The sequence below is a fragment of the Mirounga leonina genome, unplaced genomic scaffold, assembly GCF_011800145.1.
Source record: "Mirounga leonina isolate KUSES-001 unplaced genomic scaffold, KU_Mleo_1.0 Mir_53, whole genome shotgun sequence".
NCBI classification, from domain to species: domain Eukaryota; kingdom Metazoa; phylum Chordata; class Mammalia; order Carnivora; family Phocidae; genus Mirounga; species Mirounga leonina.
Window position 1 is genome coordinate 36,277,173 of NW_023270807.1, and position 144,179 is coordinate 36,421,351.

Here is a 144,179-nt window from a genome sequence, read left to right on the forward strand (position 1 = left end):
GTCTTTTTTTTTAATTTAATTTTTTTAAAAGATTTTATTTATTTGACAGAGAGAGACAGTGAGAGAGGGAATACAGCAGGGGGAGTGGGAGAGGGAGAAGCAGGCTTCCCACTGAGCAAGGAGCCCGATGTGGGGCTCGATCCCAGAACCCTGGGATCATGACCTGAGCCGAAGGCAGACGCTTAACGACTGAGTCACCCAGGCGCCCCAGTCTTGTTGCCTTTGAATACCCAACTCAGACATCTGATTTTAGGTATTCCTGAAGCTAGTGGTCACTAGCAGAGATGAAGGGCTTCCGTGGCTGTAGCTCAGTTAGCAGTGAAGCTGTCTGTGGAGAGCAGAGTGGTTGCCCCTTACCTTTTGGCCTGTCATTTTAACTCCTCGAGAAGGATAGAAAGAAAGCAAGAGAAAAACATAGTTTGAGCGAATGTGTAAAATTCTTTAAATGATTCATTCTAGGAGATTTCCCAGGAGGTTAATACCTACTTACCTACTAATCTTTATTTCACTTGTTTTTCAACGATAGAATCTTAATTTTTATTGGTGCTCCCCTGTTAAACAATTTTAAACTCTTACCATTTATATAGTGGTTCAGAGCACAGTCAGGAGATAGGACTATGAATCTGAAAATTATTGACTAACTTCTGTGACCTTGGATAAGTTTATGCCATCTCTGTTGGTCTTCTCATATATGAATTGGTATAGTAATATCTGAACTGTGTTTTCAATGAAGGTAAAAGTTACCTTGTTTGGAAAAATCATTTAGACTCCTTGGGGAAATAACTGGAATAAATAGACATTTCAAATGTCTTCATACTCCTAGAATTTATCAGATGAAAGACTTGTCAACTTCAAACACAGTAATTAATATTATTCTCACGTGGAAAGTCCCTAATGCTTCCACTTTTTGTGAGTAACATTAATCTTAAACCCACATGGAATTGAAGCTGTTTTAATTAAGCATATAATTTGGCACTTTCTAACCTTAGTTTTGGAGATGATAAAGCATTTTATAATGGTCAATGAATTTAGCACTCCTGGGGCTTTTATGGAAATGATTAGAAAGGATAACTACCCAATTATTCTAGATGTAGAGCTGAAAGATATGCAGTAGCCAGCCGAAAAGTTGGGCCTCTGAAAGGCTTTCTTTCTGGGAATGAGTGTTTGGAGAGTTGCTGATTCAAGAAGAATCATTTATAATGTGGAAATGGAAGAATATATTTAATCATTCATTCAACAAATATCTATTGTGTCCCTACTCTATGCATTCTTCTCAGCACTGGAGATGCAATAGTGACATAGTCATTCTTCTTTTTTTTTTTTTTTTTTTAAGATTTTTATTTATTTATTTGACAGAGAGAGACACAGTGAGAGAGGGAACACAAGCAGGGGGAGTGGGAGAGGGAGAAGCAGGCTTCCCGCGGAGCAGGGAGCCCGATGTGGGGCTCGATCCCAGGACCCTGGGATCATGACCTGAGCCGAAGGCAGACGCCCAACGACTGAGCCACCCAGGCACCCCAACACAGTCATTATTCTTATAGATATCACATTCCAGGGGAGGTGAGAGAACTAATCGGCAGTGCTTTTGGCTAGGGCAGACTAGTATTTCAAACAAAATACCCCACTAAGTTTAGCTGAAAAATCTGGACAGACACAAAATCTACTAGAAGGTATCAGTGTACTAACAACAGATTGAAGAATTATAGGGCCAGGATGGAGGAGAATAGGGGTTCTGGATAGCGAACCTGGTGTTTAAAGTTGCTCCCTTCAATCACCCCCTGCTTGATTGGGAAACATTGATCTACTCTGGCTGCATGGCTGAGAGTAGAGTTTTCAGCAGTCTCACAGACTAGGGACACAGTGACTGGATAGACAAGAGTTGAACAATACCATTAGCAGCTTGGACCTAATATATATTACTACCTTTAAAAATAACTGCTTTTCTCAAACTGCAGAATATACATTCTTCTCAAGTACATATGGAACATTTACAAAAATTGATCATAATTAGACAGTAAAGCAACTCTCAATAGTTCTGAAAGGATAGAAGCCATGGAGAGTATAATGTTTTACCATAAGGCAATTAGAAGTCAATAGAAAAAAGATAACTTTTTTTATCTTAAAAAAGATAAGTCCATATCATTATATGTTTTGAAATAAAGAGAAGCATGTACAAATAACCCATGGATCAAATTATAAAAAATACGATGGGAATTATAAAATACTTTGAACTGAATAATAGTGAAAATACTATATATCAAAAATTGGGGGATACCAGTGAAGTTGTATTTAGAGGGAGGTTTATAGCCTTACATGCATATGTTAGAAATGAAAAAAAGAAAAGAAAAGCAGAAACCAATGAGCACAGTCTGGATGCCAAGAAATTAGAAAAGAATATCAAATTAAACCCAAAGAGAATAGAAAGAAGGAAATCAGTTTTGGGAGCAGAAATTATGGAAATAGAAAGCATATAGAGGGTAAAGAGCACCAATTATAATCAATAAACTCTTGGTGAGACTGATCAGAAAAAATAAGGAATGCACAAATAACCAATATCAGGAATATAAACAGATCCTGTAGACATTAAAATGATAAGATGGGTACTGTGAACAACTTGATGTCATGTATTTGAACATTTTGGTGAAATGGATAACTTAGAAAAATACAGCTTACCAACACTGATTATAAGAAGAAATAGAACAGCTGAATAGTCCTATACATATTAAAATAATCAGATTTTTAATTTAAAAACTGCCAACAAAGGAAATTCTAGCCCACTGACAACACATGGTCTTTAACCAAACTTCGGTCAGGCTCCTCTATATCCTCTTTTCAACTAGGCCTTGACCTTTGTACTTGTTCATCTTGCCATCACCCAGTATTACCAGAAGTCTTGCTTACTCAATTTAGCAACAATCTCCACCCTTGATAGATGATCACCCTTGATACTGATCAGATTCCTCATCTCCAGCCCTTGGTATCTGATCACCCAGTAGCCTGCCTTTAGCAAGAATCCTAAGTCAGTTTAGCCAAAATTCATGACCTGTGATGTTTCCTCCTAATAATTTTCCATCTCCTGACCCCCACCCTGCCCTTGTCTATAAATCCCTACTTGTCCATGCTGTGTTGGAATTGAATCAGATTATATACTGAGGTCTCTTCTATTGCAACTATTGCAATAGTTCCTGCATTAAATCTGCTTTCACCATTTTAACTTCTGTCTGGCTCTGGTTTTCCTTAACACCACTATTGATTTGTTATAAGATCCTCTCTTCTTTACTTCTGTTCTTATGCATTTCAAATCCTTACAAAAGCCAATATTATGGTACACACAATATCATTTCAAGAAAATGGGATGACATATTGTTCTGTAGAGATGAATGTTTTTGTGATTTGTCCCGCATAACCGACCACCTGGATGTGCATCAACACAGGCAGGCTAAGGAATGTTGTTTGTGAGACTCGTGCTGTGTGAATAACCTTGGGAGCCTGGTTGTTTGCAATATATTATCTGGCCTCCAGGTCAGAACTGGCCCTTCTGTTCTGGATGCCAAGAGCTACAAATCTTGTCTCACATCCCCTGCTGCTCCAGGCTGGGCTGGCTCCCCCCCAGAATGGAATCTGGGAAGGGAAGCAGATACACGTAGCCCAGGCTTCTTGAAAATAAAGAAACATGATCACATGGAGATGCACCTCGCTCCAAACCATGTAGGCAAACAAATGTTTCATTTCAAACCCTGTTATTTGCCCTATAAATATGGCCCTTATGGGGATGGTCAGTTGGAAGTCTCACGTGAGGGGAGGATCCTCCACCTAGGCCTCTCAATTAGGACTCCAGCCTGTTTCTACCGGGTTCCCCAGCTGATTAGGTTGGATGTTGTAAGTACCCGATTGGATGTAACTTTGCCTTATTCTCACTCATTGCCTACTATTACCTTCATCTAAGTGTAGATTCCTTTTCTCTCCTGTTTCTATTAGGTTTTATAATAATAATAATAAAGTTTTCTTTCCTTTGCAAAACTGAAACATGGGTATTAACCTTTTGTGCAGAACACATATTTTTAGTGGGGGGGGGGGTCAGAAAAATAAAAATTTCACTGTTGCTTTTTCTAAAGACTTAATAGAAGCTCCAAATCACAGACTATATTTTTTTCTTTTTCTGTTGTGTCTGCTAATTTAACCATAACTATGTAAGTCTAATCCTCACAGTAGCCTTATAAAATAGGTGTTACTATCTTTTTAAAAATAGACGAGCAAATGATGGTTAAGAGAGGTTCAGTAATTGTTGTGGCACAGAATTGTTGAAGTCAGGTTACAAAATGTAGCTCTGTCTGGAACAATCCAACTTTTTCCCTCTGTGTGATACTGACTCTTATTTTGTAGGCCAAGGTTGAACAACATCAACAAAAGGAAGCTCATTAAGACCTTCAAGCATTGTGCTTCATCTAGAAAGAGAACATAGACTTATGGTTAGAAGAACTTGTGTTCTTCTACTGGCTAGCTCTGATCTTGAGCAGTCCACTTAACTTTGTGCCTTATGTTTTCAATCTGTTGAGATGCTTATTATAATTCCTACTACGTAAGATTACAGTGAGAATTAAATGAAATTATGTATGTGTAGAGAGCAAAATGGAGTCTCTCATGTCAAGCGGGAGCCTGGGTCAAGCAATGACGCAAGCAGTTAAGGTACTGCAGCTGGGAGATATCGGAGATATCGCTGGGACCAACATCAGCTGACACCCCAGAACTGATAACGAGCAGAACCGGAGGAGGTCTGCAGAGTCCCAAAACTGATTAAATCCCTTTCAAAAAGGGAGGATTTTGGCAGCAAACTGTCAGAGTCCTCAGACATGACCCCTCTATGTCTGACCACTTAAAAAAGGCAACTGCCGCCCAAGGCTCTGCCCAAATAATCCCCGAACAGAACCGAGAGCCTTCACTGATGGAACATCAGAAACAGTTAAGTGCCGAGAGCTGACCCGGACCAGACCGAAGCCTTATCTCAACTGTGCGCCCACAGACTGACTTTGTGGTTGGTTTGTTAACTTCCTGCACCCTCTGCTATCTTGTTTGTTGTGTGGCTTGTCTTCTGTCCTGCTCTGTGTGCTGTATAAGAAGCCAAGTTTAATCACATGGTGAAATGTCACTGAGTTTGGAATCCTGAACCTGCTTTAGAATTGTGATTTAACTTTGCTTTATGATGGAATAAAGCTGACATTGTGGAAAGACACAACGCGAGTGTGAGCCTTCATAGTGTGCTCATGACAGGATGTGACCGTTTTTATCAGACATTTAATGGACGCTTCAGGTTTTTCTTACCTAAATGAAATGACTAAACATAGTATTTGGATCTAAGCTTTGAATATTTCCTCATACTATCCTCTTACCCACTTAGAAAAGGTCTGAGCAGTATCTTCTAAAATATAGGCATTTCCTGCTCCTTTAAAATGATCTCTTAAACCTGATATACCTCCCTAAGAGAGAAACACTCACCTTCTTTTTAATTCTGACATCAGTATGGACACCTACATGCTAATGTGATAAGTCTCTTGGAAATAAATATTTTAAATAGGATTTTACTGCTTTAATAAAATGTTTTCCTGTTTCTCTGCTTTCTCATTTTGATCAGCAATGCAAGAAAACACCTAGATGGGGTTGTCAAGTCTCATCCATCATCAAAAATGAAGTCAGAAATCTGAATGAGAATCTTGAGGCACTTCCAGTAAGTAAATCAGTTGTTTTTTTAAATCATGCTTCTGTGTTATTTTCTTTTCTAAGATCTTTCAAATATGATGCAGATATACTTCCAAAAAAGACAAGGAAATAGTTAACTTTACTAAATCCAGAATGAAGTAGGAATCATCAGGCCTCTCAAGGCATTGTTCTCTTCTTGCTCAATTGTAGTCAAAGCGTTAATGAATAAAAGGAAGGCATTATCAATGAAGTAACTCCATAGCAGGTGGTTAAAAGAGAGGGGGATTCTTCAGCTGGGTTTTAAGTGTGAAATCATGAAAATCTAGCTTTTGAACTTGTAGGATTCTAAAAGGGGATGAGCATTACAGTTCCTTTGTATTCTCATAAAAACTTTTCTGAATCTGATTATACTTTCTTATTACTGGATAATAGTTCAGAGTAAATTAGCAAAAATTCGGGTTTACTGTTTTTCTGCATATTACATTAGAGGTAGTTGTAAAGCAGCTAAAAAATTACCAACTTTTAGTCAAGGAAATCTGTGTTGAGGTCCCAGCTCTGCCACTTACCTTATTATTTAAGCATACTAAGCTTCAGTTATTACTACTAGCTCCACAGTTTGTCTACACGGCCTGTAGTCCTTCTACTAAGCCTTGTGCTTTGGAAGCTGGATATACCCAATCTTAGAAATGGTGGAACTTCTAGGTCTTCAAAATGCTCTTTTTGAAAATGAATCTATATTGTGAAGTATTAGTAGTCATAGATTGCACAAAAAATTGGGTTGCAGGATTCCTCCACCTTAAATTCCTCCAAATGATTTCTATTCCTTTGTCTCTTTTCCTTCAAGAAAAGCATAGGAAAGTAATTCTGTTTATTGAAATTCTAGCTCTTTGGTTTCTACGAGTTCTAAGAAGTGTTTTTTTGTTTGTGTGTATGTGTGTGTGTTTGTATTATGAATTCTAAATTAGTTTTGAATTAATCAGGCTGAAATTGGTTTATATTTTCTCTTTCCTACCAGTCAAGTCTAAAGCATCAGTAATGTTTTAAAGAATTATGTTATTGCCACCTGACTACTGTGCCTCACTGCAAACAGCAGGAATTAAGTTAAACAGTGTGGTTCTTTTACTAAAAATTTTCATCACTTATGAAGAATTTCTACTTAGCTTTTTAAGAGGCTTTTATGTTTCTCTCAGGCACTATCTTATCATTGATTGTGGTGGAAATCAAAGGATTATTATCAGTATACTAGATTAGCATAGCTACTTTTTCATATTAAATTAAGGTATGAATAATAGAGAAAATATGAGGAAACAACAGATTCAGTAAATTTTTTGACTCAGTAAACTTCATAACATAAATATTAAAATTTAAAGAGTACATTTCTTATGTGTTCTTATGTTCTTTACATCTTAAAAATTCAAATGTGCCTCTGTGTGTGTGTGTGTGTGTGTGTGTGTGTATGCAGACAGCTCATGATTTCAATGAAGGAGCAAGTCAATGAGTGAGTGAGAGTTGACCAAAGAAGCAGTGATCAATATATTTCACATTTGTGTGACTTATAGACTGAATGTAGAATCCTGTCCCTGAATAAAATGCAGATCTATTGTGCATTAGTTTTACTTTCTTTTTCTCATTCTTATCCTCCTCACTGTGCCTTCCACCTGCCACTCTTCCTGCCTAGAAAATTTCATAGTTGGTTACTTAGCTTTTACATGTAACATATTTAGTAGGTTTGGTGTATTTATGTGGAAGTATGTGTGAATATATATATAACAGCATTGAGAGTTGGGTATCCTAGATCAATACTCCACTTAGAAAAAGTAAAACAAAACAAAAAAACCTCTGAAAAATATAGGAAATAGTCTTTTAAAATGAACTAAGTTGGCAAGTTAGTAAGTGAAGAATAATCAGTGTCCAAAGCTAAATGAAAGTAGGAAATTAGAAAGGTAAGTGGAGCATTGAAACTAGAAGGTAAATGGAGCATGGAAACTAAATCTTACTTTGCAGATACTTGCCAAAACCAATGAGTTGGACCTTGTTTTCAGTCTCACAGGGTACAGCAGTGACACAAGGCAAAGACCAGGGACCACTAAGAGTAGTCAAAGGACCTCCTCTACACAAAACAGGAACACTAAGAGCATATACCTTCAGTGTAAGGTTAAGTAAACATGCTGCTTCCATCCATCCTAAGAGAATCAAATCCAAGGATAATTCTTGGATTTGAGCCTTGGTACTAAGTGGAGGGAGAGGAAACTTCCTGAGAATTCATAGCTAAAAGACAGCTCCAAATTGGTTTGTAGCTGGAATTCACACTACTTAGATGGTTGAGAAACAATAAATCACTAGGTTAACCAATTTAACGCAATTCTGAGCTGGTGTCCTAAAGTGCTTGGAAGAAGCAAATGTACATCATCTCAGGGAGAATCTACCTTCACCACTGGCCTAAAAAACTCCCCACTGAAGAAGTTTTGAGAAATAGAAGTAGTCAGTCAAAAATCACAAAAGACCTGACGTGATGCTATCTGAGAAAATTAGTAGAAACAACATAAATCAGAATGAAATCTTCAAAAACTTTTTGTGCTGGCCTTATCAGACACACAATATATAAAATAGAATATTTATTATACTGAAAGATAGAAATGAAGTGATAGAAGAAGTAAATAAAAAAACAAGAGATGTTAAAAATGACCAAGCAGGGGTGCCTGGGTGGCTCAGTCATTAAGCGTCTGCCTTTGGCTCAGGTCGTGATCTCAGGGTCCTGGGATCGAGCCCCACATCGGGCTCCAAGCTCCGCGGGAAGCCTGCTTCTCCCTCTCCCCCTCCCCCTGCTTGTGTTCCCTCTCTCGCTGTGTCTCTCTCTGTCAAATAAATAAATAAAATCTTAAAAAAAAAAAAAAAGACCAAGCAGATTTCAAAAGGAACATAATAGAATTCCTGGAAATAAAAATTAGTTGACATTAAAAATTCAGTGGATAGTTTTGAGAAAAGATTAGATGATGATGAAGAGAGAATTCATAAAAGACACATTTGAAGAAATTAAAATGGGCAATGAAAGACAAATAGATGGAAAATTTAAAAGAGAAATTAAGACTCATGGAATATAGAATGAAAATGTCCAAATATATTTAATAATGTAGGAGAAAAGGGAGGTCAAATAGGGCAGAAGAAAACCCCAAGAGCTAATAACCAGGAGTTTCCTGAAATGGGTTAAAGACATGAGTCCACAAACTCAGGCAGCTCTTAAATTCCAAGCAAAATAAGTAAACATATTGCAAAATTACAGAACATTGAGAATGAAACAAAAAGGTTTAGGAGCAGCTAGGAAAAAAACCAAAATAATTACCTTCAAGTAACAACTTGATTGGCATTTCACAACAGTTGAAGTAGAAGTGGATAATAGTTTCAATAAGCTGAGAGAAAAGACTGGAATTGTTAAACTGGAATTTGGTACACAGTGGAAGCATTTGTCAAGAGCAAGGCAAAATAGAGACCAAAAAAATGAAGCTTTTGTAACCAACAGAGATTGATTTCAAGTACAAGGAAAATTATTCTAGTTGTATATATACAAGTACTTTGGAATAAACCTAATGCAATATGAGCAAGAACTTTATGGAAAAAAAATCATAAAACTCTACTACTAGACATATACTAGACATTACCCCAAATCTATATAAATGGGATAGGAGACTCAATTTTGAAAAGCCAATTGATCTATAGATTAGTCTATAGTGCTAATGTAAATTGATCTATAGACTTAATGCAATCCCAACAAAAATTCCCACAGGTTCTCTGGTGGAATTTGATAAGCTGATCCATGTCTATAGAAATAAAAAAGTCTCCAAAGGGCCAAAACACCCCTGAAGAGGTATAGTGTGAAAATACTTGTATTACCAGATAAAAGAAAACTCATAAAAAATTAGAAAATGTGGTACTGGTGCAGTGATAGATAAAAAGGCCAATGTGTTTGATTGCAATGCATACATATTATGGAAACTTAATATATTAGCTTAATTTTGGTCAAAGCTAGCACAACAGCTAAGTGGGGGGACATAAAGGACTTAAAAAATGATGTTGAAGCAATCAAAAAGTATACAGAAGTTGAAAGACTTCTATGTGAAAGGCAAAACTATAAAACCTTTGCAAGACAATGTGACAGAATATATTTAAAACTCCCAGAGTAGTGAAAAATTACTTAAACAGGCCAAAACAAGAATATATCATAAAGGAAATGAAAGATGAATTTCACTAAATTAAAATTAAGAGCCTCTGTTCACCAACAAATGCTTTAAAACAAGGAGAAATGTATTCTACAGGGGGAAGAAAATATTTGCAGCGCACAAACCAATAAAGGATTATAATTCAACTCAACAGATTCTATGACAAAAAGATAACCCAAAAGAAGAATGGGTCAAAGGCATGAATTAACATTTTCACAAAAGAGAAAACATGAATGGCCCATGAACATATGAAATTGTGCTCACCCTCATTAGTAATCATGAAAATATAAGTTAAACCACAAGCAGGTAGCGTTTTGCACAGGCTTGTAATTTTAAGGTGAAGATGTGGAGTGATGTGGATTCCGAAGGCATACTGCATGTAAGACAGTTTGAGAGAGATTTGAGTGACTTTTACCCCTGCCTCAGGAGATATGGCCAAGAATGTTCAGGGCAAAAAAATGAGGGCAGATGAGAAGTCCAACACCAGGGAAATGAGCAAATAAATGATGGTACACTCATATACTAGAGTACTAGAGAATCATAAATAATGAAGAATTAGAGCTATTAAGTACCAAAATTAGTGACTTGCTGGAAGAATTCAATGTCGTAACAAAAACAATGAATCATGGATCACTGCATCAAAAACTAATGATGTAGTGTATGGTGACTAACATAATAAAATGAAATTTTTTAAAAAGAGCAAGTTATAGAAAAATATGACTCTATAATATTCAAAACCGTATAAACTAAACAACAGTATTATCTTAGGGGAATAAGAGCTATGTGGTTACACTTTAAAGAAGAGCAAGGGAATGGTGCACTCAGCTCTGAGCAGGGAGTAACTGGAATGGGGTTGGGGAGGACATGAGGGGGCCCTCCAATGTACCATCTTCTTACTTAAATTAGGTAGTGGGTACACAAGTAATTGCCTCACTTTTCTTCATAACTCATATGCTTCTTATAAATATTCTTCTGTATCTAGTCAATATTTAATAAAAAATAATGAAAACAAATTAAAGCAGAAGCAGTTTTGAAACAGTTGAACAAATCTTGATCGTCACATGAGATGTCCACAGATGTAATTTTCTCAGAGCTGGGCTCATTGCTTTCTGTGTGACTGCAGACTGCTAAGCCCCTTCACCAAGTGATGGTACTTCAGGCTCTTGGCCGAGGAGTCTCTGAGAGTTCTTAATCCCGACTTCAGTTAGGAGGTGGTCTTTGACATACTTGTTAGCAAGAAGTTGACTCTGCACTGTCACTTCTTTTTTTTGTTTTTCTCTCTTTTTATTTATTTATTTATTTTTTTATTCTTATGTTAATCCCCATACATTACATGCACTGTCACTTCTATATTGACCCAGAGGAAGAGGCACTTTGTACAGAATTTGTGTCTAAGTGTGTTGCTGTGGGATCCTCATGTTCCCCAGGCATGTGGGGCATTCACTGAGTCCTGGAGCTGACTCTGTGTCTTTCTGTCTTTGGGGTAGTGAGGACTTTCATCTTTCCAGTCAAGCATTTACAGTTACTTCACAAGAAATTTCTCTCTTTCTCTTCCAACCTAGAAATAATGAAAAAAACAAAAAACAAAAAACCAAGCAAATAACAACAACATCAACAAAAAGCTACAGAGAACAAGTATCAAATGAAACAAAATAATCCTGAATCTTACTAATGAGGGCCAACAGAGCCTGTTTCTAATAATTTTATGTGAGGTTGTATTAAGAGCACTTGTCTGGGTTTTGGTTTCTGCTGTGCCTCTAACCATAGTTGCCTAAAATCGTAAAAGCCATAAACTTTCTTAATCAAAGTTTCTTGGTCTTTTGAGCATTTATTATCAACTAGACATTTTTTTTTTAAGATTTTATTTATTTATTTGACAGAGAGAGACACAGCGAGAGAGGGAACACAAGCAGAGGGGAGTGTGAGAGGGAGAAGCAGGCTTCCTGCCGAGCAGGGAGCCCCATGTGGGGCTTGATCCCAGTACCCTGGGATCATGACCTGAGCCGAAGGCAGATGCTTAGCGACTGAGCCACCCAGGCGCCTCTCAGCTAGACATTTTAAGTAACATATGTATAATCCTTAAAATTATTCTGTAATGTAGGAATTATTATTCCTGATCTATAAATGGGCCAACTATGGCTCAGGTTAGTTGTTTCAGAGTCAAGCAGCTTTAAATGGTAAAGTCAGAACTTGAGCCCATTTCTGCTGGCACCAATGTTAGACAGGTCCCTTCCATTTTATTTTCCTTCCTCTTGGGAGCCACGAAATACAGGGCTTTGGGATAAATCATTGCCCTCCATGGTTCCTTTCAGCTCTGAATATTTATAGTGCATGCTCCTACCCTCATTTTCTGGTTAACACCAATGTTGTAAATTGTTTCCACGTCCTTGTAACTGGAAGTATTGAAGACAACCATGCACAGGCCAGAGCTTTTCCACTGGAGAACTCATTTTTCATGCTGAGGTATCAACAACCAACCTAGCTGTTTTCAGCTACCTTTCGGAGGAGGTTAGAAGATATTTTTTCTCTCATTTGACTATTCTGAACTTGAAGAACCCAGAAAGAAGTCTAGTATTTCTAAATTAAGAAGGATTTGGTTTGCCACATTTTTAGAGTGAAAGAAACAATCTGGGAGATAGGTTTTGGTCACAAAAGAGTTTTGATATCTCTGGGACATTTAGTATATAATTGAGAAAATCAAAACAACCCTTGAAATTAAGATTCCATTGTTGCAAATTTTATTCAGACATCTTTGCTTTGGAAAGTTAGGGTTTGCAAGGGGAAGGGGAGACATTTTGATTGCTAATATAACTTAGAGAAGCCCGTCTTAGGGTGCTATTTCATTCTCTCGGAATGGCAATTTGGTTATGGAGATTGTCCTACAGAAAAATTCCATTCATTTGATTTGTTTAAATTTTGGTGGAGGCATCGTATGCCCAGAAATGCTCTGATTTAGTTTTCTAATGTATGGAAAGTAGGGCAACTCTACATCTATTTCAGAGGCTGAAGTAAAGAGTAATTAATTTCTTAAAAATACATTCTTAAAAATGTATCTGCCTTTCCACTGAAACATAGATGCTGTTTATACTTCCTTTGGAGCAAGTAACAATTTGGAATGTAATGCAAGTAATGGTTTGGAATTAAAGAGTCTAGACTCACACTCTTGCTCTGTGACCACATGGGTCACCTCAACACTCTGAGCCTCTTTTTGCATCTGTATCATGGATTTGCTTATGTCTAACTTTCAGGTTTTTTTCCAAGGCCTGATTTAGAAAATGTTTGCAAAGTGCTTGGCACGTAAGAAGCACCTTCCAAAGGGTTGTCGGTATTACCTTTACTATTATTGCATTGTTGTTGTTGTTATTATTGAAATGTACCCCTTCCCTCAGAAAGTTTTGCATGTTTTTGTATTAACTGTAGGAAAGTGTTGAGTACCTGGGCTGTAAAACTGCTCTGGTCTAGACATTTTTGGGGAGTTTAGACTATCGTATGGCCTCATATTTTAAAAAAGATGTCAAGAATGTCAGGGGCCTGTGATTCAGCCACTCCTCCACTCTCTCACTGTGTCCTTTAATACTGGCTTTTGCATTAATTCAAACAGAAGCATCTGCAGGGTTTTCTTTTCTGCTCACTTCCCCACAGTAGCAGGGTGAAGCCCCTTTGTGTAGTCTATGTGATTTGAAAGTCATTATTTCTTTTGAATTGGACTAAAGCAGTAAAAGATCATTATAAGAATTTCAGGTTCTGTCTGTGAACTACTGTCATCGTACTTCCCCAAATGATTTTTATTTTTATCATAAGAAAGGACTGATTTTTAATCATGTTCTCTAAGAAAATGGGAAGTGAACATATTTGAAAGAGAAGAGGCATAGAAGATTTTGTATCTGTATAGATACACATGTATTTTATATATGTAAAAAATATCTTTTGATACCTTAAATATTTTGGAGAACACTCATCCTAAAAATAATGCTGACCTTTTAACTGAAATATACTAAAAAAGGGAAAGAAGTATTTACTAATGGCTACATTTCAGGGTAAGCAAAGCACAGTGGGGGGAATGGGTACAGCAGTGTAGCAAGAAAAACAAAAAAGAAATGAAATCCCACTCAATTCCATTTGATCCACAAGCATATTCTAAGTGGCTACAAAGGATATGGGAATGTAATACATGCTTTCCAGGTGTTTCCAGTCAAGATAGAGGAGACAAAATTGTAATACAGTAAGTTAATCTATGGGTAGTAGGGTCAATTACAGGAAGATTCTGGTAAGAAGTCACCAAGACAGAGAGAAGGAAGTGGTAGACACTAGTGTGGTAGAGGAAAGAAGAGGTTCAACTTTCTTGAAGTGTGGCTATTTGACTGGTGGGATAGAAGGACCACTGAAGCATCTTAAGAACTTAAACTTTCTAGGCTTCAACTCAGTCATCTCTAAGACGAAGGAGTTCACCTGAATGAGATCTAAGGTCACTTTTAGCTTTAAAATAATGTTCTGTGAAATAGGGGATGTTGGGGAGCAGGTAGTGACTCATTTGATTCTCAATGAGAGTTGATTAACTCAGTTTTAATCTCTATTTCTTAGAATTCCAATGTAAATTTCTTAGCCCCTGTTTTATTAATTTGTATACAAGTCTCAAAGACCAAATTAAGATTGAAAATATTTTAATTCAAAGTCTTTACAATAGAATCCATTTGGGAAAATGCAAATAGCCTGATTTTTGAAGTCAGGTAAAGCTATGTTCAGATCCTAGCTCTCCTATTTTGGGGGGAAGTCACAGCATCTTGATGTGGGATCCCTGGACCAGCAGCATCACCAGGGAACTTGAATCATATAAATTCTCAGGCCCCAGCCTAGCTTCGTAAACAGAGACACTCAGGGGAGAACCTGGCAATCTTATTTTCCAACAAGCCCACCAGGTAGTATTGGTGTACCCTAGCATATGAGAACTGCTTATGTGTGATATGGAATTGATGATTTCCCTTTCCATGTAAGAATAAGAATAACAATTTATACAGTAGTTGTCAGGCTTTAATGCCATAGTATACATTACTTGGCACATCATGGGTCCTCAACAGATTATAATCATTCTTTTTATTATCTCACTAACATTATAGTAACCATTGCTATTTTCAGGAAGAATTGAGGACTATACCTAGGTTAGTGCTTCTTTGCACTGCTTACAAACTTAAATCTAAGTTTGGTGAAGCAAAGTGACATTGTCCAGAAGTCCTGTCTAGAAAACACAATATATCGGGTGATTGTTTAGTCTTTCATGCTATTGGTGTGGAGCACAGAGCATGTCTGGCATTCATCCTTTACTGTGGGGGCAAAGAAAAGCACTTGAGAGAGTGTGCTCTGGGGGGCAGGGTTCCGTGTCATCGTTTACTGTGATGAAGCAAATCCTGGGACTTTAATGAGCCTCAGTTTTCTCATCTGCAAAAATGGAGCCATAGGGTCTCCCCACTAGGTTGTTGTGATAACCTGATGAAATACAAATTGGTTAAAGCCCTTTGTAAAACACACATTGGCTAACACATCCAAGTTCAAGTTCGACAGAGTGAGATCATCATTCATTCATTGCATTTAACAAATATTTATTGAACACTTAGAATATGGAAGACATTTTGCCCGAAAATACTGCCCAGAAATAGACAGAACCTGCCCTTCAGTTGAGTAATGGCATAAATATTTGTGACTTTTTCATTCATGAAGCTAATGAATAGTCTCTGTAGAAAATGGATTTGTTCCAGGAATGCTTTACCTCTTGGGAAAGCTGAACTTTAAAGGCTCCAAATTTGATACAGATGACATGAAATGACAAGTCATAAACATAATTTGGTACAGACTTTGCAGGAAAGCAATTAATCAATATGTATTCAAGGTCATTTGAATTATATAACCTTTGATTAATTTCATTTCTATGATTCCTGGAAGCTATCCTAAGGAAAAATATTCCAGAAGGTATAGCAAAGATTTATGTAAGAGGTGCTTATTGTTCTATTTGCAATAGTGAAAAATTGGAAATAATGTCTAACAACAAAGGAATAATAAGCTGTGACTGAACTCAAGGATATTGCTGCTTGGGGTGCATTAAGTTGAACATAACCCAAGGAAGTGTTGAAAGCAAAGAAATTTTGTTGTTTGTTACTAGTAAGGAGACAGGGAGATGGCTCTCAACACACCGTCTCCTCTAACACAAACTTCAGAGCCACTTTATACTGCCGGCTGACAACCTTTTGGCCAGTTATTCTTACAATTATGAAGTAAAAAACCTTTGTAATCTTTCAAGCATGACTTAAAAGGGGCTTGCTTAACTCTGCAATTTCCCAAGAACATTGATGATTTTCTTTGTTCCCCAGCATCTGCCCTGTGGAGCAAGTTGGTGGGCTTCCCAGGAACAGGGCTGTTCTTAAGGACTGGGGATGCTGGGAGTGGTTTATTTTTCATTGCTCACTGCAGTCCCTGATGACCTTATCCCTAACTAACAAAGTGAGTTGTGTTGACATGCATGATGGAATACTACGTATATTTAATATATAATTAATTAATTGTGGCTAAAATGCTCACAATGGAATATTACCTAAAAAATAAAATCATGATAAATATATTCAGAATGATTCCAATGAAAGAACATACGTTCAAAGAATAAACACTTAAAGGAAATGGACTAAAAGTCCTTGGGAAAATGGCAAAGAAATGGACCAAAATAGGTCCTTTAATGAGTTATTTCATACTTTATTGAATTTTATAAATTTTCTAAATTGAACATATTTTTCTTTTATAATCAGAAGTTCCCTGCACATACCCCCCTTTCATAGGATGTATGAGAGAGGCATGATCTCTTGCCTTAACTTGCTAGTTTTTAAAGGAACAATCAGGAACTGTTAAAGGATAGATGTATTACATCTCTTATATTATATGTAAGTATGGTAAGTGTTTAGATATGATATGTAAATGGAGGATATCTCTTTTAATTTAGCAATCGAGTCAGTAACTCAGAGAAGCAGTTACCCATTTTGATAAATGTCATATATATTTTGCAAATACAGCAGTCCCCCTCACAGGTGAGCTTCAGGTAAAGTAATCCTTTCTTAGGTCTGGAATTCACCTAACCAGTTTAACACCTCTACCCTCCCTGTGATTTCCTGGTATTGCAGTGTTATTACATGGAGAGTCTGTTAGCAGGAATATGCTCAAGATCCTTGGGCAACCCTTCAAGAGGATTATTTAGGCACAGGAAGGTAGAATAATGACACATTTTAACACAATGACTCAAATTACACATTTTAATTCTCCTAGACTTTGAGGTGGGCATAGTGAAAGCTCACTTGCAAAGAAGTACTGAAAGTTACAAAAATTTTTTTAAAAAAGTGATTTTAATCAAAATAGTATCACTTAGCAAAATCAAACCAGTAAACCAGGCTTATTTCTGTGTTTGCTGAGGTTCATCTGATGTTAACTCTTGAAATATTTTTTAGGCAATGGAGCATAGTTTTTGAGTCAGAAAAGATTCTGTTTTGAATCCTATCTTTCTCACTTTAGATCTTTGACAAGTCATTTATTCTTGTATGTCAATTTATCATGAATAAAATGGGAATATTAATGCCTATCTTACAGAGTAATTTTGAGAATAAACTGTTAGTTAAGAGTATACATGCTAAGTGCCTTGCACAGTGTGGCACATTCTACTTACCAAACATGTTATAGCTGTTACTATTTTATTTTTATTGTAAGAAAAGCTCTCATATATATTGTTTTTCTATCTTCTGGAGGTTGGTAAATATTTGCATCATTATAATGAGAGCCAAAACACCAACTCAGGCACAACTAATAAATAGCAAGGATATCTTTTCTGCATGTCATCTCTGTTCTGTGTTATCTCAGCTAATGTTGCTCTGTAAATTTGAAATGCCCAATTTACTTATCCCATTTCCTCTAAAATACCGTCTGTATATTCTTCCACACAGCTCATGATTTTTATTGTCTGTATCCTATAGAAAACATTAGCCAGAGGAAAAGAAACCAAGACCTCCAATAAACGTTTGGTACCTATGGCACGGATTTTGAAAATATCTCAGCAGTTTCTGCTTTTTCTAGCATCTCACTATTCTTCCCAGTACATCATTTATGAACACACACACACACATGCATGCATGCATATATATAATATTTTCAGCTGTCACTTAGGGGAGCATGAAGCTGGAAATATGAGTCTCAGGATGAATTCCAGTAAACAGCTTGCCCACGGATTGTTCCAGGAACTAATTTGTCTCTATTTGGAAACTATTTGGAATCTCTGTACAGGGTCTTGGATGCATTTGAAAAGAGAGCAGTCTAAAGGCACTTACCCCTTGAAATAAAAAAAGGTATACAAATATATTCGTTTGTTTTAAATCCATGTTCATATCTCTCTCTGGTGTAGTCATCTGATTCACTCTTTGCCCTTTTATACTGACAAAAAGCTCTGCTCAGGAAGCTGGGATGGGGTTTGGTTGCAGCACCGAACTCTGGATATGTCATGGATGAAGAACAGGACCCACCTTCATGCTGATACTGAGACTGTGATTTTCACTTGAGGCTATTGCTTTGGGTCCCACCAGTGTGTGAAACTGACTCAAATGTTCACTTTGATCCAAAGCCTTGGCTAAAAAAGAGAAGCATTGGCGCTTTTTACCATGCACAGGTGACGAAAATTTCACTTTTTATTTCTGTTTCTCAAAGGCCACTGTTACTTTGTGTTGTTGGAAGCTGGTTTTCTTTTTCTGACCTCTTTGCCAGAGATGGGATATTTTATTTTATCACGAAGCACTTAGGACAATAATGATGGCAGTAACATTCACAGCAAATTTTACAGGTTCCAAATTGCTTTTGCAGATGGTTTGTCATGGTGGTTGCATCATTTCCCCACAGTGCCCACTCAAGAGCACGGTGTGATTTGCATTTCAAATTTGGTTGGAAGTTTAGGCCCCTGACACAATGGAAAGGCCCCTGACAAAATGGAAAGTTACTCGTCCAAAGAAAGGCTGCTTTTGTGTTGGTGTTTTAATTTTTGCTCTTGTTGTTACAGTAATTTGAATAAAGCTGGCTCTGGCCTCCCAGCTTTCAGCTCTCAGGATTCGGGCCCCTGTGTGGATTTCCGTGATACACTCACACACCTGATCACTCTCCAGGCTTCTTGTTGGTGTGAAGTGTCGCAGAGACACCACAAAGCCGCACGAGATCACGCACGGGCCTTCAGAGGCTCATTCCTTCCCTGTGCTTCCTTTATCTGACATGCTACCTCCCTTTTCTTTTCATAATGCCTCTTGCATCCTTCCCCTCTTTTATTCATACCATTGCCATCCACACAGCCCAGGCTGCTTCCTTTGTGCTCCTGCTAAAGAGCATGTGCCCAGATGGACTGAACCGCTGAAGAAACGGGGCCTGATCCATGTGCTCAGACACACTTGTCCTTGACTCTAGGATGTACATTTTTCCCAGAAGCCAGGAAAATTTCAGTTTCCCATCACGAAAGTCTCAAATCTGCTGTGAACTACAAAGTGGCCCATTCTCCGCAACTCAACCCCCCCCCCCCGCCCCCGGCTTTCACATACCATCTTTCCTCCCCTCTCTCACTTTCTCTCTGTGTCAAGCACTCTCCTTAGCCAGCTGCCTGTTTCCTTGTCTACTTGAGACCTGCTGGAGCTGATAGGGTCCTGGCAAGTTGCCTAAATTTATCCCTGTGGATTTCTGAACTCTCTTCGCTTCTGATGTTTTCCATTAAAATCCTATTAAATACCTAATATTAAAATCCTATTAAAATACCTAATATTGTGTTAGAACTGAGAATACACAGTATATGAAATATGTAATCTCTGTGTAGTCCACTGGGGAACATAGATGTATGTACAACAATTAAATATCATTTGATAGCCATATTTGATAGAATTGTTATTTAATGCAAACATCCTTACTCTATAGGGTGTTGGCACATAAAATAAAGAGTCCTAGAGTTTTCAGCTCCAGCAGGTCTCTCCCTTATGTCCTCTAGTACCTTCTACTGGCTCACCCTTGTACCTAAAATTTGTCCTGTCTTTTGTTTCAGCAGAGTTGAGTTCAATCTCCCCTATTGGAATAATCTTGAATAAAATCTTCCTTGTCTGTTTAACTCTGTCCAGTGAAGTTTTTCTCTGACAGCCTAGAATATTTATTGTGTCAGGGGAGCTCATCTTTACAAAAGAATGTTAGTTAATAAATGAAGAAGGAGTGATAGAATTAGACAGTTGCCATGTTGTGACTCTCAGTGTAATAACTGTTTAGCCAAAGATCAATGGATGCTGTAACCATTAAGTGAGCCACCTAATGGTTATGAGCCACCCTGCCTTTTAATAGGATTTTAAATTATCTGGTTTAAATAATTATGATATGCTATAAATGTGGGTAAAGGGCACCATATATATTGATTAAGAAAAACTTTTATTAGGCAAGGGCTGGGGTGCCTGGGTGGCTGAGTGGGTTAAGTGTCTGCCTTCGGCTCAGGTCATGATCCTGGGGTCCTGGGATCGCACCCCGCATCGGGCTCCCTGCTCAGTGGAGGGTCTGCTTCTCCCTCACCCTCTGCCTGCCACTCTGCCTACTGGTTCTCTCTCTCTGTGTCAAATAAATAAAATAGTAAAAAAAATAACTAGGCAAGGTCAGCATTTTCTTTGATATATACACCTAGAGGTGAATTGAGCTGAAAATTTAAAAATTTAAATTTAAAATTTAAAAATTTAAACTTAATTCGTATTTGGAATATTTATTTAGATAAGTTAAAATATTTATATTTATAAATTCTCAGTTCAGTATTTCAGGAATAAAATAAAACATAGTATGAGCTATGTCTCTAGTATTTTAATAATGCTATCAAATAAGAATTAAAAATTTAGTTAGAAAAATACAATCCTGAAAACAAGTGTATGTGCATCATGATTATGAATCCAAGGGAGTTCCTGATTTTTCTTTTCATTGGGATGTTTAGAGATTACGTAGAAAATGTAAAAGATTATACATGGTCTATTTTTATACCAGAAGCAACTCTACCAAGTGAAAACTTAGAATTCTAATTTCAGTTGCCAGCTGGCTCTGCCTGACTGGGAGCATTTTTTGAGGTTTGAAACTTTTCTTCCAGTTTATACTGTAATGAATGGGAAAAGCTGTGATTTTTATTGACGCCTCTGCTGTTTGTTGGAACAACTTTACACAAATGGAGTATTAGGCAGGCAGGATCAATCTGGAGCTTTCAGTTCGGGTTCAGTTCAGTTCAGTTCAGACTCCCCGCTGAGCAGGGAGCTTGATGTGGGACTCGATCCCAGGACCCTGGGATCATGACCTGAAAACTGGATTTGATCCAGTTCTAATAAATAAAATCTGAAGGCCATTTATTACAAGTTCTTTTGTACAGACTTTTAAGGCTTATTTCACTATTCCTAAAGCACAAATTTATGAAATCAGGTTAAAATGGTGAAACAGATTCTAGATACCTCAACTTCCTAAATATTTTCTACATTTCATTTTACTTTAGGGCATTGAATAGGTGCTTTATATTTGGGGAAAGGTAGATTTCAAAATTTACACCAAATATATGGTTCTTTGAATATACTGGTTAAGTTTTTTTTTTTTAATTTTTTTTTATTATTATGTTATGTTAATCACCATACATTACTTCATTAGTTTTTGATGTAGTGTTCCATGATTCATTATTTGCATATAACACCCAGTGCTCCATGCAGAACGTGCCCTCTTTAATACCCATCACCATACTGGTTAAGTTTTTAATAGTTGCTAATTAATATTGATAAATATAATTAAAGATTTTAAAAAGATTATTATCCTCGTAACTTCTTGAGTTGATTTGATGAAAACAGATGTAAAGCATAGGCTTATGATACAGTCCTAATAAAACAGAAAATATGACATGTACTAGATTTAAGGAAGAATAACTTATTATACATTTGGTCAGTGGTACCAGTGCTTCTATTTTCTGTGACATCTATGTTTACCAGTATGTTTGAGACTTCTAGTTACCTGCTCAATAGCCACTTTCATCTTTTAAAAATAGTAACAAATTCCTGACTTTTCTAGGCAGGAACGTGCTCCACTAGGAAACCATATTTCTCAGTCTTCCTTATAGCTAGACATGGCCAGTAACTTATTAATAAAATTTATTGGGTGGTTCTAAGGCTACCTAACTGAAAATCAGATAATTGGCATGTTTTGTTTCCCTCTTTATTTTTTTAAGACTTTATTTATTTATTTGACAGAGACACAGCGAGAGAGGAAACACAAGCAGGGGGAGTGGGAGAGGGAGAAGCAGGCCTCCCATAGAGCAGGGAGCCCAACGCGGGCCTCGATCCCAGGACCCTGGGATCATGACCGGAGCCGAAGGCAGATGCTTAATGACTGAGCTACCCAGAAGCCCTTGTTTCCCTCTTAAAATTATCTCCCTCCTGCTACCTGCAAGTGCTAATGATGGTTGGAACTCCAGCAGTCATTTTGGGCCAAGGAATGACTTTGAAAATGGAGGTTGTGTGTTTTATGTCATGGGAAAGTACAAGATCAGTTGTTCCCTCAGCTTGACTAAACTTTATTTATTTATTTTAAGATTTTATTTATTTATTTGTCGGAGAGAGAAAGAGAGAGTGGGAGAGAGAGAGAACGCACAAGCAGGGAGAACGTCAGGCCGAGGGAGAAGCAGACTCCCCGCTGAGCAGGGAGCTTGATGTGGGACTCGATCCCAGGACCCTGGGATCATGACCTGAGCCGAAGGCAGATGCTCAACCAACTGAGCCACCCAGGTGCCCCTAGACTAAACTTTAGATGGGTTTTTTTCCGACTATAGGACCATTGTATCCCTTTCCTTACAGCATTTACTTTAGAAAACTTTCAACTGTAAATTCTTTCTTTGGTCCACTGAGATATAAATCTTATCCCATTTCCATTGTCAGATTTACAAACCAGGAATGTTACTCTCAAGGACCAGGGAACAATCCCTTTAAAATATAATAATCAAGACAGATATCTATCCTATCTCCCAATCTCTGTGGAAGGGAAGGCAGGGGTCTAACTAACTAGCTAACTAAGTTATAATTAGGAAACACAGATGACCTGATCACATTGACCAACCACCTCCCCCTTGCCCTTATGTCCTCTAGTACCTTCTACTGGCTCACCCTTGTACTTAAAAATTGTCCGGTCTTTTGTTTCAGCAGAGTTGAGTTCAATCTCCCCTATTGGAATAATCTTGAATAAAATCTTCCTTGTCTGTTTAATTCTGTCCAGTGAAGTTTTTCTCTGACAGCCTAGAATATTTATTGTGTCAGGGGAGCTCATCTTTACAAAAGAATGTTAGTTAATAAATGAAGAAGGAGTGATAGAATTAGACAGTTGCCATGTTGTGACTCTCAGTGTAATAACTGTTTAGCCAAAGATCATCAATGGATGCTGTAACCATTAGGTGAAAAGTTGTAAGGGAACAGGATATTTCAGCATGGTGCCAAACTAATACTATTCAGGACACTTATAAATTGCAAAGGAACAATGCACCATTACAATAGAGAGATCTGGCAATTGTTGGAAGGTAGAGAGACTATAAAGTATCCTTCAAACTGAGAAGGTGCTTTGAGACCAAAAATCAAAGCAGGCAACTCCATACAGTTTACACAGAGTTTTATTCAGGGTAACTTACTGATAGGAAAGATGAAGTGGATGGTGGATCAGACAGCTGTGCAGCTATTCTGTGCAGAGTCCGGACCTTAGTCTACAGATTTTATAGAGTGAGGGGACATGCAGAAGGACCTTGTAATGAGATCGAAGAGTTCACATGCACTTCAAAGGGTTTGCATACACCTAATCGACAACTAACATTTAATTAGATCTTATGGTGCTGTCTGTGCATCAGGAAGGGGAAAGACTGTCATCTTTAACAGATTCATAGGAGGACAAAGCAAGCCTCACCTCATCCCCACCTTGGTGTGGAGAGAGAGAATCCCAAGCAGGCTCCATGCTGATCTGACACTGGGCCAGATCCCACAACCCCAAGATCGGGATCTTCATGAGCTAAAATCAAGAGTTGGATGCTCAACAGCCACCCAGGCGCTCCAGTAACCTATTATTATTTTTTTAATGAAAATATCTTTCAAAAGGTAGAAAGACTAATTAGAAAAGTGAATATTTTCCTTTGATCTTCATAATTAGAATATGGTAGAGTCCAAAGATAAAAGGGGCCTGCATTTTTTGTCCTGCTTGTAATTGCTATATCTAGACTACGAAACTATGGATTTATTTTTATGTGATAAAGAAATGAACTTCTTTCTTACATAAGGCACTATAGCTTGGAGTTTCAATTATATGAAATTGAAATTGATATGAACAGTAAGTTTGGGAATCTAAATCGTAGTCATCTAAATCAGCAAAAATTATAAGAACATTCTCTGCCACATTGAACAAACTCTGTTTTCCATTTAGGTGAGGCAAAGCCACTGCACGGCAGGAGTGGGTGGATAAAATCTACTTATACATATTTAAAACTGAATAGTCCAAAAATAATGCAGGTTTGTATATTGATCACATAATCAAAAAAACTAATTAGCATCACATGAAAAAAATTTAATGAATAATAAGTGAGTAGCTAGATGTCCTTGAAAACATAAAATCTTAGAAATATAAAAGAAACAAAAAGATTTTAAGCCCAACCTTCTCTTCCTACAAATACGAAAGCTATATTTCTAGGAAGTAGAGTGACTTCCCCAAGGTTATACAACTCATTAGTAGAATAGTTGGAACTAAAACTCAAGCCTTCATGTTCTCAACAGTGTTCTTTTCCCACTACCAGGTATAGATAACTGAAGAAGTGAACAAGTCCTAAAGGAGTTGAATCTACTTTAGACATTCTATTGAAGTAATAAAAAGAGACCATAAGTCAGAAGAATTTCCCTATGGCTTAGATGGCACTTGAATGGGATTTTGAAAATGAAGATAAAAATATTTTCAACATTGGCAGTAAATTAACTTTATTGGTTTTTTAAAGGCGAGTAGGTATTTGATGATACCTTTCTTACCCAATGATTACTTTCTCTGCTATTTATTTTCTGGGAACAAAATTCTCTGTCAAGGCTAACAAACTACTACTCAAATACCTCTAAGGTCTTCCTTGCCTGTCTTCCTCCAATTTCATGTTCTTAATGCATGCATTGATAACGCATGGTTTAAATGTTATTACTTACTGTTTTGGGACTGTGAAGAATTTACCATTTGGGATAGGGTTTACCTTGGAATAGATATTGAAACAAAAATCAATCACATGTACTGTGACTTGAGATCTTTCACTATTTACCAGACATTTGTATAGCATGGAAAATTTAATATAGAAGACAAGTGGGAGAAAACTGTCTCATGTAGTGTGGCCCAAAGCAGCATCTCTCACTCCTTACACATTCCCCTGTCTTATAATTCTAGTGCCTTCAATCCAACATGTATAAGAACGACATTTCCAGCATCTTTTAAAATTGAGGTCTTAAAAAATGCATTATTACAAACAATTCACCATAAGAATGCTGCATTACATATGCATAATTTTGCAACTTACTTAATAATTTAATTTGTACATTAATTCCTTAGTATTAAATATGTAACTATGTATAATTTTGTAGCATTTCCCTTAAATAATTAAGAGCTCTATTAAGAGCTCAATTGGCCTCTCCTAACTTAATGGAGTTTTTAATTTTAATTTAATTAAAATTAATTTAATTTTAATTTTCCTGTTACTTATAAGAGGAATGGAATAGATCTATTTTGAGATGTATTTAGAACTATGTTCAAATGTTTCCATTCTGTTACACTGAGTAAAATGGTTGGGATTCCAATAGATAAGAGAATCAGAATCTCATAAAAGACAATTGTCAGGGCACCCCGGTGGCTCAGTCCATTAAGCTCCTGCCTTTGGCTCAGGTCATGATCTCAGGGTCCTGGGAGTGAGCCCGCATCAGGCTCCCTGCTCAGCGGGGAGCCTCTTCTCCCTCTCCCCCTGTCTCTCCCTCTGTCTCTCCCTCTGCCTCTCCCTCCGCTGGTGCTCTCTCTCACTCGCTCACTCTCCCTCTCTCAAATAAATAGATAAAATCTTAAAAAAAGACAGTTTTCAAATTTATCTAATGTTTTCCTCCTTTCCTCCTCTGCACTTGATGTCCAAGCTATAGGCCACAAAAAGGGCATACAGATTGAGGGTTTTGAAGCTGGAAATATTATCAGGGAAAGAGGTTAGACATGGTTTCTTAAGATTAGTCCAAATTCACTTTTTTTCCATGGTATATGTTTTCATTTGCCTGTACTAACATGAGGATGTATCTTCAGAATGTCAGAATATACAAAATTATATATTTATTTATTTAAACTCTCAGATACTAATCACATTTATGAATAATTTCTAAGCTAGCAAAGCAACTTTTTGCTGACTGAGAAACAGTGATATTGCTTGGAAGTCAACAAGAGAGATGAAAAAATGTTATATATATATATTTTGAGAAAATAATATGAATTTTTTAGCTAAGAATATACGCAAGAAGTTTTGTAAGCTGTAACTGTTTAAATACTTTTTTCAATGCAAGCTGGTGCAGCCGCTCTGGAAAACAGTATGGAGGTTCCTCAAAAAGTTGAAAATAGAGCTACTCTACGACCCAGCAATTGCACTGCTGGGTATTTACCCCAAAGATACAAATGTAGGGATCCCAAGGGGCACATGCACCCCAATATTTATAGCAGCAATGTCCACAATAGCCAAACTATAGAAAGAGCCTAGATGTCCATCGACAGATGAATGGATAAAGAAGATGTGGTATATACATACAATGGAATATTATGCAGCCATCAAAAAAATGAAATCTTGCCATTTCAACAACATGTATGGAGCTAGAGGGTATTATGCTAAGCGAAATAAGTCAATCAGAGAAAGACAAATATCATATGATCTCACCGATATGAGGAATTTGAGAAATAAGACAGAGGATTATAGGGGAAGGGAGGGAAAAATGAAAGACAAAACCAGAGAGGGAGACAAACCATAAGAGACTCTTAATCTCAGGAAACAAACTGAGGGTTGCTGGAGTGGAGGGGGGTGGGAGCGATGGGGCGGCTGGGTGATAGACATTGGGGAGGGTATGCGCTATGGTGAGCGCTGTGAGTTGTGTAAGACTGATGAATCACAGACCTGTGCCCCTGAAACAAATAATACATTATATGTTAATAAAAAATACTTTATTCAATATTTAACAAATATTATTTAAAATATTTTATTAAAATGTTAGATAAAATACTATTAAAATATTTTAAATTTAATTTAAAATTCTTTTAATTTACATGAAAAGATTTCCTAGATGATTATTCCTTAATAATTTTTAATAGAATATGTAATGTTTGGGAACTCAAGGTTTGGAATTGGAGAGATCTGGATTTGAATCCTTAAAAGTGCTCTCCCTAAACCTCAGTCTCTTCAGTCTAACCCCAAAATAATAGCCTTGTGGAAACGTGGTTGGGGTTTTGTTTGTAAACTGAATGTTTACTAGGTATTTAACATAGATCTTGGAACATAGGCAGAACTCAAGAATGCGAACACATTGTTATTATTACTACCATTATCATTACTGTTAGCAATACATGTATATTATCAAGCCTTGTATTCCAAGAGGTTGTTGATAGTGCAGGTGTCCTCAGCCATGACAATTGTGCCTGCAGTCTTATTGTATTTTTCTTAATTTAATGACTTCTGTTAACACACTCAATGTTGTGGGGGCTATCATCCTTGTCCAGAGGCTTGTTTTTACTTTACTTAACTCCATTAACTGTATAATGCCTTTAGAGTAAATGTCATGATCTACTTTTTTCTCTGTGATAAAGAAATACATAAATGCTTCCATTTTTCATTTCCATATATTCTGTTTAGTACATTTGGAAATGTCAGAGTTAAGAGATTTTTGAAGTCAAATGGCATTAATGTGAAGGGAATCAATATGTCAAAATGATTTGGCTTCTCTTTGTTTTTACCTCAGGCATCAGAAGTTTTCAAGCAGTAAAAAATTCCAGGTTAAAGATGCTACATAAGTACTGAATTTCAGACATGTGACACTGAAGAGTTAAATGTGAATATTACCTCTGTGGGTGGGGATCAAAACCTTAGGCAAGTGGTGGTTTTGGCAATGAGAATATTCAATATTAATAAAGAAATATAGAAAAATATTATAGCTTAATAGATTTTTTTTTGGGTAGAGCAGGTTGCCCTGTTACATCTTTTCTATTATTAGCTGGAATGTGGCAAGGGCTTTTTAAATGTTTATGCTAGCTCAATCCTAAATTCTTGAGTCAGAATGACCAATTGTGACAAATTATACTCAATTACATGACTACTTGCCACCAGAGACTGAGCTAAATTGGATTTGTTATTAGAAACCAGAGCCAGTGCCTTGGTAAGCCAAACTGCTCTTCAAAATTTTGAAGGGCTGCAATGGGAATGTGTTCTCTGTAACTCTCTCTCTCTCTCTCTCTCTCAAATATATATATATATATTTGCTCCTAGAAAGATAAAAATAATGCACTTAGGGCAATGTGAGTTTAGATGGCCTGGAATTTGATGTTTGTTAATCCAGATCAGTGCAGTGGCACCCCAGAAAACTTGTCAAAAAACTAATACCAGTGAGTAAACCTGATACCTAATCCATCCTTGAAGGATTGTTATTATCTAAATATCACATTTGGCTAAAATTTGAAGTGATTCTTCTCTACAATAAAAATTGAATGTGGGGCACCTCAGTGGCTCAGTCGGTTAAAGCGTCTGACTTTGGTTCAGGTCATGATCTCAGAATCCTGGGATCCAGCCCTGCATCGGGCTCCCTGCTCAGCCCCTCCCCCCATTTGAAATGTTTTTTTAAAAATTGAATGTGTGGTCAGGTCACCAGAATATTTATATTTTTTACATGTTTGCACTTAAGGGTAGTTTCCAGGCTCAAAGATAGGGTCATAGCCAAACCAATGTTTTGTTCTGAGCTGATGGTACGTTAAGTGGCTGGAGAAAGATAATTAAAAAGGTCCCTTCTGCTAAAGGACAATAAATCTAGTCATAAATTAGTGGATTATTCTTCCTTCAGTGTTAAGATTGGAGAAGCTGAGTTGAGAGGGGATAGAGAGTAGCAACATTGTCAATACAGATGGATCATTCCTGAATATGAATGATACGTGATGTAATATTCTTAAGCATATCCTTTCAACTTCAGAAGAAATGTTTATTTGTTTAGGTGTGTGTTTGTTCTAATAAATGATCTTTGAAAAGGGGTTTTGGTAAAGCAGCATCTGAAAGTTTATAGTATTTTAGCAAGATTACATTGCTGCTTTTGATGCCCTATCATTCAGCCTAGAATTTCTAGAGTTATTAATGTTGAAGAAGTCAAAATTTCTCATACAGTCTTTGATCCCAAATGTCAAGTGGTTGGTTTTGCAATTTATTGTTTTTTTTCTCCTAATGTTTTGCTTTCTTGGGAATGATGTTGGCAGCTATCCAACCCATGTGGAATCCTGGGCCAGATGAACTGCCATCTGGATTCTAGAGGTAGGGAGAGATGTGGGATGAGAACAGGCAGTACTACTCTCTTTATCTCTGGAAGTTCTCAAGGATGAATATTTTCACAGTATACTACAACCAAAAGTCTAGGTTTAAACACGTGATTTGGATGGGCTTTTGATTTATTACCTTTGTCCCTGCCAGAAAATTTGATTCTCTATGTGGGAAGCCCAGATGAGGTAGACTTGGAGCCAGGTTTCAATTTAATATAAAATTCATCCAAGTCTTAGTTTGGATGAGAGAAGCTCTAAGAGAGAAGCCATTGTGTGGCTTTTTCCTTTAGGTTTATGCAAATTAATAATCCAGATTCTGTTCTCCTTCTTCTCCTTTTCAGGTCTGAGATTTGACCTTTGTGGATTTAAATGTCATTGCTTACTTATATAATCCTTTGTTATTTCTTAATACTTTTTATAGCAAATATGTTTAAGATTATTAATTGTTGAATTTCATATTATATAATTAGGTTTGCTTTGTATAGTTTGTCAATATATGACTATTTATTTAACTTGCTTTGAATTTTTTTCACTTAGTTTTGGTTCATTTTAAAAGCATTAATTAATACAATATGTTTTTATAGAAAATTTTATAAATCGTAGAATTCTAAAGAAGAAACAAAATATCCAAAATATAATGCCCAGAGATAAGTCATGGTTCGATATGTTCATAATCATTTTTTTCTTCTTATTTATCACACACACATGCCTATATACATACAGATGCACAATATTTGTTTCAGACTAAGGGATCAAATTGCATAAACAGGTGTCTTGTTTCTGTTATTTCATTTTGTATCATGAACATTCCCCATTTGGTATCACAGACTATATTGTATCATAAATATGTCCTACATTTTATAATTATTTCTTGAAAATCCAGTTTTTGTTGCTGCATACAAAAGTTTTAACTTATATTTCCCCCTAGAGTCTAAGGTAGCATTGACTGAAGTAACAGAGCTACAGTGGATTTTCTACCAGCTCAACAACTTGTTACTACAGAAACTTGTTGGCTGTGTTAAAATTCTATTTAGGTGCTTTGAGATAATTTATAAATATTAAAATGCCAAAAATATGCTAAATAATTAAGAAATATAATTTCTAAGAGAATTTTTGATAATTTATAAGCTAATACATGCACCATATCTGGATTTACAGATTTGTGGATTTTCAGTAAATGACTCCTTATTGATTAAATTCAACTTAAATACTCATTCTTCCTAAAACAAACATTTACTGAGTGTCTACTATGTGCTAGGTGCTGTTCTATGCACTAGAAGTAAATCAGTGAGCAAGTTAAATTACCTGCCCTCTTGGAGCATGTATTTAAGTGAAAAAAATAAACAAGTAAAAAAATAAGTATATATATTTATGGCAGGTGGACATAAGTGCTATAGAGATAAATAAAGCATGGAATATTTACTCAGACATAAAAAAAAAAGAAATCTTGCCGTTTGCAATGATGTGGATGGAACTAGAGGGTATTATGCTAAGTGAAATAAGTCAATCAGAGAAAGACAATTATATGATTTCACTCATATGTGGAATTTAAGAAACAAAACAGAGGAGCAGAGGGGAAGGGAGGGAAAAATAAAACAAGATGAAATCAGAGAGGGAGACAAACCATAAGAGACTCTTAATCATAGGAAACACACTGAGGGTTGCTGGAGGGGAGAGAGATGTGGGGATGGGGAACTGGGTGATGGACATTAGGGAGAGCATGGGCTGTAAGGAGCACTAGGTGTTATATAAGACTGATGAATCACTGAGCTCTACCTCTGAAACTAATAATATACTATATGTTAATTAATTGAATTTAAATTAAAAAAATATCTTGTTGATAAAGCAAAAAAAAAAAAACAAACATAAAGCAAAGTGAAAGGACTGATTTGATGGGGTACTTTTTGGGTAGGCCTATTTCAAGTTGGTTGGTCATTGAATACCTTTCTAAGGAGGGGATGGATATTTGGCCAGGAAAACTGGTGTTGTCTTTGTTAGAAAATATAGACTGCTTTCTCTCCTTCATTAATCATACTTTTCTCCTATGGAATAATTTTCCCAAGAGAGCAGTTGGCATATATGTTTTAAAAAAATCAAACAAATCCCCCAAATCCAAAGTCCAAACAAAGAAAACCACAAACCTTTAATGTCTCCTTGATATGTAGAGGATAAATTCTAAACCCTTCATTTCAGTGTGCAGGGCACTCAGTATTCTGGTACCTGCTTCTCTTGCAACCTCATCATTTACCTGTTCCCAAGATGTAACTTCCACGTCAAACACATAGATTTATTTCTTGACTATGAACATGTTATATTTCTTCTTCAGGCATTGCTTCTTTCTGTCTTTTGGGAATGTCTTCCTTTCTACTTTTCCAAATACCGATTTTTAAAGACTCAATTTCAACCCACTTTCTTAAATAATTACTTATTGAATTTGGATTTATAGAGAATAATTTTCTTTGATGGTTATTCTAGAGACATTTAAAAATATATTCCTTTAACATTAGATAAATAAAACCTTTTCTTAAATATCCATAATCTGTTTTCTTATATTCTTAAACATAATAGTAAACGTCATTTAATCAGTCTTAGCAAAACTATGCTAATTTGTATCTTAGTAGCATTCATATCCTAATTGTTCATTTGATGGTAGTCAGTTTATCTGTCTGTATAAATATTCATTCACCTTCACTCCCTGCATCTGTTCATCAATCCATCCATCCTTTCTTCTCCACCCATCCACCCACCCACCCATCATTCTTTCTATGCATCCATCTTTGTGCACATCCATTTATCCTTTCTTCTGCTCATCATTTATTTATCCATGAACTCATCAATTTACTTTAACTAATATACACATGGACACCCTACTTTGGATATGAAATATATTAGAAATAGCATTTATATTTTTTCTCTTTAAATATGTATTAACCTAGATATAATTACCATAGATGTCTGTGACTTGGCTTGTAATACGGTGACAGGTTCATATAATAAATGTTCAATGAATATTGGTAAAGAATAAAAATCCTAAGTGGAAAACATTAATGAAATGTTTGTGAAAGGACTTTGTCTGGAGTATCTATTTTTATTTAAATGAACGACTTAGGTCCTGTTGGTATTCAGAGGGAAGAATAGAACTTTTCTAGTTCTATGATTCAATGAGTCTCACAGTAGCTGGTAAAAACAGTACTAGTCACTTTACTTCTTTGTGCCTCTTTCAGCCCATTTATAAAATAGGGATACCTATCTTTCATCTCATCTCATAGAAAGATAGAAGGAAAAGATAGAAGGGTATTCCTAAGATACACATTAGTTCTTTAGAATAGAGTAAGTAGGTGCTATAATACCTATTTAACCTCGCAGGAAATGCACTTTCCTAAGTTAGTGCTGTTCAAATTATTTTCTGCAAAGCCTAGGGATCCCTTTCCTTGAAGAATCTCCAAGGGCAACTAGGACTGTGAGATAGGGGGTTGGGTTTGAGTGGGATATCCATTGTCACTTCAACCAGAACAAATACTCATTGGTATGTTGTATGTATGCTTCCACAAAAGTTTGCCTCTGGAGAAATGCCTCAGTTTCCTCTTCTCTAAAATGGAAATAAATAGTAGTTCACATTCAAAAGGCTGTTATGTGGATTAAATGAATTTTTATAGGGAAAATGCTTGGAAATGTGTCTGGTATGTGGTGTTAGAGAAGGGTTAGCTGCCATTTTTATTATTTACACATCTTTATCTGACATTAAATCTCTTCAGCTTCATGTGCTTTTTTGATGTTTGCTACTAGAAAGTAAGCCCTGTGAGAACTGGGTGTGATTTTTGTTGTTGCTGCTCAGTGATTGTCCTAGGTTCCGAAGGCAATTGTGGCACATAGTAGACACTCAGTATTTGTTGAATGAATGAATCCTATTTTCTCTTTCCTTCCTGGCTAGCTCCTCCTCTCTCCCTGCTCTCATTACACCTTCTGATAGCCTTTTTTCCTTCTGATTTGATACTTCTGTTGTGTTACAGGCATGGCATCTAGATATATTGCGCTTCTGGAATTGTATGTAAAATAAAAATATTCTGCACTTGACTATAAACTTCATGACAATAGAGACCCTTTTTGCTAATAATTTTATGCCCACTGCTTGGCATAGTGCCTGGCCTACAGTAGAGCACATATTCTTTTTGGTGAATAAAAGAATGAATGTGTCAATAAATGAAAGAGAGTGAGAGTCTTCTTGGCTACTCAAAAACTGGGTTTTTGGCTATGTTTCCCAGAGGTATAGCTTTGAGATAGAAAGTTCCAGGTAGGAAAAATATTGTAACTACAAGATAATATTGTTATTCTGCATATTCTGCCATACATTGTGACAAATCACCACAGAAAAAAGTTTGGAACTTGGAACTTGTCTATTTTATTTCACCTTTCATTTTAAAGTTATTAAATATTCTAATTCCTAGCTTAGATAAAAGTAAAGAAGATTAAAATAGGTTACAGAGTATATAAAATGTTTGCTTCTCGAGTATCCCTAAAAGAAGAGAGTTATAAAATGTATGTGTGAATCCATCTGTTTTTGCAAATTAAGTGGATTTGACATGGTAAAAGCAGAGTGATTGTTCCAATTTACAGGGCCCAAAGACAGTAGTCACTCTCAGGGGAAAGTTCTTCACTTTACATGGCAGAGCCCAAGAATCTGCTAATTAGATACCTGACTCCTGAAGGCACATTTGATTTCTAAGTGCATGAGGTTGTGTGGTCCCCCAGAATATTCAAGGCATCTTCAAAAAGCTGATGGGCTTTAGATCCTGCAGTGATTGATGCTTACAGTAATGTGGCTCCTCAGGAACAAAGGCTCATCCCATATATGAAACAATCCTGCTGAAGGACTCAGTTTATTCCAGGTCATTTTTGGTTTCCTTCAGTACTCTTCATTCACTTAGGAAGGTGGTTCCTGTGTCTCTACTCATAGCAATGTTTCCTGAGTTGTTTCTGAATATCTAGTCTAAAGGAATCATGAATAATTAAACCTAATAACACAATTCACAATGAAGCCTAAAAAATCTGGTCCTGAATTATTTGTGCTTGAAAGCATTCCACCCAGGTTTCTGAAGAGATGAGATAAATGGTTAATTTAAAAACTTTGAATGCATAAGTGAATTTCAGTTCTCTGAGAATATTTTTCATATATTCTCCATACATGTACATTTACTATGAAATGTAAGAGTTAAATTCATTTGTGAGAAAAATATAATGAATATTTTGTCCAGGACCTATATCCTTTGTCAAAGTAAAGTTATTTAAAGGCTGAAGGATGCTGGGAATATGCTGTCAGAGAGAAGAATCTTGGGAATATAACATGAGAGAGGGATGCTATGAACACCCTTCCAAGAGATGGATCCGGGGAACACCCATTAGAGTGAGGGATCCCAGAAACACACTTAGAGAGAGCTGCCTCTTCTCAGAGCACCAGGGCCTGGTACTGCCTATCCATGGAGTCCTTAATCAGAATAAGTGTCTGAAGGGAAGATCCTGAGATTTTTATAGCATTAAATACTTCCCTGAGAAGTTTAAGTGTGATTGACTTTTAATCTTATACTTAATTAAAGTTCATATTGTCTTGGGGCACCTGGGTGCCTCAGTTGGTTAAGTGTATGTCTTCGGCTCAGGTCGTGATCCCGGGGGACCTGGGATAGAGCCCCGCATCAGGCTCCCTGCTCGGTGGCGAGCCTGCTTCTTCCTCTCCCTCTGCCTGCCTCTCCCCCTGCTTGCGCTTGCTCTCTTTCAAATAAATAAATAAATAAAATCTTTAAAAAAAAATAAAGTTCATATTGTCTTTGGGTAAAAAACAAATGAACAAACAAAAGAACTAGCTACTTTACCAGCAAGATGATTTTATTTGGGAATAGCAGACCATTGCAATTTGGGACAAGAAAATTATGGTGAGCCACAGGCAAGTTTAGAGATTGGAGAGGGGAGTGCTTTTATAAGGGAAAGGAGGAAGCTCGGAGGGGCTGTTACAGCTTCTCATTGACTGAGTGTGGGTTTCTCATTGGCTGGGCTGTTGCTGAGCAAGGAGAAATTCTTCATTCCTCCGCTGGTGTATGTAAAGGAAGCTTTTGTTTGTTGGGGAATGCAAGGTATGCTTCTCACAGCAAGTGGTAATGCATGAAAGCTCCCTCTCCAGGCCTTTCTGACCCCATTTTTAATGAGATTTCTTGGTTTATTTTTACAATAGCCAGGTTAAAAAAAAAAAAGTTATCTAGAAGGATCCAGTGCAATGGAGAGAATCTGGAATCCTAGATTTCTTTCTTTTCCTCCACTGATCTTTTTATTTCTAGTAAAACACTTAATCTCTTTTATCCCAGATTTCAAATAAAAATGATATCTTTCTTATTTTTGCCATAGTCTATTGGGGAGGAGCAAATCATAAAAAATGATTATGTCAATTATTCCAAAATGCTATACAAATACAGTCATTTTTTCAGGAATATCCTCACCCTACTGACTCTCCATGAACCTTGCAGTACAGAATAACAACAATCCTTGTAAAAATGTGAATTGTTTGGGGCGCCTGGGTGGCTCAGTTGGTTAAGTGACTGCCTTCGGCTCAGGTCATGATCCTGGAGTCCCGGGATCGAGTCCCGCATCGGGCTCCCTGCTCGGCAGGGAGTCTGCTTCTCCCTCTGACCATCCTCCCTCTCATGCTCTCTGTCTCTCATTCTCTCTGTCTCAAATAAATAAATAAAATCTTTAAAAAAAAATGTGAATTGTTTGCTTCTATCCTTGAAGCTGCACTGACACCTGTTAGATAAAAGTGCAGGACACACAGGTGAGGTATGAAAGGTGATGGTTCAGTAGGGTGACTTTCAAATTTTGGGGGTACAGAATCCTTTGTCAAACATTTTTTGAGGAAGTCAAATATATTCTACAATAAACAAAGCCGTTTTTGCTGGAGGGGCAAGGCAGGCATTCACGTGCCCCAATTAGTCTCTTGCGACCTTGCTACTGAATTCAGTTGGAAAACTGCAGAGTCTGAAGAAAGGGCCCAAAGTTACAAAGCCACTCTGAAGGGCATGTCACAGCCGCATGGTCAGGACAGGACTCTGCTTCCTTTATCTGACAAATCATATTTACTGACCCAGCTGCAGGGTTTCTATTGTGCTCCCAGATACCAGATCTCGAAGTGCAAAATAAAATAACTCAGAACCACTGTTGGGTATGGCAACATTAGAATTTAATATTTCAGTCAGGAGTAACTGAACAATCATCCAATCTGGTGGTTTTCAGACTGTCCAGGAGGAGCCTCCTTCAGGGCCATGTGAGGGTTGGGGAGAGATTGGCATGGGGACTGCAATGACCTAGACCTGTTGTATAGTTGGTATTCTTGGTAAGACATCAGCTGAAGAGTAGATTCTCCCAACTGATGAAAAACCACTGGTATAACCGGCTGACTCTGTTGCCATGTAAGGCCGTGGGGTTCCAGCAGGTTATTGACTGGCCAGGGTGACAGGCTTACCGAGGCACAGCTAGCTCTGGAGCCATCCAGGCGGCTGGACTCTCACTTCGCTGCCCTTTCAACTATGTTCAGACTAGAAATAAGAAATTTGGTCACTTTTAAAACCATTTTCCTTTTTATCTTCAGTTTCTAAGGGCTGGCTAGGGATACCAAAATTAAAAGACTTCATTTTTCTGGCTAACATGTACACTTTTCCTAAAGGAGAAGTAAATGTAAAGAGAAGATGAAAGATGCCAGATTTGGGAAAGATGCCAAGTTGTAGATGTAATGGGACCAAAAATATTCTACTTTAGCATTGGCTCAACTTCCAGTTCTGTTTCCTGGCAGCTGCTTTTTGAGTTTTTTTTTTTTTTTTTTTTTCCCAGATCACATCTATAAAGGTTTTCATCCCTGAGGTACCACTCTTCCTAATATTAAGCAACAACAATAATAGCTATTATTTGGGGAGAGGTTAGGTAATAGCTAAGGGCTACGTGTGTATTTTCTCGTGTTCCTGTCTTATAAAACATCCTGGAGGTAAATATGATTACTCAAGTTTTAGAGATGAGGAATCTCAGACCCTGCCAGCTTCATGAGCTTTCCTAAGTTCTGGTGGCTAGCAAGTTGGAGAGCCTGGACTCAAACCCAGGGGTCTGCCCTCAACACCTGGGCTCTTAGCTATGTTGCTGTACTGCCAAATTCTTTGTCCTAGTAAGAAAGAGAATCCTCAGCAGACAACTAAACCAAAATCCTCTTGAATTATTTTTAAGATAAATACTACACTACTAGATTCTTATAATATTTATTTCATTGTGGCTTAAATAATTTTTGAAAAAGAAGCTGAATGACTGTAGGAAATATAGAGCAGATCCTTAGGTATGTGCAGGTGATGTGGTTTTGGAATATAGGTGAGGTTCACTGGGGTGGAGTCAGAGCTGACAACCAAGAAAGAATTCTTGAGACGTCTTTGGTGCAAAATGGCATATTAAAGCATGCGGACAGGACCCGTGGCAGAAAGAGCTGCTGGACCGGGGTTGTGAGGGGTGGCTGATTATATACTATGGGGTTAGGGGAGGTAAGGAAAAAGGGAGGTTTCTAGAAAGATCTTTCATATGTTAAAGAAGATTCGGGGACACCAGAGGCCTTGCCATTGTCAAGTTAAGGTTGTTTTCCCTCTAGCAAGGCATTAACATGAAGATAGTTGGGAACTTATGGAGGAACATTACACTGCCCGCTGCAGGTATCTGTCATTGGGTTGCAGGTTGTAAGGACATTTCATTGTATCTACATTTCTTTCTGGAAGCTAGGCCATTGATAGAAATGCTTTGTTCTTGTAAATTGCTAAGACATTTGTAAACTGAGGGAGACTCAGGTCTTGTGGGATTGTGATCTCTACAAGTTAACCATTTGTTTTTCCTATCCTTAGCTTTAGGGCAGCCAGGAGTGCCTGAGGAATGTCACATATATCCCATGGGGGGGTGGGTTGTGGGGTGTCAGCTTCTGCTTTTTCCTCAACTTGCCTTCTGTTCCCTCATCACAGGGATCATTAAGGGTTGGTAGTTGTGAAAACTAAGTCCGCGTGCTAATGCAAATTGGCACATGGGATCCCTGTTCTGCCTGACAGGAACATTAATCTGACGAGAAGAGTAAGAAACATGATAAATATTCAGGAGCCCATGGAAACTCCAGCATTCCCCTGACACCAGCTACAACTTTGCCATTGTATTTGCAAACTAAACTTCCCCTACTAATTATGATATTTGATTCTCACAACTTTTTACATGAATTAAGCTAAGTACCATCACCACCACAATAATAAACCCTGGGAAGTAGTTGAGATAGTCAGTGGATTGAGAGTCTTGCATTTGAGGAAGTACCCAAATGATATACCACTATCTTATAAGGTTCTGGCACTTTTTTTTACAAACATAATATGGAATATGTGTACAAGACATACTAAAATAACACATGCTTGCTACCTTCTGTCCTCCAGGAAGAATGGTATTTTCATTACCATTCTTAATCTCATTAAAATTTTATTAGTGTTCAATCTTGAATAAAGGACTGTAATATCCCAATCTCTATTTCTTAAACAATTACATTGTATTCTAGAAAATATATGTTTACCTAGAAATCAAGAAGATAAAGAATGATTGAGTAAGTGGTAGAAGATGAATACCTATAATTCCCTTACTTGAATGTGATTAAATATAGCATTATTATAACAATTAACATTGAATGTTATAACATTAACATTAATTGATTCTATCCTTTCTTTGACAAATACATGAATAATATACCATATTAATTACTGAGCCAGTGGACCAAGACAAGAGAAGCAACTGCCACCCACATATCATGACTTTCAGTGTCATTCATGAGCATTTGAAAATAGCTGATATTCTACCTCCCATAATGGCTGACCAGTCCAAATCTACCTAGCACACTTCAGCATAGAATAGATACCGACTTTTCAGTTTGAGTGTGTAGCTTTCTCATCAAGCTATTCCTTATACTCATCGAATAATATTATTTCATGAAGTATTGTTAAAGTTGAACTTGTTTCTAAAACTATAGAAGGGTGGAACTTTTTTATAGGCGAGACGACATCATAGAAAATGTCACCTAAACTGCTATTTTGTAATCAGTGTGCTTCCTTACTGATTAAAACATGCTTTGGGGCACCTGGGTGGCTCAGTTGTTAAGCGTCTGCCTTCGGCTCAGGTCATGATCCTGGGGTCCTGGAATTGAGCCCCACATCGGGCTCCCTGCTCTGCGGGAAGCCTGCTTCTCCCTCTCCCACTCCCCCTGCTTGTGTTCCCTTTCTCGCTGTGTCTCTCTCTGTCAAATAAATAAATACAATCTTTAAAAAAAAATGCCTACTTTGGATGGTCAGGAGATGGTCTTTAAAAATCAGGCTTGATTTCAAATTAATAGTTGGCCAGATTCAGTATTTCATTAATATAAGTACGGACAAAAAGTTAATATTCTGAAAAAGATTTTGTTATTGATTGGAGAATCAAATCATTAGGTGCCTGCCTAGGTGTATGGCTGCCTTTCTGTTGTCCTTATAACAAGAGCAGTTACATGAAGAGCACAGTGACTTACTCATGGCAAGTGCCCCAGATGCTAGTGATGATGGCAATGTAATGTCAGCTCCGCACAGTCATCTTGTGCATTTTCCATTTCTGTGACATGTGTGGCTGAAGATAGAAATGATTTCCACAAGGAAACATACCACTCATGTGAGAGGTGAAACATGAATTTTGATTGACTGCATGGTCCCAAAGTATTCCATAGTGTGTTTCATTATCTCTAAAGTAGTTCCAGGTATAAAAGCAAACCTAGGCCTTTCCAGCATGTAGAATGACTGAAGAAACACTCATACCCTGCTGGTATAAATCGGTATAATCTCTTTGGAAAACTTTTGGCAATATCTAGTAAAGCTCAAAATATACATAAAACATGACCCAGCAGTTTCACCCCTAGATACATGCCCTACTCAAGTGTGTATGCATGTGTATATATATTTCTCTTTCTTTTCTTTTTACCTAATGACATCTACTAGCATAGCTCCAACCAGGGAACTACCCAGATACCCATTAACAGTAAGATGGATGAATACATTCAGGTATATTCACACAATGGAGAGCAGTAAGAGTGATTGGACTGTAAGTACACAATAATTAGAGTAAATCTCAAACATGATATTGAATGAAAGAAGCCAGGCATAGAAGAAAACATACTGTAATTAATGTCCCCTTTTTATAAAATACAAAACCAGTCATTACTTTATGCTATTAGAAGTCAGGATAGTTACTCTGGGGGAGTAGTGACTGGAAATAGTGACTCTGAAGGAGCTCTCTTGGGTTCCTTAATCTGAGTAACAGCAGTATCACGAGTGTGTTTAGTTGTAACAATTCAAGTTGACACTTGTGGGTTCTTTCATTATGCGTATCACGTTCTGATGTTAAAAACAATGATCACAACAACAGGCTGTTGTTTTATCATGAACAATTTTCATCTTGTTCTCTATAGATATTACTGGGTGAACACCATGTCAATGATTCTGAAGTCTCTCAATCTTACTGCATTGAAAAAGGAAAGTTTGGTTTTACCAATCAGAAAGTTGATTAAGTAATTATTTGAACATTACCTGAGGTTTGACCTGTAATTTTTTCTGCTACCATGTTTATTTGGTTGTTATAGTCCATCAGATGTTGAGATAACTTAAAAACAAACAAACAAACAAACTACTGGTCAGTCTGTGCAGCTGAGGATTTTATCTACTATTCCATGGGAAGCATGCAGTGTTCCTGCCTAAGTCTGAGTCAAGGAGGTAAAGGTTAGTAGGATTCTACAGATGATATCTGCTCTACATTATAATACCATGTCTGTCTTCTCCCAATTCCACCCTTCTCCTGCACCAGTGCCAACCCTCTTGGGCAATTACCAGTAAAACCTTCATAAAACACAAATCTGAGCACATCACTCTCTTGCTTAAAATCATCCGGTGGTTGCCTGTGTTCAGGTGTCTGTCCACTTTGACCACATTTCTGTCCCTTTACTCCTTGTTCACTCCCTGTAGTCATACTGACATTTATTTTTGGTCTCTTGGACTAGCCATGCTGGCTCCCACCTTTAGGACGATACACTGAGGGCCTGAGAATGCACTTTTTTCAGGTCTCTCTAGGCCTTCTTCTTATTCAAGGCTCTGTGGATAGTTGCCCTCCCTGGAGAGATCTTCCCTGACTTCAGAGTTTCCAATAGCAGCCTATCTCCCTGTGGCACTCTCATCTTTTACATGCTTTTTAAAAATACTAGATAAAATCATCAGCTATACTGGGTAGGATTATTCTTTGTCTTTCCCTTAATTATATTCCTGTTCATGAGACGCAGTAACAGACCTTGAGCAAAAGTACTCCCAGACAGAGCAACCTGTATGCCATTAGCGGAGAGCTAACGGAAAAAGAAAAGTCAAGAGCCAGTACATAAACCCAGCCAGAGGTTAAGCTCTGGGGGAGAATAGTAGATCCCCATTAAAATTGGGGAAATGTGGTTGATTGAAAAAAAAATTACTTTCCATAGAAAGCATTCTGTCAAATTTACCTCATTTCTCGCTGAGTATTCCCCTAGAAATGTTTCAGACATTTAAAAAATGCAGAGAATATAAAAAGCAATTGCCTTAGTGTCTTGTCTTTGCATCATGCTTTGTATGTATTGACTATTTAGCATTAATTGACTGGATGACCAGTTGCATTCTTTGTTTTGGGTTTGTTTGTGTTTGATAAAATGTGTCATATTAAATGACTGGTTTACCCAAAGGGATAGAGTGAACCTGTGCTAGGTTCAGATGTCCTGCCTTCTTCTATTTATGTAAGCCGTGTCTTCAAGTTACAGTCGCTGAACTCTGGGACTCTGCTCTGCTTATAAATAAATACCTTTTTTTTTTTAAGATTTTTATTTATTTATTTATTGAGAGAGAGAGAGAGCATGAGAGGGGGGAGGGTCAGAGGGAGAAGCAGACTCCCCGCCGAGCAGGGAGCCCGATGCGGGACTCGATCCTGGGACTCCAGGATCATGACCTGAGCCGAAGGCAGTCGCTTAACCAACTGAGCCACCCAGGCGCCCATATATAAATACCTTTAACACAAATTTTTCATCATGTCTGGCTGTTTATAGTCAAATATAGAAGTATTGGTTGGATAACGCATAAGTAAAATACCACTGTCTATGAAGTAAATGGCCACCTACGTAGCATGCGATGGTGCTGAGTATTTGCCCTGGGCATTGTTAGGTGCTTAGAAATAAACTTTTGGGTTAAGGAAATGCATGGCACTATCCTGCTTCAAGTATCACCTTGGGCTATACCTGATCCTGGCCGGTCAGCACAGGCTTACCCTATCCCTTTGTGTAAACCAGTCATTTAACACGACATATTTTATCAGTACTTGCAAACCAAAAACAAAGAATACAATTGGTCATCTAGACAATCAATGCTGAACAGTCAGTACTAACAAAGCATGTTTTTTTGCTCGTCACTTGCAGGACAGAGGTCACTCTCAGGTCAGACTGTCCTCAGCAGAATGCTTTCTCTCGATGCATGCTAACAGACGGTGAATACAGACTGGCTACAGGTTTCATTATTGTCTCATCCATACCACCACACACAGAAGAATGGGTGCATTAGGCTTTCCTGAATGGTTGTGGTAAAAATAACAGCTGTCATTTGTGTAGTGAATTATCATGTACCATTTTTAAGAATTTTATATCCATTTTCTGTTTTAAGGGTTTTACGTCTGTTATTTAATTCCCAAAACAACCCTGTGAATAAGTACTATTGTTATTGCAATGTAGTTGAGGAAACGTAGGCAGAGAAAGGTTAATATCTCTTCTAAGCTTCCAGCAATTTTTTTTTAAAGATTTTTATTCATTTATTTAGAGAGAGAGAGAACAAGAGAGAGCACAAACCCAGGGGAGAGGCAGAGGCAGAGGGAGAAGCAGACTCTCCGCTGAGCAGGGAACCTGATGTGGGATTTTAATCCCAGGACCCTGGGATCATGACCTGAGCTGAAGGCAGATGCTTAACTGACTGAGCTACCCAGGTGCCCCATCTTCCAGCAATTTTAAGATGGTTCTCAAGGTTGCTGCTCCCTAGTGTACATGCCCTATATAATCTGCTCCCCTTGAGTAATATCATGTGATGGGATATCACTCCCATTATGTTATGTTAAATGGCAGAAGAGACTTTCCATATGTAATTAAGGTTCCTAATCAATTGACTTTGAGTTAATAAAAAATAAAATTATCCTAGGTGGTCCTAACCTAATTAAGTGAGCCCTAGAAAGAGGTCCAAGATATTCAAGGCAGCAGAGATTTTCCTGCTAGCCTTGAAAGAGCAAACTGCAATGTTGTAGAGAGGCCATGCCCCGACATGGAAAGGAATGGCCTCTCAGAGTGGAGAATGGTCTCTATTTGACAACTCTAAAAAGAAAACAGAAAGCTAAAAAGAAAACCTGCATCTTACAACTTTAATGAACTAAATCAACCAACAACTATATGAACTTGGAAGAGGATCCCGTAATCCAGGAAGGAATGCAGCCAGGCCCATGCATTGATTTTAGCTGTAAGACCCTGGGCAGACTGCCGTGATATGAGCTGTGATGTGCCTGGTCTTCTGACTTACAGAACTGTGAGAAAATAAATGGACGTTGCTTGATGGACCTAAGTTTGGGGTAATCTGTTTTGCAGCAATAGCATATATGACTTTTCCTGTACGATGGGGTAGTTTAGGGCTTCATGAGACAGGCTCTTAATAAATGACTCATTTTTTTTTTTTTAATTAAATTTTTTTAAAAGATTTTTTTTTTTTTTTAATTTATTTGACAGAGAGATAGACCGCGAGAGAGGGAACACAAGCAGGCGGAGCGGGAGAGGGAGAAGCAGGCTTCCCTCTGAGCAGGGAGCCCAAAGCGGGGCTCAATCCCAGGACCCTGGGATCATGACCTGAGCCAAAGGCAGATGCTTAACGACTGAGCCACCCAGGTGCCCCTAAATGACTCATTTCTTAATCTTGCTTTTCTGTACTCCTGACTGGACCTCTCTATAAAAGTACTGAAAAGTAATTTTCTGAGACAGTATATTCTAAAAATTTAAGGAGGAAGAACATATTTTCTTAACCATAATATAGCGCGAAAACCTGCCTCTCTACAGTGCAATCAGTGCTCACATTATTATGCAGCAGTTGAGTCCCCTGCTTGGTAATTGTGCCCCTTGGGTTCTAGCTGAGTCATATGCCTCCTAAAAGCCACTGTCACACTGTCATAGCTACACAAGTACCTTGAAAGAAACTTTAAAATAATTACCTGTAAATCATTAAGTTCATTAGCAAAGATTCATACTTCTCCCCATTCTGTTTGTGGGGGTTGGGGTGGGGAGGCAAGTTGAGTTTATTTCAGTTGGTAGCATCATATATGTTATTGCCAATCTCCGTGCACTTCTCTGCATACATACATAAAGATATGTTGACCTTTATCATCCCACTGTGAATTAGGTTAAGGTTTTGATTACGTTTCAATATTACTTGGGCCTTAACCATTCCTTATAAAAGCAAGCGATATTTGAGTCTAAAATTCTGCCTAGTACTAATTGTGGGAAGCTCAGTACACCGATGGAGCTGAAAAACAATATTTTCTTTGGCTTTTGGACTACTAGATTTTGAAGTACTGTATCAGGTGGGACATTGCCCTAACAGAGAAATGTTTGGGAAATTAGCATGGGCTGTGTATATGTTTTGTTCAGATTTGCTTTGTTTTAGGGGCTCTGTTGTGAATCAGTTCCAGGAAGATGAAAAGCCAAGTGTGGTCTTGTTTATTGAGTGAAACACACAGCTGTGCATCAAGCCCGGGGATGTGGGGTGGGGAGAGATTGAGCAGCTATGGAGTGAGCTGCCAGGTAGGAGCTAAGGAGACTGCCTCGTTGGGGCTGGTCCCAGTGCTGAGAGCCTGAGGAAGGTGAGGTTAGGGAAAGTGCCAAGACTCCAGTGAGAGAGGAGCTCAGCTACAGCTCTATCCAAGTCACAAAATAAATCGAAATTTTAAAACAAACGCACTCTCTTTTGTTTAGGAATGGGTTCTGATGCATGCAAAGGATATTTGCATGGACAATTTTCCTGTGAAAGTAGCCCCAAGATATTTCCATCATTGGAGATGCAAAACCTTCAGGTGTTTTCAGGAGGGGCGGTAGAAGAGATGAGCACAGGGCCTGGCACAGGGCAGGTACTTAAATAAAGAGTTTTTGGACAAATAGGCGAGCGATTAGCCTAAGGCCTTCTCATGCTTTGTCTCAGTTTGTGGTAAGTTGAGAGGAGTTACGCTTCTCAGTACAAAGTTTCTGTGTTTTGACGAGGACCCAAAAAAACCAAAAGCCTGATGTTTTGTCAAATTGTGTGCTTACCGTGAATAGGACTTAATGGGGGAAACAGAGCGAGGATGAGAAAAGGCCACCTACACAAGTGCAGCTTTGTGACTAGAACACACGCCGGAAAAGCAACGGGCTCTTTGGGAGATAACAGACCACTCAGCAAGGCAGTTGAGTATAGCTGGAGGCTGTCACAGAGGAGGTGAAAACGTACAGGAAAAAATATGGTGGAAATGCTGGCACCTCCTGAATGAGCAAAGCGCTGGCAGCTCCGTGCAAGCAGAGCCTCAGACTGGTGGGGCTGCTTGGAAGGTGTGTGCAGGGAGGGGTGCAGCCTGTCCTGGGGAAGAACCATAGGAGGCTGCAGCCCTCTGGCGGAAGGAGTCCCTGGCACCATACTTACTTTAATTTTTTGCAAGTAGAGCTGAAAGAGCTCCAATTGCCTGAGCGAGCATGGGCAGAGGGCTCTATCCTTCACTTCGGAAGGTTCTATCTCTACTCCTGTGTTTCTGGTTTCCCTTGCCTGGAAAAAAAATTACGTATGTACCAGATTATTTGCACATTATACCAGCATAATTCCTCTATTTTCCAACGTGTGTGAGCTAATTGGTGTTGGCAAAACATGCTCTATAGTAGAACAAACTTTTAGTGACTTGGAATTTTGCAAAGAATGAATCAGACCCTAAACTATTAGATATATGGGAATCCTAGTAGCCATCTAACAAGTCCTAGTTTACAAATGAGGCAACAGGATTAGAGAAATTGCATGCTCAGTGCAAGGACCCTATAGTAATTTAATTCTTACCAAATTAAAAAAAAAGCTATAAGACTGGGGGAACTTTGTAAATTTATGTTGGGTGAGAGAAATAAAATGGAATGTTAAGAAAACCTCTAATTAAATGAATTTATTTCAAAAGGAATTAATAATTGCTATTATGTACAAATATTTTGCTTTTCTTGGTGGCTTTATGGACTACTGAAATAAAAAATTGCACTGGACAAAGTTAAATAGGCAAGGAGGACTTTATTCAAGATTATTTCAGTATGGAACAAAGGCTAAAACTTAGTTTGAACTCAACTCCATGGAAATAAAGGGCTGGAGAGGAGAGAGCCACCTGTATTTGCTAATTGGCCTCACCCAGAGGAAAAGTAAACTGGGAGATAGAGGTACTATCTTCCTTGATGATTACCTTCCCAAAGGCGGTTCCCAGATCCTTGAGTAAGATAGTCCTGGATTGTAAAACTGGCTAGAAACGTTTATAAAGATTTACCTCTCAAAGGGTCAGAGAAAGAACTTACAAGTTTTCTTTTCTTTTTTTTTTTTTTAAAGATTTTATTTATTTATTTGACAGAGAGAGAGATAGCGAGAGCAGGAACACAGCAGGGGGAGTGGGAGAGGGAGAAGCAGGCTTCCCGCTCAGCAGGGAGCCCGACGCGGGGCTCGATCCCAGGACCCTGGGATCATGACCTGAGCCAAAGGCAGACGCTTAACGACTGAGCCACCCAGGCGCCCCAAGAACTTACAAGTTTTCTAAAATAAATAATCTGAGGAATGGGAGGTCAGAAGTCCATAGAGTCAGGAGAGCCTGTCTAAAGTTTTGTCAAACGAAGGAAACATTGAAGCCGTTTTGGTCAGCTTTTTGCAACTACCAGTTCTTTCTATGACCCAGTGTTAACTGACCTTTTTGGGACTGTCATATATTCTCATTGTTTAATTATTCTGGCTCCTTCTTCAATATTAGGCGTAATAGGGCATGTATTTATCTGTTACATTAAAGGGACAGTTTGCTGGCAGGAGGGCAAATAATATAATACTTTATTAGGACAGTTTCTCCATATGCATCAGAAGCTTGAAAAACCTTCATACTCTTAGCCTTTTTAATTCCACTCTAAGGAATAGCCCTAAATAAATAGAGATGTCCTCAAATATATGCACATGAGTTTAATGATTGCAATATTTGTTATAACAGTGAAAACCTGGAAATAACTCATAGGTTCACAAATAGGAGATAGCTCAAAGGAAAAAAAAAAAGCAAAACAATAAATTAAATTCACATTCATATTATTGATGTCTGCAGGCTGGGTCCAGGAACCCAGAGAGGGTCCTGCAGGGCCAGCCAGGAAGGTCCTTGACTTTGAGCAGGATGGAAATCAAACTCGAGCCAGCAGGATAAGAGAGCAGAACTTTCTGTAGAAATAGAGCAGATACAGATGGAGCGCCTGGGAGACCGGGAAAGGAAAGGAAAGGAGCGTGAGTCTCATCTTTGTTCAGGGCCTGGGGTTTTTACTGAGGACGGTGGTCTGGTGTACATGTCCCCACAGGCATCCAGGAACTGGTTAGAAAAGATGAGGGCCCAGGTGTTATTCCTTGGAGCTAGGGGGCCTTGGTATTGAGATATCTAGAGCTGGTGGTCTGGAAAATGCATATGATAGCTGTGTCCAGTCATTCTCACCTGGGGCTTCCTTAGATGTTACCTATTTTAAAGAAATCATTAAATCCTTATTCCTTACAAGGAGAACATAAACTATTTGCATTACAAAGCATGTGTAAAATAGGGTGGAGGTGTAGGTCTGAGCAAGAATAGAAGCAGGAAAAGGAGGAAAAAGCAGATTTTTATGGAGTTCTTCAGTTTTCCTGTCTCATTATTATGGAATTCTTTGCAGCTATGAAAAATGGAAAGTAGAAAAGTACTTGAAAACATGTTGATATACTTTAAATAAAAAAGAAGAGCATTTCTTCAGTGTTGTGTATTTATATGTAAATATATAATACATTCTGTGATAATATCATATGGAATTTATAATATAATCTACTTCGTGGAAGTTTATATTCTCATGGTCACTTCCTCTTCAGATCTGTTCTATATAGAACCCTAATGTCTTGCCTTGTGCTGTCCTTTATTTCACTCCAAAAAAATGTGGAGCATACTTTGATTTCTCCTAAGCATCATCAGCATAAGGCAGTTGTATATCACAGACCACTTGTATTGAATGTTTGAGGGTAATTGAGAAGGGTTCTAGTACATCAAGCTCTCAACCTAAAATTAAATGATAATATCCCTCTTCCGAAAGTCCCTTAGCCATTTCTTCCACCAGGCATTTCTCATAGATTGTTCCTTCACCTTGGGCAGTTACGTCCTGCCAACGTCTTTGCTCTTCTCTCCTCTTCAGCATTATCCTTTTCTGGACACCTGCATTTTTTTTTTTTTTTTAAGGTATGTTTAGAAAACTCCCGATTCTTTGTAATGCAAAGCAATATAGCTCTCTCTTAGTTTTATTTTTCAGGCTTCAGGAGCATGCCCTGGAGCTTTCTATTAGCAAAATGGCTCATTGGTTTCCTTTCTTAAGAAGAGGATAAAAATATAAAAATATTTTTTTCTTACTATATATCAATACACTTCATGTGTTTTGACAGTCTGTGCAAGCACGTGGGTACAAATGGACTCACAGTTACAGTACTGATCTATATTTCCCTTTTCTCTGAAATAGGACCCTACTGTTACTCCACAGTCCTCTTTTTATTTTCTGGAGTTCCCATGCTGCTGATATATTACAACTTTTGAGGTATCAGTGCTACTGAGTGGTCTGGAATCCAAAGGTATATAGCAAAGCCAGACCTATTCTTGCTGAAGTAAGAATATCATCCCTCATTCTTAATGTGTTGCAGTCAACTGGAGGGGGATTGGAGTAGAAGAGCCTTGCATCCTCAATATCTTCATGAGATCCTGGAGAAGGCAGTCTGTAGTAATTCATTTGTAGCACCCTGCTCCCTAGGATTCATTTAGAGCTGGACCATGGAACACACCTGAGTGACAGCCTCCATTCCAGATCTGATGTTCCTCTTTGCTGGCTACTGGTTTTGTTGGTAGGTCTAGTTGGTTTTGGTTCCTTCCTCCCTTAGGATACATTATTCCCAGGAAGCTCCATAAATGTTTTTGGAAATAGAATCCTGACTACCCTACCCTACCCTATCCTAACAGTTTATTAGAGAATCCTGAAAATGTCTGATTATTGGTAGTAGTTAACCTTAGAGACAGGAAAGAAATATGTTAAATCTTTAAGAGTTGCTATTCCTTTTTTTTTTTTTAAGTGGGGCTTGAACTCATGACCCTGAGATCAAGACCTAAGCTGAGATCAAGAGTCACACGCTAAACTGACTAAGCCGGCCAGGTGCCCCAGAGTTGGTATCTTTAAGTAGTAAGATCCTGAATAATTTTTAAAGTTTTATGCTTTTCTCTATTTTCCATATTTTTTATGTTGAACATGTATTACTTTATAATCAGGATAGTTAAAACATAATAATAAATGTAAAAAAATTAGGTACTTGAAATACCTTATGGTTTGAAAATTTTGCAATAATTTAAGAGTGATAGATGATATTCCTTTACATGCAGCAACAACTAGTCTGAACACAATTATCCTTACTCAAACAGGCTCTATGGGCAAATATTTATCGTCCACTTATCCAAATGATTTTTTTCTTTATAATTCCTGAGGAAAAATTTATCCAGGAATAATTATGGAGAATTATATATTTTGGCAAAACTGGGGCACAATTGCCAAAACCCTTGGAGTTGTGTTTAGTGTTAAGTCTGTGGGAACTAGATGTTTCAAAAAAGAGACAAAAATTCTATTTCATCAATTAAAAATAAAAAGCTTTTCATTCTTTAAGCATTTAAGAACTTACCTATATTTCCTTCAGTCTTTCCATTAAGAAACATAGGATAGTTCTCTATTTCAAGTTAGCATTTATATTCCTTGATAACTTTGATAGATTTCTACATATTGGTACCATATTTTTGTTGTTCTGTTATTCTCAGGCATCTGATATACTTTCTTATTTTGGGAATGGCAATTTATTTCCTCGGTTTTTAAATTCATTATCTGAGCTATAAAAGACAGGTGTGGAGATACCGATGTATAGTTTAAAACTGGCTACTTGAGTGAGCTAGTTATTCAAATAATTTTTCTGTTGATTATTTTGAGCCTTCTCAAAAAGACACTCATTTTACCTGTAAATATTGGGAACTTTGCCTTTTTATTTTTATTTCTTCTTTCTTATTTCTTTCCTCGGTTAGGATTTTTTGTTTCTTTTTTGAATGCCACAGCTTCTTTACTCTTGAGTTCTTTTATTTGACTTACCACCCCTCTAGGAAATATTTTGAATTAGTTTTTTTTTTAAGAAGGACATGTGAGTTGTACACTGTCTGAGGACTTGAATATCCCAGAATATCTTTATTTTGCTTTGAATATCAATATCAACTTGGTTGGTAGCAGAATTGCAGGTCATAGCTTTTTGCCCTGAAGTCAGTGTGGATCTAGCCTCAATACCTCTGCCATTTTCTATTGCAGAGGTATCAGAGTTTGATCTTTTTTGACTAGTAACATTAGTACTACAAAAGAAGTTATTTTTTTTCTCAGATAAATCACCTATGACACTAACAATCTTTAGAACATTCGCCCTTTGTCCCATTAAGAAAAGAGGCCCTTACGGAAATCTTTAGAAGTTAGGGATGGATGGAAGACTTCTGTCTGTGGCATGCAAACTTACCTCTTTACCATTTGTCTGCTTGTGATGCTATTAAACTGTTTGAAGAGCTGTAATGAAGATGATGATGATGAGGAGGAGGATGATCAACTACCTTCTAGGCTTTATTATATTCCATGACCCTTAAGTGTTGTAAAATGATTATCTCGTTTATTTTGCTGTTGATGTTGATTCCTTTCTCATGACAGTATACGAGTCTGTGTATGCAAATAAAATGGATTTTTGTGTGCTTTTTAATGAAGGTTTTTAGTAAATTTAAGAATCAAGAAAGATTTGAGCTCTTCTGATTGGGGCAAAGACCTTCCAGTGATTCCACATTTATTGACCAAGATGCTGTTGATTACTTTTCTGGCTACATTGCAGAGGATGAGCACCAGAGGTCAGAGTAATCCCTGAGTTGACTTCTTAGACCTGACCATCTGGAATAATACTATAAAATGTCAAATAAATGGGATAAGTTTTACTACTTTATCTTTAAAGCAATATGCTATATGCTCTAGTCTATTTTGGGATAATGTAGTAGGAACATTATTTTGTTTTTGCAGTCAGGCTACTAGTCTGTGTAACCCAGATGGAGAAGTATCCAGATACATGCTTGGAGTTACGGTCTAAATATTTTAGCAACTATGAGCTAAATTAGGAGCCTGGAATTCATCCCCACACCTCTTCAAATGACCAAGAGGATGAAATATTAAAATATTTCTGCCTGACTGTTACGGAATTTTTCATTTATTCTTTAGGATTTTTTATTATCTAATTTGAAAATTTTAATTATGAATTAGCTAAGATTTCACTTTTTCATGAATTTGTCTCAGATCCAAAGATGCAACTTGAGCCTGTAAAAATTTAGGCTTTTCATAAGCTAAAAACATTTTTTATTCAGTTGTATCTTTGATCTTTCTACTTTATTCTGCTTTTTAGCAATACCAATTGTTAGTAGATAATTGGCATTATTTTTCTCCTTCCTCTGATTCTGTCATCTCTTTTTCATAGTTTTCCTCTGTGTTATTTTTCTTTGCCTTTGGAGAAGCATTTCAGTTTTGTCTTCCATATCAATAATTCAGATTTCTGCAGTACAGAATCTTCATCATACAGGTGGATTTGCAGTTCTATATTTTACTATGCATTTTGGATTTTAGCATTTTTATTAATAAAAAAAGAAAAAAATTGCCTATATCTTAACCAGCCCCTTATATTTACACAGTTGCCTTATCATCTAATTGTTCATCTTTTATTTCATAGAATTGATGATTTCTTGACTTTCATTCAGCAATCTATTTATTACTTTATTCAGCACATATTTGGGAGCCTCCTCAGTGTCAGGTACTGTGTTTGGTACTGTGCTTATAGCAGGAGTTTGCAGTGGTAGTGGTAATGATAGGTGCAGATAATTTGGCATTTATAAAAGTGATGGGATATGCTGTATGGTCACCTCAGAGGTTATTTAGGTTTGAGTAGTCAGGGAATATATTGTAGTGAAAGGAAGTTCATAAGAATGGGAATATTTGATCCCGATGAATTAAGCAGTAAGGGTGATGAAATTGGGGTGGGATTTGGTGTTGAGATAACATCATATGGAAAGACCCAGAGATAAGAGACCTGGTTCAACGCTTCAGCTTGGCTAAATGTTATGATGCAAGGACAGATGAGTAGAGAGACATGAATGGGTAGAGCTTGGCAAGGTACAGATCATGGAAAATATTAATGTTACTGACTACAGTGTGAAAAGTGGAGTAGAGCAGAAAAAGCAACGAAGTTTGCCAGCCCAAAAGGAAGTATATTATTCCAGGTTGGAGATAATGGAGTGTTAGAAATAAATCAGATGTTAGAGATAACGAGGTGTTGGGAAGATGTGAATGGCTTTAAAAGCATTAAGAAAATAGAAGTTAAAGGTTTTAATGAAATGCCAAAAGAACAGCGACAGAGGCAAAAATAAACAAGTGGGACACATCAACTTAAAAGTTTCTTCACCGCAAAACAATCAACACAATGAAAAGGCAACCTACAGCATGGGAGAAACTATTTACAAATCACATATGATAAGGGTTTAATATCTAAAATATATAAGGATCTGGGGCACCTGGGTGGCTCAGTCATTGGGGGCCTGCCTTAGGCTCAGGTCATGGTCCCAGGGTCCTGGGATCGGGTCCCACACTGGGCTCCCTGCTCAGTGGGGAGCTTCTCCCTCTCCCACTCCCCCTGCTTGTGTTCCCTCTCTCGCTGTGTCTCTCTCTGTCAAATAAATAAAATCTTTAAAAAAATTTAAAAAAATAAAATATATAGGGATCTTAAGCAAATCAATAAGAAAAACACAAATAATCTAATTTAAAATGGGCAAAGGACCTGAATAGGCATTTCTTTTAAGGGATACAGTTGGTTAACAGGATACATGAAAAGGCACTTGACTTTATTAATCATCAGAAAATGCAAATCAAAACCACAATGAGATATCACCTCACACCTGTTAGAACGGCTATTATCAAAAAGATAAAAGATAACAAGTGTGGACAAAGATGTGGAGAAAAAGGAACCCTTGCACATAGTTGGTAAGAATGCAAATTGGTGTAGCCACTATGGAAAACAGTATGGGGTTTTCTCAAGAATTTATGAGTCAGCAGTTCTACTTCTGGATATATATATAAAGGAAATGAAATAGATGTCTTAAAGAGATATCCCCATGTTCATTGCAACATTATTTACTATAGCCAAGACATGGAAGCAACCTGAGTGTCCACTGATGGACGAATAAAGGAAATGTGTGTGTGTGTATGTGTGCACGCACGTGTGTGCATATATAGGAATATTCAGCCGTAAAAAGGAAGGAAATCCTACTATTTTTCAATAACTTGGATGGATCATGAGGGTAATATTCGAAGTGAAATATGTGGGAAAAAGACAAATACTCTATGGTCTCACTTATACCTGGAATCTAAATAAACCAAACTCAGAACAGAGAACAGATTGGTGGTTGCCAGAAGCAGGGATGGGGGTGGGGAAAATAGGTGAAGGGAGTAAAAAAGTAAAAACGTTGAGTTATAAGATAGATCTTAAAAGTTCTTATCACAAGAAAAAAGTTATAACTATGTGAGGTGATGGATGTGTTAACTAAATCTATTGTGGTAATCATTTCACAATATATGTATATATCAAATCATTATGTTGTACATCTTACATTTATACAGTGTTATATGTCAATTATATCTCAATAAAGCTGGGAAAAAATAAAGACCCTAGTAGTTATTTGTATGGGAAATGTGAAAAGCAGAAGTCAAGGATGACATGAATGCTGGTGCCATTTACTAAGGGAAAAAAACACAGGTAATTGACGTTCTGTTTCTTTTTTTTTTTTTTTAAAGATTTTATTTATTTATTTGAGACAGAGAGAATGAGAGAGAGAGAGCACATGAGAGAGGGGAGGGTCAGAGGGAGAAGCAGGCTCCCTGCCGAGCAGGGAGCCCGATGCGGGACTCGATCCAGGGACTCCAGGATCATGACCTGAGCCGAAGGCAGTCGCTCAACCAACTGAACCACCCAGGCGCCCGACTTTCTGTTTCTTAAACGACCCTTTTAGTAAGTTTCAAAAGTTCTTTTCATGGGGTGTGTGTGTGTGTGTTGCTTATTTATCCTTAATAGAGGCAAAATCTAGCCTAAACTGTTAAGTTATTCATTCAGGTAAAGCCTATAAAATTAGTGGGAGTAATGCAGCTGAAGGCCATATGAGGGTAGTTTGAAGGGGGAAGGGTGTCAGATGGTCATTTATTGTAATTACCAATACGCAAGATGGAATCTGATTTTTATTCCTTTCATCATCATGAATATTGTTTGATGTTTCCTTTCAGACTTCAAGCTGGTTGATGAATACATCTCCTGTTCCAAGTGATAGTGTCAGTGGCCATGGGTTGAATGTGACTTTTCCACACTGACGATTATACCTTATTCCACTTCTTGATGATCTTACCTTGTATAAGAGAATTTATTCAGGAAAAATTTGAAGGAGTCTTCAGCTTTCTCCTTGCAATATTCATATAACTTTTTATTGTTTCTCTCTCTTGCTTCTGTTAACTTGATACCCCAGGCAGTGGTGTACTGCTGGTTTCTCTTATACTTCTGGGTATATGGTATTACATGAAACTGTCATCTCTAGAAAGATGGAGAAAGCAGTAATACTCGAGAGGCGGAGGGGCAAGGGGATGAGTTGTGAACTGGTGTTCGTTATTTCCAAACAGAACTTCTGCATGCAGAGATCTTTCTTGTCCTCTGCATATTTTAGGTCCATGTCTCTGAGGATGGGTCACAAAGGACAGGCAGGTGAAAGTCTTTCACCTTGCTTTCCTGATTCCAACTGAGTCTCAGAATTCATCCACATTGAAGGTGGTGAATGCTCATCTAGGGTTCTTGGAACCTGTTGAGACAGGTCTCAAAACTAGTGCTCTATGTTCTATCACTGCCTCTTTTTTTTAAATTTTTTTATTATGCTAATCACCATACATTACATCATTAGGTTTTGTTTTTTCTTTTTTTTTGTTTTTTCTTTTTATTTATTTTCTCTTAATTTTTTTATTGTTATGTTAATCCCCATACATTACATCATTAGTTTTAGATGTAGTGTTCCATGATTCATTGTTTGTGCATAACACCCAGTGCTCCATGCAGAACGTGCCCTCTTTAATACCCATCACCAGGCTAACCCATCCTCCCATCCCCCTCCCCTCTAGAACCCTCAGTTTGTTTTTCAGAGTCCATCGTCTCTCATGGTTCGTCTACTCCTCCAATTTCCCCCCCTTCATTCTTCCCCTCCTGCTATCTTCTTCTTTTTTTTTTCTTTTAACATATATTGCATTATTTGTTTCAGAGGTACAGATCTGTGATTCAACAGTCTTGCACAATTCACAGCACTCACCATAGCACATACCCTCCCCAATGTCTATCACCTAACCACCCCACCCCTCCCACCCCCCACCACTCCAGCAACCCTCAATTTGTTTCCTGAGATAAAGAATTCCTCATATCAGTGAGGTCATATGATACATGTCTTTCTCTGATTGACTTATTTCGCTCAGCATAATACCCTCCAGTTCCATCCACATCATTGCAAATGGCAAGATCTCATTCCTTTTGATGGCTGCATAATATTCCATTGTATATATATACCACATCATTGCCTCTTGTAGATGTTTTACCTGGAATCTTCCTTCTATATTGATTATATTATTAAAAAAGAACTTGTGTCAGGATTTTTGGGTGGGACTGGATGTAAGTGAACATTCTTCTGTAGCAACAGAGATTTATTTTGGATCATGTTTACATGTTCTTGGAGCAAGGCAGTGTATGTGATTGTGTGTGGGAAGGAATCATGTGGGATTCTCTTTTTCTCAATAACATGTACCACTTTATGGTTTTAAGTTATGGGCCCATGAACCTTAGGCCTCCTTATTCAATGTATTTTTCTCTCTTATTCACAATTACTACCACCTACATTATTTCCTGGGATTTCTCTATGTCTAAGAATTGTAGCCAAGTAGGACATCATTTCTCCAACAACTCTCTCTCTGCCCATCACAGCTAAGTATATAAGCCATTTTTGCCTTACAGATTTCACTGCTAAGTTTTGAGAAATTCAAAAAGAAAATTGAAAATAACCATTCTAGGAAAAGTTGAACAAAGTTGTCCCTTGTTTCTGCCTTCCTTTTTGGATTGAGTGTGGATATGTGCAGTCCCACTGGCCGTCAAGTTTATGTGAGATGGTTGATTTTATTTATCTTCTCCTCCCACCTTCACTCTTGTTCTCTCCTAGGGCTCTATCAGTCTCAGTAGATGTTTTACTGCATTGGAATAATAGGTATGAAGTAGTGTTGATCAATTACTTTCTAGAAACCTGTGGACAATTTACTTTTCAGAGAAACTTCCTTTGCTATATATGGAGGAAATTCTCTTTCTGGTGGGAACGTTAGAGCCATTCACACTATATTCTGTTCCCCAGAGGTAGGTTCAGATTTTTCTTTCAGGGTTATTCTGACAATATGTTCAACAGCCCATTTCTCTAAGAGTTGTTCATTATTCCCTGCCCTACCATACGCACCCATCCACATACAGCCAGCAATTTCTTACTGTTCTCTTACGGTGGTCTCTTTGCTAGGTTTGATTCAGTGGGTTTGGAAAAGGCTCTCATTTGTGTCAACTAACTCAATATTGCCAGTTACCTTAATGACTAAAGACATATTATGGTGTACATTAAAGGATTAACTCAGCAAATCTGGGTGGCACAAATTCTCCATATTCCCGAGAAACATTTGGCACTTACCAGGCTCTTGGAGATAACCTCTAAGTTCTTGGAATAACTTGCCTAATCAGAATGTCTGTTTATCTGGGAGCAATGGACCACACCAAATAGTTTATTATTATTTTTTTATTTTTTAAAGATTTTATTTATTTGACAGAGAGAGACACAGCTAGAGAGGGAACACAAGCAGGGGGTGTGGGAGAGGGAGAAGCAAGCTTCCCGCAGAGCAGGGAGCCCAATGCGGGGCTCGATCCCAGGACCCTGGGATCATGACCTGAGCCGAAGGCAGACTCTTAACGACTGAGCCACCCAGGCGGCCCCACCAGATAGTTTATGCTAACAATGTGATATATGGTAGGGGCCTTAGGTCACATCGTATCAGCTTGACCTTTGCCAGTTAGCCATGCCTATATGACTCACCTACCAGTGAAAACCCTGGATGCTCAGGTGAGCTTCCTTGGTTGGCAGTACTTCATGTCACACATTGTTACCCATTGTGATTGGCAGAATTAAGCACAGTCCACAGGATTCCACTGGCAGAGGACAACTAAAAGCTCGTACCTGATCTTTCCTGGACTCTGTTCTATATGCCTTTTACCATTGATGATTTTTTTTTTAAAGATTTTTATTTATTTATTATTTGACAGAGAGAGAGAGAGAGATGGTGAGAGAAGGAACACAAGCAGGGGGAGTGGGAGAGGGAGAAGCAGGCCTCCCACTGAGCAAGGAGCCTGATGCAGGGCTCGATCCCAGGACCCTGGGATCATGACCTGAGCCGAAGGCAGACGCCTAGTGACTGAGCCACCCAGGTGCCCCACCACTGATGATTTTAATGTGTCCTTTTGCTATAATAAAAAAACCATAAGTATAGGAGCTTTGCTGAGTTCTGTGGGAGACCTTTTGGTGAATCATTGAACCTGAGGATGATCTTGGGTATCCCTGAACATATATATTGCAATTTATATATTTGGGATAGAAAATTATCTTTTATTTTTTATTTTTTTTAAGATTTTATTTATTTATCAGAGAGAGAGAGAGACAGAGGCAGGCAGAGGGAGAAGCAGGTTCCTTGCTGAGCAAGGAGCCTGATGTGGGACTTGATCCCAGTACCCTGGGATCATGACCTGAGCCGAAGGCAGAGGCTTAACCGACTGAGCCACCCAGGCGTCCCTAGAAAATTGTCTTTGTGGTTTCTTTTAAGAAATATTTTTTTTAAATGGAAAGGATAAAATATCATGTTGTTTTTACTGTAGTGTGCATTTCCCTACTGTGGTGGATGAAGGAAAGAATTCATTCATTCATTCATTTAACAAATATTTATTGAGGACCTGCTCAATGCCAGGATACATGCTAGATGCTGAGAACATTGCAAGGAACAAGAGTGAAAAGGTTCCAGGGGCACCTGGGTGGCTCAGTCATTAAGCATCTGCTTTCGGCTCAGGTCATGGTCCCAGGGTCCTGGGATTGAGCCCCGAATCGGGCTCCCTGCTTCGCGGGAAGCCTGCTTTTCGCTCTCCCACTCCCCCTGCTTGTGTTCCCTCTCTAGCTGTGTCTCTCTCTGTCAAATAAATAAATAAAATCTTAAAAAAAAAAAAAAAAAGAGTGAAAAGGTTCCAGCCCTCATGAAGAAAAAATAATGTAAATAAATAAGGTAAATATAGTTGTGTTAAGTACTATGGATGTACTTAATGTGATGATATGGAGAACACATAGGGAAGTTCACTTTAAGTCAGAGAAGGGTTCTCTGAGAAGACGCTTTCAGTGATAACAGAGGCTTAGAATAATCTAGACATTCTAAGAGCATTGGGAACAACCAACTGCGAATGCCTTAATTTGGGAAACTACTTGCTCTGTTCTCAAAAGAAAAAGGAGGCTGGTATAGCTGGCATGTACTGACAGAGGAGAAAAATGGTGTGAGACAAGATTAGAGAGGGAGGTAGGAACCTGGTCAAGCAGCTTTTGTAGGTAGAAGTAGAAACTTGTGGTTTATTTTGAGAGCAATGGGCAGATATTTAAGAAATGCACTTAATATTTGAGACCCCATCAACCAGGTGTAAAATATGTAATAACCCTCATCCTGGGAGGGTTTCTTATATTGTGCCAAGGCATTTGGGAGGGGGACTGAGGTGTGATAAGTTCCCTCAACGCTGGTACCTATTTTTTATTTTCTTTAGAAAGGGAGAGAGGGCAGGGGAGGGGCAGAAGGAGAAGGGGAGAGAGAATCCTAAGCCGGCTGCACACCCAGTGCAGAGCCTAACGTGGGGCCCATGGCAGGGCCCAGTTGATCCTGCAACCCTGAGATCATGACCTGGGCTGAAATCAAGAGCCAGTTGCTTAACTGACTGAGCCACACAGACACCCCAATGCTGGCATCTATTAAGACATGTTTCTTTCAATCTGTCCTTGGTTATGAGTCATGCAGACTGCTCCTTTCTTTCTTTTTTTTTTTTTTTAAAGATTTTATTTATTTGACAGAGAGACACAGCCAGGGAGGGAACACAAGCAGGGGGAGTGGGAGAGAGAGAACGGGGCTCGATCCCAGCACCCTGGGATCATGACCTGAGCCGAAGCAGACGCTTAATGATGGAGCCACCCAGGTGCCCCTCAGTTTTGTTTTTTTTTTAAGATTTTATTTATTTATTTGACAGAGAGAGAGAGAGATTGAGCACAAGCAGGCGGAGCGGCAGGCAGAGGGAGAGGGAGAAGCAGGCTCCCTGCTGAGCAGAGAGTCCATGCAGGACTTGATCCCAGGACCCTGAGATCATGACCTGAGCCGAAGGCAGCCGCTTAACTAACTGAGCCACCCAGGCGCCCCAAGACTGCTTCTTTTTGTCCCTCACTTCAGCATAGGGATTCTGTAGATGCCAACTCTTTTCTCTCTGCATCCTAGGGGACACAGGACATATTTGGCTGCTTGCTCGTGGTGGCCTAGGGGAACTTTGGGGCTCTTCCCTATCCCCTTGTTTAGATATGACACGCAGCCTTTTCTCCTTCTTTACTCCTGGACCATGCTGGGCTCAGAAAACTGGGGCTTTGCAATGTTCTCAGGCTGTCTTCAGAGATAGGACACAGGATTTCCCAGACATACCAAAGTTGTGTTCTTCCCTCCTTGGGCTTAGCCCAGCATGTGGGCTCACGGTTCTCTCAGACTGTCCTGACCAAAGAGTCTTTATCTAGTCTAGGGCTGGGCAGTATGGATTTTCATTTGTTCTTTTCAAATCATTTGTTTACAGTTTACATCTGCCCTGAAACTTTTGAAACTCAAAATGTCTTTTTTTTTTTTTTAAATGAATGCCTCTGCCAAGTGTTTTGAAAACCTTATTTCCTTGATGTCATTCTTTCCCTGAGGCAATAAGCATAAAATATCCTAGCAGCTGCCTGAGTTGGGATATTACAGAAAAAATACGGAAAAAGCCACTTTGGTAAATGTAAAATAACGGCTAGCTTATTTATTTATTTTTTTTAAGATTTTATTTATTTATTTGAGAGAGAATGAGAGAGAGCACATGAGAGGGGGGAGGGTCAGAGGGAGAAGCAGACTCCCTGCTGAGCAGGGAGCCCAATGCGGGACTCGATCCAGGGACTCCAGGATCATGACCTGAGCCGAAGGCAGTCGCTTAACCAACTGAGCCACCCAGGCGCCCAACGGCTAGCTTATTAATGTCAGGAATCCATCTAAACATTTCACATGTATTCACTCACTTAATGTTCAAAATAATTCTGTGAGGGAAGTACTGTAAACATGCTTTCTTTGTAGATGAGGGAATGGAGGCACAGAAAAGTAAAGTAACTTGCTGATGGTCACAGAGGTAGGAAATGACAGGTCTGGAATTCAAACCCTGGAAATAACATGGTCTGATTTACATTTTTATGTTATTATTTTTACTGCTGAGTGAGGAGTGCCTTATAGAGGTGTAAGAGTAAAAGCAGGTAAGCTAGTAAAGTGACTTATTATACAAATAGTAAAAAGTATTGGTTGTGTGTATGCATGTACACATTGAAGCATGGCATCCTGAAGGAGAAGAATTCTTTCATAGATGGCTCGATGGAGATGGAGAAAACACTCTTGCACTAGCTCATAATTTGATGTGGACCAACTGTAATTTCTTTTTTTTTTTTTTAAGATTTTATTCATTTATTTGAGAGAGAGAGAGAGAGAGAGAGAGAGGGAGCACACACAGAGGGAGAGGGAGGAGCAGACTCCCTGCTGAATAAGGAGCCTGATGCAGGGCTCGATCCCAGGACCCCGGGATCCTGACCTGAGCCGAAGACAGGTGCTTAACAACTGAGCCACCCAGGTGCCCCCCAACTCTAATTTCTAATGACAACCAGTACATACACATTTGACAATAGGAGACCGTAGTTTAAAAAAATAATAATAAGTCTTAACTTGTTCAGATTATTCGCAAATACTGTTTATTTTTCACAAAATACAGAATATCTAGAATGTGAAAATGGTTCTGTAAAAATTTTCTCTTTTTCCTTTGGTGTTGCTGGGGCACTGATTATATTCTTTTTTGATATTCCTATAGGAAACAATTGTTAATAATTGGGGAATACTATGTGGTATCCCCAAAGAGCTCGGAATGGAGAGTATACATATACTTTCTGAGAGGTAAAGTAAGAAACCAACACATAATGGGTAAGAGAGTGAATTTAGTCCTCAGGGTATATTCCCAAACCCAGCATCTGCCAGATGTATCAAAGACAGCATATATTTGTGGAAAGCATGAATGAACTAAAATCATTTTATAGAGACATAATGGCCCTCTATCCTACAAGATTTGACTATATAAATGAAAAAAATTCTAAAGAAGAAATGTACCAATCAAAACTGCGTATGTAGAAGGAGTTTGGGTATGGTAGGGGATATAGCTCTTGCCTTGAAAACTCCGTACAGGAGTCAGAGAGATAAATTTTGTCGGTGTACGTTGAGATACTTTTTAAGGATAGACTGCTGTGGCCTATTATGACTTTGCAGAAGTCATAAAGGCAACAGAAGAGGCCCAGGCTATGTTAGTCTAATGTCATAAAGTATTTGAATAATATATTTAACTCTCCTCTATCTGAATCTAGACTTACCAAGCATACTTTTGAATATTTGACTAGAAGTTGGTTTCTCATGCAAATGCTACAGTAAAAAAAGCAAACTATCAGGAAGACTCAGGTATCCAATCCTCTTGACAACAATATATATTATTGTATCTTAATAAATTAACACTCTGGATTTTATCATGGCTTCCTGAGCTTTGTGTCCATGAGTCCTTTAAAGTATGGATCCAGGTTCCTAAGACAGATTCCTAGCTGAAAGGATGAAAATAAGACTTTAATTCATGTTAAATGCCTCAGGTAATTCCAACCTGTAAGCTGGCAGGGTTTTGGCAGAAAATAGAATATAACCCGGGTGGTTCAAGCAAAGAGACTTAAAGAAACTACTTGCCCAGATGCCATTTGGGTTAAGAGAATGAACAGGGAATGATGGGGTAACCATGGAGAGTGAAATGAAAAGCCCTTCTCACTCCTAGGGCCAAAGGACAAAGAGAGGAAATGAAGTTTATTAGAGTTCAATGAAACTAGAACCATTAAGGAGAGGTTTACCCAGTGGGAGCTGTAATCGTGGAGGAAAGTGGCTGTCTTAAGAGGTTGGCGTCTAGAACAGAGAACAGGACAGACATACCACAACTTCTCCCTCCTCCAGTCTTCTGATCTCCTGCTCATGAGTTCCATTGGCCTGAATGAAGCTGGCCAGCAAGAAAGCTTAGGAGAGAGATGCCACCTGAAAGTTAGTTTCTCAGGACACAGAGCAGGCAGTGAAGGACAGAAGTTGATGAGGTGGGGTGGAACGTGGTGAGGGAGGCGACGGGAGAGTAAGCAGCGCAAGCTCTGAGAGAGAGCCACCAGGCTCAAGAGATAGCCCAGATGGACAATAACCTCTTTGTTTTTTACAATCAGAATTTGTTTTATTAGTTTCTCATATAATTTTGATAGGACAAATTAAATTTGCTGTTTATTTGTGTACAACTGTGATAAATCAAAATTCTTAGTTCTAACCAATTCAGCAAGGTTCTTATTCTGAGAGCAGCTCCTGGCTCTTCTGAAGTTCCAGTGTTCCAATGAATTAAAAACAGACTAATTTTCTCCAATATTTGTTGCTCTTTGAGGTACTCGAGGCAGAAGGTCAAAAAGTAAAGACTTCACACTGCGCATTTGGTACAAAAACATAAACTCCCATTCACAAAGATATATGTGGAATATTTAGAACAAAATATTGTGCCTTGCCCATTACAGAAATGTATTACTATTCAGTAAATGCAATGCCATGCTTGTTTAAAAGCTGGCTGAGAGAAAATCAGTTGGCCTTTCAAACACAGAAAACACCTTTACCTATTTGGTTTATATGGAATGTTTGAAGGTCAGTGATAATTACACCGTATCTTTAGCATTCACAGAATTTCCACATGAGTTTTGTATCCACTTCTGAATTTCAGACTTTAAAGGGATATAGAAAAATTTTAGACAAAGGTTCCCCCAACCTCGTAAATAAGAAATAAAAAGAAATGACCCACTGAAAAAAAAAATCCGAACAAAAAACAAAAACACCACCTTTTAAATTTTAAATACAAATGAAATAGTGATTTAAAAGCAATTTGAAACTAAGTGCCATACAAGTCTGGGCATATATATTTGTAGTATTACATAAAATACTGGTTATGATTCTTATCCATAAGTAACAGAGACTGACCCTTAAGAGAAGTTTGAATGGATATTGGGAAGCTCCCAGAATGTTAGAGAAATAGGCTTGGGAAATAGGAATGAGGAGAGGCTAGACCGTCAGAGCCAGTCTTGTGAGGACCCTGCTGCTGACTCTTCTGAAACCTGGACACTGTAGCTTACAAGGCCTTCAGGGACACTGGTCACAGTGGTGTCCCCACTGCCACTGCTGCCATTTAGGAATGGAGTCTCCTCAGGGCCCCTGGGTGGCTCAGTTAGTTAAATGTCCGACTTCAGCTCCAGTGGCGGGATTGAGCCCTGTGTGGGGGCTCCCTGCTGGGGGGGGTTCTGCTTGGGATTCTCTCTCTCCCTCTCCCTCTGCCCCTCTCCACACACCCCCCAGCCCTGCCAGCTCTTGTTCTCTCTCTAAAATAATAAATAAATAAATGTTTAGGAATGGGGTCTCCCCTGTATCACCAGCTGCTGAGTCACAGTTCCATCCTGTGTCACATGCCTGTACCCTATCTGGACGGGGTTTAAGGTCCTGAGGACCTGGCTCTCTTTGCTTCTGTAGAGAAAGATACACCATGCCTCTTATTAAAATTCATAAGTTTGAGAATATCACAAACAAGCCAAAATATTTAGATGTTGGGTAGTCAAACCAAAACCAAACCAACCAACTAAACAAACCTCAGTCATGGTTAATATAGATGCAAAGATTCTGGTATTGTCTCTATTACAACAGGGTAAGTTTGGAGGGGGTTCAAGATGTAGCATAAAATTTTAGGCCAGACCAAAGGAAAAGTTATCTGATTAACAAATGTTAAACATGACTTACTGAGGTGATTTTGGTGTCTCTTTTTCAGAAATCTTTTAAAATAGGATTCTCAGTTGATTGGAGAGATGTAAATTTTTGTTCCATATTATCATTTTGAGTTTGCAATATTTGATTCAACTGATACTTATTTTGAAGCTTGTATTATTAAATGAGGGGAGAGATTGTTAAACATGAAGAGGACAAAACTTAATAAAACTTGATAAATGGAAAAAGAGAGCAGGATCTGATGAATCATGTAAGTTCATGCTTTATGTCTCTTAGCAAAAACATCCCGAAGATTCACATGACTTAGAATAATATTGTGAATCCAATGGGTGTTTTAAAAAAGTAAATGTATTTATCCAAAAATAGACAACCAAAAGATGCCATTATATCTTAGCACTTTAATTTGAATTTACTCTGAAATTAGTTTCAAGGTGACCTATCTCCTTGTCCATTCTTAAAATAAATTGAGAATGACAAAGTCAGGGTCCTGGTATGGAATTTTAATAAGTATTTCTAAAAAAAAGATGAATTTTTGGATGAATTCTACAGGTGTTTATTAAATGCCTTTTACATCGAAAGTGCTGGGATCACATGTAAAAGATCAGTATGACACCATTTCTGTTTTGAAGAGGGTTTTACTTCAGTGGGGTAAGAGACATATGACTGGTACAAAGCAGAAAGCCTAAGTACTAGTAAGTACTAGTAAGTACTAGTAAGAGAAGTTCGAAAGTATGGAAAACTAGAGAAGGGAGGGATTCATTCTGCTGTGGGGGATCAGATAATGTTGCTTTTTGAACTAGACTTTGGAAGATAATTATGATTGGAAGAAAGGAGAAATTCCATATAAGATGATATGGTTTAGGCATGGGAGTGGGATAAAACCTCAGTCAGTAAGAGGTAACAAGGTGTATACCGGGGGCCTTCTGGAAAAGGGACCCAAGATATCATGTTGGCCCTTTTGGACTTTGGACATTGTCTGGAAGTGTGTTGTTTAGATAAGTGGCAATTAATGTGGATCCATGAGTAGAGCAGAGAAGTCTTTGTAGAGTCCTCTCTACACTGAGTTACTGAAGTAGCCCACCTTGGAACCAACTACCTGGGCACTTATGAGAAATGAAGAATTTTACTTCTTGCTTATGGCATTTTTCTCTGGCTATTTCATTATTTGTAGTGAAAACACTGGAGTGATTTATCTCTTCTGCTATGACCCAATACTGCATTTTCTTTGAGACATTCAGAATTAAAGTAAATGTTTACTTTTTTTGTCTGTCACTCTATGTAGAAAGCTTTTTCTTATTTATCAGAATTACTTTTGTAATTAATACTTTTTTTCTTTAGGAACAAGTTTTACTCTCTGAAGTTATGTTAAATTCTTATTCATTTGTTATATACAAGAGCAGAACGGATCAGTATGGAAATAGGTCCAATAGTTGAAAGTGTTCAAATATATTCATATGGTAGAGTGTGCTTGTACTGTTTATGAGAGAATATTAACTTTTCTCTAGAAACATGTAAATAATGGTACTTTCTGCATTACTTGGGAGAATGGCAGCATGTTTGTTAGCCTTCTCATTTGAAGAAAGCAAATAAACATTCAGCAAAGTTCTCATGAAAGAGATTATTCTTTTCACTCCGGGGAGCCCTTGAAGATCTGTGCTGTGGATCAGAAAACTGAACCAGGCAACAAGGGCTCCTTTGGAACCTAAATTTGCTTGTTGAGATTCTGCCAACTCAGGCTTTATTCTTTTTTCCTCACTCCTGATGATTTTTTTATTCTTCTTTTGTTTGGAGCAGGCACTACTGGAATTTTATCTATTCTGATTTTCCCACTCAGTGCCAGATCTACTCCTCTGATAAGTGTGTTAATTATAGTTAGAGTTGCCCCATGTAACTTGAACACGCTTTCATCTGATCAGGTGAAGCCTGGAATTCAATTTACAAGACACAGTCTCCTTCACTTCCATGGTTATTTAAAGCTAAGGGTGTGGTTAAACTAACTGTGGTCCAAACTCAGTTGGAACCCAGAACTTAAGACACAGTAATGTATTTATTCAGTCTAACTTCATGAATTTCTGAATGCCTAATTTTTCACCTTCCTCAAATAGTGAATATTATTTGAAATACCTTATTTTAATTTCTTCATTTAATGATAAAGACATAGGGGCTGAGTTGTATTTTGAAGCCATTATTTATGCAAGACTTCTCATAAAAAGAATTTAAAAAATGTTTTTAATACTCTCTTTTTCCTATTATGAACATGATTCATGTCTATTTAAAAATTTGAGATAATGCCAAAAAAGAAAGTTGTTCCAAATCACATCATCCAGTGTAAATTGCTCTTGATCAGTGAGATAGCGTGTCAATTTTTTTCTACATGTGTGTTCATGAATTTACATATGATGTCTGTGTGTTTGTATACATGCACATATATTCCTACATTATATATAGAAAGATTCAGATTGGTATTTATTGTACTCACTGGTTTTTGAGGTAATTTTTTATATTAATATAATTTTAAGCTTACATACAATTTGTAAGATTAGTACAAAAAGCTCTAGTACACTCTTCACTCAGATTCCACAATTGTTCGCATTTTCCCCACTGTGATCAGAGTGTTATAACTTGCTCTTTTACTTAGCAAATATAATGCATTTTCTGGTATTTACTAAATATGATTATATTGTGTCATTCTAATGTTGATAACATGGATGAAGTTGATAATAATGATAGTGATTGCTGAATGCTTATTGGATACTTTCATGTGCCAGGCACTGTTCTAAGTGCTTTACACGTATTATCTTACTGAATCCTTAAATACCTCTGGAGGGTATACATTATTATTACCCCTCTAGAATGGGTATTAATACCGCTTGAAAGTATCACATTATTATGTTAAAGAACATAAGTCAGAGCACAAAGAAATGAAGCAACACAAAACTGGTAGATGAAAAAGCAAGGAGTTGGTTAAGGAAAAACCCCAACCCTCATAACCAAGGTGCTGAGAGTAGACTGTGATACTCAGTGTGCCCAAACAAGACAGTTTCTCACTTTTAGAACAGCAAACAGTAGGAACGTTCACATGGTAGTGCCAGTTCTCCTGACCCTATATCTTATGGGGTGATTTAATGTCCTGGATGATAGCTATGCACACAGTAATTTGCACTGTATCTCAGGAACCCAGGGCTAAGGACTCAGCCCCTTTTGTAGCAAGCAATAAAATAAGCACCTCTTGAGCAGCCTTATAGTAGTCATGCTGTGGTTGCCTTGACCTACTTAATTGCTTATGTGTCTAGCTGTTGAAACAGTATCAGGTCAGAGGAGGTTAGACCTTGTAGCTGGGCACACTGAGCAAGGAAGTGCAGCATGGATACTCAGGGCCCATGACCAACCGTCTTTCCCAGCTAATTTGTAATCGGAGAAATTGAGTCCACATATTGATTATATTGTGATATCTTCTATCTCATTTTATAAATTTACTATAGATTATTTGACTAACTCCATGGTTTGGGCCATAAAAGGTGTTTCCTTTTTTTTCTTAATTACCAGAGAAATAAAGCTTTGATAAATATCTTTCACACAAATATTGGCTTACATCTCTGGTTATCTACTTTGAGTGAATTTCTTGAACTAGAACGATTGTTATCAAAGACAATGCATATTTTAAAGGTGTTTTTTTTTTTCCATATTGCCAAATTGTACCCCTGAAATGTTGCATTAGTCAGTTCTTCCAGCAGCTTTACCTACAAATAATAACATTGTCTCTTCCTTTCTAGTATTTATCCTCAATATATCAGACAGCCTTTTTTGTCTAACTGAATTGGTTAGAAAATCCAGAGCAATGTTATTGGACATATTTATCTAAGCAAAGATCCATCTATAATGGAAATTTTACGGTTTCAAGTGATTTATTGCCTAGCCAGACAGCAAGTCTTGTTAAAAACCAAATTTATTTGCTCACCTGTTTTGTCTCCTCTAAGGATCAGAGCACTGATGAATATATGGAGGGGTTGTTAAAGCCAGTATTTTATAAAACAGTAAGAAGAATATTCTCTGTCCCGTGCAACAAGAGCTATGTATAGTGGTGCTAGGCTGTAAACTTGTTTAATTTATGTGCTATACTTATGGATTCTCAGCAGTGGGGCTATCATCAACTTTCATTTTTGTTTTGTAATGGAATTGCTAAATATCATCAGACAGTGTGAACAAAAGAGTGCTTTGTTCATGTTTAATTTTCATGTTTCTTCCCAGTTCTGCTGACCATCTTCTGTGCCCCATCCTCTTCTTGTCCTACAATATTTTAGTCCTATGTCAGTCTGCTCCAGGATGTTATGCTGCAACTGCAATTTGCATAAGATTTCTTTGCCTGTGTCTTTGCTCAGCATTCATTTGAATTTGAGTTTTTATCACTGCCTTATCAAGGAGTTTTTATTTCTCTCAAAAATACTCTGCAAATGCTTGCTCTTGATTACTCATTCCCTGGGAACAGCTTTGCTCTCTGTGAGGCACCAAAGTTCTGACTGTGTTCTCTCATTACTCCATGCTTCTGCTGCCGCTGGCCTTTTATACTTTGAAGTCAGTGGCTGCCACAAGAAGGTCAAATCTGTAATGTGACTAAAATGACTGGTGGAGTATCAACCTGAGAAGGTATTGATCAGTCCCTCCACGAGATGGCACTGAAAATGTTTCTCTGTCTTTAGCATTTATCTTGACAAAAATTTAAAATTTTAACACTGTCAGAGATAAAATAGAATTGAATAAATAATATAGTTTATTTAATGTGACTTTGTGTTGTGACTCATCACAATGTGATATCAAAATTTCCTTCTTCTGAAATCCTTCTCGGACCCAAGAGAAAGCATGCTCTAAACTGAGGGAGAGTTCATCTTATGGGGTATTGAGTCTGCTGACTGATTTCTAATTCTAGCCGCCGAGGTTCTGCCCACCAGTGCAGATATCTTTCAGAAACACTCTGAAGGGCGTATTGGTAGTATCCCCGCAGGCTTCTGTCCATAGTCTGCAGGAATCTAGTCTGGTTGTGTCAGCATCCTTGGTAGTTACATCTAAAACAAAAACAAAAATGAAAACAAGAACACCTTGGTGTTGAATTTCCTATCTTGGTTTCAGTCATTCATGTTGTGTTGATCAGGTTGAGAGGCTTTGTTTTGTTTTGTTTGCTGGAATTAACATTCTTGTAGACTTTGGTGAAATTCTTAGTGATACTGTTTGGTTTGGGGGAGCTCTGTTTGCAGTAAACCAAACCAGAAAACTTGATGCATCATGGTGCTCTCTGGATTTGCTTGGCTGCACTGTCCCAGCTGGGTTTATCATTCTTATCAACATCCCTTCCTGGGATTATGGGACTCCATATTTATCTGCTAATGGCCTTAGTCTTAGACCTAGAAGAAAAACAGTGGCCAGCAGGGCACATTTCTTTAATCTACTCAAGTGTGTCCTTCCCAAGGACTAGCTTTTAGTATTTGCTTATTAGGTTGGAGCTAGAGTATGGCACATAGTGGGGGAATTGTTTGAGGGGCCCAAGGATAATGATCCCATTCTAACTCTCCAGCTAATTGCACATATTACCTTTCTGAATGTTAGGATAATACCCCTCTCCCCCAATAAGGACCTCATTTTAATTAAGATAAATGATTATTCAAATGATTTCAACGCTACATTTTGGCAAGGTACATCATTTCTTGATCTGGAACACAGCAATCTGAAGGTGCCGACCCCATTTTCTTCTCTGTCTCTAGACAGGAAGTTCTTTTCTCAGATCTGCCTCTCCTGCTGTATGTTTTGCAAGTTGTAATCTGCATAGTCTGATGTCTTTAAATTGACTATGACATTCTTTCAAGCCTCACTTTTTGTGGAAATATAGTCTGAATTGTCAGGGATAGCAGATGATAGCTGAACTATTTTATTACTGCCAAACAGAAACTGCTGGTTTCCGAGCTGTTGGTAGAGGAGTCGTCTTTGCCCCTCAACCTGTACTCCGATTTATCTGGTTTCGCATTATTTTTTTAAATGTGGATTTGTTAATTGTAACTTCATTTCTCATCCTAGTTTGTGTTGTTTTAAAGACTATTTTGGCTGCAAATAAGTGAAACCCATCCAAAACAGCTTAAATAAAAGAGGAGAAGTTATTAAGTATACACTGATACCTCCTGGAAGCCTATGGCAGGAAGTGTATTGGGTTTCAGAAGGAAAAAAATCTGAATTTGAGTTTTTATCCAGTCCCAGCCCACAGATGATGAGGATCTGACTGGTCTAACTGGATTAAATCTGCATTCATGTCCAGTCAGCTCTCACTGTGAAATAGGGCCACATAGGACAAAGAGAGTTGTATAGTCATAAAGACCCAGAATATAGATGGGGGATCATAGTCTTGTAGACATCCAAAAGGTAATTGATTACAGATCCAATGGGGTAGGAAGATGGATGCCATAGGGCAGCATTAAATATTGTCTCAAAAGAAGAATCTCAGAGAGTTTGATAATTTTATCTCTATTGTTGCCTAAGCTACACCTGGTTTCAAGGATAACTTCAAACTTTGAACTCAAAATAGCATTATTATTTCATCTTTATTCTCTAATGTCGCATACTATCCACATATGTTTAGCCTTAGTTCAATATTTAAATTGATTTTTAAGCACACCTCCATTTAGCTTTGTCTCTCTTGGTTTCTTTATTTCGCTTCATTCTTTCTTGGCTGGATTTCACTTGGCCAGCAGTTTTGCAAATAAAGCTCAGGGGTGCTGTAATCTCGGAAGCCCTGTCTACTTGAAAATGTCCATTTTGTGTATAGGTGAAGAATAACTTGGCCAGCCATAGAATCTTTGGGTCCTATCATCTTTTCCTCAGAACTCTGGAGACTGTGCTTCACTTTCTACCTGCCTAGGGTGCTGCTGTGGAGATCTGAGACAGTCTGTTTATTTCCGTCTTACTTGGGCTGTGCTTTATCTAGCTGAAGATCTATATGATTCTTTCCTTATAATGAAAGTTCAATAAATTCACCAGGGTATATCTGGGGATTGATCATTTTGTGCCAGTTTTTTCCCTAGGATATGATGTGCTCATATTTCAGGGAGATTCTCTTGTAAAATACCTTTGATAATTTTCATTTGATTAGTTCTTTTTTTTTCTTTTCAAGAATAACAAATATGCATATTTCGGGTCTCCTTTCATGTCATTTTCCAGAAGAAGGAGATCTATTTTTCCCCCATTTTGTTATTTTCCATTTTATTCAATTGTTTTTCCTCTAGCCAGCCCATAATGTTGCTTCCTGGATTTCAGTCATGTTATTTTAAGTCGATTAAAACCTGGCTTTCTTCTTGGTGATGCTTCTACAGGGCTCTTTTTTTTTTTTTACTGAGCACTGCCAGTTTATTCTTAATTTTTTTTGATCTTCTTGTAATTTCATCTTTGAAACTTTATATCTCTTCCTTGTACCTTGTCCCTCTGTTATCATTTAGTAGAGACTGGAAAAACACGGAGAAATTTTGTGATTTAGTTTGTTCGTATACCTTTTTTTTTTTTCATTATCTATTCTTAGCTTTCTTTTGGTTGCTTTTTTGAATATTACTCATGTTTAAATGGGATCAGGTTTTTTGTTTGTTATTTTTGTTTTCTGTGGTGACTGAACTAGTGCAGTTCAAAGTATTGATTTAGGGTTTACATCTCAAACATGTTCTTACCAAATTTGCTATTACCTTTGCCTTAGATGTGCATCTCCTTTCAATTTTTTTTTCTTTTTCTGTGTGTGTGTGAAATTGGTGGTGTGTTAGTAATACTCACTAAATCTCCTGCTTTCTAACTTGAAATCTGGTTGTTTCTCCTTCCTAATCTTCACATGAGACTGGACTTCAGTACTGACCTTCACAATGAACTGCTCTTTGCTGGCCCTCTTCTATCCCTAAGTATTTGTACCTTGATCGGCAATGGGATAGGCCCTGAAAGCCTATGACACTGACTTTTCTCCTTTCAGATTTTTTTTAAATCAACTCTATTGAGGCATAATTCGCATATAATAAAATGCACATATTTTAAGTGAGAAAAAGTGAGGTGGGAGCAAAAGCCTTCAATAATGAAGAAGGGTGATGTGGAGGTGCATAGATTAAAATAACGAAGAGAAGTTGTGGGTGGCTATTGCATCAGAGGAGCTGCAGTTTAAGAGGAGAGTGGAGAAGTGGTTTGGAAACAATAATGGGGAGCAGGGCGAAGGGCTAACCCCCTTCCAGGCATTCAGGTGTATGGGAGATTAGACATGAAGTTCCTTGACTCCTGAGGGGTGTAGGGGAAATGGGGTTCTCAGGGGAGGGCTGCATTTCAGCTAAAATAGGATTATGAACAGTGGCAGGGGTCCCCACTGATTATAGAGGAGTTCTCATGTACACTTAGATTGTTTTTAGCTTCTTAATTTAATATTCATCAGAGTAACACTTGTAGATATTTTGAGAAGTGAAAAAAGCACTATAGGACTTAGAGCAGAAGTAATCACCCATTTTCCCACCCTTTTTCATCCTGAGATGCTGTTTCCAAGAAGCAAGAGTTTCTTTTGCTATTTACTTTTAAATTTTGAAATAACATGCTTCTATTGCAGGGTCATAATTTTTTTTTACTTATGGATATTTTTCCTGACTTTTTGTACAACTTCCTCTCACACAGAACTTCCCCCCCGCCCCATCCTCCTGATGGAGTTATATGAAAATTTGGGGGTTAATATGCTCTGCATATTATAATGGCTATATAAGCATTATTCAGCTGGGTATATAGTATAGTAAAATTTCTTTTGCTTTCTTGTGAAATTGTCTGAAGTTAAGTCGTATATCATTTTAAATTTTGTTGATTTTTAATATACAGATTAACAATCCACTCATAAACTTTCCACTATAACTGTAAATCTTCCAATACATTCAAATCTATAAATATCAGTTTTATTCTTTTCCTGAAGGTTTCCATCTTGGAGTCCTCTTTCCTTGTACTCCAGTCAAAACAGCATGCAGCACAGCTGTCCTCCTAGAATATTTCCTTTGCCTCTTCTTTAGGATTCCCTGTATGCTTCATCCTCCACTTTCTGTCTTCTTGGTTTACTTTCTAATTTTGGTGGTACTCACATCCTCCAGTCGTTTATTAAAAGACGGTGCATTGGATTAAAATTTTGAGAGCTTGTATATTTGAAAATGTCTTTGTAATTCCCTGAAACTTGATTGATAATCTGGCTGGGTATAGAATACTGGATTAGAAATAATTTAGCCTCAGAATTTTAAAGACTTTATTATATTTAAGCCTCCAAAGTTGCCATTAAGAGGGTAGAAGTTAGGTGACATTTGGATTCCCAGTCTTTGTATTTAAATTTTTTTCTTCACTGCTTTTAAAAGCTTCTGATTATTTCTGGAGTTCTCAAAATTTTGACGCTGTTGCTTAGTGGGGGCTGTAGTCATCTGTTTTGCTTGGCATTCAGTGGTCTCTTTTAACCCAGTTGTTCATGTACTTCAGGTTTGGAAAAACTGTATTATTTATTTGAGAACATTTACCCTATAAATTTTCTTTTCTCAGGCTGGAATTCTTTTAATTTGATTTTGAGTCTTGTAGACTGCCACAGATGTTCTTACCTCTTTCATTGCCATCACATATCTTAAAAAAAAAACCTTTTGAGAGATTGTCACAACTTTACTAAATTAAAATTATTACTGTAATCATATTTTTAATATCTAAGTAATTTTCTGGAAGTTTTCTTTTTAAATAGCATCACTTTTAAATAGATGCCATATATGTTAATTACATTGTATTTGAAATATATCAGTTAATAGATGCAACATATATAACTATCTGTGTGTATATAATATGTAAATTATAAATTATTTATATTAAATATGTACAAAATTTTTCGAATTATAATATATCTGAAGTTTTCTTTTGATCTCAGCATAGTTTCTGTTGTCTCTGGTTACTTGTTTTGGTAGCTACATTTAATGACATAGTCTTTCCACGATTGATATGTGACTCTTAGTTTTTATTTTTTTAATATTTCAGGTTGAAACCCTAAAATTCTGACTGCAAAGTCTGTGGCAAGGGCAATACTTGTTGACTACTGGATTTCACTGATCAGTCAGGCATTGATCATTTCATTAAGGGATCCACAATAATCAAAATCAAATGACCTTTTCTTTCATCCCAGTCAGTTTCTTCTAAGGGAATGTCCTCAATTTTAACCCTGGAGATATAAACCAAGAGATATAAACCAAGGATCTCCAGTGGATATTACTCCACATACAAAACCTTTTGCTCGTTTTCCCCGATGGGTTCCAGCACCTTTCCTTTAGCTATGGCTGGTGTCTTGAATCAAGAGGCATTCAGCTCAGTCTCACTAGAGAATAAATGGCCAAGCTCCCCCAGGCTGAAGAATTGCTTGGCTATTCCCAAGTGATCTAGGGGTCAACTGCACCCTAAAGATCTTCAACCGAAACTTCTGAAACTAGACAGTATTTCTGCTTTCAGTGATAACTCTAATTCTTGAACTCCTGGTAGCTCTAAATCTTGAGACTTTCCAGGATACTGAGATGTGCATTTCTAATTTCTTGGTTTCCACACTCTTGAGCTCCTAAATATCATCTTCCTCTGTTTTGTGCAGTTAGTCACTGATGAGCTATCAGCTCTCCTGCTTCAAAAATGTTGTTGAATGTCTTGTTTTCTGAGATATACTCTCTCATTATCATTGTCTTTATTAGTGTCTTATTAATTCCTTCATTTTAACAGTAGTAGGGTTTTAAGAGGGGTTGGTAATAAATGCATATATTCAATCTATAGTGTTTTACTAGAAATTCTTATATCCAAATTAAAGACCTCAATCTTTTTTTAATGAAAAGAGAGAACTTTTCAGGGTCTGTGTGAAGTGGATTAGAGATAGTTTTCAAGTACTTCATGGTGTGAGAATGATAAGTGTGGTTAATCCTGCTGAGAATCAAGTATGTTTCTATTAAATATTATAGTTTCAAGAATGAAACTTAGAAGCAAAGGCTTTCTTTGGTAATGAAGAGCTATATATTATTAACTAAACTACTAGGAGTTTTCCCAGAATGCTGATTCAGTAAAGTCTTTCATGTTCTTGACTTGAAATGCTGCAGGAAGGAAAAAGGATATGGTACGAGCAGAATAGTATTAATTTCAGATGTGCTTATACGGAGAAATGATTATTCCTGTCAACCTTAAATTTTTGGACTACATTTAAACTATTATTTTGTATTTTCCCCATTTTTTGGTTTATTTCTCTTTACACACTAACACTGAAGTAAACAGTTGCACAACTGTGTAAATAATTAAGTTTTATTTTTGTATTAGCAACTGGAAGAACTTTCTAGGGTTCTGATAGTCCTAGGTAGTTTTTCAGAAAAAACCTCAAATTCGTTGACTTTTATTTGGTGGTTATCTATTAAGATTTTACATTGCTATTTTGCCATCCAAAATGTTCCTTTTTGTTTTGTTTTTGGTAAGTGTATGCTTTAATGATGATTTTAATTCCAGATTTCCTTGATACTAAAATGTAGTTTGTAGTATGTGCCATCACAAATATTTTTTCACATTTATTTAAGAATGAGAAAAAAACTCCATTAAATATTTATATTAGTGAGGTAAGATACTTCAACATTTCATAACTATTCGAATGTAAAAATTGTCCTACAGTCTATGAAATATGACAGTTTATGTGAATATTAACTACCTATGTATGTGTGGTAATTTCTGGTATCAAATAATAAAAGAATATTATAATTTTATGCTCTCTGATAAGCAAATGATTAAATGTTGATTATCTTGAAATCTGTAAATGTTTTCTAAGTAATTTAAGTAATAGAATTTATTATAAATTTGTTGCTTTCTATTAAGAGTCAGGATTGCTACATAATGTTTTATTCTCTATGTTATTGATAGGATATGATTTAGGACAAATGAATAGAAAATATTTTGATATACTCTCATGTTGCTTTTCACTTTTTTTTTAAATTTTTTATTTTTTTTAAAGATTTTATTTATTTATTTGAGAGAGAGAATGAGACAGAGAGAGAGAGCATGAGATGCGGGAGGATCAGAGGGAGAAGCAGACTCCCTGCTGAGCAGGAAGCCCGATGCGGGACTCGATCCTGGGACTCCAGGATCATGACCTGAGCCGAAGGCAGTCGCTTAACCAACTGAGCCACCCAGGTGCCCTGCTTTTCACTTTTAAAGAAATTTCACATAAATTGCATCATTGGCATTTTTTATAGCATATATAGTTATATCTATGCTTAAATATTTATTTATTCTTTTATATTTATTTTTCTGAGTTTCTCTTTCTTCTTCTTTTCTTTCTTTCTTTTTTTTTTTGACAACTGAAGCTTAAAAGCTATGATTTCTTTCTCCCTTCCTTTCCAGTTACATGTAGTAAAGGCATGATTTTTCCTAAATGCTTATGTCTTTTCACATGTTTTGGCAAGGGAGGTAAGAAGGTGGGGTGCATATTAGTTAATGTGATGCTTCCCCTTATAAAATTGTATCAGTTATATAATCTCTAAAACAGATTTCACCTTTGAAGCATTCCTTTTACAATAAAATATTCACACACCTCTTCAGCTCTTTCCTGTGACTAGGGAGGAACTCAACTTTGGTCCTTTTAAGGGCAATATCCTTCTATAATATTTAAATGTATTTCCAGTACTAAAACAAGTATTTTAAAGGCATGTATAAAGCAGTCTGAGTGCATAATCCCTATAGAATTTTGTAGATTTCTTGCCACTTTTATAGTTTTCTTCTGTATCTAATTTCATAGCACTTTTATTGTAGTAACTCACCTTTATTAAGCTTTCCCAAAAATTTAGTTTAGTTTTCATAGAAATACCTATCTTTAGTACTTAACATTTCTTCAATTTGTGTTATAATTAGAATAAAATGAAAAAATGGCATAAACTTATTTGGCTGACTCTTTGAAACTAGTGGAAGCAGAAGATACCCCAAAGAAAGTAGCTGGGCAGCTTTGAGTATTTGGTGTGCCATAGTCATTGTTTGCTATATGTTACTGAGGAAATGAAACACATTGGCTGATCTGATGAGTCAGTTATGTAAAGGTCAGTTAAAAGACCTACTGCTAGAGTAGAGCTCTGAGCTAAGAGTGAAGAAGTGATGGAACTAGAAGAACCTGGTGATATGTCAAAGGAGGGGTAATTTCTTTCATTGATACATCAATCTTGAATAGATTGAAATCCTTTGACTTCTGCTTAAATAAATTATGGTATATGCATCCTGTGGACTACTGTTTATAAAATAGGACCATGTATCTTGAAGCCAAGTTAAGTCCATGAGCTGTACTTAAGTATGTGTGTATGTTTATGTGAGTTAGTTTAACCTCTTAGGAGTGGGATTACAGTGGGTGGAAATTTACTCTTTGTACACTTCCAATAGTTTGTGCTTATGTTACAGTTGGTATTGCTTTTATAATGCTAAAGAAAAGAAAATACAAAAAAGAAGGTCTCTATGACTCTTGGGGATTTATCTTCCTTTTTGTGATGTGTTTTAATTACTTTTCCCAGTCATTGCTGCAATAGATAAAGAATCCTAGATCATCCAATGGGGGCAAGGTAATGGAGAAGCCTAGGGAGCAGAATTCCATGCTACAAATGTCCTTTTTGGTCAAATGGAAATAATAGTACTTTCCACAAACAGTTGTTAAGAGGATTAAATGAGGAAATATAATGGAAAGTGCTTAGAATTCTGTCTTGCACATAGGAAGCACTGTATATGAATAGTGTTGTTGTTGCAGTCACAATGTCTAGCCAACCCCGTACAGATAGGAGTTCTGCCTCCAATTCCATTCTTAACATATCTCGGCCTTGAGAGTGGAAAGAGTATGAACTAAGATCAGACAGATCTGGTTGTGAATTCAGGCTTCATCTCTTAACAAGTATGTGTTTTTGTGCCAGCTATTTTAATTCTCTGTGCTTCAATTTTTTTTTATTCCGTGAAATGGTATTATAATAACTACCACCCAGAGGTTGTGATTGTGAAATGATTTTAAGGGCTACAAAGCCCTTCACCCATGGCAAGTGGAACACGCTCCTCAGTGATGTGCCTTCCTCCTTTCATTCCTGTGCTCCTCCTCGCTCTCCAGTCCTCCTTGCTTTTGTTTTCATTACTCAACCATCTTCCTTCCCTCACTGCTTTCTTTTTTTTTCTTTTATCAAAAGGAGTCTGTATGGTCTTTCTTAGCATTTTAATTGTGTGATAAGCCCTTCACACAGACATACCAGAGATTGGTGTGGTATTTCAAGATTATAGATCTAATTGTGATATTTATTATCAAATTTTAGCATACAATTTGGGCTTCTACCTAGAGAGAATAAACATTAATAGCGATCTCAGTTTGTGCTTTCCTGATCTTCACAGATGCAGAATTGGAGTACAACTTTAATTATTCATTTCTACTCTGATGGTTCCATTCATTTTTTATGATTTTTGGGAAGCATTTAAGATAGCTACTTCCCTTCTCTGCAAATGGGACTCCTTTTGTTGTTATACCACTGACAACCTTCAAATGAGTCACATGCCTTAGTGTACTTTTTGCCTTGTAAAACTGCCTGGAATTCTAGAGAACATTCAAAGAGTTTTGTTTTGTTTTTTCATCTTTCCTTTAATAAACAAGCTCTCTTTGAAAAAGATAACCTGGAAGAAGAAGTTAGGGAAAATTCGGTGCCATTGATTGAACCTCATGTTGGTATAATTTATCAATACCTTTAAACTGAATATTTCTACATTTTTTGTTCCTGGAAATAAAGATCCTCTGTGTTTCATGTACATGGCATGTGAGATGGATAATATCATATACACAAAGTACTTGTATCTTTTATCTTGTATTTTAAGGGACTACTTTAAGTTATTTTTTTAAGATTTTATTTATTTATTTATTAGAGAGAGAGCACAGGCGGGGGTGGGGGGGCAGAGGCAGAGGGAGAAGCAGACTCCCCGCTGAGCAAGGAGCCCGATGGGGGATTCCATCCCAGGACCACAGGATCATGACCTGAGCCGAAGGCAGATGCCCAACTGATGGAGCCACCCAGGTGCCCCCTAATTTAAGTTCTGTGTTACATGCAGTATTGGATCCCACTTTTGCCTTGCTGAAGGATTATACAGTTGTTGGGGGCTCTCTTTACAGAACTTAAAATACAAAGTTAGATGCAAATGTGAACATTTATATGGGATAAGGAAAAAAACAGCTTAAAATTTTTAAAAGTTTTTAAGTATTTGTAGAATATTTTACAAATATTCTAGAATTGTATAGCTATTTAGAAATATTTCTAAAAATATTCTACAAATATTTAAAATTCCAGAAAATAACTCACTATATTTATAAATTAACTGCCTCACAAAGCTCTATACTATTCCCTATAAGGTTAGTTGAATGTTTTTTGAGTACCTCATTATATGACAAATAATTCTGTAATATTCTCTGTAGAGACTACAGAAGGATAATATAGCTTTTTGCTACCATGGCTGATTAAAATTTGTTTTTTAGCATTAGTAGTTGGGATGTAGTCAATATGAAATTTTACAATGGGCTATACTTACTATTTGTAGTACTGCTTTTGGTTTGTGCAGTACAAACTGGAATTCTAATAAATTCTATTTTGAGAGATTCCTATAACATTATGTTGTATTGATAATTATATATGCCACATTACTGAGAATATTCCTGAAGGGATAGAACTTTCATTTTTGATTGCTGACAATGAGAACTGAATCTTCTCCTTAGAATTTACGTATTTGATAATTAGAAGAATTTTCCATGTACTAGCTTCTTGCCCCCTACATTTCAAACCTTATTTCTTCTCTATACTTAACAAATGTCCTTGTGCTGGGAATCACAGGACATGTTCATATCACATTATGATCTCTGGATATACACTGATTTCAGTGATGGCTGGTGTGTCAGCAACAACTTAACCATACACAGAAAAAACTGTGAAACATACATATGTTGGACCAAGTAAATCTATCTCTAACCCAGCTTTTCCTTAGCCAGATTTTAAAATGCCCATGGGCACTCCATGGCTACCCAACTCCAGAGGGTTTGTGATGGAGAAGAAGTCAGAGAGGGAAGAGACAGCAGTTTTCCAAAACTTTAGAAAAACCAGTGATTATATGAATGCATTGCAAGCGATAATGAAGTTAAGGTATTGCAAGCTTAACTTTAGGGCACCTCACTTAGATGAGGCTTTTGCAAGGCCCCTAATCACCTCCCAAAGTCCCCACCTCCTAAACCATTACCTTGGGATATGGATTTCAACATATGCATTTTGGGGTGGGAAACAAACATTCAGGCCGTAGCAGAGTGCATGTGCTCTTAAGCAAAGTTTCTCAGTTAATATATATTGAATCACTCTTCCCCGTGTCTGTTAAGATTAAATCTTGATTTTCTTTTCACATTGATAGATGCACACTTGCACATTTGTTATGTATGACACACTCTTTGTTAACTCATATTAATGCCATTGTTATGAGTATAGTCCAGCCGTGGCCCAACTGGGAGCTACTTTTAATCTTTCAGGTGACAGAGTGTGCATTTTTTCTATTTATTTTAAATTTTTTACAAAAGTCATACTTGCTTATGGTTGACAAATCAGAGGGCTTACGCGGTAAATATAGCCCACTACCAAGTCACCACCATTCACAGCTCTGTCACCGGGACGTTACCCACATATCTGCAAATAATGTGTGTAGTAGAAACTCTTGATTGTCAGTTTTTGGATATTTTCTATTAACAACTTGCTAAAATAGATGAGGCTTTATCCCACTTACAACTAACCAGTCTTCCTTCCTTCCAATATGGCTATATTATCGTTTTAGTTCTAGTCTTATATTTATAACATTAAATAATATTCTTATACCTTTCTATTCTGCCAATTATAAACACTAATTTTTATCCCCTCCTTTATAAAGTGTAGATATTTGTAACTCTTCCTTTCAGCACTTCCCTCTTGCAGTTTCTATTTGCACTTTAATTTTTGTCAAGATTGACAACAGTTGCCTACTACATATTATATGGAAGAGGAAGTTCATTAAACCTAAGACTACTAATATTTGCATTCTGTCCAAGAATTAATTGTTAGGAAAAAACATTAATCAAGAGTTTTATAAGCAATAAGCATGGTCTTTCAGAGCCTGTGCCTTGCTTTGTTTAAAAACTCCAGGCAAGAAGTCCTAGAATATGCACCATGAAGTGTGCTTAAGGGCAACTTTGCGTGTGCAGTATGTCCTTATGATCTGAATACAGACACTAAGGCCAGTCAGGTCCAGTCAATTCATCCTGTATGTGATAAGCAGCATTTCTATGATTCTCTATAAAAACCTCTCCCAAAGGTCCTTCGAGAACCCATGTATTCACTGACTTTTTTGTACACTTACATGTCTTCAAGCCTACAGGAAAGCTACACAAGCACTCAGTTCAGATATTGCTGGTTTCTTTGATCTTGTAAATTGAGAAAACTAATAATGACACATTAGTATGATTACTTAATTACATTTCACCGAGAAGTGTCTCTTTCTCATTTCTGGTTCAGTGTTTTGTTTTCCAGTTGCCCTCTTCTTTCATCACTATTTGCCTTCATTACATAATCTTTTCTTCCCCTGCCCGGCTTCCTATCATGCAGCTGCATTCAACAAGAGAGGATAAATATAAGAATAAAAATTCTCTACTGGATGAATCATAAGAACTCTAAATTCAACATATTAAAAACTGAATTCATTATCTTTAATCCAGCTTAGCTCCTTCTCTGTTCCTTATCAAAAGACACCCAGTCCCAAGGCCAAAAATCCTCACAGCATCCCAGTTCTATGCTCTTATTCTCCATATCCTGTGTGCTGTGAAGTCATATCTGCTATGCGCTTTCTAAAAAACGATTGGATAAGGACAGTTTTCTCTGTCCTCACTACTGCTATCTTGTTTTGATCTTAACTGAATTCTGAATTCTCTCACTGAGGAATTCCTGCAGTAGTCCCTTAACTGCTCTCCTTGCCTCTGGTCTTAGCCCATCTTCAAGCCATTTTCTGTTCCCACTCAGCATGATCTTTCTTATACTCAGATCCGATCAAATCCTTTTTCTGCTTAAAAACCTTATTTCTTTTTCTTTGCTTGCATGATAATGCCCCAAATCTCCAACATGATATTCAAGGTCTTTCATTACCTAGGTTCTGCTTATCTCACCAACCTGGTATCTTAAAGCACATCTCCCACAACTATTCCTAAGCGTCTAATGTGCCTCCTCCCCGTGTATCTTTAGGCTTTTGCATACTTGGTCCTGTCTCACTGGAACAAACCTTCAATTGCCTTTTCACCTGGCAAACTTGTGTGTCAGGTCTCCGTTTAGATTGTAAACCCTTTCTTGAATATCTTTTTCTAGAGATTAAATGTCAACCTCCTATTTCCAAAGACAATGTCTTAACTGCTTCTCAGAATGCATATAGTATGCTGAAATTATCTCTTTACCTATACGTTCATTGTGGAGATTGTATCTAATTCACCTTGCCTCCTAATGCTCAGGATAGATGCTGGCATTGCCTGGTATCTATTTGCTCAGTGGATGAATGAAATCATCCAAATCCTTTGTCATAAATTCCTGATTCAAACTATTTTCAGTGGAGCAGATAACTATTTCATGTGATGGTATAATTTTGCTTTAAAATTTAGATGACATCTCTAAGTTGCTTTAGGGCTATGAGAATATTAAATTTACTGCCTTTGTATATTCCGAAGTGAACACCATTATAACAGCTTTTACAAAGCCCTCCTCAAGTTACTAAGGTTTACCTGTGGTCTGTAGCAATTGCCACATGGTTAAGAAAGCTACTTTTATATACACTTCAATTTTCTAACTGCATCTAAAAAAGCAATTGCTGCTTGTATTTTTAAGAGTATAAATAATGATCTGTGATTATTCTGGGACATATTGCACTATGATAAATTTGCTCCATTTTAATTTTTTTTTTTAAAGATTTTATTTATTTACTGACAGAGAGACACAGCAAGAGAAGGAACACAAGCAGGGGGAGTGGGAGAGGGAGAAGCAGGCTTCCCGCAGAGCAGGGAGCCCGATGTGGGGCTCGATTCCAGGACCCTGGGATCATGACCTGAGCTGAAGGCAGACGCTTAACCACTGAGCCACCCAGGTGCCCTGCTCCATTTTAATTTCAATCCAACAACTTAACTTTTTCTCCCCAGAAAGCTTTTTGAAATCTTATTTTGCAATCAGTTCATTTAAAAGAGACTTCCAAATGGGAAATTTGTTTTCCAATTCTTTGATTAACCTTCTTAAACTATTTGTTGGCATTCTCCCTGAAGGGATTTCAAAAAATCTCTAGGCCCTGTCATGTGGATATGTCATTGGGAGAGCTGTGCTCCTCTGGAGGGTTGAATTTAGTGTCCAAGCTTCGGGTCATCCAAGTCTTCTGTAGTATTATATCCACTGCTAACAGAAATTTTCTTCTCCAGGTATTCTGTGCTGTGTTCTGAACTTTCCCATATAGATTTGCTCTTCAGCTTGTTTAGTAATGATATGTTTAGTGTCTGAGGGAATTTGGGTTAGCTAAATTGTCCACATTTAAAATTATTCTTTTAAAACCATATCATCAGACTAGAAGTTGGCAGAAGGCAAAGCAACAGTCGTAATGACTGTAAGTCCTGCTCCTTCATTTGCCATGAGACTAACTTTGTCTACTGGAACACTGGACCTCCAGCTGCTTTTCTTGAGGCCCCAGTTCCATGCATGAGCCTCAAGGCTGGTGGTAGGAGGAAGCTGGGGCTGGATATGTGAGACGGTGCTCCCCTTGCCTCCCACACGGAATCCCACTAGCTTCACTTCTATTATATATGTTGAGCTTCTGAGTAAAATTTCATGTGGAAAAGAAAGTGAATAGAGCATATTGCTACAAAATATTTTGAAAATAGGTGCCATAGATAGAATCTGAGTGAGGCTTAGGGGGTAGATACAATGCAAATCTGCCTACAAGTAGATTTTGATTCTGGCTATCTCCTGCATGGCCCCAGTATCCAATCCATTCTGTGTACAGCCTACTAGGCTAGTAATCAACCCTTCAGTTATTAAACCCATGGCTCCTCACACTCAGGGTCCTCAAGGACAATTCACATTCATAACGGATCCAATGTTCCCCCTCTGCAATAACTGTCCAGTGAGTGCCTTGGAAACTTCCTCCCCACCTAGGGCTGAAGAAGCCTGCACTCCTCATCTTGAAGAGCATCCTGCATTAAATCTTTCTTTTTTTCTGAACACTTTTTCAAGGAGGCATACTATCCATTTTATTCTCTTTATCTTCATAATTTAAATAATCACTAAAATTGTTAAATATTTAAAGTATGCAAGTGCATAGGAGAAGTGAGTCAGATATTGTTTATTCCTATCTCCTTCCAGTGGTGCTCATTATCTCCCTTGTCACTTGTGGAGAACATTGTTTGTGTTTTGTTTGACCAAAGGCCCTTGCCCATCTTCTGGAGACAGCAGAAGTCTCTCCTTGGGGAAATGCTCTTTCCCTACTCCATGGGTTCTGGAGAGGAGAATTTCAACACAACCCCCCTGAGCCTGGATGTGGGTGAGTCACATGAGCAAATAGGCTAGTCAAAATTCCCCTATGGGATTTATACTTTCTTTAGCAGAGAAAGAAGTTGTCTTTCTCCTGGAATTTACCAATGTGAGATGAGGTAAGCCTGAGTAGTAATTGCAGGCTGTTCTTAGTTAGCTCAAATCTGCTCTGCTTTTGTCTGTGTGATAGAAGGGCTGATTTTTATACTCTCATGGTAATATTCTTGGGGTGACAAGAAGTCTATCTCCTTGGCAGGGTGCCTTTAGCATGACTCTGCCCAGGAAACAGATAGTTTCTATAAAATAGAGGATTTCTATTTCTGAGAACTTCAAGATTTTAGTCTTTCCCTTTCAAAACACTGTCATCTTTTCTTGCTTCAGAAAAAGTTTGGAGACTAAAGCTAAAGTTTTATGACAGATTGCTGCTCCCACAGCTTCTGTGGTTGATGCAAAAGCAAACAAGTATTTAACGGTTTTCACCTTTTAACTCTTTCCTGTCTGTGATATCCTGATTAAGTACGTGCAAATTATTTCTATATGCAAAATGTCCACTGTAAAATACATATTTTCCTATAGCCTGCTTGCTTGTATTGGTTTCATAGATCTATTTTATAAACATCTGCATTAGAAAGAATTAAAACAATTATTAATTTGAACCTTTCTAGTTATGCTACCTTCATATTTCTTGTCCCATGAAAACATTATGAACATAGCTACCTTCAAATTAAAATTCATGCTTTTTCATGCTTTGTCAGCTAGTTTCTACCCTTCAAACCCATGTGTGTCGAATAGATTCCTCTCTGCTCCCTGAAAAGTAGAGTGGGAAGGACAGATTGGTAAGAATCACACTGATGTCATCTGCTACCCAGGTGAGCAAGAGCTAGGATATAGGTCATCACTTTGGCTCAACTTGTCTCTGTCTTCCTTTTATTCATCCTTAAAAGACTACAGTGGTTGAGAATGGGCATCATTTTAACAGTGCATTTCATTACTAATAAAAATGAAACAAAGCTTTGGGAGTCTCTTTTTCTAAAGACATAATTGAAGTATACATAATTTTATTGTATTACCTCTCCAATCATTGATTACTTCTCTGCTGCTATGAGGGTAGGTAACTGCTGCAGAGGCATATTGGGTTCATAACCTGAGATTTCTCTTCATTTCTGGGATTGTTTCCCCTTTGCTTAGGACATCCCTTTCCTATCTATCAAAGGGAGTCCAAAATCTGGAGATAAAAATGCATATTCAAATCAAGTGTCATGTCTAAGTATTTTAGATTTAAATGTGGTATTGGAATCTAAATTTTAGATACCATAAAATGACACATGATTTAGATATAAAAGTTTGTAACATTTCTTTCCTAATGGTAAAGATTACTCACGAATTTGTTTATGGTTTGAATTAGGTGTACTGCCCCCAAACAGATATGGTTATAGTGCAGCAAATAATTTAGCTCCCAACAAATGAAAGAAGTAACAGGTGTTCAAAAATATATCTTTTGAAGAGATTACAATGTTTGAAAGTCTTAAAAATTGTTTCCTGGTAAATTTTCCTATGCAGATCTTTATTAAAATTTACTTACATAAGAGAAAAAAAACATATTCAGCAACACAGATATCAACTGTGGATAAAAGGAGAACCATATCTTCACATAAGAGTTAGGGGATTCTCACAAATGATATAATTAGAGGACAAAGTAATAAATCATACATTTGCAGCCTAAATGCTAGAATGAGGTTGTAGTTCTTGAAAACCCAACTGTGGTGTGTATTCTGAAAGAATTCACAGATACTGCAGTGAAAGGTCCTGCAAAGTTATTAAATACTTTAAGTATAAATGGTATAAGAACTCCCCACCAAGGTCGTGCCCTGTTTGCGTTAACAAATAAGAATGCATATACTATTACCAGATATTCTTACCATCACTATAGACTGCTCATTGGAAAGCCAATGCAGACCTATAATTATCATTATACATTGTGTTCTAAATGTATCATTTCTTCTAGCTCCCTAGACAAATATGCATTGTGGTATTTTAGAATTACATAATGAAAACTTCTTGAGTAAAATGCAGTAAAAATGAACAAATACCATGAATATTTTTAAGGTTTAGATAAGAAGATTTTGAATTGGGAGAAAAAGACAACAGTGTTAAAGCTCTGTTTTACCTTCTGAAGTAAAAACATGTATGTGGTCTAAATGTATTTTACTAGGGCAAATTTAATTTAATGTTTGCATCCTGAAGGGGCAAACAATGAAACAGAAAAGTGTCTATCTAATCCATTAACTACATTAATAAAAAAAAAGCTCTACTTATGAAATAACCTATCTAATAACCTCATGGATCATTAAAAGTATGTGAGAGACTTACTGGCAGTCTGGCTTTGAGGTTCTTTAACTTAGAATTTTTATGGGGCAGGGAATGCAACATTCCTTTCAGTAAGTTCAAAACCATTCCTTTGGAAATCTAGTCAGGTTTTACATTTGATTTTTACTGAGACTTGGGAAAGAAAGAAAGGCCACATTGTGACACTCTTGCTTTAGGAAAAAGCGATTTATGTGACAGAAAGTTTGCTTTTGATTATCCTTACTCTTATTATGAACCTCTGTTCCAGTTTTGGAGGCAATGGTGGTGGAGGTGGATAATGGATCTCCATTTTCTTGCGTTAGGTGCTGACTGCCTTCACTTACCTCTTTCATCAACTTTTCCCCCCAGATCAGGACTCCCAATTCATCAGTGTCTTGAATTTAATGATTAGTTTGAAAGATGACCTTCTATGTTTCCTTTTCCACGTTTAAGAATATGTGTAATTTCAAATTGATTCTAAATGGTAAGATGTATTGATTAGGATGGAGGGCTCAGGGGCTTTATGGTTAACTGAACAAAGAAGGGATCTAGGTTTATCTTGTTATTTACTTGTATGTATGAAAATCAGAGACCATTTAGCAGTCCCCTTCTCAGAAGGGCAGAAGGATTGTGTTGCTTTGTTCTAAGAGAATTGTGACTTGATTATTAGTTACTTAATTACTTAATTATTATTAAGTAATAATAATAATCATTTAATTATTATTAATTATTATTAGTTACTTAATTATTACTATTATTATTATTTTCCACCTCAATTGTAATACTAGTTTGACACATTGTACTCTAAAATGAACTCAAACTTACAGGAAAAATAGGGACATAAAAACAAGCTTCTAACCTCTTCCTAGAAACTCACCAAAATAACAAAACATAAAAAATAGGGATAACATTTTCATTCATTCTGAAAGTAGGAAATGTGCCATCCCTCTCCTACATATTTGAGGTATTGTTTTTTTCCACAAAATGTACAGATGTCAGCAAATTGATGTAGACAATAAGCATTGTCACACATTTCCCATTTTTAAAAAAGATTTACTTATTTGAGAGAAAGAGAAAGAGCAGCGGAGGGGCATAGGGAAAGGGAGTCTTTTTAAATTATTTATTTAAATTCAATTTAGTTAACATATAGTGTATTATTAGTTTCAGGGGTAGAATTCAGTGATTCATCAGTCGTATATAACACCCAGTGCTCATTCCACTAGCGCCCTCCTTAATGCCCATCACCCAGTTACCCCATCCTCCTACCCACCTCCCCTCCAGCAATCCTCAGTTTGTTGCCTAGAGCTCAGCATCTCTTATGGTTTGCCTCGCTCTGTATTTTCGTCTTATTTTATTTTTCCTTCCCGTCCCCTATGTTCATCTGTTTTGTTTCTTAAATTCCATATGAATAAGATCATATGGTATTTGTCTTTCTCTTACTGACATAGTCCCCTTAGCATAACATCCATGTTGTTGCAAATGGCTAGATTTCATTCTTTTTGATGGCTGAGTAATATTCCATTGTATATATATACCATATATACCACATCTTCTTTACCCATTCCTCTGTCATTGGACATCTGGGCTCTTTCCATATTTCGGCTATTGTGGACATTGTTGCTATAAATATTGGGGTGCATGTGCCCCTTTGAATCACTGTTTATATCCCCTGGACAAATACCCAATAGTAGTGTAATTGCTGGGTCATAGGGTAGTTCTATTTTTAACTTTTTGAGGAACCTCCATACTGTTTTCCAGAGGGGAGGAGAGAGTCTTAAGCAGACTTTCCACTGAGCGTGGAGTCCGACAACACAGCCACAGGGCTCCATCCAGCAACCCTGAGATCATGACCTGTGCTGAAACCAAGAGTCAGACACTTAACCGACTGAGCCACCCAGATGTCCCACACATTTCCCTTTCTTAGGAGAACTATATAACATTGTACAATAATCTGAAAGAAATTCTGGCTAATTCATGTGAAAGATTAAGAGCTTTTGGCAATCACACCATAAAAGAGATGTGAAATACCTGCCGAGGGTTCTCTTTTTGTACAAACACAAGGAAAAGTAATGTCTTTGATAGACATAAGAATAGGAGTTAACTTTGGAAGGAAGTAATGACTGGGAGGTGGCAGGAAGGAGGCTTTGGGGGTGCAGATAATGTTCTGTATGCATAATGGGTATAAAGATTGTTTGCTTAGTCAAAATTAACTGAGGCATTCACACTTTATTATATGTATATACAATGTTACTATATGTATATTACATATTTTACTATATGTATTTTGCATGTTTTCCTTCAAAAACATGGCAAATCCCATTTTGTGGCAAGGAAAAGAACTAACTGAAGGTACTTTAGGGAAAGGTGGAGCTCTTTACAGCTGCAGAAGGACTTGCACTGGAAGTGGGAAGTCATGCAGAAGGCCATCTGTCTGGTATGGAGCGCCCCCCCCCCCCCCTCCCCATGGCATGTTGCTTTTTCTTTCCTTTATGCACCTATTCCTTTTCATCAGCTCTCTCATACTGCAAATTGTTCATGCTTTGGGTTTTCCACAGCTTTGGATCAATCTCATGGCATTCTTTCACCTTCAATACCACCCTCTCAACAACATCCCAGTCTCCCTGCTGGTCTGAGAATTTCCTGAGAGGTGGCTCTGGATCGCGGGAACACCCACATGAGGTCTGCCCTTGGGAAGGTGCCCACCTGATATGGAGCATGGATACTTAAGTCCCATAGGTTGAGACTTGGAAGGGTTCCCTTTGGAAGCATGTGGGCAGGCAGGGCCAGCAGGAACACTGAACCCTACCCCATTATACCTGTTTGTCTTCTTTTCACTGAATTTCAAAGATGTCTCCTCCTAACCTTGTCAAGCTAGGACTCCCGTAAGTGAAAATGTTGCAATGGCTTTCTCTGGGATGTGAGAATCCGAGTTACTTTTGCTCCCTTCTTTGTGTCATTTTTATAGCCCAAGTAGTTACAATTAGCTTGTAATCATTTTATAATTAGAAAAAGGCAGTTTTTATTAAAAATAAAATAAAATGGATTTAAAACTGGTCAAGAGGGTGAATCTGGCTTTCTTAGGAGATATGGAAAAGTACATGAGTAGTTGGAATTTTGAGACACAGGGAGTATTTGGTATTATTGATATGCTTTAGATGGAGATCAGTCTTGAATCAGGGCTTGTAATTCCAGAGAATCTTCTGTGGGTCACTGCAAATAAGTAGTGGGGATGCACAGTCACATGAAGAAAGTTAAGGGCCAAATGAATGGAGAAAAACTGGAAGTCGAAATAGCAGATATGTCTCAGAGCCTTAGATTCTCTATCTGCTGGGGTTTTTAATTTATCTATAGAAAGAAATGGTTAGGAGATGGTCCATAATATTTCCTCAAACCTCTGAGAATTAGATGCTGAATCAAATCCTCTTGTGACTGAAACTCAAGGAATTAACAAAGTATGCCAGATTCACAACAAGTGGTACATAGCTACCAAGCACCTGTACCCAATCCTAGGGATGGGTTACTGAGTAAGTTGTATTTGCCAAACTGCTGAAATCGACAAGTAGCTATACCAGAGAATGAGAATAAGTCCTGATGGGACTATGTGACAGTGTATAAACATTGAAGGGAATTTATTGCTAATGGTTTCTGAAGACTGACAGACATCCACACTTGCTTCTCCTAACCACAAATGTTTTGAGTACCGTCATGGAGCCTCTGTTGTGGTATGGATCTCTATGACATATTCCCTGTCCTAGCTTTTCCTTATCATGAAATAACATGGTACTGGGTGAAGCTTGGTTTGTCTCATGGCAATTTTGATGATTAACCAAAATCACTGCTGCTAACTGAGCAGTAAATGTTGCAATGTATCCTAGCAAATATATTTCCTAAGATTCTTCCAGCTTTTAAATGCTCAAATATGGGGCGCCTGGGTGGCTCAGTTGGTTAAGCGACTGCCTTCGGCTCAGGTCATGATCCTGGAGTCCCTGGATCGAGTGCCGCATCGGGCTCCCTGCTCAGCAAGGAACCTGCTTCTCCCTCTGACCCTCCCCCCTCTCATGTGCTCTCTCTCTCATTCTCTCTGTCTCAAATAAATAAAAAAATAAAATAAAATAAAAATAAATGCTCAAATATGTATGAAATTAAACCTTTGGAAAAATATTCAAGTGATGCTCGGTGTCAGCTCTTCAGTAATTTTTGGTAGAAAACGTGGCTTCCTTTTGCAAAGAAATCCAATTGTTTAATTATTGTGATACCACACATAACACATCATAATAAAACTTTTCTGTTGAAAAGATCACTTCTTTCAAGAACAGAACATCAAGAGAAGCACAACACAGGTACTGACTTATCAAATTGGGTGGAGACATTTTCAAACATTAGTTTTTATCATGACCAGGGCTTGCAAAATAAAGGACTTTTTTCTTTTTTTAAAGGAAAAATTATTTTCAATTTAATTCAGTCACTCAGAGGGAATCATGATGTACATTCAAAAAATAGTGTTTTCTTATTTTCCATTTGACTTTGTACTTGTCTTTTCACCTATATTTTAGAGATAAAGTGATAAAATGGGACAGTTCAATTGAAGCTTTGAATATAATTTAAGGAGGCAAAAGTTGCTGACATATGTGTTTTGAGAAATCTAGGGTTTAATAAAAAATTTGTAAAGAGGTGGAAACGGAATTTCATTATCATCTCACAGATAAATATGTTATATGTCTAATTTATACCTACCCTGAATAGTTTCAAATCATTAAACATGAAAAAAATTAAAAAATTATAGAGTAGTGGCTAACAATAGATAAAATGGATATGCTGCATCTTTTCTAGGAGCTCAAAGCACGTTACACATATTAAGTCATTTATCCTCACAAATATAGAGAAGCAGAAAGACAAAGCGGTGCCTTTCAAGTATACACTGGGGGATAACACTTGTCAGGGTAGGAATGCTTTTTTTGATGATCTGAGTTTTCAGGAACTGGACTTTTTTTTGTACAAAAGTAATATTTTTGGATTTTTATAAACTATGTTTTTAAATTTATTTTGTAGAAATATAGTGTTTGGGGAATTGTTAGAGCACCTAAGGTTTCTAAGACATTCACAAATTTTTCTTATTCCTATTACTTATTTTGGAAGGGATGTTTCTGAATGAGTAGTAACAAAATCACAAATGCCTCCTTACTGAAATTTAAAACTGAAATAATTTGTGTATGACTTCCTTTTCCCAATGAAAGGTATCAAATTGGGTGTGCAGTTACGATTTTTCAGTTTCCACTTTATGAACGTTGCTTTGTAACATAGCCCCTGGGGTCAATAACAGTTTACATATAAGCCAAAATGCCATAAGTAAGCTTTTATTGTACTGAAAAATAGATACATTTTAATTTTGACAGCGTAGAAAATATCCTTTCCAATTTCCTCTGTTTTGGGGGCTCAGTTTATGTCCAGCTGTCGCTGTTTACATCTCCTGCTATTTTTGCAATGAATAATTGCCTGAACCCTGAGAAAACAGTTTCTTTTTGAAAAGAATTAAAGTCATCCATCATAACTATGTTGTTATTTCATTTGTGAAGCTACTCTTTGATAAAAGTTTGGAAAATCCAAGCTCAATTTTGTATGTACATTGGCTCTTTGGTCAAAGTATAATGTATAGATAGTAATGGGGTTTATTACTCGTTCCTTCTCTGTATCTCTCCTTTATTGTCATAGTCCCAGTTTCTTGTTTCATATGCTTTTCAATGTTTTCTTTCTTCTTCAACTTGCCTTACCCCAAGGTGGGGTTATTTCATTTCCCAACTTGTGTTGAAATTTTAGTAATTCATTGGAATTTAAGGGGTTTAGAAGGAAATCGAAAGTTCAAATAAAGGGACATTTATTAAAAACAACAAAAACTGCATCCACAGCTGAGTTTTAAAACTTCCCCTAAATTCAGTTCTAGTCGTATTATTATATAAAATTGCAGTACATGTAGATCCATTCTGAATATTAGCGTCCTTTCCTCATTGGACAATTCTTGAGGGTATTTGGTATATTAGTCTTGGCATTCATCTGATCAACTGTTAATACATTCCCACGCAGGAGAGAACTTCCATTCTACAGACAAGGGAACACAAAGGAAGGTTAGTTATATACCCAAGATGATCTTACATGGTGATGGGAGAAATGTATTTTCTACTGCCCTTGCTGTCCATTTGGTGTTCTAGCTATTGTGCTATGTATGGCCTGAGTGGAGGCCTGTTTGATGCCTAAAGTCATCAGCTCTCAAGTTGGTAGAAAGAGTTGGGAATATGCAAAGTCATAGGTAAGGTGTACTGAAAAACATTTCAGTACAGAATATTATTGGTGAACTTAAAGACTGAGAAGTTCTTCTTCTTCTTTTTTTTTTTTTTTTTTAAGATTTTACTTATTTATTTGACAGAAAGAGAGTGAGAGAGAACACAAGCAGAGGGAGAGGGAGAAGCAGGCTTCCTGCTGAGCAGAGAGCCTGACTTGGGGCTCGATCCCAGGACACTTGGAATCATGACCTGAGCCAAAGGCAGACACTTAACCCAAGCGCCCCAGAGAAGTTCTTCTTTAGAACATATAGAGAACAATCTGAGCATACTTGCTATGGTATTTTGTCATTTATCGTAATGTGCAAATATACAATACATATTTATTTTATTGTTTGATAAGCATTTTATCTTGCAATATGCCCTTTGACAGCAATACATTTAAAAATAAAAGAACATTATTAATTAAATATTAAGGGCTGTATTTTCAAATCTCAAGAAAGTTGATGATTATTGTGTAATTTGTACATAATGTCTATAAATAGTTACATCTGTGGTGGTACTTTATGGTCACATAAAAATCAGAAGACACAGGTATACTAAAAAGAATCAGCACCTACTCAAAATGTTATAATTTATTTTAAGAGAATTGTAGAAAAAGGCAATAATTTAACACATGCAGTTGCAGAAGGTACATTTACACATCAGTCTGTGAAACATGACTTTTCATTTAGATTGAGTGACAGTTGTATTTTTTTTTTTAAAGATTTTATTTATTTGACAGAGAGATACACAGTGAGAGGGGAACACAAGCAGGGGGAGTGGGAGAGGGAGAAGCAGGCTTCCCGCAAGCAGGGAGCCGGATGTGGGGCTCGATGCTGGGACCGTGACCTGAGCCGAAGGCAGACGCTTAACGACTGAGCCACCCAGGTGCCCTGACAGTTGTATTTTTATTTGCTTTTTTTTTTATTCCCAGTTTTTGTGTGTATAGCTGTTGTGTTTGGTTTCACAATCAGAGGATGAGCTTCACAAATATTTAAGAGATGCTGGTTTTATCAAAAACTAATGATGTAATGTATGGTGATTAACATAACATAATAAAAAAAAGATGCTGGTTTTATATCAGTGTCATTAGAATAGAAGTTATAGAAACAGAAATAGATATCAAATAGAAAATTAGTTAATTTTAACAATAGTTAATATTTTTCTCCTGAGACATGAAATTAGGTATACCTGGGAGCTCATCCTGTTGAAGATGAAACATTTGACAATACTGTGATTGCTACTGTGAATTTGGTGAAAAGTTTAACATTAAAGATAAATGTATTTGTTTTTGTGGCAATGATTGGAATGTACATTTTGGTGGGCTACAGCATTACGATAAAAGTAATGTTCTTGTTAAATTAAGAAATCCGTAGGACCAAAAATGAACTTGGAATTGGCTCATCTGAACACATAATTCATAATTACATCTAAATAAGCTATGATCATCTACTGATGAAATTAGCAGCTGTATTGACAAAACTTAAAAATATTTTTACATATAAGCAGAGTAACTGAACTATAAAAAATATTGCAGCAAAGCAGAACATGCTTTCTCTCTTGGCTGTTCATATATTATCAGATCTTAAAAATATCTGAGACTTCATAAAACACTTTATTGATCAGCCTAGGTGTCTGATAATAGAATTAAACATTTTTATAAATGAGTCTTATAAATATTTATTGCATTTTGCTCAAAGTCAGTTGGAAACACTTAATCAAAATTTTCAGTAAGTCAGCTGCTGAGAACTTCAGCTTTTGAATATTTTTAGCCAGTTTTGATTATTGAACACTAAGTGTACAAACATGAAGACATTGAAATCTCCACCTAAAAAATCAAGGGAAGAACTCAACAAATAAACAGTGAGAGCATAGACTGTGTAAAAGTTTTAATTTTGAAATTTTAAAATTGTATTTAGAAATCTTAATTGTGGGAAGATTCTTGATGGAGCATCTATTTTTATGATAGTATGATAAAAAGACTTGTTGAAGAGAGATACTTTGACTAGAGGGAAGACTACCTGTAAAAACACTTGGGCTGAGATACACATTTTAAAACAAAACTTAGAATTGAAAATATTCTTTATTTAACAAAATTTTCACTGAGTTTTACAGTAATGTGACAAGAGTGTTTTATTTTGATTAAAAATACTATAGTATACTGAAAGTAGTCAATTGAGGATATCAATATATGAAAACTTATTAATTATATAATTCAATTCTGATCAAGGTTGCAAGCAAAATGTATTAAAAATTTTTAATAATAAGATCCTACTTAAAAAGTACATTCTTCAAAAAAAGATAGTTGTGACATGATATTAGGTACACATGAGGTTTAGAAACTGATTATAATACGTGAATGTGTATCAAGATTTACCATTCTGTGGGATGCCTGGGTGACTCAGTTGGCTAAGTGTCTGCCTTCGGCTCAGGTCATGATCCCAGGGTCCTGGGATCGAGCCCCGCATCGGGCTCCTTGCTCAGCGGGGAGTCTGCTTCTTCCTCTGCTCCCCCTGCTTGTGCACTTGCTCTCTCTCTCTCTAACAAATAAATAAAATCTTAGAAAAAAAAGATTTATGATTCTGTTTATAATTGCTTATAAACAGTATAAAGACTATCTGGTTTTAATACACATTGTTACACGTGGATGTGTGGTAGTTTATTTTTTATAAAATAATTAATTTAAAAAATTAGTTTTTGAGTAGAACCATTATAAATGAAGTCTGTTTTGTAACATTAAATCTTTTAGGCCAATCACTCACTTTTCCACTAAGATCTGACATTGTATCCTGACTTTAAAATTGTTACAATAAGCTGGAATTTTTTATTGTGGTTAACTATAGGTATTTTAAAGCACTTTTCTCCCTGAAAATTAATATGTGCTGTAGACACTAAAGTTGTGGTTTTGTCCTGGAGTTGACAAAGAAGGAGCTCGGCAGGCAGATGGGTGGTTGCAGCCAAGGTCCACACAGGGAAGTATTTACGCAGATAATGGAAGAGTTGGGGAACCAAATAGGATGGTGAGGTAACCCAGGGATTAGCAATATGAGCACACTAATACCACTGATACCACCCCTGGGTCTAGGAAATGCAGAGAAGAGATGGCGCTACCAGACCCCAGAAGCTAGGAGGAGCTAGACCCACAGAGGGAATGGCTGTTCAATCTGAAAAGGTGCCAGTTAAAGCAGGTTTGTGGGAAGTACGAGAAAAACCTTGGTTTTTCACTTTCAGCCCATCTTCCAGTGCCTGCCCTGGTCAAATCTACCGTTCAACAGACCAGGGGAGGAAGTGGGAATGGGTCAGAAAGCAACAAGTGAATGACCAGCATAGAGATAACCTTCGAACATAATACACTTACCCAAAGATAAGAATGGGTTTTCTTAATGTTGACCGTATTTATAGTAGTAAAATATGACACCTTTTTATACCTATCTGGCAACTCCAAATAATACAGAAGAACAGCAGTTTTTAAAAATAAAAGTACAAAGCCAAGTATTTTATTCACAGGCCTTTACTCACAACCTAATTATTTATGCTAATTTTGCACATAATTATTCTGTGTACTAATTGAAAGCAGACCAGACACAGCAGTTTAGAAAGGTAAAATGGGCTGACAGGTGTAGACAAAAACAAATCCAAAGTTGGAATATTTACCAATTGATAATGAGGAAGAGAACAGAAAAAAAAATACCCCATAAAATTGAGACAAAATAATTTAAAAAGTTTTTTGTGGTTGTTTAATATAAAAAACAATCTATCATAGCCAACTTGAGAACCCTTGAGGGCATGCCCCTGAGTCTTGAAATCTTGCATTTATTGATATTGCTAAAGGTTGAACATGAATCACTGAGAAAAGGTTAAATTATTCACAGTATCAGCTGTTTAAATGGAGAGGCTATATAAAAGTTGTTATACACATCTGCAGACTCATGTGGTATCTGTCTCCTAGTTGAAAAACTAATGTATTTTGAATACTTCAAAGTGTCTTGATACCAGATAGATAGATAGATAGGTAGATCTCTCATTACTAGAGTAAGATACGTAAAAACATTAAATGTGAACAAGGAGGATTACTGTAAGGAAAACAAGTGAAATGTTATACAGGTTACTCTTTTTTTTTATTTTTAAGATTTTTTATTTTATTTATTTGACAGAGGGAGACACAGCGAGAGAGGGAACACAAGCAGGGGGAGTGGGAGAGGGAGAAGCAGGCCTCCCGCAGAGCAGGGAGCCCGATGCGGGGCTTGATCCTAGGACCCCGGGATCATGACCTGAGCCGAAGGCAGATGCTTAACCACTGAGCCACCCAGGCGCCCCTATACAGGTTACTCTTAAACACACTCACACACACATACCCTTCAGAATGAAGAATCCAAGAGCATCATTAATTCATTTATTCTACAAATATTTATTGAGTACATACTATACATCAGACATATTTTAAGTATGTTTTCTCTTTCTTTTTTTAAAGATTTTATTTATTTATTTGAGAGAGAAAGAATGAGACAGAGCATGAGAGGGGGGAGGGTCAGAGGGAGAAGCAGACTTCCCGCCGAGCGGGGAGTCCGATGCGGGACTCGATCCCAGGACTCCAGGATCTGGATCTGAGCCCAAGGCAGTTGCTTAACCAACTGAGCCACCCAGGCGCCCTAAGTATGTTTTCTTTGTTTGTTTAAAAGTGACTTTATTTCCAAAAATCATCTCATAGGGTGACTATAGAAAACTTAAAAGAGCTAGTAAAGTGTGAATGCACTTTTAATTGCATCATTATTTATTTTGAAATTGACTTGTAACTCTAACTGGTGACATGTGAATGTGAGACATTTTCTTTTGCTTATTTACTGATACTGAAATACTCAGTTTATTAGGGACATGTTTATCAACTGAGATAGACTGATAATCCATTTTAAAGACAATGTCAAGGGATATTTGTTGAATATTGTCCAACAGTTTATAGAAGAGGAAATACTAGTATTTGCATCTTATAGCCAGAGAACTACAATGTTCGTAGAAATATGTCTTTGTGAAGCTATTCAAAAGAAAGAATAGGAAAGCAGATGAGAGCTAGCACTAAAGATTGGGTTCCTGACTCCACTGTTGCCACCAATTTCACCATGCAAAATGATTTATAAAATGTGTTTATGTTTAACTACATATTTCTGGAGAGAAATCTCTTAGCTTTCACCAATCTTAAGACCCCCGAATGGTAAAGTGCCATTGAACTAGATTGACTGCTGTCTGCTCTCTTATTATTTCAATGAAAGATGTACTACAAATTAGTGAGGAAAAATACCTCCCGTGGGTTCGGTTATTTGTATATCCTAATGTATTTGTTAATGATGGAAGTGTCACCTTTGTTTCCTCAAATACACCCAGATGAGTGTCAGTGAGCAATTAACACAATTAAAATCATTTTGATTTTCTAATGTCACATTTACTATTGATTATAAAATTCTAAGTCAATTAATATATCCTTTAGAAGAGGGATGTGAAAAGATGACAGTTCTTCATTTGTAAAGAGGTGGAAACGGAATTTCATTATCATCTCACAGATAAATATGTTATATGTCTAATTTATACCTACCCTGAATAGTTTCAAATCATTAAACATGAAAAAAGTAAATTCATGCAAAATCCTTAAAAATAATTAAAATCAAACAACCTGAAATATAGTAAAGAGAAATTTATAGAAGACAAGTCTATTAAAGTCACCCTTCTCTCTCTCTGACTTTCTCCCTCCTCATTTCCATGTCCTATCTCCCATTTTTTATTATTGGGCTGGAGTCTCTGGAGAAGGTATCCTCCCTATCCCCCATTACAAAATCCAGTTTTTGAACATAGTCTATGCAATAGTGGTGATTTTTAATTTTTAACCAGTGATTACAAAGTTTACTTAGTTTAATCTTTAATCTGTATTTCACTTTTTACTTGTATTGATAATTATGGTGAGCTATTGTCAGTGTAAGCCGGAAGACGTTAATACAGTAAAATATCACCAGTTCTATACTCTGCCATCTATTTAATGAAGTCAGCCCTACATATTTTTGAATCTTAAATCTACCAACCAGCATTGGTGGGTGGCAGATGCCCCGTTTATTTCTCAAAATTTCTCCACCTCTCAGTCTTGCCTTGACTTTTGTTTTATTGTCCTGTTCCTTAATTTCTGATCTTCATGTTGGTATTTGGACATCATGGTTTGACACTTGGCTGTCTATTAAGAACTTGGTTCAACTCCAATTCTTGATCACATTTCTAAAACACCTTTATATGTATTAAAGTCATTTTCAATGACAAAACCTTGATGCACTGATTGCACTGTCTTATTTCTTCTGTAAGTATGCCCCTGAGGACTTGTATCCTACCATTAATGTTTTTAATTTTAATTTTAATCAAACAGTATGATGCAGCATGTATATTATGAAGTTTAAGTGGCATTTCTTTTAAAATACTTACATAACTTAAGTTGAAGTACTGCTTTCAATGAAGTTAGTGAGTAGATAGAGCATAACATGTTCTATTAGAGATGCAAGTAGTCATTTTTAGTAATGTGTATTATTAATTCTATATCACTGAATATTATACTTTCTTAGTACATATTTAACTTGGTACAATATAAGCATTTAATTTGCTAGTATATGATTTATCCAACTTACTTCCAAAGAGAATTTGAGGTCATGCTGATGCATTTGAACAGGACTGGTCTTTGACTTTTAAGAAATAGCCATCTAAATTATGTAAGATATCTAACAATTTAGTGATATGTATGTGGCTTTCAGTTTTGAGGTAATCTATCTTTCCTAACAGGCTCTCCATTTAATGTTGTGTGAAGTACCATGCAATGATTGCTACCAGTGAAGTTAAATGCCTTTATAATTAAATCTATATTGAACAGATTTCTTTGTCTTTACTAGGCAGTTTCCTACTGTGTGTTTAAACTTGTTGCAGTTTAGAGTATTATTATGGTAAATGTAAAATATCTGAGAATGAAATGGAACTGTGTTCCATGATGGGGCAAATATATTTTTTTCCAAATAAACAGGCATTGAATTGTATTCATTTATCTAATTACATACCTTGTAATGCCCCTTTATAGCATAGAGAAGAAAATACCTTTTATGAAATCTTTGGAAAATATTATAATATGAAAGAATATAGAGATGTTTATAATTATCTCTTTCACTGTATAATCTTCCTAAGTACTCCATAGGAAGCATGATTCATGGTGGTTGATACACTAACTCAGGAGTTAGGAATGACTTTAACTTCTGATTGCTTTGTTTACTAGCAATGTGAACTTGGGTTATTTACTTATCATCTTTAATCCTGTCAAAAAGGACAAATAATAGTACCTGTGGCAAGAGATGGTTTGAAATTTAAATGTGAAGATGTGTACATAAACTTCCTAGGACGGTGTCTGGTGCCTAATAAATATGAGCTATTATAATTTTTTTTCTTACTAAATAACCTCTCAACATGAAATTATATTGTGATTTATTTAAGAAACTATATGACTATAAAATATTTAAATTTAACATACAAATTGGGGAGCAGATGTCCATAGAAAACATTTTCTTCAAAAATTACTTATAATACATAATATATTATATATCATATTTCCTATCGCATAGTGGTCTGTGCCTTATTTTAAAATTACCTAAGGAAGGTGGAAGTGATTAACAAGGTGTCTAAAAATACTATTTGCACAGTATTAACTTAACTATACATAGTAAAGTCCACAAAATAGTTATTTTAGAGCCGGTGCCTTTGCTTAAATCTCCAGATTCTCTTTCAAAACTATAGGATAGGTTCATTAACTTTAGTAGAATAATATGAATATTTGAATATATGTGAATGTAAGAAAATGTTTATTTGCAAAAAATAGAAATCAACAAAATTAATTTTAGTAAAAACAATTTATGACTGTGCTTTTTCATTATGGCTGAATACATGTGTCTAAATGTGCCATACAGAGTTAGTAGTTGATTAACATTCGAGTGCTCAAGTGTTAAAGCAACTACTAGCTAGCAGACTGTTAGAGCATAACAGGTAGTTATCTGTAATTGGCTTTTTCTTCATGTCATATTCTTAAATGGCACTTGGGCATTTTTTTTTTTTATTGGAAAGAGGTGGTCATATTTGTAGAATTCTTACCACTATAGTTTGTGTCTCATGAGATTTAAACTGAAATTACTGTCCTTATCTCATTATACTATTCTGAGGGAGTGAATAGAAAAGAGAAAAAGGAAGGTACCTCATATTATAACGTAGTTCCAAATCTGACTTATTTCACTTAGCATAATACCCTCTAGGTCCACCTGTGTTTTCAGAAATGGCAAAGGTCTCATTCTTTTTTAAGGCTGAGTTTGTGTGAACATTCCTGTTCACACAAACATGTGCATGTGCGAACACACATATTTTTTATTCATAACATATAGACAAGTTGAATCACACCTGAAATTAATGTAACATTGTGTGTCAACTATACTCCAAAAAAAGTTCAGAAGTGTGAATATAAAATATTTTAAAAGTTTATTAAGTGGTGCGAGGACTTGTCTAAGATAGTTGGAAGGAACAAGGGACTGGCACGCCTGTATGTGGTCTGACCCACTCTGCTCGTCCACTGGTTCACTGTAGATTCATGTAAATGCAGTTAAAAGTTTTCATTTTTTTCTCTCCATGGCAGTGTCCTCCAGTCTGAATCTTGCATTCTCTTTAATCCACATGGGCAGACATCCTAAACCTGGAAAGATCAAAATGTAACTCAGCCCAGTTGTCTGGGTGTTAGGTTACCTGTGGGTCAATATCAGCGTATTTCTTCCCAGTGAATCAGAATGGAAGCAGAGAGATTGGACTTCGGCTAAGGGAAGAGGTCAGAGAAGTAGTTCACAGTTAACTGAGACATGAGTAGCTGTGCCTTATTTTAAAATTACCTAAGGAAGATGGAAGTGATTAACATGGTGTCTAAATGAAATACTGTCTGCATAGAATTTTGCTTCAAAAAATAATGCACATTCTGTTTTTTTCTCTGTTTACTATTAGTGTAAATTTAGTCTGTGTAGATCATATAAGGTGAGGACTAATTGCCAGTGCTGTATGAATATAGGTCACATGTCACACGCCTCTTTGCTGCCTGGAAGGATCTATTTTCTTGTATCAATTGAGTTCTGTCACGCCTTGGGTATTTTGAAAAGAACATTGGCTTTGATATTAGGCAGTTCGAACGTCCGCTCTGCTAGTTACAAGTGTCAGAGTACCACTACTTCCTTCCTATGAGCTTCCGTTCCTTCGTTCATAAAATAGAGCTATTGAAGGATGTGTGAGGATGCATTTATGATAACCGTTCATGTTACTTCTGTGATATGGTGATTATTCTGTGGTTTGGGTTCTTGTTCACCCATTACTTCTTGCATTTGAATCAGTGTCTGGTGAGGCTTTTTTCTAGTCTCTTTCCACGTCAAACTGGACTTGCCAGTGATGATGGAACTGCCATTTTGAAATACCTGCTTGTCTTCCCATAAAAATCATATGCTTGAGAAATGAGTTATAGAAAGAAAGAACAGGACTACGTACCAAAGACCTGAGATTGAATTGTGTGCCTGTAGTCTGATAGGTGTGTGACTTCTCTGGGCCCGTTTCTTCATTTGTAGGATACGGATCATAGCCACGTATCTTCCTTGTTGCCTGATGTTATGAGAATCAAATCAGAGATTGTTTAAAAATGCTTCTTAAATAGTACCGGCAAATGTAGTCTGTCTTCTTGGTTCAGCTGTTTATCATGTCATGGTTCCATTTTTGAAGAATGATTGAATATTGGTTATTTATTTTACATTCTTGACATACTTTTTCATAGTCTCACATGGGCTCTTTAAAAATGGCTGACTGCAGGCAGGAGGGCAGGCTATTACCTAGCAACAGTGTTTCCTGAAAGCCGTCTTCAGCAACACAGCTTTGGGACACAGGTATTTGCTACATGTCACAGGTTAGTAGGTTATTCACATTCACCAAAACATCGGTTGGATTTTCTACAGCTAATCAGATAAATGGGAATCCAGTAACTATGACTAAGGAGCATACGTGGGTTAACAACTTTTTAAAAAATTCATTAGAAATTTGATTTTACCTATTCATCAAATATAATAATTTATTTTTTGAACTGAGTCTCCTTTGTTTATTACAACTATTACTGCTTATCAATAAGGGCTAATGTTTTTTAATTTCAGAAGCCTCTACAAAATTGTATATTTCTAATATATCTGGCAGATATCCAGCCCTACTAAATATATTAGCATAATAATAGTAGTCGTCAAAGCAGTTCCATTTAAGCTAGCAAATAATTACCCTTAACAATAGACCTGTAAGAAGTCCCTTGATTAATAAATTTGTTAATGTTTATTTGCTGGTTACAGAAATGAATTCAAACCAGATTATAGCTAATAAAAGTCTTTAGTTTTACTAAATGTCATAATGAATAACTCTGTTCATTTATAATTTTAGTTTGTCAGGCAATGAGAGCCCTCACATAATTTCTCTGATGTTTTTAATACTTATAATTCTTAGGTTCTATTGAAGTACGTTTTTTCTCAAAGTGACTATGGTCATTGAAAGTGTGCGGGCATTTAGAGTAATCAGATATCTCTCAGTAATCAGCGTGAAAATAGTGCTGACAGTTCATACTAGAGCTAATTAGGGTGGCTATGTTAATTGATGTAGGACTAGCTGATTGTTGCTTGGGACTATTTCTTGTTCTTTCCCAAAATCTTTGAAACAATTATAATATCCGTTTGAAGAATCTGATGTAATACTGGAGACACATAATACCTTGAGTTTTGGTATTTGCACTTTAACATCTTATAATATGCATTAGCAAGACACATGGTTCCTTGATGCCTAAAATTCAGGATATTAACTTTTGTTTCTAAAAAGAGAAAATAGGTAAAAACTAACAAACATCCGAAGTCCATTTCTCTTTCCTCAAACCATTATATAACTTTTGAAAATGAAATCTTATTTATTATATATAGAATCTTGTTTTTCACCCAACACTCAAGAAGCATATGTGTGCAAATTATTTTTCCTGACACCTACTGTGATATTATTCCCAGGTACTACTTCAGAAACAGAATGGTTATAAGGAGTAGAGATTTTGGAAGAGACAGAGTTGAGACTATTTCTTTGCAAACAAATTCTTACTATTGATTGTGTACAAAGTAAAAACATTGCAACATTGCTATCTCCATGTCTGGAACGTAAGGCATAGAGATCTCTTTCCAATCAACAATGCTAACTATATTTACACTATAAACTTCACTACAAAACAATATGCGGTTCAGCTGATAACAAACATTACTTGTTTTCTAGAGAAAATGACAAAAGATACAACAAATTATGGCCATAACTATTTGAAAAGATCTGGAATACTATTGTAACTTAGGGCAATACAGACTTAAAAATAGCTATGTAGTTATTTTGTAACCCACAGAATTGACAAAAAATAAAATTCTGACAATATCAGGTATTGATGAGGTTTTCTGGAAAACATCTATTATCCCACACTGCTGGTGGGAATGAGATGGATGTAGCCATTTTAGGGACTATGAACTGAAAATGTGGACCCTATGAACAGCAGTTACAATTCTTAGGTAACTGCAAATGAGAATAGCACATCTGCCCAAGGAGCTATCAACAGAGATGAATTGAAAACAAATTAACTGTTCATCAAAAGAGAAAAGGTAAATAAAATATGGTATATTGTTGTATGAAGAAATAATCCACCATGAGCAAGATTCAGCAGAAATCACAAGCCACAGAGTCAGACCCCTACAGAGATTAGAGGGTGCCATGTTGAGAGAATAAAAGACAGAATTGGAAGTATGACCAGAAATTAATAGAATTTCTAGAAATCAAAACAGTATAGTAATGGAAAGAAAAGCAACTTATTACAGAATTAAAGTTATAATTAAAATAAAGATAGAGCAGAGGAAATTGTTTAAAATAAAGCTAAAAGAAAGGAATGGTAAAAGTGGAAGTGAGATTAGGGCACATAAGTATTAGAGGCAGGCAGCCAGTCTATATCTAAAAAGAGATCCTAAGGGGGTGGCTCAGTCAGGTAAGCACCTGACTCTTGATTTTGGCTCAGGTCATTATCTCAGGGTTGTGAGATCAGGCCCTGAAACGGACTCTACGTCAGGCTCTGTGCTGTGCATGGAGCCTGCTTAAGATTCTCCCCCTCTCTCTCCTTCTGCACCCCCCCCCAAGCAAATGATCTCTCTCTCTCTCTAAAAATTAAAAAAATTAAAAATTAAAAACAAAAGATCAGAAGAGGTAGAGATCTGGCATTATGTGAGATAACTGAATTTTTTTCACCAAGAATTTACTAAAGACACAAATTCTCAGATTCAGAAACCCCCACACATCCCAAACAGGGTCGTGGGGGCAGGGGAACAAAACCAAAAATAAACACACCCAAACAAGCTGTAGTAAAACTGAAGAATCCAGGAGACAAAGGGAAGATTTTAAAACCAACCAGAGAAAAAAGATTGATTACCTAAATATTGACCGTTAATGTCTAAACCACAGTGGAAGCTGAAAGACAATGTGATAACTTTTTCATGTGCTGAGAGAAGGCAATCAGTCATAAATGTAAATTCAGAAAGACTACCTTTCAGTAAAGACAGTGGAATAAAGGCACTGTCAGATAACAGATATTGAGAGTATTCATTACCAATACCCACAAAGTTCATCTCACTAAAAGAACTTTGACATCTTTATTTTTTTTTTAAAGATTTTATTTATTTATTTGACAGAGAGAGACACAGTGAGAGAGGGAACACAAGCAGGGGAAGTGGGAGAGGGAGAAGCAGGCTTCCCGCAAGCAGGGAGCCGATGTTGGGCTCGATCCCAGGACCCTGGGATCATGACTTGAGCCAAAGGCAGACACTTAATGACTAAGCCACGCAGGCACCCCAAGAACTTTGACATCTTAACAGGGTAAAAGAAAAATGGCCACAGAAAATAGGTCTGGGATAAAAAAAAGGAAATGTCAGCAAATAAAATGCAAATTGGTGAGCAAGTTGAATAAACATTATATAAAATAATACACATATTTAGTTTGTATCGTTTACATCAAGCTAGAATTGAAATCCTATAAAAGAGCATATAAATTGGGAGTATAGTGATATTTGCTTAAACATTTTAACCTTCCTATATTTTTTCTGGAAGAGGACAGAGACACTGATTATCACTGAACTTTACTCAGAGTTCAATATGTCTATAAAAATATCTTGGATAGTCACTAACAGAAAATAGAATAATGGAATGTGAGAAAGCAAAAGTCAATCAAGTAAGGCAAGAAGATTGTTAGAGAGTAAAGGAAAAATGGGACAAATTGAAATAAAATTAGATAATAGAAGGGAATACAAATGTGGAAATAATCATAATCATTGTAAATGATTTCAAAGATACTTTGTGTCAAAAATCAATCAAGCTTCTTTCTACAAGAGACATAAGGGAGGTGAAAGGCTGGCTGAACATAAAAGGAGGGAAAAACCTAGATCAAGTATAAATCAACCAAAGAAAACTGTTGTAATCATACTAACACTTTATGAAATAGATTTTAAGGCAAAACCTTAAAAGGGAAAAAGAGGGGCACTGTATTTTTTTCAGAAGATTCAATACACCCTTGAAGGTACTTTTAATTTACATATGCCCAATGATATAGCTGTAAAATATGTAAAGCAAAAATTGACATAACTTCAAAGAGAAATAGAAAGTACCATCATCATAATGGGAGATTGTAACACACTTCTCTTAGAAAGAACTAGATCAAATTATAAAATGAAGGATTTAAGATGATTTATTTTATTTTTTTAAAAAGATTTTATTTATTTATTTGACAGAGAGCACAAGCAGGGGGAGCAGCAGGCAGAGGCAGAGGGAGAAGCAGGCTCCCCACTGAGCAGGAAGCCTGACATGGGGCTCAATCCCAGGACCCCGGGATCATGACCTGAGCCGAAGGCAGACGCTTAACCATCTGAGCCACCCAGGCACTCCGGATTTAAGATGATTTAAATAGCTCCATAAACCGGTTTGATCTAAGGAGCACATATAGAACCATGTACTCCAAAATTGAAGAATAAATATGCTTTATAAATTTTGTAAAAAATGTATAAAAATTGATGACATATTAGTCTATAAAGTAATCTAAACTAATTAAAAAATGTAGGTATTATACAGTCACATTGTTTGACCAAAATACAATGACAGATTGAATCATATTAAATCACTAATACACTACCATTTTTTAAGCTATAGAAATAGAACAATTATGTACATTAGAAATCAATTACAAAAATTGTCTTAGAAATGTATTTTCAAATACCAAAAAGGTATAATTCAAAGACAAATAAAAAGAGACATTAGAAAATACTTAATATTAAAAAATAATGAAAATGAAATGCTACTTATGAAAGCAAATATAAAGGCACTACTTATAGAATTAAAGTCTTATATTAATAATATATTACTTTCCTGTTCGGAAGGAAATGAGACTGAAAAATGGCTAGGAAACCAGTTTAAGAACTTAGGAAAGGAAGAATAGAACAAATTCCCCCCAAAATAAGGAGAAGGAATCTTAAATATAAAAAAAGAAATTAATAAATGGAAAACAAAGATATCCTAGTGAGGATCATCAAAGCTAAGGCTAATTCTTTTAAAATTCTAATAAAATATCTTCTGGTAAGATTAATCAAAAAACAAAAGACAAAAACAGTATGACTAATGAAAAAGACATATGTATAGAAATAGCAGATATTAACAACTTTGTAAAGATAATAAGTTTGCTAGAAGCACATAAACTACTGCATTGGTTAGTAGAATAGTATTATGAAAGGTGCTAAACTATATCATATAGTTTAAGTCTTTTTTATCTGCTGTGATGAAGATGAACTTCTCTCAGGGTAAGCAGTGTGACAGGGTATTCAGGCAGACGAAATAGTTGATCTATTTTTTTCTATTTATTCTGGTTTTATTTTCTGTGTATCTGTTTATTGAGGTTGTGAGGCAGCGATGCTGCCTGTGAACCTGTAAGTTGGATTATCAGATACTTGATAAGGTTATAAGTTTTCTTTGTAGATAAGATGAGGTGCTTATTTTTCCTTCTTTTATACACCAAATTCCTAACACTCTAGCTCCTGCCTGAGAAAAACAGAGGTCAGTTTTGATATGTATTACTATGGTTAACCAAATACAACACTAAGAACATTTTTTTGTGTGTGAATATTTTTCAGTGGAAGCTTAACTAATTATTTTTTTAAAGAATCACTAGATCTGATTAAACCATAGCTCTTCATGTTCATATATGATATGATTACCAAATCAGTCCGTTTATTCATGACTCCGGTGAGCTATCCATTCATTAATAAGAAACAGGTTTTACCCTGAGGGATACTTGAACATATCAACAGACTCTTGACCTAACCCATGTATTGCTTCTGGAAAGAATTGATGGGTGACAGGTGACCATTTATCAAAATCTATATGCCTGCCATTTGGTTTTGCTTCAGTAATCCCAAGGTCTTCATTTTTAGACAGGCTGGTATAGAATAATCCCAGAGGATTTGAGTAGAGTCAAGTCCTAGGGCATAGCACTTGCTGTCAGTTACTCTACCTGCTCGGAAGACATATTGTGCTCTCCTACTTTTTTTTAACATTAATTTTAGGGAAATAGGATGAGAATTGAGTTTTACTAGTTTATCCAGTATCTTCCAGGTTAATATATTATAAATTTAATCCTATTTCATTTAGAAAATGTCTATAAATAGCTTTCCACCTTGAAAACAAATTTGTTTATGTAGATCTCTGAGTTGATTATAGATAATCTTTGAATTAGTGACCAACATATGGTGTTATTTCTCCCCTGGCCATAATACATGGGTTCAAGAACCAAGGAGAGTGAACATAAAGGACTGAATTATCAAATCAGACTTACAATAATCAGAGATCTTACCCAGTAACATGCTTTACTAATAATTTTAAGGTTACAAGCAGTCAAAAGTCACAGGTGTTGCGGAAGTCTGTTATATCCTGTGTGGTTCCCCAGGTCATACTTTCTAGCATTAGGTATACTCTTTCTGGCCTAGAGAAATAGATGATGTTGCCAATGAAGTTAGCAGTTCATATAACACAGCAGAGAGGGTTTAGGGTATGTAGTATCTCCATTTTCCACCCCATGTTGTGCTAAGGCTTATGTGTCATTTTCAGCCAATCCATGACTCATTAATTCATAACTTGGTGAACCATAACCAATTCTAAACCAGAGATAAGGATATCCTGGTAAAAATATTCCTCAGATAAAGATTCTCTTCCTAGCCAATTTCATTAGCTTATTTACTAGGAGAACCAGAAATCAGGTTGTAATTAGACCACATTCCCTGTCTTTCTTTCCCCCAAGGTCTTCCCCTTTGATTCCTGTAATCAACAGAGAAATTGATCAAAAGCCAACTGCTTTACTCCTTTCCCAGGGTTGAAATGGGGGTGACTTTCACTATTATACTTAATGACCTACTTATGGAACTTCTACTGCATCCCTGAAACTTTGAACTTTGCTAATTTAGAGATCTTAGTCCCAAGATTTAAAAAAAAAAAAAAGACTTCCACCAGAGGATATACAATGATTCCTTTAAATTGAAGTTGGGACTGATTCCTGACTACTTTAGGGAATTACAATATTGGCTGAGGTGTTTGGTCCAAGTTATCAAGGGAAATCATGTTGTTGCTACACAACTGGGCAGGGAGGAGAATGTCTGGAACCCAGGGGATCCTCTGAGGTGCCATATCCATTAATAAAAATCAATGGGGGGGTACCTGAGTGGTTCAGTCAGTTAAGCATTTGACTCTTGGTTTCAGCTCAAGTCTTGATCCCATGGGTTATGGGATCAAGCCCGACATCCAGCTCCTTGCTCAGTGGGGAGTCTGCCTTAAGATTCTCTCCCTCTGCCTTCCCCCCCCCAAATAAATAAATAAATCTTTAAAAAAAAATCAGTGGGAAGTACAATAACCCAAAATGACTACCAAGGTTTCAGACCCTTTAGGGATGACCAGGTAAAGAATTCCAACTAACTAAAGTGTTGGCTTACTGCCAAGGAAACATGGAATGTGTCATGGAAGAAAGAAGTTATATCAACCACAGCCTTATGGTTATGGAAATGAGATTGCTACAGCTATACTTATTGCCTTCCTTGTTTATTATATGGAATACATATAAACTAACTTGTTCCTCGCTTCTTGTATCTTGTTACTTTATATAAGGATTATTGCTTGTGGCTAACTTTCCAGTTTAGTTTTTGGGTTACTGAATATTCAATCCCTATCAAAATTCCAATGGCATTTTTTTTCCCTCAGAAAAAACAATCCTAAACTTCATATGGAACCACAAAAGAGCTCTAATAGCCAAAACAACCTTGTGCAAGAAGAACAAAGCTGGAAGAACAGTTCTGATTTCAAATTATATGACAAAGCTGTAATAATCAAAACAATGTGGTAATGGCATAAAAACAGACACATAGACCAATGTAATATTATAGTACATCAAACAAAAAAGCTTCTGCACAAGAAACAGGAAAATGAAAAGACAACCTAAAGAATGGTAGAAAATATTAGCTAACCATATCTCTAAGAGGTTAATATCCTAAATGTATAAGGAACTCTCCTATAACTCAATTAAAAATGGGCAAAGGATCTGAATAGACATTTCTCCAAAGGAGACATACAAATGGTCAACAGTTGTATAGAAAGGTATTCAGCATCACTAATTGTCAAATCAAAACCACAATGAGATATCACCTCATACCTGTTAGAATGGTTATAATAAAGACAAGAGATATCAAGTGTTGGTGAGGATGTGGCAAAAAGGAAATTCTTGTGTGCACTTGGTGGGAATGAAAATTGGAACAGCCATTGTGGAAAACAGCATGGAGGTTCCTCCAGAAATTAAAAATAGACCATATGATCCAGCAATCACAATTCTAGATATATATCCAAAGGAAATGAAATCAGTCCTGATGTCTTGATTTTCTTTATTTAATTTACAAGTCATACAGTGGGCATTTCTAATCTAAAGACTCATATGCAACTTCAGTTCTAGGATATTCTTTTGTATTATTTTGTTGAAAATTTCTCCCTTCAGTATTCTCATTCTGACATTATTACTTTGATGTTGGACTCCTCGGTTGGGCCTGTTCATCTTTGGCAAATCCTTTTTTTCTTGTATTTTCCATTTCTTGATCTTTCTTGATTTTATGTTTTAACATTTAAATTACGTTTTTATTTGGCAGTAATATTTATATTTCTTTGAGTTCTTTCTTGTTTTCTGAAATACTTCCTACATCTTGTCTTTGTTTTTGTGTAGATATTCTAGAATTTCTCATAAGAGATTGTGAGACCTTTTTAAATAGTTATTTCCTGTTCTGTGGATTGTCATTATTGGGTCTGCTGTCTTTTTTTTTTTTTTTTTGTATTTTTGTTTTATTTTAATCTTTTTCATTTACAGTATGACTTATCTTTAGTGTTTGATATTTCTTGCATGTGCTTTTGTAATTCAAAATTATTTTAGTAGAGATGCTGTCTGGTGTCTGTCTCCTACAGGCTTTCCTTTGTGATGAGTTACTGAGAGACTGGTCTGAGAAAATCTCAAATATTAGATTGTGGGCATTTGCTAAGGCAAAATGCATGGTTCTCCTATTCAGTTTCTTTCTTTTTAAAATAAACACATTGTTTTTGTTTTTTGCTAAGGGGATAAATACTTGCCTGCTAGAGATACCAAATATATGTGCAGAACTCCATCCTTGTCACCTTCTACCCATCCATGTCCTAACACAGGACTTCTCACCATTTTTATAAAACATGGAGGACATTCAGAATTTTATTGCTTTCACATTCTATTCCCGTCATGTAAGACTTAAAGACCCAAAATTATGTGCTGCTTTGACATCTGGTAAAATTAGGAGGGTCTCTAATGACCTACCTGTGAAGTTTCCCTCCTTATTTTGTTCCCACAGATAAGGTTCTCTAGCCAATTTATCAAGGGTCTAGACATAGTTTGGCTTATCCCTGAGTAGTGAGTTTTACTTTCCTGAGAGCCACGAAGTTATCCAAACAAGTCAATGATACTGTCCTGTGGGAACGCTGGGGAATACCTCCTCTTCTTGATACCTAAAGCCTGCCTCCCACAGCCCCCAGTTGCTCACCCTGTTCCCGAGTGCAATACCTCTGGGGCCCTGTGTGACACAGTGTCATCCTGGCTGTGAGTACAGGTGGCTAATAATGGCTAATAACTCCTGTTGATCTTATTTGTCCAGTGTTGGGTTTCTTGTGTTCAGCCATTCCTGTAATTCTAGGATGAGAATACCTTCACCAATGGAGTGAATAGAAGGTGATTAAAACAGTTACTCTGCCTGTGAATCTGTGCCTTTTTTTCTCTTCTTCATCGCTGACAAATCAAAGAATTAATCCATTCTAAAGTATCTTCTTTTGTGAAGATTTACCAACTTTTTCAGGAAGAATTACTCCATTCTCTTTATTCTTGCTCAACTTTATTCCATTTCCTTATACCATGACATAGAATTTTTCTGTTTATGTGTATTGTCTCTTCTTCCACATGGTGAGCATCTCAAAGAAAAAATATAACTCTGTCTTTGTATCCCCAGTAAACTATGTGCTCAAATTTTTTTGTTAGGTAAATTAACGTATTCAAATACTAGTTCTTCTTCTTATAAATTGCGACTCACAGCAGACATTTAGTATAATTGGACTAGGCCAGCCATCCATTATTTAAATCCTATGATTTAGTTAAATTTAGTAAACTAATGTTGCAAATCATGGCTAGGAAAAGTCAGCTTGATTCCTCAAATAATTGATATATATATATATAAAGAAAATAAACATGTACTAGTATGATTGAAGTCATAATATAATCTTAAATTGCATACTATTTTGGAGATTCCATTTTTTATAATAGCATATTGATGTAACTAAATGTTTAAAAATTCAATAGAAAAACACAGATTAACTAGGAAAGTATGTGTTCTAAGATATATGTCAAAGAAGTAAATAGTTCTTGAGAGGTCTAGTACATTCAGGCAATATAATTATACAGAAATTGCTGAAAAACTATTTGAAGTTAAGAGTGGCAATCTCTGTTCCATTCAGATTGCTTTATTAAATGAAAATAATAGAAAGCCATTGGAACTTTCGATCATCATTTCTTAACATTTTATTAAATTCCTAATGAACAACAGAAGGCAGAATAGAGAAAGTGGCACATTGTTAAACTCTTGCACCAAATGATGGAGAGAAAGTCTGGAAGTTAGTATTCTGACAGATTTCTATATAAGTCAGTAAATAACCTAACTTGCTATTAGAAGGAGTAAACTATCTCTATTGTTAGTTTGAGCCATGAGTTGGCTATGTTCTGTTATGAGTGGGGAAAAAGAGGAAGAATAGACAAAAATGAAAAGGAAAGAGAATGATTGAGTAATAGAAGGAGAATGCCCCTCTGGGTTTCGGTAAAACAACTACAGCATTCTGTAGTATGCATAATTCTAGATAATGACAAGAGAAGACACATATCTTATTGATGTTTTACACAGGAATCATTCTTAAAGACATATGTTAGAGAATGACATTTCATAATGATATATGAATTCATAGACCAAATCTATTCAGCTTTGCAATGTCTAACTGCATTAATTACCTACTGCAATGTAATAAACAACCGCAAAACTTAGTGGCTTAAATTAACAATCATTTATTTAGCTCCTGACTTTCCTGGATGTCAGTCTAGTCTGGATTCAGCTGGGCAGTTCTTCTTGGCTGGGCTCCCTCATGCATCCTTAGGTGAGCCACTTTGCTGATGTTGGCTGGGCTTTCTCATATGTCGAGGGCCTTGATTAGGACAACTGGGTTGCCTCAACTCTAGCTTACCCAGGCAGTCTCTTATCATCTAACAGACTGGCTCAGGCTTCTTCATATGGTGGCTGAGCAGAGTTCCAACAGAAAAGGAAGCATGCAGGGCCTCTGGAGATCTAGTTGTGGGACTGGTAAAATTATTACTTTTGCTTCTTTTTATTTACCAAACCAAGCCACAAAGCCAGCTCAGATTCAAGGGGTAGAGAGTTAAAGCCTTCAAAGGATGTAGATACAGAGAATGAAGAATATGGTCATGTTATAACCTATCACATAAATGTACAGAAAATGGAGACCATTGAGAGCAAAGTTCTGGAGACAATGATGACAGAGATCAGATATATTTTAAAATCAGAATTTCTTTCAGAAGTTTGTTTTAAACACTTTTGAGAAATAGTCAATGCAAATAAAAGCCTAAGTTTTTTCAGAAGTTTGTTTTAAAATTGGTAAGTATTTATTTTAGGTTTTTATTTCCATTGACTATTTCTCAAAAGCATTGATGAATTTAACATGAAACCAGTAGATTTTATTAAAAATATACATATAAGCTAATTTACAAAGGAATATAAATTTAGTTGTCAGTTCTCAGGACTCAGGTTCATGATCCTGAATTGATGATATTCTAGCTACAAGTGAATTTTTCAGCTCCCAATCCAAGTGCAATTTATTTCAGGTTAATGCATTTGAATGTAAAGAGTATACCGATCAATTTGATATTTTGTTAATATTATTTTTAGATGTAATATTTTAAAGATCTAGTTAACAACAATTTTAAAAAGCCATGATTGCAGTTTTTAGTTAAGGTTGTTCTTAGAGAGTGATTGATAAGGTGGTAATTTTAAAATATTTTTTACCATAGCTAAATAGTAATAGTCCTACAAAAGTGACTATATTATCTATAGAACTTCCCAGTATATAATGAGTGATTAGAATTGACCAAATTTGTAACAAAACACAGACAAATTTTCTACTGTATTTCCCAGAACATCATTCTCAGCTTCCATCAGATAAAGATTGATTATAGGAACAGAAAACTGAGCTATGCATATATTACATTTCCTAACTTACTTATTAGTAGCTAACTCAGAAAGCTACAAATTATGATGCCAATCCAAATTTATCCAATTCAGATGACTCATATTAATAATTATGAATATTTATTATTGATAATCCATTTTCATATAGTAGAAGCCAAGCAAATCAGTGTTAAAATGGGTTGACACAGAGTTCAGAATAGTTTTTAAAAAGAGACACTTGGGGTGCATGGGTGGCTCAATTGGCTAAGCGTCCAACTCCTGATTTCGGCTCAGTTCATGATCTCAGGGTCATGAGATCCAATGCTGCTTCATCCCCGTGCTTCAGCACAGAGTCTGAGATTCTCTCCGTCTCCCTTTGCCCCTCCCCCTGCTCTTGTGCTCCCTCTCTCTCTCTCTAAATACAAAAAAATCTTTAATGAAAAAAAGAGAGAGAGAGATCGACTTCCACATAAATTGCTGATAGGAAGGTACTGGTGTTATTTTTTTAATGCAAAATAGTGATTATATTCTTCCCTGGAGAAACAGAGGAGATGGAATAATGCAATTGCCTTTCTATAATCAAAATTATAAACTATGTCATTGCTAAAAATTATCTTTGACTTTATATGCCCCCTGGGGACCAAATAGCAGTTAAGCTCTTTTGATGAATAAGAGGGAAGAATTTTGCTTAACTTTTAGCTGGATTCAGTGAAATATGTAAAGCATATGACTTTTTTTTTCTCATTTTGATACAAACCCTAAAAAAAAAATACTTAGAGAATAACTGAGTTGAAATGTAGTCCATATCAAAAGACATTTCAGTTGTCTGCAGTTTGGTCATTATTGACACAATCAACCACATTCACCATGGGTTATTGCCTTTGGAGAGTGAGTTAGAAAGGGATATGGAAGCTTTTCATTTTACTGCCAGTTCAACCACAGCTATTAGAATCTAGCTTTTAACAGCACTAAAATGTTCTCTCATGGATTTCATAGAAAAAAAATTTGAACTAATCTAAAAACCGTTAGTGTCTCAATCTGAATGAATATGCTCAACTAAGTAAATTTATTTGTCAAGACCACATAGATTTTTATTATCATTTTAAGTTTAGGTGTTCAATGAAGCAAAATTAAAGTATTTTTCTTAAGAATCAATTAAAAGCTTCTTTAGCTATTCTGATGCACAAGATATTAAACCATTAAATTATTTTCAAAATTTGTTCCAAGCTTCAATTTTTCATCATCTAAAATAGAGCCAGAACGTTTTGAGATTGTTTTCTGCTAACACACTAACAGATGGATATTAGAATTACTATTCAGAACCATTAGTTCACAGTATCTGCATTGTATGCATGACAGGCTAAGTGTCTTGTTAAACTGTTTATGGGGAAAACAGTGTCTTTCCAAGTCAAATTTGCATTTGGGTGGAAAGGCTAAACATTTTTTTTTCTTTATGCTCCTTAAGGTCATAAAATATATGTAAATATTACGTAAATGAAACGTTAAAGTTACAAATAGTTAATCTGACAAGAGGCAGAGACATTTTCTATTTTAATTATGAAATTGTAATATTCATATAATATTTTATATATTTTAAATGACTAAATCTCGGTGGGATTTGTTATGTCTATTTAGTTAAGTTCTTTTTTTTTTTTAAAGATTTTATTTATTTGACAGAGAGAGACTCAGCGAGAGAGGAAACACAAGCAGGGGGAGTGGGAGAAGCAGGCTTCCCGCCGAGCAGGGAGCCCAATGTGGGGCTCGATCCCAGGACCCTGGGATCATGACCTGAGCCGGAGGCAGACACTTAACGACTGAGCCACCAGGTGCCCTTATTTAGTTAAGTTCTTAGAGACTTCTATTTACACACAGTAACTATCCAAGTTAGTATAATATTGCTTTGAGAGCTGACCACTAGCATTGGTCACATTAGGTAGTTATGTAATGGGTGCTGAATGATTTGCTTTTTTGAGTGTTTTAGCTGAGTGCCCAAGATCTTTGATGTATATCTTCCTTATCAGTTATTGGTATAAGAGTGGCCACTTTAAAGCAAGAAGGAAAAGCCATTAAATTTAATTTTTTTAATTAAAAAAATCATTTTGTACTGTAGACATTATAATAATAAGTAATACCTCGTCACCAACCAGTACTACCCCTCACCACATCCTTCCAGAAGCAAAAACCTTCTATCCTGTTAGATGGTTCCTTGCTATTTACCATTATAGTTGTAAGTGATAATCCTATACTACTATGTAATTTTCATTTTTTTCAATTGAATAATCAATTTTAGTACCTATTTTTTTCATTTAACTCATGCCTCCTCTTCATCTAACCATATTATTCCAATATAATTATACAAACATCTTTAGATAAAACTGTATTTAGTGTCACTGTTATGAGAGTTTAAATATCATTTATTTCTGTTCCAAATAGTATCTATGATTTTATTTTCTTCCTTATGTGATATTTTTAATAATTGCCTCATTATTTTATTAGAATAACCATTTGCACATCTTCTCTCTAAAATATTCCCCAATACAATTTTCCATTTGGACAAGTCTATTAAATTATTTATCAGTTCAATTACTTCTTTCTAAAGGCATATTTCTGGAATTCTGACCTCTTCTTCCAGCCTAAAGGGTTTCCTTTTTTGGCAGTTGTCTTGGGAATTTTTGCCACTTTGTTCCTGTGTTAGTTTTTCTTATTCCTGGTTTAGTCCTTTCCTAGTGGCACATGTTTTTCTTGTAGTTTACTGAGAAAAAGCCCATGAGAGATATATATATAAGGATTTACATATTGAAAAATGTCTTTACTCACTTCACTGGTAGTTTATTTTTTTAAATTTTATTTATTTATTTGAGAGGGAGTGAGAGAGATCACAGAGGGAGAGGGTGAGGGAGAAGCAGAATTGATGCTGAGCAGAGAGCCCAATGTGGGGCTCCATCCCAGGATCCTGAGATCATGACCTGTGCCAAAGGCAGATGCTTAACCAACGGAGCCACTCAGGTGCCCCTCACTGGTAGTTTAAATGGGGGAAGAGATCTATATTGAATCTCATTTTCACTCAGAATTTTGAAAGCATAGCTTCGTCTTTTTCTAGCTTCTAGTGTTGCTTTTGAAAACTCTGATGAGATTGGCATTTTTTTTTACCTTTTGTGTATGACATTGCTTCTCTATTGGGAAGCTTTTAGGGTTTATTATTATTTGAAATTGTATAACAGTATGTCTCAATATAGGTATTTTTTTTTAGTTTAATTTTCTAAAAAATTGTTCGGGCCATGGGTGGGCATTTTCTTAGAGCTTTGAAGTTCTTCAGTTTGGAAAATACTAGTTTCTTATTTTTTTAATGGTTCCTTCCTTTCTATTTTGGTTTCAGAAATTCCTATTGGTTTAATGGTTACATTCTAGATTAATGCTCTCTTTCTTCCTATTTTTTATCTTGCTCTCCCCTCTCTCTTTGAAGGATTTCTTCTATTATATATTCCAGATCCTCTATTGAATTTTTATCACATTTTTTAGTTATTGTAGCTTTTGATATTTTGTTTTCTCTGTATTTTTGTTTGTTTGTTTGTTTGTTTTAGAGAGGGGAGAAAGAGAGAGAGAGAGACCGCAGGGGAAGGGCAGAAGGAGAGAGAGAGACTCTCACAACCCTGAGATCATGACCTGAGCCAAAACCAAGAGTTGGACACTTAACCGACTGTGCCACCCATGCACCTCTGAATGTATTTTTTTTTAAATAGCCATCTATACTTTCTATACTTCTGTTGGGTCGCAATGCCTTTTCTTTTTTTTTTTTTTTTAAAGATTTTATTTATTTATTCATGAGAGACACAGAGAGAGAGAGACAGAGGCAGAGGGAGAAGCAGGCTCCCCGTGGAGCAGGGAGCCCAATGCGGGACTCGATCCCAGTACCCTGAGATCATGACCTGAGCTGAAGGCAGACGCTTAACCGACTGAGTCACCCAGGCGTCCCGCAATGCCTTTTCTTTCACTTTATCATCTCTTGTGAGTTTCTTCTCTCTCTTTCTCTTTTTCTCTCCTTCTCTCCTATCCTCCCCACTTCCTTCTCTGCCTTTGTTGTTACAGCCTTTCCCAAACAGTCTGCTAGTCTTGGCCACTCGTACTTTAGAGCTAAGCCACTAACAAGCTGATGGCAAACTCTGTGTGCACTGGCAGGGCTTGGAGACTGGGCAGAACTTGCTTTTGGTGAAGGATCTCCAGTTTTCTGTTGGGAAGCCCTGGATGTCAGTATCTGTAGGTGTTTCTCTAGATGGTTTAGGTTTTCAGACAAGAAACTTCAAGTCTCCTGCTTGAGGTGGAGTTAAAGTATAGATAGGAAAGTGAACATAGTATAAACATGATTGTTGGCATTTTGGAACTGGGAGGGGAAAGGTGGCAGGCCAGACATTTCCTTTTTCTTTCTTTTTTTTTTGGTTTTCATTTTTTAATGGGTTTCACTGAGCACACACTGCCAAATGAATGTCTTTCGGTGTAGCCTCCATGGCTCCCCAGACATTTCATTTTTACAAGAGCTTTCATTTAGTGCCTATAGTTTCAGTATTCTACCTAACCTGCTCTCCTTTGTTTCCTAGTTCAGATCCAGAGATTAAATCTCAGTCTACCTGGGTGGTTGCTGAATTGGTTTGTTTATGTGGGGGAGGAGGGTCCAGAGTTTCCTTCTCTGCCATCTTGCTGATGTCACTCTCCTATCTTTCTTCTTAAGAAAATACTAATATAGCAAGGTAATTGACTTCAGGGTGTGTAGTCACAATAACCATATTTGTGACTTTGGGCAAGTTACTTAAACTCAGTGTGCCTAAGTTTCTTTATCCTTAAAATGGAAATGATAATATAAGTTTTTCTAAGGATTAAACATATTAATATATTTGAGAATAGTGACTTATATAAATAATAAGTGTTAATGTTGGCCATTACTAGATAATATCCATAACATTTTTGCAGTACTTTGTTCTTAACTGTATTTTCCAGTAATTATTGGGAGTTGCTTAAAAAGGGAAGGCGTTCTGGTAGACTTGGATTCCAGATGACCTTCTCACTAGTTGATTAATTACGCTATATACCTTCACACATGGATGTGAGTTTCACAATTAATAAAGTGTTGGTACAGACTGAGTCTGGGAATTACATTATAGTCTTGTTTTAGGCAAAAATATTTTGTTATAGAAAAGTAATGTAAGAGACTCTTAACCATTAGACAAACTGAGGGTTGCTGAAGGGGAGAGAATGGGGAGGATGGGGTAATTGGGTGATGGGCATTAAGGAGGGCTAGGTATTATATGCAACTGATGAATCACTAAATTTTACCCCTGAAACTAATAATACACTATATGTTAACTAAATTGAATTTAAATAAAATTAAATTAAAAAAAAAAGAAAAATAGTGTGAGTACATTTAAGTGGTAGTACCATGACAACATAATCCCAGATATTCTTCTTGATAAAATTAAATAACTTATGGCATATGGACTGAGTAGTATTATAGTAGTATGGCTTGGTACTAAAATCCTGTTTGTGTAATGCCTATCTTGAGGTATATAATCTAGAGAATATTTTTATTTCAAGTAAAATAACTGGCCATATATGTAGATATATAGGTGTATAAATAAAACAAACAAGTTATGTTTATAAACACATATTTCTGGGCAATCCACTTTAATTTTCATTTCAGAGTCTAACCAGGAACTAACTCTTACTATGTAATCACATCTAAAATTCCTCTTCTTTAATCCACCAGGTGAATAATATACAGAGAGCATTGAACTGGCAACAAAGACCCCGAGGTCCCACATTCACAGCCAATATTTTGTGGAGCAAATCAGATAAAGTGACACTTACTACCTCCACTCCTCACCATTTTTTTTTAACCCAATCTTTTCTGATCCTAGTTCCCTCATTCCATTGAAACAACCTTCATCAAGAGCGGGGAGACTGCTTCTCCCTCTGACCCTCTCCCCTCTCATGCTGTTTCTCTCTCTCTCTCTCAAATAAATAAGTAAATAAAATCTTTAAAAAAAAAAAAGAAAAAGACCACCTCTGGCCTCCATTTACCACTGCTCAACTATCAATCCTTATCTTACTCAGCCTTTCAGCAGCTTTATCACTTGCCCTTGCCCTTTTTGAAACACAGGCATCTCCAGGCCTCTGGGAAACCACCCTCTGTGGGTCTCATCCTATCCCCCTGACACTCATTGCCTTGGTCTCCTTTGCTGGTTCCTCCTTCTTTGTCCTCTTTGTTTCTCAGGTCCTCCTCTCCATCTGAATGCTCTTCCTCTTTCATCTCATGCAATTCTGTGTGGCTTAAGGTATCATTTATGTGTTGATGCTTCAGACATCTCTTGAACTCAAATTCTATTTGAAATATCTACCAGATATATAACTGGGATATCAATATTAAATACATCCAAAATAGAACTTTTGATTTCTTATGCACACTTCCAACCGTCAGTCTTCACTATCTCAATAATGGCAACATCTATCACCAAGTGACTTAAGTCAAACACTTAGGAGGCATTGTTGGATCCTCTGTTTTCCTCACACTCATATGTCTTTTGTCATCAAGCTAGCACTATCTCCAGAAAAATCCCAAATCTGACCCTTTCTTTCTACTGTTCTATACCCACCAAGTCTTATATCTTTTTTTGCATTCTTCTATTATGAATTCTCCATCCAACCTTCATAATGTTTCTGTAATAATTAAATAGCATATTACTGATCAGATCATATGGCTCTTCTGCTTAACATCCTATTATATAATAGGATTAGAATAAAGTAACATATGATTAATATGGTCTACAGGGCTCTGCCTGATTTGGACACTATGTATTGCTCACTTTCATTTCCAGTATGCTCCAGATGAATCATCTCTCTTTCTACTTTTAGATATGCCAAACTTGTAACCTTTTTACTTGCACTTCCCTTCACTTGGAAACTTCTTCACCCCAATCTTCACATTATTGGCTCTGTCTTTTCATTCAGTTCTCAGCTTACATGCCATCTCTACAGAGTGGTCTGGTCTAAATAAAGAGCTCCTCTCTTACTCCTGTAGTCCTATCTTTCTGTTTTATTTCTTCATGACACCTATCATTATCTCTGATGAGTGCAAAAGGCAAACTCTCCACTAAAGTATAAGTTGGAGAGGAGAAAATTTGATTTGTCTTTTTCTGCAGTTAGAGCCTAAAACAGTGTCCAGCAAGTATAGGTATTTGATAAGTATCAGAATAATGAATGAATGAATTGATTAACTGATGAAAAGTCAGTTCTTCAAGAATGTACTTTGATTAATTACAAATAGAAATTAATAATAAAGGACCTGAATCAAAAAGTAAGATAACAACGCCCACATAGCCCTGGGAAAGAAGTCTTTGGAATTCAAGAACTTGGAGTAGAACAGGCTATCCCTTTACTCTGAATTGGTAAAGATTATCAGTAATACCTTAGTGAAGAGTTGCTGAAACTTGGTATTAGAATCCCTGTATTATTTGTTGCATACAGTTTTGAAAAATGATATGTAAGTCTTAATATTAATGACAGAATATATTATTCCTAACAATTAATTTTACCATCTTCAAGGAATCCACATTTAGAAAATCTTTTCAAGGATTTTAAAATATAGATCCTATATTTGGTAGATCCTATCTATATGCACAAAACCAGGTAAGCAATGTTTACAGTATTCTGTCATCCTAAGTTTTCTAAGAGATTCTGCTATGGTATACAACATAAGTCTTAAAAGACATTTGACAGAACAAATAAGACTGTAACATTAATATCAGCTTAAGTAGGCACCCCTCCCCCCAGCCAATAATGAAGAGGGAGATATAAAAGATATATATGTCTATTCTGGTCTACTTGTAAGTAGTAAAGTACTTTTTCATTGTTAAAAAAAAAAAAAAAGCCTTTGAATTGTCAAAATAGGTATACTGGAGACCCAGAGATGCTATCAAAAAGAGAGGAATATTTAGTCCAATAGGCTTTGAAGATAAATTTCAAAAATTAAATAGATGTATTTAGAGGGGAAATCACTTCCTGAGAGGTAGGTTGGGTTTACCAGCAAGACACACTTTGATAGACCACATTTTCTTCATATGTGTCATATAGTTACTTAAGTGGTAGAAAAAAGTAATATAGCAAATTTGGATGTGAGCAACAATTTGACAGTTTTTTTTTTATTATATCTTGTGGAAAAACATGTGTGGAAACTGATAATAAATTATGGGGATTCGTAATCAGTGGAACAGTTAGACCTGAAAGGTTCTACTAATTATATCATTGATAGCCTGCAGGAAATAGGTCTCTGTTGGCATCTCAGTATGCTGTTGAATTTAATATTATTATCACTGCTTTGAATGTTAACATAGAAGTAATTCTTGCTAAATTTGCAGAAAGCATGAAGATGGGAGTATAAAAAATATACTGAATGACAGAATCAGCATCTCAAATGATTTATATATGCTGCAAAGCTCTTCTGTATCTAACAAGATGAAATTTATTTGGAACAAACTGAAGTGCTACATTTAACTTTTTAAAATGTCATCACTAATATTTAGAATAGGAAAACATAATTTTACTTCATTTTATATGGAACAATCTTGTCTACAAAATTCATATGAATCAACAGTTTACTCATTTATTAAACACCTATTATTTGCCTACCTTTTCTTTTAAGAGATTTTATTTATCTATTTGAAAAAGAGAGAGAGAAAGAGAGAGAGAGTGAACAAGCAAGGGGAGGAGCAGAGGGGGAGAGAGAGGAAGAGGGAAAGAATCCCAACCAGGGGCTTGATCTCATGACACTGAGATCATAACTGAGCTGAAATCAAGAATTGCCCAACCTACTGAGCCACCCAGGTGTCTCCCCCCTTTTTTTCTTTTATGGATTTACCTTTAGATTAATTTTATTTTCACTTTTCTGGCTAGATTATCCCTGATGTATTGCATTCGGTACTAGGTACTCACTCTAAAATGGGCATTCAGGATTTGGAGTTCATAGAATGGGGAAGATAATGACAACTTCAATTTATGAAAAATGTTGGAAAGATCTGAGGGAGGTTGGCCTGTAAAGATGACTTAGGAAAGTTAATACTTCTATAACGGGCTAGAGGAGGCACCTGGTTGGCTCAGTTGGTTGAGTGGCTGCCTCAGCTCGGGTCATGATCCTGGGTCCTGGGATCGAGTCCTGCGTTGGGCTCCCTGCTCCGTTGAGAGCCTGCTTCTCCCTCTCCCTCTGCTTGTGCTCTCAATCTCTCTCTCTCTGACAAATAAATAAATAAAATCTTTGAAAATAAATTAATTAATCAAATTAAATGGGCTGGAGGTAAATTGGATTTGTGGCCAAAGAGCAAAAGATCAAGACTGATGTGTAGAAGTTATGTGGAAATGGCTTTTAGTTCAATGTAGGAGTAACTGTTCAACTATAAGAACTTCCTGGAAAACAGGATGTGCTGCCATGTTGAGTTTTCAAGCATAGAGAAATGTTCTAATAGAGGTAGGATGACCAATTGTTATGAATGTTGAGGAAAGGATTCATGCACAGGTTTAATTTGTTTTCCAACACTCATATTCACTTTATCAATCTTAATTTTTAAGATTGACTGTTTTTGACAAAACTTCTATACTTCTCTTGTACAGAAGACAAGAGTCCTGTGATGCTTTCTCATGGTTCTTCAAATATTCTGGCTGCTCTCCTGATTCCATCAGATTGCAAAATGTAAATGCTCAGATAATGGACTTACAGTTTCTTAAATTACTATTTTTGAATGCTGTTTTCATTTTCCTTTTATGTTTATGTAGAACTTTGAAAATTCCCAGTAATGGTTTATAACAACCTAGAGATTTTTTCTTTTTCTACTCATTTATATATTAGATATAATTTTTTATATTCTTCAATAGAAAATGTAAATTTTGAAAATAAGCTTTTTTTTTACTAGTACTACTGTGGAAATTCTACACTGATATGTCAATTCCTTTCTTGCCTAAATTTGTTTCTTCTGTATGAAAAATGCCATAGAATATAGGTATTGTATTAGGCCTGTCACTTCTGTTATAATGATTTTTTAATTAATTAATTAAGGTAGTTAGTTAGTTAGAGAAGGGGGAGGATTAAAAGGAGAGAGACAGAGAGAGAATCCCAAATAGGCTCCATGCCCAGTGCAGAGCCCAATTCGGAGCCAGGGGGCTCAATCTTACAAACCTGAGATCATGATCTCAGCTGAAATCAAGAGTCATATGCTTAACCCAGGCGCTCCTGTTATAATTATTTTAGCCTGCATAGAACTTTATTTCTTTGTTGGGTGGGATAAACAAATGCAGTTTCTTTAGCATGACCAGACACATGAACAAGTCTTTACCTCATCTCCTTGTCAGATCTCTTTAAGCTGGATCCATGGGTAGGCTTTGGGAGTCCAGAAATCTCTTTATTCCTGAAATTATATGCAAAATTATATATGTGCATATCATGTGGTTTTCTGGGGAGAAGTTCTTATTATTTATACTTTCTCAAATAAACCCTAATATGTTGACAACTATTGCTCTGGATTAATTTGCTAGCTCTAGACTGTAACTTACTTTTCTTTAAAAAAAAATAAAATGGAATTCTGAAGTCTAGAATCTATTCCATTGTTAAAAATAAAACTTAAGTCTCTATAAAGTCCACAGAAATTGTTTTTGAAGATTCTCTCCCTGTTAAAATTACATTAAGAATATTTGTTTCATTTCAAAAGTAATCACCATGATTTAAAGATATAATGTTCATTAGTGTGTGGAGAAATACCCCACCCCGCCCCGCATGCCCCAAATAGGCATGACCTAGATTTTCCCAAGTTGTGTATATTCTTTGAGCCTAGATGCCTGTTAATATCCCACCACCTCTATTAAGGTAGATATTTTGTCTGTAATGAGGGAAACACTTTGGCCTCCATGAAACTTTTTTTAGCGATTTATTTATTTATTTTAGAGAGAGAGAAAGAGTAGGCAAGCAGGGGGAGGGGCAGAGGGAGAGGGAGAGAATCCTCAAGCAGACTCCCTGCTGAGCTTGGAGCCCCATACAGGGCTGCATCCCAGGACACTGAGGTCATGACATGAGCCAAAATCAAGAGTCAGATACTTAAACAACTGAGCCACCCAGACGCCCTCCATGAAACTCCATGACAAAGTATTTTTGTCAACTACTCCCAAAATACTTCTGTTAGCCATAGGCAGTTATTGTGAGTTACAACTTAAATTCTTCTGCCTTCTACTATTCAAAATTATAGTAAAAATGAAACTCAGGTATCTGGCGCAAAGTTAGTGCTCATTGAGTAAATGATTGAATAAAATGCATGCATTTGAGGAAAGTACATTCTCTTTCCATGTCATTAAGAAGCTATTTAATTACTCTCCAGAAGCAAGAAAAGTCTCAAATAACCTAACCTTGCACTTAAAGGGACTAGAAAAAGAGCAACAAACAAAACCTAAAATCAACAGAAGGAAGGAAATAATAAAGATTAGAGCAGAAATAAATGATATAGAACTCCCACCCAAAAAAAACACCAAAACCCCCAAAAACAATAGAACAGATCAATGAAACTAGGAGCTGGTTCTTTGAAAAAATCCAAAAATAAAAATCTCTAACCAGACTTACAAGAAAAAGAAGAGAAAGGACTTGAATAAATAAAAATCACAAATGAGTGAGGAGAAATAACCAACACCACAGAAATACCTTTTAACCAATTAAATAGTGCTCTTACCTGTTCCTGGTATAAGCTTCCAGTGACCTAGAAAGTTGCTGCCTCTTTCCTCCTGGGTTGTAAGGGAAGGAGGAGGTGCACAAGGGCCAAGCCACATGGTGAAGATATAAACAGGGACCAAACAACTAGGTGGGACAGAGATTTATTTCAGTCTCCCAGACCCTAGACTAGTCTCTCTTAAACCACTCTCTGTTTCACGAGGCAGGGGTATACAAGCATCTGAATGGCTGGGTTGTATGATTTTCTGTCACCCAGGGATGTCTGTACTCAATTCAAATGAGTATTCAATTCCCTCAGAGTAATTCAACTGTTTTGCTGACCTGTCCAGACTGTGTGAGAAACTCTAGTTTACCTCTCAAAGCTGTTCCATAAACCTATGTAATTTATCCCAAGAGAAATCTTTTTTTTTAATAAAGATTTTACTTATTTATTTGAGAGAGAGGGAGAGAGAGAGAGAGAGAGAGAGAGAACTAGTGAGGGGAGGGGCAGAGGGACAAGCAGACTCACCCCTGAGTGTGGAGCCCCATGCAGGGCTCAATCCCAGGACCCTGAGATCATGACCTGAGCTGAAGTAAGATGTTTAACCAACTGAGCCATTCAGGTGCCCCTGGAGAGAAATCTTCATAAAAGTAATCAGAGTGGCTGCTGGATTTCAGATGAGGCCACATATACCGGGCTGGCAGCCACAAACACCAAGAAGGGAGGGCCCCATCAAAGAATCCACTCTCGGCCCTAAGACCTTCACCCAGATAACCAGTGTGTAGAACCTCAGAAGGACAAGAGCCCCATCTGGGTCACCAAATTTTGTAACCAAAGTAGGGTGAGTTTGCTCCGTGGTGAGTTATAGATAGGAACTACACCAGATGGAGTTGTCACACAGGGAAATTTATTTGCAGCAAATAGGGAGATCACAGGGAATAACTTCCAAAGCCCTGACCCCCAAGCAGGGGGTGAGTGGGTTTCTTTTATTTAAGGTCAGGATGACTATTGAGAAATGGGAGCTTTGTCATCATATATAGAGGCAGACATAAAAGGCTGTGCATGTGCCTTATGGAAACACGCCTGTACATACATTGTATGTGATGGCAATGAAGCTTGTGCTCCCCCTGGGTGGTATTGTAGCATTATAATAAGGCAGAGGTAACAGTCAGTAACTCCATGATCCATCTGTGCAGGTGTGAGTCCGGTTGAGCTCAAACTGGTCTAGAAGGTCTGAGCTGGCTGGAGTTTTTCACCAGCACTGTCATTGCTTGTGGGGTAGGTTCTTGTTTCTGTCCCCAGATATTATGTGTGTGTGTAGGGGGTCTTTTCCCTGACTTAAAAGATAAACAGGAAAGAAAAGCTTGAGGAAAATATGGGACAAAGGTAGGTGGTTACATGCAGGTAGGCAATTAAGGTCAGGTCTTAGGGTCAATCATGCAGGGTCTTCTGGTGATAAAAGGTCAAGGAGGAAGCCAGATCTTAAAATGTGCTATGGATATCTCTCCTTAAATGGAAGTAATTTTGAGGAACCCAGGTTTATTTCTCTTGCTGTCACAGGGGGACACTTCCTGTGCAACACTCATCATGCTCTTACATACTCTAAGGCTTCTTCTTCAGCTCCAGTGTCTTTCATCACATTTGCACTGAGGGCCAACAACCTCCCCGGGACTGTGAGGCCTCCATGATCTGAGTGATTTTCTATTGTTTTGCGGCCCTGGGGAAATCTGTGCATGTTTCTGAGGATCTCTATGTTAAGCCATTTCTAAGTTCTATTTTGCCTCATGTCCGAAGTGTGTGAGGGGAGTGGTGGGAATATTGGGGTTTGGTGCAGAAATCCCAGGAACACTGGAAAAAGATGTCACATGTTTTTGCTTTATGATTTCCAATCTTATGGAGGCTTCAAACAGAAATCAGAAAATTGAGACTCATCTCAGTATAGCACAAATCACCTCATTAAACTGAAAAAAAAATCTAATTAATTATTACATTTTAAAATTTCCTTTTTCTTTGCATGAACTAACACTATGTGCTACAATTTCTCAATAATAAATTAATTCGTTTACATCCTAGAATTCCTACATAAAGTAATGCCATAATATTTACATATTATTGGGCTATAGATTCCATTTTTTTTTAAAGATTTTATTTATTTGTCAGAGAGAGAAGGAGAGAGAGAGCACAAGCAGGGGGCAGTGGCAGGCAGAGGGAGAAGCAGGCTCCCTGCTGAGCAAGGAGCCGGATGGATGCCGGACTCTTATCTCAGGACCCTGGGATCATGACCTGAGCTGAAGGCAGATGCTTAACTGACTGAGCCACCCAGGTGTCCCTAGGTTCCATTTTTTATGCAACCTTACTTGCAGGATTTATCCGTGTTGCTACTTTTACTGCTATATCTTCACTCTGGCAGCTGCATATTATATATACATGTACCTACCAAATCTAACTTATTCATTTCCTTTGTAATATACTTAGGCTGTCCCTCACTTCTATGGCCACAGTCAACATTGAGATGCACGTCTTCATACATGTTCGTTAGAGAGCATGTGGAAATTTCCGTAGGATTTATTCCAGGAATGAAATTACTGGATTTATGTGATATGTATATCTACTCTAGTTAGTGGAGCCAAATTGCTCTGGAGATTGGCTACAACAATTTATGCCGTCATTCATGATAGTTTTCACTTTCACTTTCAAAAACCATCAGTTTTTTGTTTTGTTTTGTTTTGTTTTTGGTCCCACTTGATGTTAACGCACTTTATATATTTTGCCAATATGATTGAAGTAAAGTGGTATCTTGCTGATGTTTTAGAGACAGGGTGGTTGTTTCTTGCCCACATTCTAAGTCATGTTCCTTTCATCCATGATACTGTCTTATGCAAATAGATGACTGGAAATGAAAATGTAAAGCACTGTCAATAAATCCATATCACTTAAATGATTTTTAAGGATTGTACCAAAAACAGTAAGAAAAAACCAATTAAATCATTAGATAAACTCAGTGGTCATGTGCAAACACATCTAACCAAACCCCTTAGCTAATCTTAGGAGCGTGGTTTGAATTTAGTATCAAAAGAAGCAAAACATGTCCTTTTTATAATGGGAGAATTTGTTGTTGTTTCACTTTTTCATGAGGAATCCCATCGCACGGTACTTAACTGACCCGGACAGAAGTCAGTTTAAAGATAGTGCATGTGAGGAAACCAGTGTAACAAAAAGGCAAACAATGCAAACAGTCATATCAAGATCATTGTTTTCACACAAGCAGTAGGAGAGTTCATTAATTGGAGCACATACAAAATCAGGTCTTAAATTTTCTAGATGTGAAAACAAAACATGCCGTATGTCAATGCCATGCTGGGCAAAATTTTCGTTTTCTTTTATCCAGTAATCCCAATGATAGATTAAGTGATTTTCAAGAAATAAACAAGATTTAGAAGTTACATGAGTTAGAGAGTCAAAGGAAGTTAGAGTACCGGTTAAATAGTTAATAGTTGTTCTCTCCAAAGGAAAACAGCAGGTGAAATAGAAAGACTTAGATTTTCTACACTAGGATCTCAGAATTTCAGTGCTGCAGGGAACTTTGGGAACTTTTGATACACTATCTTAATTTTGAGAAGAAATTGAGACCCAGGAAGGGTAAGTGACTGAATCAAAGGTAACAGGGCAAAACTGGTCCCTTAGGAGTTTTGAGGTTTTGACGAGTCTTTTTTTTTTAGTGTCAGGCAAAATGGTGTGGTAAATGGTTTGGAGACTGGAAGGCTTGGGCTTGACACCTGGCTAGGCTACTAACTGGTCATATGCCTTGGAAAAGTTATTTAACAGCCCTCTCTATATCCACAAACTGGAGGTAACAGTACTTAATCCGACAGCATTATTATTGTAAATAGAATTAGGCATAATTTTGTAGAGCATCTGATACAAAATAGGCTTTGAACCAATGTTAACTATTATAGATTATTGTAGATTTATTAAAAGAGTGCTTTTTTTCTCACAAACTTTAGTTATTACTGTGGATTCACTATTCTTGAGTTTTATCAAATTAGATCAACATATTCTTTTTTTCTGTTGTTCTTTAGAATGAATTTTGATATGAGTTTGTTTTGACCTAATACTACCTTTATTATTGATCATGTTTCTCTGCCAAGTGCTTTGGATAGAATTTTATCAGCAGTGTGCTAATGCCTATAACTTTTGCAAAGGGGAAAGAGAGAAAACTGTAAATATTTGTTCACTAGGCAGTTTTTATGCATCATTTCAAATCTGAGAATGGAATCAGGACTTCATGTGCTATTATTGTGAGTGGAAGATAATGCCACTATTTTGGCAGATTGAGAATGGATGACTTGTCCAGGAAATAAACTATAAATATAAGAAAAAATATGATTATCAAATGCTAGCAAATAACTTTAATGTTGATAAAGTAGATCAAAAGGGTTTTTAACTGAAGATGGATTTGAAGAACCCAGTGATAATACTGAATTTTGAAAATAGTCATGATGATTATGAAAAAGGCTGAAAATGAAATAGTTGAAAAAGCAGATAAGATAATGGAAATGGTAAATCCACAAATGAGCAATTATAAAATATAATGTCCATATAAAGTGACAATAGGAACTTTAAAGTGAAATAAAATGATGTCGAGTTTTTATTGTTGTTTAAATCTCTTACCTTTGTTGATTAAAGACAGTATTAGATTTTATAATTTAATAAAAAGGAATTGGATAAAGACAATTTTATAAAAGTATAAATTGTTGAGCTAATAAAAATAGCTAAATTTCAAAAGCTCCAGATACACACAATGGTTTCTGACTCTCAATGAAAGTTTAATATTGTCATTAGGAAATGGATATGTAAGTACTTAGGCTTGCCTATCCATATACAGGATACATCAGAAGCACATAAAGAGGTGAATCTGTAGGCATACTCCAGGGGTTTGGATTTATTAGACTGAGACAGGGCCTGGAAATCTGTCTCCTAAACACATTTCCTTAGACAATTTGCAACCAGGTTTCAGAGATATTGCAACATGTTAAAATATCAAAAATATCAAGACAAATGAGTATTAACCTTCAGTTTTGTAGAAGAAATTGTCGTAGGCCCTTGGAAGCATGAGGGTGATGATTTCACAGATCCTGTTCTCAAGAAGTTAATCTATTAGAACAGAGTTGCCTTAAAAGTGCCATGAGAATGGTGCAGACATCACACTTCATTAGCTAAATTGAAGAGCAGGTTATATTCTCTTCTGAATCCTTAATAGGATTGATGGGAAGAAGGCCATTCCAGGGGACGCCTGCGTGGCTCAGTTGGTTAAGCGTCTGCCTTCGGCTCAGGTCATGATCTCAGGGTCCTGGGATCCAGCCCCGCATCAGGCTCCCTGCTCAGCGGGAAGCCTGCTTCTCCCTCTCCCACTCCCCCTGCTTGTGTTCCCTCTCTCGCTGTGTCTCTCTCTGTCAAATAAATAAATAAAATCTAAAAAAAAAAAAAAAAAAAAGAAGGCCATTCCAGGTACATAATATGAGCACTAGCAATAAAATCTGATTGAAGATAGAGTTGCAGTGGATTTGGGGAAAGGAGAATAATACGGCTTAGATGAAATTGATGGCCAAATATTTATCCATTTAATAAATATTTATGGAGAATAAATCTGGCAAAAAATAAGGCTTGGAATAAAGTAGTTGTAGTATGAGTGGACAGAAATGAGTAGAATATGGAACACTACATCAAAAACTAATGATGTAATGTATGGTGACTAACAACATAATAAAATTAAATGAAAAGAAAAGAAATGAGTAGAATAAACTGCTACTCAACTAGAACATAAACTTTAATTGTAGGCTAGAACTCCATGGTTAATTGGTTTGGGCAGATGTAAATGAGGGAAAAGAGTAGAGAATCAGTTGAGTTTTCTGCTGTGAGCCACTGCTTGTGTTCTAATAACAGTTCCTGGGCTTTGGATGCCCCCTATTTTATAGTTATTAAACTTGCCTCTTTCATATTTGGTCTCACTACAGCTTTGCAACAGTACAATAAAATGGCCATTATAGCCCCTTTGTTGATACCAGACTGTAGACCCCTGGGTTGAAATGCTGAGAGACATGATATAATCATAGCCTTTTCAGGGGCCTCTTCTATCCTCCTTTACTGTGAGGGGACAACATTCATTTGTTTTCCCCTATTAAAGAAATCAAGGACCATATGATACACTGATTAGCATTCCACTACTGCTAGTGGGAAATGACTATTTATAGTGGGAATTGCAATTTATGTTCAAAGTAAGAGTGCTTTAAAATTAGAGTTGCTTTAGGTAAAACACTGAATTTGGTGAACCGTCCTCTCATTTGAGATCTACTGTGATTTTGTTTAACATTGAGCTTAGGACTTCATTAACATTGTTTATTCCACTCAATTTAGTTGCCTACTTATGGACAAAGTTATTTATTTAAAGATGATATCTCCCTAAGGTACTTTTGAGTTATGAAAATAGAGTTTTCTTAGAAGGTGCAAATCAAATGTGTTTTCTCCAAATTTTCACTCAGAGTAGGGGTGAGATTTTTAAATTCATGGTCCCTCTCAATTTTTTAAATTTCTAAAATGTGTGCTTTTCACATCAAAATATTAAAATTGGGGGACAGAGTAAAATCATCAAATTAAAGAATACTATGAACAAAAGTGATGTTCTGTAATAGGTTCTGCTATTTTGTTCTTCATTATAACTTAGGGCATTACACATTTTGCAGAAGAATTCTATTAGTATTTCAAAAGAAAAAGGGAACATTACTTAGGGTAATAGCCAATTCAAATCTTTTTTTTTTTTTTTTAAGATTTTATTTATTTATTTGAGACAGAGAGAATGAGAGAGAGAGAGCACATGAGAGGGGGGAGGGTCAGAGAGAGAAGCAGGCTCCCTGCCGAGCAGGGAGCCCGATGCGGGACTCGATCCAGGGACTCCAGGATCATGACCTGAGCCGAAAGCAGTTGCTTAACCAACTGAGCCACCCAGGTGCCCTCTTTTTTTTTTTTTTTAATATTTTATTTTATTTATTCGACAGAGAGAGACACAGCGAGAGAGGGAACACAAGCAGGGGGAGTGGGAGAGGGAGAAGCAGGCTTCCCGCTGAGCAGGGAGCCCGATGCGGGGCTCGATCCCAGGACCTGGAATCATGACCTGAGCCGAAGGCAGATGCTTAACAACTGAGCCACCCAGGCGCCCCAAGCCAATTCAAATCTTAATGACCAGTTTGTTGGAAGTTAAGCAGTACAGCCATAGGATGAATACATTTATAATTACAATAGTGCTAAACCAGAATATCATGCCAGGATTTGGTTCCCTAGTACAGAGTTCAGTGCCACTCATATTTGCCCCCCAGTTTACCTAATATAAAGTTTTAGTTGAAGAAATAAAGTCTTATCATAGTCTAGTTCAAGCCTGTACTTATCAGTGATAAAATGTGAGGGATTTAAATTCTGTTGTCTAGTGCTGGCACCTGGGAGAGGTTTATGAATAAGGCTGCATTTTATTCTCACCCATACATCCTGTTAGCCCCAAATTCAGTTAAATTCAAAGGTGATTAGAGACATGGCTATGAACCTCAGGGTACTTTAAAGCCGTAAAAAGGAGGATAGAAAAATTTAGAGATACTGTGAATATAAATGTCTGATCCACAAACAGCCTTGAGCTCTCAGTAATGGTGTGGTTGCAGTTTTTATCAAGTTTATAGAGAACAAACTGCTATTATTTATTTGATTTATGTTCAATTCTACTCCAATAGATAGTCTTGTCTGTGATAAAACAAAACTCTATCCGTATCAGATCTATATGAAAATAGTGACACATAATTTTGTGCATATACATAGATAGATACCAATTAGGGTTAGAATACCAATATTAGAATACCAGTTAGTATCCTCATAGTATTAGTATTATCAACATATTTTAATTAGTATTAGTATTAGTATGTAAAGGTTGAGACAAAGACATTTGTTTAATCTCTGGACCTTTGTTTACTTCTGTTTCTCAGTCTCCCATAGTGAGTGGTGGCAACTGTTGGGAGAGCATGACTGTGGAGAGTATGTTGGGGCTGGATGAGGCCTCAGGCCTCCAATTAAAACTCTTGGTAATTACTCAGTCCATTTCTATGGGAATAAAAGGCATACTACCAATAACAGAACAAAGTGATTTTTCATTACAGAACAAAGGAAAAGAAAATGAAATGAAATCTATGCGCAACCAGAAAATACTCAGCAGTATAGTTAACACCGACTCATACTGACCTCGCGCTATTTGCAGCTGTGTTTTGAGTCCTCCAGACCCATCTATAGCTCTAAGTTAATACTGGCCGTCAGAATCAGAGGAAGCCAGGTCTTTAGGGACTCAGCTCTGTTGTGATCTTCCTAATAGCTAGTTTCTTACGAGGAATACATTGAATCATCTCTCCCATGAAGCAAAACTTACTGCCTATTTCCACACTCATCACCATTTTGATAGCCTCTGAGCAGCATCTGGTTGGCTTCTAAGCTTAATACATGCCTTAGTTTCTGCTCTTTGTTGGCCTAGTTATCTCTTATGTGGCCGTTAGGTCTGCTCCCAAATACTCCAGTTTCCTTCTCCTTTTAGGAACATGGTAGGATTATACTTTACCACTCAGTTTTTTTTTTTTTAATTTATCAACTTTTCGCATCTTTTAAAAATATTTGAGTATAAGGTGACACACAGTGTTACATTAGTTTCAGGTATACAGCTGAGTCATTTGACAAATTTATGTAGTATGCTGTGTTCACCACAAGTGTAGCTACCATCTGTCTTGTTACATTGCTATTACTGTATCATTGACTGTGTTCCTTATCCTCTGCCTTTTATGCCTGTGACTTACTCATTCCATAACTGGAAACCTGTATCTCCTCCCCTTCACCCATTCTGCCCAACCCCTGACTCCCCTCCCCTCTGACAACCATCAGTTCTCTGTATTTATAGGTCTGATTCTGCTTTTTGTTTGTCTGTTCATTTTGTTTTTGTCGTTGGTAAGATTCCACTTATGAGTTGGATCAAATGGTATTTGTCACTCTCAATCTGACTTATTCCACTTACCATAACACTCTCTAGGTCCATCCACAGTGTCTCAAATGGCATGATCTTACACACACACACACACACACACACACACACCCCACATTTTCCTTATTTATTTGTTGATGGACACTTAGGTTACTTCCATATCTTGGCTATTGTAAATATTGCTGCAGTAAACATAGGGGTGTTTCTTTTTGAATTAGTGTTTTTGTTTTCTTTGAGTAAATACCTAATAGTGGAATTATTGGATCATATGGTATTTCTATTTTTAATTTTTTTTGAGGAACCTCCGTACTGTTTTCCACAGTAGCTGTACAAATTTACATTCCCACCAACAGTGTATGAGGATTCCTTTTTCTCCATATCCTCACCAACAATTATTTGATTTCAGCCATTCTAGCTGGTGTAGGGTATCTCATTGTGGTTTTTATTTGCATTTCCCTGATTATTAGTAATATTGAGCATCTTTTGTGTGTCTGTTAGCCATCTGGAAAAATGTCTATTCAGGTCCTCTGCCCATTATTTAATCTTTTTTTTTTTCTTTTTTTTAGTGTTGAGTTATAAGTTCTTTATATATTTTGGCTATCAGATATTTGCAAATATCTTCTCCCATTCACTAGGTTGTCTTTTTGTTTTGTTGATGGTTACCATTGCCTTGCAGAAGCTTTTTATTTTGATGTAGACTCAGTAGTTTATTTTTGCTTTTATTTCCCTTGCCTTCAGAGACATATCTAGAAAGAAGCTGCTACAGCTGATGTCAGAAAAATCACTGCCTGTGTTCTCCTCTAGGATTTTTTTTACTTTCAGGTCTCACCTTTAGGTCTTTAATCCATTTTGAGTTTATTTTTGTGGATGGTGTAAGAAAGTAGTCCAGCTTCATTCTTTTGCATGTAGCTGTCCAGTGTTCCCAACGCCATTTGTTGAAGACATTCTTTTTCCCATTGCATATTCTTGCCCCTTTTGTCATAGATTAATTGACTGTATAATTGTGGGTTTATTTGTGAGGTCTCTGTTCTGTTCTGTTCTGTTCATCTGTGTCTATTTTTGTACCAGTACCATACTGTCTATTTTTGTACAAGTACCATACACTACACCTTTGTAGTGTATCTTAAAATCTGATATTGCAATACCTTCAGCTTTGTTCTTCTTTCTCAGGATTGCTTAGCTTTCTGGGGTCCTCTGTGGTTCCGCACAAATTTTAGTATTATTTATTCCAGTTTTTTACCACTCATTTTGAATTAGGCATGGTCATTTAACTTGCCTTAGCCATTGAAATGCAGAGCAGAATTGTTGTGTGCCATTTCTAAGTGGAAGCCTTAGTGTGTGATTTGCCACACTAAATTTTTTCTGCTTCAGAGATAATGAAAGTACATGTTGATATGAAGCCTGTGTCACCTTGGATCTTTGAAAAAAATACAATGCGTAGAACCCTCTTACAGATTTATATTGGATATGAAGAATTAGGGCACCAAAAATTAGAGATTGTTTGTTACTTCAGCATAGCTTAGCTTGTCCTGATTGAGTTTACACTTACAACTTGACAGTTTTACATTTGACTTGACTGTTTCACCAGTGAAAATCAGTGAATGACTGCAAGTTGATTTTTAGAAGACGATTTTTATTTTTAATCTAGAATACAGCCATTACCATATGATGGAAACTCACTTTCTTTTGTAATTTTTAAAAAAAAATTCACCATGCACATTGCCAGGTCCAGTTGTCTAAATAATACAAATGATATCTTCATAGTAACTATATTTTTGTAACAGTAGTGAAAGTAGCAATTAAAGCAATTAAATTTATTTAAAACACAAAATATGCACACAAAAATATATAATGGCATATCAAATAGTCTCTGATTAATCTTGCTTTCGTCTTAAAACCATTGTATTAGCTTAAACTTCCTATTACCTAAAATAAACACAAGGACAAGCTGTATAAATCTGAAATATATTTTTCACTGTCTTAAGGGTTCAAGTTTATCTCTTTAAATTGATGTCTGAGCCTGGTTATGAAGTAGGACAATACATAGGTACAGCTGCTGCCATGAGAACTATAAATCAGAACATGAGCTTGATTTTGATCATTTGAAGTTTTTGTCTTTTCATTTCAATTTTTTCATTTCAAATTTTTTCCTTTGTCTTTGCAGTATGTTGCCCAAGATTTAAGGAATAAATGTCTTGAGTAAAATTGCACATTACAGAATGTTTGGCCTTTGGAATCTCTAACTCATTTCTTTATCGTTTTGCCCTATTGCTTATCAACACCTCTCCTTTCCTCCATGATTTTCACACATCGTGTGAACGCAGTCACAGATTCAACTCCTGGGTCTAATGCCAGTAATTTACACCTTCGCTCAAATTGAAGTCGGTGGTTTTTCTATTCTGAGAGGTACATGCATTTCAAATGTGTCTGTGATGGTAGGAGGGCCCACATATCCTCTGGGGAAAAAAAATTCAGACATCAGATGGGAGAGGATTTTTAGCGAAGAAGGGGTGGTTTCTAGCACCTCTCCAATAATACTCTGTGGTGGAAACTTTTCAGCCAGCAGATAAGGGCAGCCTGGCTTTGAGGTTTAGACAAAACAAGAGAGGGAATCAGGCTACTTCCGCTTGCATAAATCGTTTTATTTGTATTCAACTGTGTCTCAACTGACTTTCTAACCTCTTAGAAAACAACATTTTAGATTCTTTGCACCACACAGCATCTCTGTGTGAAATTTATGGTAATTCAAACAGAAACTCCCTCTGGCTTCACATGACTGAACATTTGATTAAAATTATAGAAACCTAACTACCAGGCAACTCCTTCTAGCGCCATATGGAACATCTGCTGAAGTAAGCCTTTAGAAGTCAGACAGAATTGAAATGTCATGCTCTAGGGGAAATATACACAACACAAAGTTAAATGATGGCCATGAAGGGGAGTTCTCATAACGTGCGGGCTACATGTAAGCCTATTAGTTACTGCCTCAAATGTGGGGCTTCAGGAAATAGTAGAAGAGCAGGAAGTTGTGGATTTGTTTGCTTGTTTGCATTAGGCTAATGGAGTGCAGTATTATGTAAGTCTAAGTGCAGTAAAATTGCATGTAACATACAAGCTTTAAAATAACTAATACAGGTGGCGCCTGGGTGGCTCAGTCGTTAAGCGTCTGCCTTCGGCTCAGGTCATGATCCCAGGGTCCTGGGATCGAGCCCCGCGTCGGGCTCCCTGCTCCGCGGGAAGCCTGCTTCTCCCTCTCCCCCTGCTTGTGTTTCCTCTCTTGCTGTGTCTCTCTCTGTCAAATAAATAAACAAAATCTTAAAAAAAAAAACAAAACTAATACAGGTATACCATAATTCAATTTTTCTCACACAGAATTCCATTTTTAAATTTATTTAAATTTTAAAATAGTAAATACATTTCAGAAAGTCAAAAGACTAAAATATTATTATACCAAAAAAAAAAACTCTGGCATATAAATTTTTAGAATTCAGGAAAAGGCAGTTATTTGACTTAATTTAATGTTAAAGAACTGAGGCTTTTAAAGCAGTATAATTAGAGATATTGAGAAACAGAAATATGAAATAGTCTTGCTAAATTTGTAACAAATCTATAAAGATATAACTGATGGTGATAATTAGAGTGAAAATAAATATTTCCAAAGAGGTGGTTTTTGTATTACTTAACAGAGCTTGAATTTGTTTTTCAAAGCTAAACAAATGGTATGTTAAGTGCATTGAAATCATAAAATGATTGGTTATTGGTACTTTCCAATTTTCATAGAAAAACATTACTAATACCATTTTAGAACAATACCAGTATTTTCTACCAACACTGGTTATAGCTGAATACACCATAGGTAGACCATAGGTCAAATTAATAATTATTGATTGTATCTTCCTTTCTGTGGGTTAATGAGACAATCATTATAAATATAATAAGATTTGGCATTAGGAATATTGTTATTGCCCATTTCCCAAAATAACCATGAGCATTAGATTTCAAATATGCAAAATTAGGTAAATAATAGAGTTAATGATTATGTGATTTGTATTTTACTACTGAAATATTCCTATTTTTGGCTTTGTCTATTCAATATGAAATGCTGTATATAGAATCAGAAGTCATCAATGCTTGGCATTCGACAGAAGAATAGAAAAGTAGAACTTGATGGGGCGCCTGGGTGGCTCTGTCACCTTTCGTTCAGGTCATGATCTCAGGGCCCTGGGATGGAGCCCTGAATGGGTCTCCCTGCTCAGTGAGGAGTCTGCTTCTCCCTCTGCCTCTGCCCCTCCCCCTCATCGTGCTCTTTCTTTCTCTCTTTCTCAAATAAATAAATAAATAAATAAATAAATAAATAAATAAATAAAATCTTAAAAAAAAAGAAGAACTTGAAAGTCTGGAGTGTGGCATGGCAAAGCTCTATGAAAGAGAAAAAAGTCTGAAGAATTATGTTTTATGTTGTGTTTCAGTTGTACTAGTTGTTGAAATTCACATGGTTTGTTAATTTCGGCAAGAGATACAACATGAATAAAGATTGAAGAGATAGTAGAGATGTTAGCAATTCACTGGTCAATAGAAATATGTTTCCATAAAGAGCTACATCAGAAAGACTTATTTCAAATATATGCTTTAATAAAAATACTCATACATATTCATGTAGAAATTTATATGTTCACTCACAGGACTTCTCAGAGATTTGTGCAAGGATTAGAATTAACCAGTGGAAGAGAACAGGAGCCTCTCCTGCTATGGCTAGAAAACTATGCTGCTTGAGTCGCTAGGCGAAAACTAGTTACTCCTTTTCGTCCTTAAGGATTAAGCTTTAGGACCACAATGTTATTTGTTAAGATGCACTTTCAGCTAACATTTTAGAATAATTTTTGAATCGAGGTGAGGTACAAAAATGGTTTCTTGGGCACTCTTTTTTCTTCAACTTCAGTAAAAACCTAAATATTATTATTGCCTATCGAGGACCAAATAGAAATAGGTAAACAGATTCAAGGTCCAGGAAAAGAAGAGGGAAATTAAAACTTCAACCTATGCACTATTGAAGTAGGAGCCAAAACGTTGTATCAAAGTAAGGTAGAGTTTTTAAAGGAAAATACAAATAGAGTACGAAATATAGAACCATAAGCCTATCCATAGAAGATTATTTAAGAAAAAAACCCCAGAGATTCAGTAACAGAAAAATGTTGAGTCTGTAGCTGCAGCCCTTGTAGTTAATTGACTATGCTAATGTAGCATTCTAAGTATGTGGAATTCAAATCAAAACCGGACATAGGCTCAGCTTTCCAAAAAGCTTATGGAATAAAGAAGTGGAAAAACATAAAAAAATCACAAAGTACAGTATATATGTTTGTATTTTGGCTTCTTATGTTGAAAGATGCAACTTTCTTTTGCCTGCAACATTTCCTCTACAAAATAATTTCTGTAGTTATTAGGAATTAGATATAATAAGCAACTGTCATTAAAATATATCACAAATTAGACTCATCGGTTTAAGTTAAATTGCACTTCACTTAGAATTTATAAGTGTGTGGTATAAAGTGTTACTCTTTATTTCTATAAAATGAAAAGCAGATAAAATGCGGAAGATTTAACATTCTTATTACCTTTTGACTTAGTTGATTCTGTAATGAAGTTAATGAGCCTAGGAATTAAGAGGATGTTAGAGAAGGTTCTAAAATGAATTCTTGGAGACTTGCTCCAAATCAGTGATCATGGTTTAACAAGCTGTTCTTTAATAGATATAAACCAAACAAATGAAACATCGAAGTTGACAACTCTGTAATTTACCTAAGCTATTCACCGGTACTACACTTATATTGAATTCGATGATGTTGCTAATTACTTCAGTACGAAAACAACCCACTGCCATTAACTTTTTTAAGAAAGAAAATACATTCCAGGGGTGCCTGGGTGGCTCAGTTGTTTAAGCTCCTGACTCTTCATTTTGGATCAGGTCATGATCTCAGGGTGGCGGGATGGAGCCATGAGTCGGGCTCTGAGCTTAGTGTGGAATGGGTGCCTCTCCTTCTTCTCCTCCCCTTGCTCACTCTCTCTTATATAAATAAATAAATAAATAAATAAATAAATAAATAAATAAATAAATAAAATCTTTTAAAAGAAAGAAGGAAAATACATTCTAATCATATATTCTATATGAAATTTTATATGGTTGCAATCATGTCTCAACTCAGATAAATCACTGGGTTAGGTACCATATTTGAAAGATGGTGCAGTTTTTACCCTATCATTTGTAAAATTGTTACTCAAATATACACCTCACTAAATTTTATTTGGAGTTGAAAAAAAGACATAAATATCTAAGCTGATGGGAACCCTGTCCCTTTCGATACTGTCTGATGTTGCTGTACACATACATCTATCTGCATTTTATATCCTGAAGAGTTATCCTCAGGAGACATGCTAGTGGCAGCAAAGGAAAACCAAGTTTGCATCTTCCTCCTAACACAGTCATGCAGATGGACTAGAAGAGCATGATTCAACTACATGATTCATTACTTGTATTTACATGACTGGAGTCAACAAAAAGAATACCATATTGGTGGTGCCTAAGACGCTCAAATATTGGAGTTTGTATGTATATATCTACATATTTATACAAACCAACAACAAAACCTTTCATTCTTTGTTTTCTTTCTTTACCTTAATTAGTGCCCCATAAATCTTCTGTGGCTGCCTCACCTAAAACTCTGTAATGGTTGTACTTCTGATTTTTTGCATTAAAATATAATTATAATAAGATAAACTAGATGTTTTATTTATGTCCAAAGTCACTAGTGATTTTGGTGTTAAGTCAACTGATTTTAAATCTCTTTTTCAAATGGGGCCATTCTAGGTTTCTTGATATT